The sequence below is a fragment of the Centropristis striata genome, chromosome 6 (genome assembly GCF_030273125.1).
Source record: "Centropristis striata isolate RG_2023a ecotype Rhode Island chromosome 6, C.striata_1.0, whole genome shotgun sequence".
In the NCBI taxonomy this organism is placed as follows: domain Eukaryota; kingdom Metazoa; phylum Chordata; class Actinopteri; order Perciformes; family Serranidae; genus Centropristis; species Centropristis striata.
In genome coordinates, this window is record NC_081522.1 from 9,496,096 (window position 1) to 9,599,175 (window position 103,080).

The 103,080-nt window shown below is 39.6% G+C and overlaps 3 protein-coding genes and 1 long non-coding RNA gene across 4 annotated transcripts; 3 read left to right on the forward strand and 1 right to left on the reverse strand.

The window, feature by feature from the left end:
• The first annotated feature begins 2,312 nt into the window (after positions 1-2,312).
• On the forward strand, positions 2,313-8,345 carry si:dkey-29p10.4 (E3 ubiquitin/ISG15 ligase TRIM25). Its single transcript, XM_059335769.1, has 7 exons — positions 2,313-2,671; positions 4,425-5,446; positions 5,530-5,625; positions 6,236-6,484; positions 6,585-6,607; positions 7,010-7,164; positions 7,320-8,345. The coding sequence occupies exons 1-7, from the start codon at positions 2,428-2,430 to the stop codon at positions 7,862-7,864; spliced, it is 2,334 nt and encodes a 777-aa protein (XP_059191752.1). The 5' UTR covers positions 2,313-2,427; the 3' UTR covers positions 7,865-8,345.
• Positions 8,346-20,124: 11,779 nt separating this feature from the next.
• On the reverse strand, positions 20,125-32,048 carry LOC131973707 (uncharacterized). The gene is made up of 3 exons (XR_009394584.1): positions 31,787-32,048; positions 22,993-23,064; positions 20,125-22,126 (listed from the first exon to the last, which is right to left on the reverse strand). It is a non-coding gene; the product is annotated as an uncharacterized LOC131973707 (long non-coding RNA).
• Positions 32,049-33,060: 1,012 nt separating this feature from the next.
• tp53i11b (tumor protein p53 inducible protein 11b) lies at positions 33,061-68,648 on the forward strand. The gene is made up of 8 exons (XM_059335454.1): positions 33,061-33,237; positions 37,460-37,573; positions 56,614-56,753; positions 62,034-62,092; positions 62,246-62,294; positions 62,684-62,780; positions 64,438-64,539; positions 65,501-68,648. The coding sequence occupies exons 3-8, from the start codon at positions 56,625-56,627 to the stop codon at positions 65,632-65,634; spliced, it is 570 nt and encodes a 189-aa protein (XP_059191437.1). The 5' UTR covers positions 33,061-33,237; positions 37,460-37,573; positions 56,614-56,624; the 3' UTR covers positions 65,635-68,648.
• Positions 68,649-70,579: 1,931 nt separating this feature from the next.
• On the forward strand, positions 70,580-94,155 carry cd82b (CD82 molecule b). The gene is made up of 9 exons (XM_059335903.1): positions 70,580-70,814; positions 76,859-76,931; positions 78,081-78,153; positions 84,142-84,266; positions 85,633-85,707; positions 87,683-87,781; positions 89,789-89,962; positions 91,224-91,307; positions 92,198-94,155. Exons 2-9 carry the CDS (start codon positions 76,869-76,871, stop codon positions 92,273-92,275), a joined length of 771 nt encoding a protein of 256 aa, XP_059191886.1. The 5' UTR covers positions 70,580-70,814; positions 76,859-76,868; the 3' UTR covers positions 92,276-94,155.
• Positions 94,156-103,080: the final 8,925 nt, after the last annotated feature.

Consider the following 103,080-nt stretch of genomic DNA (forward strand, 5'->3'; position numbering starts at 1 on the left):
CTCGGCTGCATCACTGACCGATTAGATCCTAAAAGTTATAAAGTTCTTTCATAGTCCATGTGAACGAGTAAATAGTGGAAGTGTGTAGGGAGAGGGTGTTGTTTAAAAAGGGCCCTAGTTTTGTCAAAATACTGTTTTCAAGGGCAATAAAAAAACTTTCATTCCTGACAATAGTAAGGTTTTGGTCAGTGTTTATATTTGTTGGTTAAAGCATTTCTAGTTTTATTGTTAGTACATATGTCCGCTTACAAAACAAACTAGTGCACAACACAAACAGTGACTCAAAATATGTTTTAAGCAGAAAAGAAGACGCATAAGAATTGCATACTTTAAAGCTTGATTTGCTGCTTACACAAGACAGGCCACAAGATGTTGCCACTCTAAACGTTTTGAGAGGAAGAGGAGAGTCTGCTCTTTTAGTATTATTTAAAGTATTTATCTATCAATTTGAACATTAATATTTTAACACTGACTTCTTATTTATAAATCAGAGTACATCTTTTAATATTGCTGTCTGGTGATAGGCTAAAACTCTCACCCCATATTCAGGCAACACAATAAGAAAACATCTCAAAACTTTTTTAAAGATTATTAAAGATTAACCTCTCACTCACAAGACACAAAAGCCTTTTTTTAATCCGAGTCACATGTCTTGACCACCATAACCCCAAGAATGCTGTGGGGACAGAAACATGAGGGAAAATAAGAGAATGCCACATTTAGTCATTATTGTCTGCAGCTGATGCTTTGAGGCATAGAAGCAACAACCTCTTTCTTCAAGTTCACATTGATTTTTCATCTGGTATATGTATATAAAAAAAGAAGAGTTGCAGACTTATTACTCTGATTCATAGCACTCAATACTGTCAGGACTGCTTTATGGATGATTGGTTGTGTGTGGTTCATGGGTCTCATGGGAGTCCTCTGGGGTATCCAGGGGGTGAGAAGAGGAATAACCTTGTTCTATTTAATTGCATTTCTTGGCAGCACTGTTATTGAGTGCATAAAATATCTTCAGCATATCTGCAGCACTATAAGTATTTCTGGCCCCTTTGAGGTAATTATACATAATGAATAATAAAAATAATACATTTGTATAGTGCACCAAGAGGTACTCAAAGACACCTTACATAATAAAAACGAAAGCAAGAAACAGTGTGAACAAAATTGGTATTTATAAAAACAGCTACAGCAACTACGGGCAGTAAAAGCAATAACAGTAAGAACAATCCCTTGAGTATTTCATTTATGCTATTTGCTTCAACTTGACTTAATTTCAGAGGAAAATATTGTGCTTTGTCTTCCACTACATTTTTTCTAAAGCTGCAGTTACTTTTCATCTTCACATTTTACGCGATAGAAATATGAGCAGTTTATTAATTATGATGCATAGATTAAACTACTAAAAAGTATTTGACGCTTATACATCCTGTTGGCAATACATCCGTCCTTTAACTTACCTTCATGCTGGACTTTTACTTTTGAATATTTTTATAGTGCTGTGTATGAACTTTTAGAACCTAAAAATACAAATACTTATAGTTACAGTTAGGTTCATATTCAGCAACTTCATGGACTGGACTGTATCTTTAACATCGTCACACTGTTAAAATAATCGCCTAACTCATATTTTCAAGTTTTGCAGGAAACACAAAAAATTCACCAAAAGTGTAACATATGACATTCATTGATCATTTCACTCAAAAAGGATGTAACAAAGGATGGCTATTGGCATAGTAATAACACTGTGTGTAAAGTATGTAACTTAAGAGAAATAAATGACTTGGGCAATCTTTGAACATGCCTTTGTGACTTAAGCAAGATATGGTAACACTTTATTTTGAAGGTGTCTACATAAGAGTCACACAAGCCTGTCAGAAACATGACATGACAAGTATCATGAGCATTAATGTTACTTCAAAGTGTCATTAATGTTCATGACACATCCCATGTCATGTTTATGACACGCTCATGTCACTCTTATGTAGACACCTTAGAGTAAAGTGTTACCAACATTAATGTCAACAATAAAACACTGATAAACTAAACTGATAACTAAACAATCTCCCTCTAGCTCTTCTTTGCTGGGTTCTTATCTGATGCCTATGAATGTGGCAAATTGTCAAAGAAGTGATGATCTTAAAGGGGTAAAATCACATGATCTGATCAACTGAGGATGTAGGCGATTTTACCATGGGTGGCCGGCGTCACGAGGAGATGATTTAGGCAAAAAAAAAAAAACAACAATTTTGACAAAAAATGACTTAGGCGATTGTTTTAACAGGGTGACGATATCCAGCATCTTCATGGCCGGGACTGTATCTTTAACATGAACTACCGGGAGGGGCAGCGGGATTCAAACGCGTAAGCCCCGCCTCTGATGCTTCACATCGCGGAAACAGAAACTAAACATCAGGGCAAAACAAAATGGGAGCAGCTTTGGACACTCCAACGTGTTGTCCTCTGTGCAACGAGCTGACCCGGGAGCCCGTCACCCTAAAGTGTAACCACCGCTTCTGCCAGCGGTGTATCGGAGACTTGTGGAGCGTTGCCCCGAACGGGCCGTACCACTGTCCGGAGTTCAGGTGTAAAACAGTGTACCAGACTCTGCCGTTTGATAACAAACGGTCCCCGACCAACAGCCGTTGGACTCAGCCACGCAGCACCGCAGGTACTGTTAAAACTGGTAAAACTATGGCAACGCTTGGTTTGTTAAAAATAACAGTTTATGGAAATGGCGAAAATTTGACTGGTGGCTAAAGCTAACGCTAGCTAACTTTAATGTTAATGCTAACGTTAGTTGTCTTACAATCATTTTAAAGTCGCATTAACGCAAGACACCGCATGGATAATGTTAAATGACGTTAATTGACGTTGTGAAACTGGTATACCTCCGTTTAACAGGCGAGTTAATGCTACGCTTTAATGTATTATTTAAGGTGGTTGCTAACGCTAGCTAAATTATCCCGTAGCTACCATAGACTGAATGTGGTACAGTCTATGGTAGCTACTTGAGTCACTGTAGTACATGTTGAAAGACTTGATTTCCTTGCCGGAAAACGCCTGTTATACGAAAAAAAAGTAAGCAAAATCACTTATTGAAATGCATAAACCCCTGTGCAATTGTATGGTAGTAAGCAAAGTTACGGTTAATGTTTGTTTACAGTGTCGGCGAAAGAGGTTGAATATCATTTTGAGGCCAAAGTGTGTGATTTTCTTAAGCAAATAATCATTGAGAGTAAAGGTCGAACTTCATACTTATTTTGTCATGCAGTTTACCTGTGTTTAGCATAGACGTGTATACTACCCTACAAAGTCTAACTGCAGTAACTACGCAAAGGGTAAAACGTTATAGGTAGATAAGTGTTATGACACTTATTTCTACATGTGTTGATTTTTATGCTAAAAAAATCATGATGATTTATTTAACCTTTGAACCCAAAAACGTAGTTACTACTCTGGTTTTGCATTGCTGTAAAAGGTTCTAATAGTAATGCAATTCTATTCAAAGATTTGTGTATTTTATACTTATTATAAAGTAATGTTATATTCTAGTCTTTATATTATGTGATCTCACTTTTTTAATTAATTACTATCTAGATAATAATGTCCCTATCAAACTTATAATTTCCATTATTATTATCTGCACCATTCAACACAATGAAGAAATACAAGGCTACACTGTATCACAGTATCATTACTCTGAAATAAAGCAAAATCGAAATCTAAGACGTTTGTCACGAGATAAAACAGACGTCATGGTATACATTTTTAGTTATAACTCAATTTCGACCAAAAATGTAGTTACTGCAGTTAGGCTTTGTTTGGCACGTTTCCACTTTCTACAGCATGTTTAATCGTTTAACCCATGACTGATGCAATAGGAATTCCAGCAGAGACTTTAAAATGACAATTGCACTGAAGTTAAACCACAATTTTAAGGATGCACAAATCTGATAGCCAAGATAAGTACCCGTGTTGATACTGTTGTAGTGGATCAGATATAAGCTATGTCATAACCAAACCAGAGTAAATGCATTTCCAGTCATCACATCAATAAATGCATATTGTAGAGACTGTATTTTGTAGACTGCGAGGACGGCTGCTCTACCACCTGAAATTAAATTTGTTGAAGTGTTTTACTCTACCAGTTACATGTCAGTTAGTTATGGTCGGCTGCTGACTCAGTGATAGCTTTCCCAAGTGAGATTACAAGGGAACGTCATAACTCACACAAGTTTAATCAAGCCAGACAGTCTGTTTAAATTGCCTAAAGTGGAACTGTTTAATGGGCAGTAAAAGTTGAGCATAGTTTTCCTGGCAAGAAGACAACTTGCAGGTGTTTTTGTGAAATATTGCTGTAAACATGCTAAATCAACCTTCCCTCTGACAAGTTTTGCTTTGTTTGTATTATACTTTTAAAGGCACATCCAATAATGGGGACCAAAATATAATTGACTCCGTACTGGGGAGGCCCTCAATCACCAGCCGACTTCTTGGGAAGAGAAAAGCCAGCACACCTGTATCAGAGCAACCTGATACAAAGCGATCAACTGTGGAGTCTTCCCGTGTGCGTTTTAATGTCACAGAAACTCCCATAACTTCCTTCTCAAATATACAGGGGAAGTCTCCCCGTGAGCGAACAGAGACTACCACCACTTCCTTCTCAGATAAACCTGGGCAGTCGACTAGTGTCGAGACATCCGAAACAGAAGTGCACCCAGAATCTACACAGTCTGAGCGTAGTGATGGCCCATCCTCCAGTTACAACTCTGACAGTGAGACGGTACCTGCAAGTGATGCAGCACAAGACATCTCAATCCAGCAGAACCAGCATAAATCGGAAGAAGTCATCTCACGTGATGACTCTGACGCATCCAATGAAGTAGATATATGTGATGCGCCTACTATTGCCACCCCCATGAAAGATACACAAATGACAGGAATCCATGCATCACCAGCAAAACCTGCCACACCTGCCAAGTCTGATACTTTTCCTGGAGTCTCAACTCCAAGTAAAGGTAATACTCCTGTACACCATGTCAGCAAGTCTCCCCTGACCTCCCCCAAACATCCTGCTGATTCTCGGGGATTCACAAGTCCTATCTGCCTCTTCCCGGGGTCACAGAGCAAAAAAGCCAGCCCTGTGCCCTGCCATTATTGCCCTAAAACTAGGTTTCAGTCTGCTGTGAAGACCTGTCTGGTGTGCGGTGCTTCCATGTGTTCAGAACACCTGCGTCCCCACCTGGACTCACCTGTCTTCCAGAATCACACCCTGGTTCCACCAATGGAGGATTTTTCTCCCTGGAGGTGCCAGGAGCACCAGGAGATGAACCGCATCTACTGTCGGCAGTGTGGGGTGTGTGTGTGCACCGTGTGTAGAGTCATAGGCTCGCACCGGGACCACTTCTGCATCAGCATCAGGGAGGCAGAGACGGAGCTCAGAGTAAGTGGCGACTTTACAGCACCACACATATACTGCAGATACACAGCAACTGTATTTTTTATAATCTGTGTATTTTCCCCCAGGGTAACCTAAAGGATGAAATCAAGCAACTGCAAGAGACTGAACAGGAAGTTAAGAACAAACTGACAGAATTCACACAAAAGAAAGAGACTTTCAAAGTAAGAGCGTTATCACTATAGTTCTCACTAAATCATGCATGAATGTATTTAGATTGCACAAGTTTTTTTCTCTTACTCTGACTCAAAGTGATGTAAAGGTTTTAATGAATGTGAGAAATTACGGTTTTGTTGGAGAGATTGATCATAGAACTAATCATCTAAAATAATCTGTATTGTGCAGATATCAGACATTATATTGGACTTGGAAGACTTGTCCTCCTTTTACGATTAATCCTTTAATTAGAGAAGAGTTAATTTTGCTTAAAAAAGAGAATGGTTCATTTATCAATAGCTGTCATTAAGGTTTGATGTACTGTGATCTCCAGCTTGAATTGTCTTTGAGTTGATGATATGCATACATATGTAGGTAAAAACACAATCCAGATTTTTAAAAGTCAGATTAATAAAATGCATTAGCAGTATTGAACTGTTTAAACTTAGTTTGAAGTTCATATTGCTTGAAAAATTATCTTAAATTCAGATTTTCACATTTCTTTTCTGTTTGTTGCACAGTAGACCGATAATTAGACATCAGAGTCCTCTTACTTTCGTCTTGTAAGTATCAAGAGTATGGCATTACATGTTGTTGATTTAAAATATGTCTGTCCAGGTGGTTCTCAGTGAGGCTCGAGCTGGGGTGCAGCAGCAGTATGGAGCCATCAGAGAGGCCCTGGAGCAGGAGGAGCAATCAGCTCTTCAGTGTGTGACAAAGGAGGAGAAGAGGGTTCTGGGGGGACTAGAGGAGAAACTCAGCCACCTCCAGAGCTCCCTGCAATCCATCCAGACAGGCCTCCATACCCTGGAGGGGCTGGCTGATGCCAAGGGAGACAAACTTATTCAGGATCAGGTCTTCATAATGGTGTGTGAGATGTTTTTATTTTGTTGGTAAAATAGAAGATCATCTGTTGACTTATGAACACTAACAAAAGGAAATGTCTTTTTCTTCTTTCACATGACAGGAATACAGCAAGGTAGCCCAACTGTAAGTGATTTCCTCTCAACTTTTGCCTACTTGCATGTAAATACATGTTTCTTGAACATGTCAAAGCGAACTAATATGCAACCAACAAAGCATAGTTTCAACTAGGCAGGCTGTATGAAAATCTGTAAAGTTTTGGTTCATTTGTATTATAAAGAAAGATTTTCTCACTTAACTCCAGTGGGGGGACGCCATGCAGAGGAAAGTGTCAAGGTTCTGAGACCTCCATCACTGCCTCCAGTCCCAATATTTGTTTGATGAAATTTATTTTTTTGTGCCGACAACAGCAATACTGTTATCACCATGCATGTGATCTGAATGCCATGTACAGCCCCTTTAATGAGTAACAACGTTTAATAGTCTTAAATATTTATTCTCCCCACCCCATCTGCTTTTCTTCTCCAGTGCTGGTAACATGGGCAGCTGTATGAACCAGTTTGAGCCTCCAGAGGAAGTGGATCGGGCCCGGCTGAAATGTCTGCAGATGTGGACTGAGAAACGTCTAGACACAGTCGTCCTCACTGTGCCAGGCCATCACAGAGACCTCTACAGACTGCTCTGTGAGACAAACACCCGTTTACTTTTCGCTCACTGATGAATCACAGCTAATTAAACCAAAGGACTAAAAGCATCCTGTAGACCCAAAGGTGTCATATTCAATTAGCCTTAATCTTCCTCATCTAAATTCTTCCTTTATTTCCTTTCCTGTGTACAGATGGTACCATCCCCTTCCTGGATGTAGATACAGCCCATCCCAAGCTGCAGCTGTCAGATAACAACAGGAGCGTGACTTACAGCGATGCCCAGCAGGCCTACACAGAGCACGAGGCTCGCTTCAGCTCCTTCCCACAGGTCCTGGCCTCCAGTTCCCTGGAGCGTGGTCGCTGGTACTGGGAGGTGAATGTGTCTGTGGATGAGGGTCGCTGGAAGGTCGGGCTGAGCGAGGGTCAGATAGAGAGAAAAGGCCAAAAGGACAACTCTCGTCTGGGCTTCAACTCGTACTCCTGGTGCCTGGCCTGTGACAAAAAGAAGGTGGAAGCTCTGCATAACAAGGTGGCAGTTTCTGTCGATGCAGAAGGGCTCCAGAGGGTAGGAGTTTTCCTCGACTTTGATGGGGGTATTTTATCATTCTTCAATGTTACACCAGGGGGCAGTCTAGCTTTAATGCATTCCTACAAGCACAGCTTTACCGACCCTCTGTATCCAGCCTTGTCTGTGTCTAAAACACACCTGGCCATCTGTGATCTGTTTCAGTCATAAACCATGAGTTACTGGAGTTGAACATTTATAGAATATGTGAAAGCGCTGTGCCTTTTTTATATGTGAAAACCATTTAGAACTGTAAAATTCTCGGGGATTTATAGTCATGCACTGTGTCAAACTTTTGCAGAAATCCTCAAATATGAATTTATATACATTTATATCATGATAGTACTGGAATTGTACCACACCAGAAATGCTATTCATTATACATACAGCATTCCAAACAGCATATTCTTTCTTACAGGATTTTGATTTTAATACACTTTTGATTTAAGATTTTCCAATGAACAAATGAGCAAGTTTTTTTTGTGTTTTCTTTTACATCGGAGACAGGTAATGGGAGCAGATAGATTGAAAAAGGTTGATTTGGTTTGATAATGTTTCCATTTTTAATATATTTTTAAAAAAGTTCTTTCATTTGAAGTTCTTTTATGGTTCGTCTTTTTACAGCAATAAAATGTCAGTTTCAAAAGCAAAGCAAAAAGTGCCTCATGTCTCGTCTTTCTACCTCCTATTTGCGTTTGAAATGGAAACACAGGTGTGTGAGTGGGTGGTGTGTTTTCTCCCCCAAACAGGTGACAGTTGGAGTGCTAACTTTGAACTCTCACTGCCCCCACAGCATGTTAGCTTTACTGACAACAAACACAGTCTTTGGCACGAACTCCTTACAGCCAAGCAGATCGCTGCAATTGTTAAATTGTTCTCTTCCTTGCAAACTCTGAGGCTCATTTATTCTGACTCTGGATCTGTGGTTGACGTCATTGAGAGGGATCAAAGTGGTGTTTACATAAACTCCTTCTGGATGATTGGGAGAGCACCAGCATGCCAGAGGTTCAGGAACAGGCGGGCCATGGATCAAGGTTGATCCAAACTTGCTGGCTAATTGAGAGTTTAAAATCCTCAGGATCTACGGTAGGACTGAAAAGGACTGGATGAAAGAGAGCTCAGGCGGATACAGCTTTGTAAAGAGCAAAGTCCAATAAACACCTGTGATCATGTTTTCATAGTTTAATATCTCATTACACCAAAATGTCTGCTTTCTCTTCTGACAGACTTTTTTTTGGCATAGTTTCCGACACTTGAGAGTTGAATCCACGCAGGTGCACCAGTCAACCAGGGCACCAATTTCACACTTGCAGCCACATGATCCGAAGGTAGTCAAAAGATTCTCTGTGGCTTTGCTTTTTTTGCCTCTTCCCCAGCTGGCATATGAAGGCAGAATTCAAGATGTCTGAGAGGGAGAGAGGAGGGGGCAGTCAGGATAATTAAATTCTCCTCTCCCTGTCTGTCCAATGGTCTCTCAACCAGACTCTTACAAGCTTTTCCAGACTACCATTAAATTAGATGAGCTAAAGGCGTACATCATGTTGGCACTGAACAATGTGTCACATAGTTATTAAGGAATCAAATGTACATGGTGGTTTTGAGGGCTCTAGACCGCTACATTGGCTACTAATGGCGCATCACTAAATCAAGGGACAGGGTCTTCATTAGTGATCCCAAGAGTCTCCCATATCCTAAAGATAACCTCCTTAGTGTCTACTTGTCAAAATGTCCTCACACGGTAGGAGTAGTAGGATACCTACTTCCGACCGCTGTGGTGAAATGCACTTAGGCATTTGTGTCTCAGAGGGATATGGAAAGAATCCGATCCTAAATTAGCATGTCATCAGCATGGCGGTGTAGAGTGATAAATTGCTCAGAGGCCTTGTCTTGCAGCTGAAAGGTCTTTGAGAATTACAGTGACAGTAAGCTTCTAGGAAAATAATGATTTGCAGTAATACATTGTTCCTTTCCACTAGTGCTCTCAAAGCAAATAAACAAATCAAGTACAAGTTTCGAAACAAAAGCATTTGCTTTTGGAATCAATTAAAAAAGGAATTTAGAGACCTTTCCAACTTTTGAGACTAGTCTTTTATTAATCTAAATGCCTTTCTCTTTTAGTCATACTGAATTGTACAGTAAATGAGTCAAAGTGGGAGTCATTTGCAGCACTCGCCTTTAGATTGCATGCATTTACCTCTCACCGTTGTCAGAATGGAAAATGAAATGGCATAAAATTACCGAGGTCAGACAGAAAGCCTTCCACTCAAACTGTGTTCTTATACCCACAAAATGTCACTCTTCTGAAGCTCTAGCTTTTTGAGTGGCCATTGACCTTATATTAGATTGCTCAGAGGTTAAGCAATTTCAAGTTCAGACTTTGATATACTGCCATTTGATGAAGGCCTCCTGAACATTAAAGTCTCTTTTTTTTGTCTCTTGTGAAAGTGATTGGGGCTGCAGGGCACAGATTGCGTTTGCTCCTGGGCTTGGAACAGGAGCAGTTCAATCTGCATTCTTCCATGGGAAAAGCTGCCCTGAGTCAGCCATTACCTGCTGGGTCAAAGTCAGTCAAAGCCACTGGTCTGAGACACTCAGCATGTATAATAGTCCACCAACAAGATGTAATCAGCCTTCATAGCCCCAGTTGTGCCTCCTGTATTATTGCCTTTACCTTTGAGTCACAGACCGTTGAAAATGATCAACCAACAAACTATTTAATAAGCTGTACATTTTGCCAACTAATTTCTAGAGCCCGACCGACCATGGGATTTTTGAGGTCAATGCCAATACTGGTTTTAAATCGGGAAAATTCATCGATGACACCCAGAGAGCTACTTTCTCAAACATAAAACTTCATTACATAATATTTAAACATTGTTATACATTTTTATACATTATACGTTTGACATTATTAGACAGTTCTATGATAACTGAGAAAAATAAAGAATAAATAGTTAAATTAACATCATTACTGTTCAGATTAAGTCAATTGCTGACAATTTAAAAAAAAAAAAAAAACATTTTTAAAGCTAACACCATTTCTAAATCATGCCAAGAAACATTTTCTGCATTATATATTTATTAAAAAAACAAGTTTTCATAACAGCACATATTGGACAGCATACACTGACACTGATATTATTATTATTATTAATAATAATAATAATAATAATGATATCTGTTGGGCTCTGCTCATTTCCCAAATGTACACATTAACACATTATTGTATGAAAATGTGAAATAATGGGGGGAAACCCCGCCAATTCATACCAATATAACGTTAAAATTTTAAGTTTGTATGTAAATGGAGTGGACTTATATAGCACTTTTATCCAAAGCACTTTACACTACACACTACGCTCATTCACACATTCACCTTCCGATCAGTATGTGACTGTTCTACAAACTGAGCCACAGCCGCCCCTATTTTATTTATGTCTGCCATCTTTGTTCTGATTCAGAAAAGGTTGGAAAATAGGTTATAATAATGAAAATAATAAAAGAATGAATCATGCAGTGGACAGGATTGATTTTTTACTTTTTTTAAATCCAAATTGTTACAAGTAATTTTGAAGATTCTGAAAATACCCTCTGAGCAACATCAAGGGTTGTTAAATGATGTTCTGGGTTTTTAAAAGCTTGCTGGTGAATATCTGATGCTCAGCTAAGTGACTGGAATATAATGATAATACATGAGTGACACAAACTGGGGCTATTGTGCTTATACAGGAAGAGATTACAGTTAATTACCACAAATACTTGATAATTCTTGACAACGGTTCAATTCAAGCATTCACTTGCATTTAAATCATTTCAACTGCTCCCACAACATACTTGTTGTTGAATAGAGCCTGGGACCTGAGCGATGAAGTAATTGGATATATGCTAATTAGGGCTTGTGCTCATTAGAAGGCATATACTCATTAGCAGTATGACAGGACAACATCTTCCTCCAGAGAGGGCAGAAATCAGCACGCAGTCCACTTTACCAGCAACAGGCAGCAGAGATGTTACTGCTCATGCATGACAAACATGTTTTGTGCCACCATCGTCTTTGAAATACACATTAGTTGCCAGCCTTTTTTTTATTTTTTTAAATGTATTGGTACTTAAGTCCTTAACTGTACATGTGGGACTACTCTACAAACCCCTGTTAAATGACAATTGGATATCTATTAGTTTCCGAGCAGCTAACAAGCTGTTCCATCTTAATTTTATCCACCCAAAACTAATACACTGTTAAAGAATGAGGCAGTCAGTGTGATAAAGCTGCTGCTTATTACTTTATTTTTAAATTATTAAAAACACTTAAAAAGAGCCATTATCTTGTAATTGGGGTGACATTTTCCTTCAAAAAAAGAACCAAAGTTTGATTTCAGCAATGTAGTTTATCTCTCAAGCCTACAGATGGAGAGTAATTAAAAGATAAAATAAAATGAAGTTGGTGAAACATCACTTTAATTTTTACCATAGCGGTATCATAGCCCCCCAAACATCTGAAACACTTTTCTTTGGACTGTAGCCATAGCCCCAATTAATTGTTTGCAAGCTTTGAACAACCAAAAGGTTACCCAGAACTGGTTGGATCGGCTGGGTGATACCTCCAAAATCTGCTATCCCATATAAGTAATTTAATGTCCCAACAATGATGAATATAACAATATTGCATGATGTTTAGTAATTCAATAAATAAAAGTAGGTGAAAAGTAGGTGTCCTTATACTTAAATGTAGTCCCTCATTCAAGTATCAGGACATAAAACTAGAAAACAATTTGAATTGGGGCCAAAATCTTCTATCCCCATACGATCACAATAAAGCACTTTTTGGGCAATATAGTAAAAAAAAAAATGTTTATAATAACCTATTTTAAAGACTATTTATGCTCCGTGTTAGCAATAAAGTGCCTCTATGGTTCGCTTCAGGAAGAAAAGTGTCATCAAAATGAAGTAAATACTGCTGTTGACAAAGTTCAGCTACTGTTTTTTTAACATCAGTATAGAAACGATATAACAGATAGACATTTTTACATTGTTTTGACAATATATATTGTCATATTACCCAGCTCTTATTTGGATATACTAAGCTAATAACCACATCATATGAGACAATGCCAAAATAAATCATAAGTGGGTCTTCAGCTAATATGCAGCTATCACATAATGGAGATACTGAGGATGGATTTGAATAATTTAAACTATTAATTTGTATCTACAGTTGCAATGTGTCTTTTTAATGATGCAGCAGAGATTGCTCTGTGAACACACTATAAGATATCTACTATCAGCATACTGCCTATGCAAGCAGTACCAGGGGGTTGGCACATATCCACACACACACAACACACACTTGTCATGCCTTGTGGCCACATCCTCTGTTGGCATGGCAACAGTTGGTGAGCTCAGGTGAGCGGGGAGTCTCACATGTCTCACCCGGTCACCTGCCAGGCTTGGCAAGGTCCATGGAAATCTGAGACTGAAGAAGTGACGGGCCTATTGTTGAGTGACATGCCTATTCTTTTCCTTCACCTTTCCCCAGGCACATCCATTTACTCCAGACTGCTCCACAAAAAAACAAACGCCTCGTGACTTTCTGTCTCTGTATCCGTCTGTCAGCCAGCGCTGAATTGATAAAATCCAATTAGATAAAAATCTCACATCTGTCAGTGAAACTGCTCAGTCATGTCAGATTAAAGTTTAGTGTGGAAATGTGTCATTTCTAAGTGTATGAAGAAGCATCCTGATTGCATTAAAACACTTGAATGGCATGCAATTATATCTTTGCCTATTTGTGTCTAATTATATGTTATTTAGCAGCATTGCCCTTAGACTTTACATTTCAACACATTATGATCAGGATGAAACAGCAGCAGCATCTATTTCTATCCATTAGCTGTATGGTGCCCGTCTGTCTCCACCTCCTCCTCCATCCCACATACTGTACCCCACTGTACTGTATTCACTGTTCATGGACTTTGAGTGCCCACAGTGGGGTGCGAAGCAAAACACATTGCACAACTGTTCTCTATCCAATCCAATCCACTTTATTTATATAGCACATTTATAACAAACAGGGTTTTCAAAGTGCTGCACAAAAACACAATAAGTAAATAACACAATAAAAGCACAATAAAAAAAGATAAGTACAAGAAGTACAACAATAAAACACTAAAATACAATATGACAAAAAATAATAAAATAAAAATAAATAAAATCCACTGCCCGCACAAAATAAAATATGTATGTATACACATAAAAACATAAAATCATAAAAAACATAAAATTAGCAATCTACGTGGTGTTAAAAGCCAACGAGAAGAGGTGGGTTTTAAGAAGAGATTTAAAATGAGACAGTGAGGAGGCCTGTCAGCGGCAATTCCTTCCAAAGTTTTGGAGCTGCAATGGTAAACGCTCGTTCCCCTCTGAGCTTCAGCCTAGCTCTCAGCACTCTCAGGAGCAGCTGGTCAGCTGACCTGAGAGACCGGCGGGTAGAGTAGGGGTGTAGCAGCTCAGAGAAGTAAGGTGGGGCAAAGCCATTCAAAGCTTTAAAAGCAAATAAAATAATTTTAAAATGAATCCTATAATGAACGGGCAGCCAGTGCAGCGAAGCTAAAATGGGTGAAATGTGCTCATGCTTTCTTGTGCCAGTTAAAAGACGTGCAGACGCACAGAAGTGTGACCAAAGACCACAACTTCAGTCTTATTTTAATTAAAACTTAAAACATTTGAAGTAGGGCTGCACGATAAATCGTTAAAAAATCGCGATCTCGATTCGCACATACACGTGATCTAATTTCTACACATGTCGATTCTGAAGCATTTTATACCTGGAGCTGCATCAGAAAAAAATGCTCCTAATTATCTCCCGGATTTTTTCAAGCGCCCCCAAACGCAGCACTGCTGCTGCCTCCTCCCTCAACCAATGGTAAAGCATCTTTACGTTGACACGTGATTCAGTGGAGGACGCCCACCTGCAGTTGAGCGTTTTGGAAAGAGTGAGCTAAAGCGGAGGAAAATAATGGGTATTCATTAACCCTCATTACCCGCCGGTAATGAGGGTTGAATGGATGCCGAAGAAAACCAAAGCTGTAGTGGCGAGAGTCACCCACCGCCCCGAACCGACCTCGTGCCCAAAAAAGGTTCACATTCAGCGGTGTGGAAGTATTTCGGATTTCAGCCAGACGATGACAAACAGTGTGAGGTGCATTGTAGCGTGTGTTTTGCCCTCATTGCGGCGCCGCAAGGCAACACTACAAATCTCTACAATCACCTTAAACGTCACCACAAAGTACAGCATGATGAAGCCGTACAAGGCAAGAAACAAACACAGACGTCAATAACCGGAACCTTGTACAATGCGACGGCATACCCACCAAACTCCAGTAGACATAAGGAGATCACAGCAGCTATCACATATCACCTAGCCAAAGATATGGCGCCAATAAACACTGTACAACATACACTCTACGTTCTAAGGAAATCAGACTGTTTGATGTGCATATGATGATAGGGGGAAGTTGTTATCACCTGCATGTCTCAATTTTTATTTTTTATTTTTGTTAAAGTAATTTATCTTCCAATGATTTAACTACTAATATGCCCTTGCCAAAGCACTGTTTTTTTGTTTTGTCAAAGTTCATCAGTGCAACAAACATTTTGTGAAAGAAAATCGTGCCAGAGAATCGTGATCTCAATTCTAAGCAGAAAAATCGTGATTCACGTTTTGTGCAGCCCTAATCTGAAGACATCCAAGCTTTAATATCCTCTAAGCACCTTAGGAGTGGGCCAACAGAGAAAGGTTTTTTGAGGGGGGACATAGATTTGGCTGTCATCAGCATAACAGTGACAAGAAATTCCATGTTTTCTGAGAATGGAGCCAAGTGGGAGTAGATAGAGGGAGAATAGAAGAGGGCCAAGCACAGAGCCCTGCGGGACCTCACATGAGAGAGGAGCAGTGGAGGACACAGAGTCACCGAGGCTGACACAGAAAGTCCAATGTGACAGGTAGGACCTGACCATTGTAGTGCTGTGCCACGAATGCCCACCCACTCCAAACAAGCCAACAGGATTTCATGGTCCACTGTATCAAATGCTGCAGTCAAATCTATGGCCATAACTACAAAAACATACAACTTGTCAGAGTTTTCTTTAGCAAAGAGCATTTTTCCATCTCATTCTGTACAAATTCAACCCCATTTTCAAAGTTTTTCTTCTTCTGAACAATAATAGATAACCATTTCAAAAGCAATCTACAGTTGACCCACATAACATACATCATTACACTTAAATATATATTGCACCCAACAGATTCCTGCTCTTTCAGAACAAATATAAAACAATGGCTTCAACAAAAATACCTTTCTTGTCTCATTTAACCTTCTTGTGCTAAAAAAAAAATCCAAACTACAACTTTCCTAAATCTTCCCCTCTCTTTCACAAAAACACCCCCTGAATTCCTAAAATTCAAGTCTAATATTTGGTTCAAAAACAACTAGATATATGGCAGATATTAGAAACATTTGGTATAATTTAAGTAAACAACCAACAATGTTCAGACCCAGAGACATATCTAATTTTAGTCAAGGACGTGCTCTGTGTCATGTCAGCAGTGTGGATGTCTGCCAGAAACTGTCATAAACTGACTTTTTATGCTGTTTTAGGCCACATTTTAACAATACACTTTTTAGACCATGATTGTTTTTAACCAGATGAAGGATTTAAGTCACCAGATATCAAATTATCAGATATTTAACGTGAAACTGCTTAAATCAGTGTTTTTTAAAAGCTTAAATCACCAGCTCCGTTTGTTTTGGTGAGGAAGAGTCCTCTGTAGATAATTCTGATCTCTCCCTGGATAAAAACTGGATAAAACATCTCCCTCTGGGACAATAAAGTCGAAAGTCTAGTCATGAACCCTGAAGGAGTCCTATCTGGGAGACACTGACTGTATGCTCTGGCTTTTTTATTGTGGACTTCCAAAATTACATATTGCACGTTTAAAGGAAGAGACCGGATCTGTAAATCACATGACTGATCAATGAACTCTATAGTTAAACCAGAAACAATCTCTGTGAAGGAAGACAATATGGGTGAAAAGTTTCGGCGAGTTTAGCCTCTGATGGAAAGCTGTGGGAGAAAATGCCAGCTTCCAAATTAAACACTCTTCTTTTGAAAATTGCAATAACATTAAATGTAGCACAAAGTCGCAAAAGTGATAAGCCTCTGCTCTACTTGGCAGACGTGTTTTCAGCTGCCCCCTCCACTGCCAGACTCATGGATCTAAAAAAGCATCAGCTATTCTTTATTTGGCTTTACTTTTTAAAAACACAGTCCCTATTATGATAAGATCTACAGGGACTATTATTTGCGAAAAATTGCAGTTTTTGTTTGGAGTGCCAAATGTGTGGGATTTATTCCATAAGGGTAATTCAGATTAATTGAATAGTCAGTCAATAAAGAGACTTCCATCTGTGCTAATTTCTAAACTCTTTGGCTTCTTTGAGTTGTCTTTTGGGACTCCCTTATGACCTGGGTAGGAGTAGATGAAGCGAACCAGCTCTTGGCTGGCTCTAATCATCCTGCACCTTTACTTTCCAGACAGACACAGTTGGGGCTCCTGATCTCTGCTTTTACCTGTGTCTTTGTTGTGTGTCCTCAAGTTGCAGCTTGCTTTTTTTTCCAATCTTTTAACTTCACTGCATTGCACTGATCATATGCAGAGCACAGTTTCACAGTCAGATACTTGTGGACGGGCAAACAAATGTGTATATGCTCTAAAACTATTGATGAGCCATTAACATGACAGCCAAGGACACAGTGTTGCTGTGTGTGCATATAAATCTTCATCATGTCTGTGCGGGTTAGCCTTTTCTCTCTTGTTCTGTTCTGGCTGAGAGTGAGAATGGAACAGTTTGTTATTTTTTGTCAAACCCATGACTCCTGTGACTCTCATCCTATATAGTTTCTCCCACACCAGGCACAGGTGTGAACAGGCACATTATGTGACAGTCTGTCCCGGAAGGCACTCAGTGCTGCAATCCGTTGTTGACAAAAGGAACACATAAAATATATAATGAAAAGGACAAAGAGAGCTTGAATAAGTTCAAATCCTGCATAGGGTTGCAACGATTCGTCAACGTTGTCGACAAAAATCGATAATAGAAATAGTCGACAATGAATTCCATTGTCGACTATTGTCGGCAGACGTGTTTTTCCAACAGAGGGAGGCATCTCACTTCATTATAATCTCTGCCAAGCAGTAACGTACACAGAAATGGCGGCGCAGAAACCAGAACCAGTTCCACCCACTTGATGGAGCAGAAATACAGTTTTATAAAACACATTTTCCTGTCCAGAAAAAATGGACAGGGGTTTATTTATTTTTTGTATGAATCAGCAGCTGAATTGTTAATAAAAGATGCATTTTTCATTTAAGCACCCATCTTTCTTGTGTTTATTATCATTTGCCACATATTTAAAGCAACTTCATGCTAAATTTAAGAAAAAATGAATAATTATCTGATTAGTCGACTAATCGTTTCAATAGTCGGTGACTAGTCGACTATTAAAATAGTCGTTAATTGCAGCCCTAATCCTGCTCATGTTCTCTCCACTGCACAGCTGGTTACTCGTTGCATGAAGTGGGTGAAAATGACAGATTGTCAGTTTTAGAAACTTACAGTAATTGTTGGTCACTCTGCTAAATATGGGATCAGAAAGTTATAGGAGGTGTCAGTTTCCACACTGGTGCCTTTAAACTCTATAGTCAACCCGCTTCATCTTGACTGTGTAATCCTTATGTGCAGGACTATGTCTTAGAAATATATTTAGTCTATGTATTCATCCTTTTTTACACTTCCATTTTTGTACTGATTAAAAAGAAAACAAGATATTACACGTTCATTAGTGAGCTTTGTGCTCGTAGGTGGATTTTGTTAACCATTTCCAGCCTTTATACTAAGCTAAGCTGACAGGCTGGCTGTCACTTTACATTTAGCAGACAGATGAGAGTGGTAACAATCTCCTCACAAAAAATATTAACAAGAAATCAAATAAGCTATAATTCTTAATAGTAGGTTAATTTAAACACAGAAATGGTGTTACAGCATATTCAGACCAACTTTTTAGTTTAAAAAAATGCAGTCTTAAAAGAGACGTATCATGCCCATTTTCAGGTTCATTTTTGTATTTTGGGTTTCTACGAGAAAATAATACATGTTTAAAATTTCATTTTAGTTTTAAAGGTCATGTAAGTCGCCATGTTTCTCAACTAAGCTGCCACAAGACTGTCCTCTGGTGGCACCTGCTGTGCATTACACGTCCAAAAAAACAGCATGACTTCCAGTTTAAGTTGACTGAAAGAGCAGCGTTTTTATTTCGCCATATTGTTGGGATTTCTTTATACTCATCGTGTATAATGTAATACCACTTCTCCAAAACACTCAGTCTTTTAAATTCATTTAAAAAGGATCACTGCAGCAACCTGCCTCACTGTGTAGATTTATTTACTGCTGGTGACAAATGAAATACTGTGAATGAAGCAATCAGACATTCATTTATTATATTACATTACATAAATGTTAATGTGCCAAATTTATCTTCCACCAGAACCATCAAAATGTCATCAAGGAGAGCTCTTGACCCCGAGCGGATGCACACGCGCTGAACTACTGTGAGCGAAAGAATCGCTTGGCATTTCCTCTCATAGCCGTTTTGTGACAGTCCTGAGACCATTGAATCTGTCCAGCGCAATCAGGGCTTTTTGGTTTTGTATTGTATCCTCAGTGTAATCATCCAACATTTTCATTTCCTCCTGCTACCTCCTGGGCCTACTTTCAGCTGTCTGGAATGTTTTTCTATCACTGAAGGAGACGGGAGCTTTACAGTTTTCAAGGTAATTGGTATGTGGCTGTTTGAGGCCCGTGGATGGAAATATTCGGTATGAATCATGACGTTATTGCTGTTTTTATGAACACTAATAATATCAATGCACATATTGCGGTCAGGGCATTTTCCCTCCATGGGTCTCAAAAGCTACAAATCATTATTGTGTGGCGTGCTGCCATTGTCTCTGTAATGAGCAGGTTGTTATTTATGGCAGATGTTATTTCCAAATGGGAAAAAAACCTTGAAATATGAACGGTATTATTTTCCAAAGTGTCCTCAAATCCCACAAATAAAGCATGCTCATTAAAATGAAATCCTTTTCTGCTCTCTCTCTGTTTCTCTCCTTTTTAGTTTAACTTTCTTATGGCCCATTATGAATTCCCACAGTACACTCTTATCTTCTTCTCACATTGTCATTTTTTCTCCTTCGAGCTTTTGCTGACTTGAGTGATTTATTCACAGCTCAAATTCAGTCTCACCGTGAAATGTGAATAACGTCTGTGTCCCGGGGGCAGCAGTCTGGTCACACCTGAATACACTTCCCTCCATCTCTGCTTGTCATTTGCATCCTTATCTCAAATGAGCATGACTAAAAATCACCTCGTTGGGTGCTCTCTAAAGAATAAATGGGACCTTACTAATGTAAAAACATCAAACTTTATACAAATCTTGTTCGGAGACTTCAGTAATTTTAGTTTTTCAGACGTATCAAAACATTTTTCCTTCAGCCTACTTTGCTGCAAGATAAGTGTGTAGGTGGTGTTTGCCACAATGGTACACTGAAGTACCTTGAGTGCCTTGACAATGCATTAGGCAGGGTGTTTTTAAGTAAAAATAATATACTTCACATAGCTCTTATCAAGCAAAACACACTTATCTTAACAACCTAAATGACAAAACAAGGGTATAATACAGAAGAGTGTCCAATCCTCCAGTGTAGGCGCAGTAAATGTGCTGCATCCTGTGTACCAAAATTAAATGCTGCTGTCAGGTACGGTTTATGCTATGCCAAAAAATTAAAATATTCATAGTCAGTCATAAACAGCAGCAAGCAGATATCTGTGAAGAAAAAGTTTGTCTTTTGGTACAGTTCAGTATCAAAAACAAAACTACAGTCATGCTAGGCTGTACTTAGCTAAATGCTAACATGCTGGTATTTAGCAGGTATAATGTTCTCCATGTTCACAACTTAATTATGTGTTTTAACATGCTGACATTTGCTAATTATCAAAAAGTGCCAAGGACACAGGACTTGGATGACGCTTATTATGACCCATATTGACTTTTAAGGGCAGCTGTGAGGGGCTGCAGTTGGTAGAGCGAAGCATCCTTGGGCAAGATACTGAACCCCAAATTGCTCCTGATGCTGCATTTATCTGTGTGTGTGTGAGTGAGCGATGTGGGAGGTGGCACCGTTTAGGGTAGCCTGGGCCACCAGTATGAATGATGATGAGTGCGTGTTGAGTGGTCACAAAGAATAAAAAAAGTACTATAGGTGTAATTGCAGTCCATTTGCTTTTGTTGTTTGGTAGCAATGTTTAGTGTCCATAGGTCACTGCATACATAAAGTTCTGCGTCACCTTCTGCATCAAGTAGTTCCGTACAAAAGTAGTCATTTTAACCCAGCATGAGCTTTTTTTCTAAACCTAACCAAGAAGTTCCGTCTTATAATGTTAACCATGTGCTTAAAACTACAAACAATTATACGGTTTACCACTGCGACCATGCAACCATTTCACAGCATTAAATAGAAGAGTCATAGTTAGTAAGATATCACACAAACAGCATACATTTTCGTAAGATATCAAACTGGGGGAATCTGGAATTTATATTGTTTGGATATTTGTGATGTTTTCTGCATCTGTCCCTATTAAATAAACATGGAATGAATAAATGAATACCTGTACCAAATTTCATGGGAATATATTAGCTGTTGAGATTCAACTCATCTGGTACTAGAAGAAGTCAGGGGATCACCAAAGTCCATATGATTCATCCTCTGGGAATATGAATGCACAATATCTCAACCGACCCACTGTCCAACCGTCAATGTTTCCACCCCTAGAGCCAAAATACTGGTGAAGATAGCTATGCTAAATTTACTCCAGCATATGCCACATTATTTCTCGATACAAAAGGTCTGAAACAGTTACGAATGCTTCACTGCCAGTTTCCTGTGTTAAATCTAGAAAGTCACAGAAAAAGTACTTGAAAATCAATTCAGCATATCATTACTGAAAAGTTCTGGGAAACATTCCTCTCTGTGAAGGTTTATGCAAAGACATCACTGGCCTGAAATAACTGCAGTCACATTTTGAACTAGCTGATCACAGTGACTTTGCATTTGGCTTCCAGTGTTCTCCAAAAGGAAAACATCCTGATCCATAGATGAAGCACTGGGGGGAAATGTAAGAGAAGTCGGCTGTCCTTCTTTATCCCCAGAGAGCAAGGGCAGAATCTTCTGTCAGACACCAGAATCAGCAGGTCGGCTTGGCTCCCTATAGACAGTCTGATGCAGTCTTGAAGGAGCTGACTGTCTCAGTTTGGCTCCTGGAACAAAGTCTGTATTAGAGGGTTGTTTTTTTTGTAAAAACGATCAAACAATATTAATCTTTAAACAGCACCAATATGTGGATGTTCAGTACAAAACAGAACAAAGTACAAAGGTGACAGTTTAGTGACAAATAAACTACAGACTCAGTTTTGAAAGACAAGTGACAGTAGATCATCCTTCAGCCTGTGACACTGATAAATTACAACTATTACGCCTGGATTCCACTGGATGCGTAACGACTCCGACAGGGGTCTGTCGGCAACGGCTGCGTATCTACGCAGTCCGTCAACACCCACCGGATCCGTCTGTGTCGGAGCTGTTGCGGACAGCAGAGTCCCGAGGACGCACGAGATCTCGCGAATTCACGCCTAATCAATTGATATAACTGGAAGATAATCAACATCTCCTCGTTAATGACTGGAGACAAATCCAGCGACTCCGTCTTAACGAGCGCTAACGAGGTCGGCCGGCTTGTTAACGAGCCGGCCGACCTCGTTAGCGAACCCGAGGTATTTTATTTTGAAAATATACCGGTGTTTTATTTTGTGTCTGTGCAAGACTTCCTGTCCCGAACGATCTGCTCTGTGCTGAATTTATGCGTAGTGCTCCGTCGTCCGACAAAAATAGAAGCTCTGCGCAAGTGTTGCGAGGGCTGTCGGATGGCCCTGCGTTGTCGGACTCATTACGCAGCGGATCTGCAGTCGGTGGAATCTCACACATTGATTATAATGGGTGCGTAACGGCTCCGACGACGGATCTGCAGCCGTTACGCATCCAGTGGAATCCAGGCGTTAATATTTAGGGGGATGAATTCCCAGAGGTCATAAGGAATGTGATCCTTGTGTTGCGATTAAGTGCTTACTGGAAAGCCTTCATAGTTTCGACAGACGGAGCAGAGACTTCAAGAGTGTCGGCCCGGGTCTGATTTCACCTCCTGTTGGAGAGGAAAGAAAGATAGAGTACTCCCAGTCCTCTCTCTTCTCATCAATGCAACGACCTGCCTGTCAGCAGGATACGGGACAAATCAATGTGTTCCTTTACATGAGAACGTCTTTGATGAGCTGAGGTTGTCTAAACCTCGCTCAGCTGGATATCGCGGCACGAGACGGGCCTGCCACACACTTCTGATTCACCTGCTCTTCAAATAGCCAGCTTTTGAATTTGTTAACTTTTTGAGCATTTATAAGACATTTATAAAAAAAGGGGCAACTTTTTCCAGTCTTATGCAGGTCCATCATTATTATCGCATCACACAAGGAGGCAAATTCATTTATTTTCCTTCCGTCTGTTTATCCTGCACCTGTGGGTTTTTGTAGAGGTGTGGACCTTGACATGACAACCCTGTGCACCCACTCACAGCTTCAGCTCGAGTGTGTCAGCCTGCCAGCGATTCTCACCAAGAACTTTAAATCTTCCTCATTTATCACTGGCACAAAGCACGTCTCCTTTGTAACCTCTTTATCACACTACACACACTTGCATCTTGAAATTTACCCCAGCGGATGAATCATATGCAATTTAATCCTGTCTCAAAGGTATTCTCCCAGAATGGTAAGCATAGTAAATATCATGATTTATTGATATATATATAACAGACTACTTATAGCACAGCCTAAATGTAACAGAGCAACAGCAGTTGGCAAGAGGAAAAGGAGATTCAAAGACAAGCTGCAGGGAAGTGTGGAGCATGTAGGCAGGCAGGATTAGATTCATGCTAGGAGAAACTTCTGATGTGCTTCCATCTCCCCAGTGTCGAAGTAAGAGGAAAAGTGAGGATTTACAATGTCCTTTTTTTCCAGTCTCGAGGTCGATGCACCTGGAGACAGAAGTGTTTGAAGGTATCCACTGAGAGCAAGCACTTAGAAATAAAAAAAAAAAGAAACAAGATGGGATTTAGTTTGTTTGTGAGGGCGAACAAGTCAGGCAACCAGAAATTCTGAACGGGCATTATGCAGGGCAGCAGAACAACACTGGAACGAAGTATGTCCTGGGCATGGATGTCTTGTCCCCTCTGCCTAGTACTGCCAACTGTCTCTCCCCAAGTAACACGGTCGCCACCATGAGTTGTAGTTACGAAACAGACTGCACAGCCTATTTTTTCCAACAAGATCTCCAATCTAAACAACAGAATAGACCATTTGTCAATACCAACCATAATGAGACATGAGCATTTGTCACACGTCATTATACATACAGGTACGATTTGCAGTTGTAAAAAAAACCTGCCATTCAGTGAATTTAGGCTACAAAAGCACTGATTTAGATTTAGGGCAAAAAAACGTCCTGACAAGGCGCTATAAAAACTGTTTAAACAGTAAATAAATGTACGTACATGGTGGAAGTGAAGTCGTTACAAGGGTGACGTGAGCTGCAGAAATGAAGGAAGTTATGTGATTCACAAACCGCAAGCCACATATAAAAAATAAATATAGTTCGACCCATCCACCTCCCCGAGACTGATATCGGCCATTTAAACTCATCGCTGTCAGTCATTACCATGACGTCTGCAAGATGGCATCATATTTTGCTGCTTGTACAAACGGCTTATATCGATGCGTTTGAGGGGAGTTTCTGTTGTGAAACGAACTGTTCTTTAGTTGCTTTGTTGAATGAATCGGCCCCATCAGAAATCAGCTGGATCAGAAACCTGATCTAGCTGTTTCAGTCCGTATCAGCCAGAATCAGTATGGCATGAGTGCATTGTACTATTGTTATCATATAATGAATTACCCTGTGATTCTCAGCACTTTAATATAAAACTCTTGGATACGAGAAGCAGATGGAGTCATACTGTGAGTATATCCAATTCTATTTAAAAAAAAAAAAGTTGAGATGTTTTCTTCTACTACACATTATAAATATCTCATTAAACACTCCAAGTCTGTGTTGTACCAGCAAAGCAAAATGTCCTTATAAAATATTTAAATCGTGCTCAGTTTCTCTGCATGCTGCAGTGTGGTACATTTAGTGTTCATGGATGGAAGGGTGGAAGCTAGCCCAAATATTTTACACCATCTTTATATTGAATAGATGTTAGTGTTATAGGAGAGGTTCTAAACCATTACATTTGTATTTATTTTTCAAAGCATAAAGTCTATTTTGTGCATCCAGTGAGCTGAAGCCACAGTCAACACCTCCTTTAATTCCCAACCTGAATTCATTAGAATTTATCTTTTTTAATGAAGTTATTTGCATTTTCTCTAGCTGAGACCTGTTGGCACCTTATATTAAAGCTTTAATTTTCCTTATACATTTTTATTCCTTCTATAACACCCCTGGGACATCATTCAGCTTGTGATACATTCATGTGTCAGACATCATAAAACCTGATTTTGGCCCATTTTGAGTCAACTATTCAGCCTCCGTTGTCACAACTGGGAGGTAAAATGCCCTCAAATCTGAATTAAGCCTATGTTTGTGCTAATGATTTTCTCCCGCTTGGAGCAAATAAGAGCCAGGTTCTCAAAATAGCGCTTGGCTGAGGCAAAGAGGAAATTTAATTATACTCGAAAGAAGGGACGCCATTGTTTCCATAAGAAGAACGGCTTAGGTGCTAAATATTTAGCTGGATCCCACGTAGAAGCACAATGTGCCAAAGCCTCAGAGAGCTCCTTCATATCAAGACCATTTACATTTGTTTAATCTTTTGTGCAGTGTTTTGGACACAGTTTTTTTTTTCAACTGCATACCACAAAGACATTGCTCCGTTTCTGTTTTCTTGTCCCTTTGTCATTCCCTTTTTGTAAAAGTTATTCAGTGGAAAGATAATTCAGTTTGTGTCCTGATTATTATTGGATTAGTGGGTTCTCTAGCCCTGGAGAGAATTAAAGTTTAATCTCAAAGTAAAGGATGAGCCATGGAAATGATTAACTGGCTGTGCATTTGCCCGGTCTGATGGAGGCCAGGTCAATAAGCCTGTAAGCAGACAGAGCTGCATTTAACCAATACTTGACCTTTGCCTCCTTTCACTTTCAAGCAATTGTTGGGCTACAGCTGAGCCTCATGGGAGATTGTCACTGATAAATAAACCACAGCTGACTGCTGACAGTCACCAGACTGACTCATCATGTACCCTCCACCACACCACTTCTCCAGCCTCCAGCTTTGTCACTCCATGTGACAGATGGGGCAGCCTGAACAGTTGTACTCCTAATACAACAAACTTTACAGATAACAACCATTTTTGACAATGTTTTCTTGTAAAGAACAGAAAGTTTTATCCCCGGGGTAAAATGAACTCCTAGTCCACATGTATAGGTATGTTTTTAAAATTCTGTCCACACAAGCACAAAAATCTGGGGCAAATACAAATATACAAATAACACTATTGAACACGGTCTAGAGCAAGTCAATCCAACAGGCAGCAACATTACATAAAATCAAGGAAAGAAAAGGGTGGTGTCCAATCAGAAGGCTAGGCTGACTGCTTTGACCTGGGGCATGGGCTTTAATGAATCTAAAAACGCATTCTACTACCCATACAACACCAATTTCTGTTCTCAAATTGAACACTTTAAAGTTTTTTGTTTTTTTTCATATTTGAGATGCACATGAACCATGAAACCAAATGAAATTAGACCCACTACACAACTCCATTTACACAGTAATGAAGAACACCAGGAGCAAATACAAGGAGTCAAGTTCGTTAAAACAAGATTATGACTGGTGTGTTACCTGCATGCAAAATTGAAAATGAGAGCAACTAAAGCCAAATTACCTTCTGGACATAAAACACGCCAGGGCTAAATTACAACACTTTTAGCAAAAGCAAAAACAGCATCACTGACCTGTTTGAACTAAATAGTCCCTGGGGTACCACAGCTCAAAGCATAAAAACACAGTCAGCACGACAGAGTGCCGTTCACTGTTGAACTGGTTATGTAACCGATAGACCGCCAACCGTCTTCACTCTGTGCTTCATGACATCATTGCGTATAACTAAGTGGAGGCAAAGAACCGAACCAGGATTCCCTCAGTAGAGGAGCAAAGATTTAAGACCCCCGTGCCGATTCCCTGTCAGACGGGTGAGCTGGGGAAGTGTGGCGTGAATCACCTGTTCATCTGCTTCAACGCACCCTTTCACGTGGCCTTGTCAGCTGCTGTCAGTATTAGGTGATTCTTGCTCTTTTCCAGGAAATCACTGTGCCCTTCCACAGTCCAGCTGGCAACAAGCCTCAATAATCCTTAAAATGAAACAAATATCACAATCTTGCTCTTAACCAGGATATTCTACCTTCTGGCGGCAAGTCAGGATTAACAGGATAGGATTTTTATTACATTTCTAAGGCCATATGATTACCATACGGCAGATATATCTCACGCTTTAAAGACATCCTCGAATCCTTAGGATGTAAAGTGAGATGAAGCACAGCAGGAGAATTTGAGGGTAATTCCCAGAGGGCTGTCTAACATGATTAGCTGAAGAGGTGGGATGTCTGTAAGGAAGCTGATAACAAGACCTTGGTGTCGCCAAGGTCCACTGATATGTTCTGCATGTGGATGTGGATGTTGATCTGTGGCTTCTGGAGACCAAGCTATAATCTTTAGAAAAGGACAAAAAGACAAATATCATTTGGATCCCAAAGTCAGCCTGCTGTTGACCAAATTCCTCTTCTTACATTACAGGAAATGTTTGGAATTTTTTTAATAAAAAAAGGTTTTGTTGTACTTTCATATTGCCTTTTTGACTTGATATATTATCACAACAAATCTAGGAGTACACAAGATCGTTGTTTCAACAGTTCCCTTTCTTTATCCGCAATAATTGCACACCCGAGTAGTTGCTGCAGGTTGGGGGTGGAGGAGAAGTGTTGTTTGTTTGACAGGTTTCAGTGTGGGTGAAGACAAAGCACATATGCCTCCCACATACCAGCCCCTTTCTTAGAGCCCATATTTTCTCATTCATTGCTCAAAGCACATGCGCATGTTTCTGTGTCTGCAGGCTAAAAATGGTACATATTGAAAAAAATGTTATAATAAACAAAATTAAAGTGACAACATTCCTGCCTCAATCCCTCATGTCTTGCAGCCAAACAAAATTCAGTCTACAATTTTTGTCAGTACTGGATGCTGGTGATATGATTTACACGCACGCTCCACCAGCAACAGCTTTTTTTTTTTTTTTGCATTACAGCGTTCTGAAAATTCATATCAGGAGAAGAGTCAGCACTGTGATTTGTACAGAGATGTAGGTTGGCCCCTCTCTGTCAGTTAGAAGAAACCTGCAGCACCTCAGAATACATTACAAAGCACGACCAGGAAAACTGGCCATCCATCTTGCCTCTATTCTATCTCGTTTTGAACATATGGCATTCGTGCAAAAGAGAGTGAACTGCACTCACCCTGTATAAATAAATGCTGAATGAATGAATGTCCCACATGTATTTGCCTTTCTTACACCAACCTCCTAGCTATTCCCATCTCACCAAATTTCCCCTGGCTGCTACTCACCTGTGAACATCCGCCCACTGCGATCATCAGCCCCTCTCAAATGTCACCATTTCCATTAAATATCCAACATCTTGATAAGCCACTGAAGGAAGGAGGTCATGCAGGTGGGACAGACCTGAGATATATATATATATATATATATATATATATATATATATACACACATATACACACGTATCCAATCCGAAGCCATTTGTGCCCAGACTATATTTAGCAGTATTTAGTATTTAGTTATGGTTGGTCTAAGTGGGGACTTACTTTGGGTAAGTATTATGGCTGCACGGCTTAGAAAAATGTTGCATTGCAATTATTTTGAGTGATACAAGTGTGATATGATTCACAATGTTGAAGGGAATGATAATTTCTGCATCAATATTCTCATTTTCATTGAAAAATATATTAAAATGATCAGAAAATGCTTTACTTTACTGACCTACTGTACATATGCACAAGAACAGTATCAAAGATATAAAGCCACTAATTAAAAAATAAAATGAAATGTTGAGAATGGACAATCATTTCACATTGTTCCTCAATACGCTTATAACCAGGTTTGCTGTGTAATACAGAATATTGTCCTTTATTAAATTCAATTTTCATCAGCCCACTTCCTTTGTTCAAGTCTTGAGTTATTCTACTGCTGCAGGCACAGTCAACAGCCTTTTCTTGTGAAGTGAAGGGATATTTACAATGATGACACAACACCTTACCTTTCCCTCCACCAAACACCTTCATCACAAATGTCCCTTTTCATTAGAGGACAGTCTCAACATATAAAATAGGACTTGAGCTGCCTAAATCCGAACATTCAGTGTGTTTGCTGCTAGTCAAGAGTCCCTTAGAAAAGGAAAATAAAGAATTTAATTTGAACCTGCAGTTTGGATGCTTATTCAGAGAACGTGTGTACAGTAAGTGACCATAAAGCCGTTTTTTTTTCTAATATGTGCTACTCCATCCAGCAGACTGCCAACCTCCACGCACCTTTCTCCTCCCACACCTTTCATTCTGCTTCTGCCAGCTAATCCTCAGAGGTCTTTCCTCCAACACTAATTCAGCACCTCTGTTCAAAGCTGGGAAGCTTGTTTTATTAGCACCTACATGAGAATCCTTGATGCTGTTACAAAGGCAATTAAAGACAAATAACCCTGCCTTTTTATACTAGGGCTCTGAAGACAAAGAGTGGAAATAAAAGAGTGTTGGACTGTATCTGTTCTGCAATATAAAGAAAGGCTGGATGTTGAAATACCGGGCAGATATGAAGCAAGGGAAGCAGCTTATTCCACCCAACTGTTGTTCTTTAACAGATAAATGGACAGAAAGAACTAGGACTATACTCTCTCTTTATACACACACACACACACACACACACACACACACACACTCACTCACTCTCTAACAGTGCCTGGTAATATTCTGTTATGCTGTAAAGGGGCTTCATTGGACGATATGTACAGCAGGTTTTAACAGGGAGTAACACATTCAAGCCATTACCCTTGTGTAGAAGAAAAGTGCTCAGTGATTGATGCCTGCAGTGCATCAGTATGTTGACTGCTTGCCAAAATCGTCAAATAAAGATTATGAGTCTCAAGCCACTGTGATAAATTCTTAAACATGCAGCTCAATATCTCCTTTCTTTTATTGCTTTCATAAATGTATTCATCATGTGCACTGTGTAAATCTTCACAAAAATACCTTTGGAGGCTTTAAAATCTGTTTGTATCCTATGCAATCCTCCTTTACAGCCACCTGTTACACGTGTTAATTTTATCTTACAGGTGCAACTAATTAAGTGTAATTTCTTAAACACATTTGCATCACAGGGGGAAATACTGACAAACCACAGTTTCTGAATTTGCAGCAGGCAGATGTCAAAGAGGTTGGTTTGTTTGTTTGTTCATTGTGTTGTGTGTTATTTTGTTGTTGTTTAATCTGTTACCTCATATATCACCATTATTTCTATTTTTATATTGTTTTATCTTTGGGGTTTTATTTTACAGTATGTAAAGCATTTTGTAGACATTGTTGAGGGAAGTGCTGCATAAACAAAGTTATTATTAAAGGGGGCTGCATCATGCCAACATATTTTCGTATAATAAGCAAAAATATCATAAGTGAGATAGATGGCATGCTGTGCCCAGACAGGAGCATTCCTACAATAGTTCTGAATTTATTGACGGACATGCCTTTGTTGAATTGAGACTTCAGAGTTAACTGTACAACAATGTTGGGGGAGAAAAATTAATCTTTTACATTTCATAAGTACAAGAATGTAGAAATTCTCCAAGACCAAGTCCTGCAAATAAAAGCGTACTTAACTCAAAGCACTGAAGTATTATCAAAAAAAATGTTCTGCTAAAATATGGATGCTTTGACTAACATGTTATTATATTATGACATTAGTTTAACGAAGCAATGTGTGAGCTGAATTTTTGGTAAGCCCTAGACTGATATCCTTTTTTTTAAAGCCTAATTAGCTTTAGTTTATTTTAGTGGTTTCCAACCCAGGGGTCAAGCCCCAACCAGAGGGTCACAAGACAAATCTGTGGGAGTTTTAAGATGATTAATGGGGTATGACAGAAGATAACAAAAAAAAATGAAATATTGGATTGTTTTTTTTGTTTGTTTTTTTTTTTTACTTCTTTACTTACTTTCTACTTCTTACTTGGGATCGTCTGAAAAGTTCAGAGGGGAAATCACTCAAACTGCTCACAACTCAGACGTCTGAAACATGACAAAAGGCCTCAAATAAAAGGATAAGAAAATGTAGTGAAGTAAAACTATTTACAGTAATGAAAAGAGCACTAGAAAAAGTAACATGTGATATTGTATTAATGTTATGTGATACAACCATTAAGACTTTTAGGGCTACAAAATAAAGTGCACAGCACTTGTGTCCAAAAATAACCAGCAATACAAATCTTTTATACAGAGGGGCATTTGCAGCCTGAGCAAAGGACAATAACCACCTTCTTCAGTGCAGCTTTCAATAATTAGGCTGAAAAAAGACAAACAACCGACCAACAATAAACAATAAGATATACTGTATTGCCACTACAGCGAGAGCAACAAATAAAATAACCTGTGGATCAACAGCAGGACGTCCAACACAGCTGTAAACATAACTCTACAGCAGCTACATCCCACAAACACAAATAAAAGCGGAAACAGAGCCAGCACGGGTTTTGCACGTTTGTTTCTGTACTCACCTGTCTGTGTCAGTCCGGCTCGTGCACCGCGAAGCCCTCTATCACCTGCTCCAGGTCCAACCGGATCCAACTCCTCTGCTCGTTTATCCTCAATGCTTCATTTGTCCACTCAGCCTTTTTCTTCCATTGAGCTCCTAAATCGATTAAAAAAAAATTCTGAGGTAGACATTTCTCAGTTAATGCAGTATCCATAGCAGGAGGATCCACGTGCATTTTTAGCATTTAGTAATTAAGCTCGACCCAGCATGCACCTGTTCACCTGTGCATCATGGGTGTGTTTGATTTGTATCACTTAACATGCACGCCGGGCGGTGCTTTCAATCAGTTTATATTTACCTAGTGTAACCTTTTTTAACCTGTCTTTACCATAACCCATAATGATCCTGAATTATATTGCACGAATGCATTCAGATAGTCATGTATTTTACATGAGGGTTACTGCAAGGTGTTGAATGTTAATAAAGCTACACGATGCACACAGTGAGAAACCTGTAGATGTCAATTCACTGTACTGTTTTGAGGTACTTACTTAAATATTAACATTTTCTGCTACTTTATATTTCTAGTCCACTACACTTCGGAGGCCACTATTGTACTTTTTACTCCACTCAACAACATAAGTTAGGCCAACCTTGCAGAATCAATATGGTTATACAAAATTTACATCAACAAATAATTTATAAAACAACATACAGTTGAAATTAGCCCCATCTTTACCAGCTGCAACATAAGAGTCATGTTATCTACACATTAACTTGTTAACAAATAGTTATTGATGAAGTAGGCTGTTTAGGTCTTAAACTTAAAAAAGAAAAAAAAAAAAAAAAAAACTTTCAAAAACGGTCTCTTCCAAGAAGTCATGACCCAGTTACTCAAGATAATTTGCGCTCGTTATTGAAGCAGTTTCATTTAGAAACCACCTCGTAAAATTACCAGAAAACCCTGAAAAAAATAACTTGGGCCATTATTTAAGAGCGTATCGATTTTCGGAAGATAAAAAATAAAATACTGTAACATTTTGATTTAAAATCTGAATTGGGCAGTAAGAAAAGAATGTTAAATCTGAATTGGAAACAGTGCAATGTGGGCTAATATAACCAACTAACTGTGAAGACATTTTGGCAGAGAGTCTCTATGGCAATTATCTCTAACACTGGGCAACTTGCAACTAGATCAATAAAAAAAATGTTGAAACTAGCATTAATAACTGTAGAACACATTTGCAGTCTACTGCTAGTTTATGTATTACGGTATATAGAATCCAATGTGCGCCCTGGTGTTATCACGGGTGATTACGGTAGCGTCCAGCTCTCTTGGATTGTTTGCTGCTCCAGTTTGTGAAAGCACAGAGCGCTGGATGAGCCTCCTCACTATCTGCCCTGCTCAATCACTGTAATAACGGCAAACATTACTCTCTGAAGGAAACTCTGGAGACCGCTCCGCTTCCTGCTGTAAGTTACACACGTTTTCTGTGTTTTTTTTCTTTTCCATTGTCTTTCACGCCAACTGCAATTTCACTTTAAAATGCTTCCAAGATATGTTTTGTATCTGACAACGTCTTGGTGGAGTTAACAAGAAGAGCTTAGCGACTTTTTCTGTTTGAGATATTTTATTTTATTCGGCAAGTTGTTTTGTTGTAGCTGAAGGTGAATTTTCTTGAATTATGGGTAAAAAAAAAGAAAAGAAAGAAAGCCGTGGAAGCGAAGTTGAGCGTGGTGGACAGCTCTGTCGAATAAGCCGTTAAATAAAAAGTATTTTTCTACTTATCAGTGGCGTGTCACGTTCAGGCAAATCGCCCTTTTTAACAAAACCTCCCTCATGTATTTTTTTTGTATCGTTTAGCTCCATAAACGTATTAACGGCTGAGCTGTTGCACCCCACCCAATAACTGAAGTTATTTAGCAGCCAAAGGTTAACCTTAGTGAGTAACGACTGCCCAAATAAATATTAAAACTGACAGAGCTAAGCCTTTTCCCTTCTTTTTTTTAAATTGAAATTTATGAACGTTTTTAGCTTATTTGTTTCTACAAATGGGTTAACACGTTGAACATACATTGCTTAATAGGTAAAAGTGGTTTAACCGGTGTAGTAGGGCAGGGAGAGAAAATCTGTCCTTCGCCAAAGCAAACCATTAGATATTTTCAGTGTTAACATGGAAAAAAAAATAGTACTCTATCTTCAAAATGCAGAAGTGGTTTTGTTAAATGGGTCAGATCTGACCAAATGTGTGTTTCAGTGATAAAAATTGACAATATATTAGCTGTGTTAAGCAGAAGGAAATTAAGGGACATATTAGGGTGCAGTAATGTTAATATTTAAAAAATGAGTTTGTGTACGCTAATTTGTACTCTCCTTCTGAAACTGTAATTTTGAGTGATCAGAATGAGACTGGCTGTAAAGGTAACTAGGTGTGTTGAAATATGACATTCATGGAGAGAGAGATAGAGAGATCATTCTGTGTAAAAGTTTGCTTCATGCCTAGCAGTTCATGTTTGGTGTGTCAAGACTTGTCCCAACTGCAGTTCAGCAATGCTGCAGCACTGTCATGTTGTCAGTGCTGTGAACTGAGCTTACTGTTTAGCAGTCTGCAGGAAAAGTCATATCTCCTTAAGGGATTCTTCACTGGATGACTGAAATGTAAGCTTTACTTATTTTCCAAACTCCAGCTACTGAATTTGCTGAATGTTTAAAGTTGTTTTTTTCCATTGAAAATGACACAGCTGCTGAATGCATGCTTGTGCATCCACATGCCCACGTTTGTAATGCTTCAAACATTTCAACACACAACAAAAACTAACCCAAGATGCTGGCTTGGGTCAAACAAAAGCCCATAACATGAGGGAAGCGACATGGGGGCTGTTACATTCCTTACATCTAAATGAAAAAAAACAAACAAAAACGGGATACAGAAAAGGGAGAGAGATTGAAGGAAATTACCCCTCAGCATGACGCATTTTCAATTGGTTTGTCTTTTTCATGAATCAATCCTCATTCCCATGGCAGCAGTCGCCCATTTTTTTCCTCTAATCGCCCTGTGATCAGGAATCAACATGTCATCCAAGCCCTGTGGGCGGGCGGGGGATTCTAATTGGCCGAGGAAATAAGAAAGATGAAACAGGGCTTCCTTCTCTGTTCTTTATGCACCATGGTGACAAAGTTTTCAGCTTTGTGGAGAAAGAACAAGATTAATGTTGAGTGGGCAGCAGTGGATGTTGTTGAGTATTACTGTGGCTGCGCTGCCGTAGCCATCAGCATTTATCTATCTGAGATACGTGTTCAACAGCATCTCTGTTCTTTTTAACCAAAGCAATCAAACCATTAGACATTTTCAGTGTTAACATGGTAGCACTGTACTTTCAAAATGTGGAAGTGGCTCTGGTAAATTGGTCAGATCTGGCCTGATTCTGACCTTTAAGACCGTTTTTTTTCACTCCATGAGCGCCTGTGACTGCAGGATACTGTCACCTCAGCCAACCCTCAAAGACTCTTTCAGCTTTTGTTGCAGGGTTTTTTTCACTAATGGCTCTCATGCAGAACAACAGCATGACTCTCTGTGTCACCTCGAGGTGATACACACTGTCTTACAACTGTACTTCATACCTGTCCAATGACCAATGAAAATAATACATTCCAATATAACTTCCCAATTCAAGGGCACAAAATCAATGCAAAGATACTGTTGGTGAAAGCACATTATATACCTGAAGGCGAAAAATAAGAATAATTTCTCTTTGCAAGTGTTCCTGTGCACCACACCAGACTGGACAGAGAGTTTAGCTGGTCTAAGTGGAGCATGGCTGTGAAATTATCCTTGCAGTCTTTAGCAGCAGCGTATGTATATGGTTGTGTGTGTAGTTTTTTTTTTTTTTTTTTTTAAGATGCATTGAGGCAAGCGGTGTCAACGAGTACCGCCCTGGGCAATCCCACAGGTCCTTCACACACTCTTGGCATGCTGCATGCTGGGTAGCTAAAGCAGATGGTGACCCCTTTTATTGTTTTAACCCTTCAGTGATTCATTTATGCTTCCGTTCACAATACAGTCCACTAATTACACAACAAACTGTAAGTATTATCATTGTTTTTTTTTGTTTTTTTCTTGGTTTCGACTTGTAAATCTGCAGGGAAATGGAAACGGAAAATGTGAGGGTAGTATTTATACCACCCGGGGCACTTCAGACACATCAGACAACATTTTCAAGTGATTTCTCTCTAAATGATGGCTGTAACAAATGTTCTTTGCCTCTTGCCTCTTTGTTTTAGATATTATTTAATACACATAATGGGAATGTTGTGCATTTCTTACAATCACAGCTTTCTGTGTGGATATCCTCTACTAGCATTGCTTTTGTATTTGTGGCTTTAGATGTTTTCTAAAAATAGCAACAAATATGATTTACCTCAGCAAACTGGTGGTTCGCTATATTTAGTTTCATCTTTCCGTACTGACTTCTGGTTTGTCTCGAGGCACTACTGTATACCAGCAATATATGTCTGCCAATGAAGATGGCTTTCTTCCTGGCATCTTTGCTTTTTAATTTCCTACTGCCTGGTGTGACAGTGGGTTTGTCATAGGCTTTAATAATGAGACTACAGCAGATGTGCCTCTGTTTATTTCCAGTGGACAAGATTAGAGAAGCTAAGACCATATGCTGCTTTTCAGTCTTTGCCGTTTTATGGCAGTGTTGAGGCTGCTCCACTCATTGATTACATCTGGGAAAGACAGAAAAGCAATTCCATTGTTGAGTGGTGTCAAAACACTGGACAATTTCTGTGTATATTTGGCAAGTAATTTCCCTCAGGCGTTTCCAGCTCTGAGCATAATCTCAGCAAAATCTCATTTTGGATTCATTATCCATGGTAATCCCTTTACTTTATATTGTAATGTTGTACAACATGTAATGCTATCTTTTGTTTGCCTCACTTGAATTTTCTTTTGTTTGCTCAAAGTATTTCTGTGGCTTTTATAGGACTACTCTGGTCTTTGTAATTTGTTTAAGACTAGGGATGCCTGTTAAGATTTTTTTTCAACCAAAAGCTGACCCCTGTAAACTGATCGTTAACTGACATTACTGCCTTGCGCTCAAGGGTGCTGCAAGTGCCTGACAAGCTCCCCAGCTGCAGCAATAACCCAAGGCAACAAATACTCAACAATAACGCTCATGCAAATAAACTTGCTGAACTGGACCTTTTCCACCTGAGCTGAAAGCACAAGTCTGTCTCACCACCAAACGCAAACAGGACTAATGAGAAAAATCTGACATTCTAATGTTTCTAATGTTAAATATCCCTGGAATGCTGCATATGGAAAACTTGCTTCATTTTTGCCCAGAAACGAACCTTCATGCAGATCCAACCAGGGCTCCGGTATGGTCGTATCCCTCTTAAGCTTTGTATGCCAGCCGTGAACTGCAGTGTCGTTTTAGAGACATTTAAAAAATATATTTGTAGTGATTGATCCAAACAATGAATGTCTTCTGTGATTGTTATCAATTTTACTATGTTGATAACTTTTATCATGCAACAAACCTTTTTTTAAATAATATTTTTTTAAATTGTTCAACTGAAAGTATGTTACAGTCATTATTCTGTCATTTTACAGTTAATAATCAACGTCGCTAGTAATCACAAAAAAAATACATTTTTTAAACATATGCTTTAATTTTCAATTGACAGGTAAACTTTGGGGGACCCCGCAGGACATTTGGAAGAGTGGAGTAGTGACAGCAGCATCATCTGCTACATTTGGGATTAGGAGCAAGGTGCAAATTCTACTAGTATCTCTATTCAGTAAGTAAAAGTTTCGCTTGTTTTCCTTCATGGATTTCTAAATGTTTAGTCATTGGAATATGTGTTATAAAAGGCCTGCAGTCACCCAAAATGAGGACTACACCAGGCTGTGCTGGTCAGCTGTGGAGACTGGTTGTTTGGAGCTTGTATGTATGCATTCATGCTCACAGTGGAGCATTGTGATTGTTTTGGCGTGTGTGTGTGTGTGTGTGTGTGAGTGTGAGTGAGTGTGCTCTGAGTTTTTTTTAAATATGGTTTCACATTTCCTCCTTGCCATTTGGACAAAGTCACCTTTCAGTTCTACTCGGCAGAACTCCTACATCACATCTAACATTTTCAATACTTGCGTAGTATGTCTGGTTAGCTGACCTCCGGGCAACCTTTCACTGGAAGCACTCAGCTCTTACAGTATGACGGAGGAAATGGAAATATTTCAGCTGCTAAACGTTAAGGCTTCAGCTTAATCTCTCCATACGTTCACCTTATCTCTTCAGAGTCATCCCTATGCAGGTTGCTAAATCCTTATCCTAAAGACATTCTGCCCGTTTCTTTCACTCACTGACTCAGTTTAAACAGCAGCAGCCCACTGAACATTTGGTTCGCTCTTAACTGACAACTGTTGCTAGTACTGCATTATTGATTATTTAGCATGCAGGGTTCACCTAGAGGTTGCTCCACGAGACTGTAAAAGAAAACTACTGATTTCGGTGGATTCTATATAAGGCTGCGGCTATAAAGAGCAGATTTTGTTTTTTGATTAATAAGACGATTATTTTATTTGGTTTAGAAAATGCCACAAAACAGTGAAAAATGTCTTGCGCCATTTTCCAAGAGCCAGAGTTAACATATTGCTTCGCCCCACAGTCCAAAACCCAAATATAATTAATTCACTACATCTTACATTCAGTAGCAGCTGTGTTTGTCAGCAGAATAGATATCCTTGGTACAACTCGGCTGACCTTTGTCCACCAATGTCTTTCAAGTGACTTTTCCTGTTATGGTGGTGTAGATGAGAAGCTCATGTCTATGAAGCAGTTGCCAAATACTCTTGAGTTTTGCATATCTTGTGCAAGCGTGGACTCAGACCCTTCCATACCAAAACGCATCAGTATAAGTGGCCAGACTGGGTACCAGTGCTCTCTCAGCCATTGGTGCCCAGTCATGTGCCATAGCAGAGTATGAAGGTCTTCTTCAGCTGTATACAGTTCTGTATGTAATCAAGAGAATCATCACATTCAGTCTGTAGAAACTTTCCACCTGCAGGCATTGGGCCTTCCAATATTTACACTGTTTGCGTTAATAGATGCAAATATGATTGATTTGTTTTTACTTCTCCAAACATATTCAATTATTATACAAATGAAGTAGTAATAAATCAAACTCTCTGATGGACGAAGCATATGCAATGCAAATGTATGCAAATACAAACTAACAACTGAGCACCCTGTTGTACGGAATGATTGAAACTGAAGGTAAAATATGATTAAATATGAAGCCATCAAAGCTCTGCACACACAACACATCAATCATACTCGCACATACACACACACACACGCACGCATACACACACACACACACACACACATTAGTTATGTCTGTTGATGTGCAGGTTCTGCAGTCACTCTTTCTTGACACTTTCAGAAAAAAAATCCACTTCCTCCCCCAATGTGGCACCTTTGACGCCCTATTTCCTCTCTACAGTACTAGAGCTGGAGGAGACACTGTAACATAGAGGCTTTACAAGGCTGGCTTTGTTAAGATAGAGCTTAATGGCCATCATGCAGTGTTAATGACTCACATGTCCCACTGTGTAAAATACTGCTTGACTCATACTATCGAATACACAAGCCCCCAAACTGTGCTCACTTTTTTATTACATCATATTAACTTTAATGAGTTATAATGCTTAATTTTGGCTCTTCAAAACTGCACCATTACATTTTTTTAAGGAATCAGATACCACTGCTTCAAAGAACAGCTCTTCAGTACTCAGTACTTTACAGAGCTTTCATATTGGAGGAGCCACAAAGGCCACACATTTAATAAGTGAGAAGACTGTTTAAACCGTTAGTAACAGAATTGATAGTCAGATGAGATAACTCTGTCTAATTCGCCTGATTCATCTCAGCGTGTAATTGATCAGTCACATGTGTGATTCACTGTAATTATTCAGAACAGCATGTTGTAATGTCAGGGGGAAAGTTAACCTTTTTAAGTTTTATACAGATTGAAAAAGTTGAGACAGACTGCCAAAATAGTAACAATGGCTTGCATGTGAAAAGAAGCTCACTGTCGCAGTGCAGATAAGACACCAGTTTGAAGTTTGCTTGCCATCTCTGCAAAACAGTTTCCTGTGGGTAACTCTGTTGCAAGAAATTTGGGAGATTGCATTGTCCATCTTTTTTTTTTGGTTAAAAAAAAGATTGCTTATTTTTACCTAAAGAATGTGCATGCTGCTCAAAATGTTGATTTATTTATTCAGCATGACTACTTTTCAGCACTTATGGCAAGCCAAGAAATACAGACTGTATACTACGTCTTCAGGCTTGGGCAATAATTCAGTATTATAATTTGACTTTCAGTGGAATCATATCTTGATATGATCAAATTGTGGTGGTGCGAATTGTAATTAAAAGCTGTGTTTTTAAATTAACTTGGTGAAACATTTTTTTCTTGGTCTAAAGTGGTGGAAAAGTGGAAAAACAATGAATTACATTGAACTTTTGTCATTTTTCAACCTTTTCCAGTCAAATGTAATAGTTTTTATAACTACATCGTCCAGCCTAAACGTTTTTTTTTACACCTGCTGATGTTTTATTTGGATGATTATCTGACAGGACTTCTGACATTAATGCGAAATAGAAGTGATTAACTTAATAACTTCTTGCTTCTGAAAAGTTTAATTGTCTTCTTAATATATTAAACTCACACAGTCATAAACAGGCTTTTGCAGAGAGAATAAACTGAAGCTAATATGGCCAGGGGACAATTGCAACCTTCGCCACCCTCCCACCCCCAATTAGATATTTACCTCATCATGCTCGATCTTCAGCCTTCCTGTGCAGGTATTGATTTGCCACTGGCTAAGGGTTGATTCCCTCATTTGTTTCTGTGTAAACTCAGCTGAGCCCTCATGGCATTTGTGTTGCTCAGTAAAAACCTGATTAGCAAGCTGCGTGGGTGTGTTCACATTTACAAACGATGAGTTAACAATATGGAGTGACTACATTTTGCAGTAAATGCACTGTGGTAGAAAACCTCCTTCTGGATCTAAGTTTGAAATGTCAAAGTTTTATCTATGGGAATATTCAGAGAAAACCTCAAGTACATGAACGCAAGTACATTATTCAGCAACAGTTTTATTCATTGGTCATGGCTTTCCTTTTTCCTTTTTTTTATTTTTTTTGCTTGTTTCCTTCTGTGAAAGTGACAAGCAACCCAATTAGCTTCAGGACTCCACAGATTGCTGCTGTGGGCTGTTGAGCAAATTCTGCCCACGATTTTAGTGACAAGCTGTCTGACCTTTTTCTGGTAGTCTAATATGGCTCGAATGCATTTGGGGCAAAAGGCGATTTCCCTTCATCAAACACCTCACATACACACACGAGTAGAGTCTGGGAGTTGTTTTAAATAGCTGTTTGAAAGAAAATTCTGCTGCAAACTTTAATCCAAACTAAACTAGTACCCATTAACAAACAGACTTACCTACTCTACTGATAAAGAGGGCTGTGTCTGCTACTGAGCTGCATGCCACCTTAACAAGGACATGACATTTCCAAAAGTAGATGTTATTGCTTCTTGAATGGAATAACTGGAATTCTGTTGTCTGTCAGCTGGTTATTTTGCACTATTCATTCCTGTCCACCCATTTACTGACGCTGAATGGCAAACTGTTGCGATTTTTAAAGAATGACTTGTATTTTGTGCAGACAAGAGGCGAGTTGAACTCTTAGTTAGGCCGTGAAATGCAATGTTCCAAGTATTGATTTTCTGTCACAGAGAACCTTTATTATTTGTACTCTGTCTGCAGTGTGGGAGAATGATAGACAAACCAGTCACAAAGTCTGAATTGTAACAAGAAAGGTATTTGCCTGTGTTGGTGAGGATGCAGCTGTGTGTATTGCACTGTTTGTGGAAGGTGCTCTGCTTACTGATGGGGGGAATTGATTCAAGTGTTTCTGTCATTGCGTCAGAGCTGAGCAACATGGAAACAATGACAGCCTGATGAATTGCTTGAATTAGATTCTTTGTTTTTAACAGGGGGACTCTTAGCTTGGATACAAGAGTTGACACTGATAGAAAAGTGTTGGATAGAAGACATTCTAACTAGGGTTGCAAAGGGGTGGAAAATTTCTGATATATTTTCAGATATATATGATATGAGATTTCAAGAGATCCATTTGTAAGTATAACTTTATTAAGTTTAAATGTTTTTTGAACAGTCAATTCTTTCATTGAACAACAAAAACATGAATTCACCCCCCAAATCCCCTAAAAGTTGTCTTGTTGTTTTAATCAAGATTATACTAAAATATATTCCCCCAACTATATTTAAGGGCCAACCTTCAATTTTGTAAATTCCCTGTTTTTTCCCATAAATACCTGTCAATTCCCATAATTTCCCATTAATCCCCATGGAAAGTTTCCAACCTTGGAAATTCCTGGAATTTTGTAACCATAATTTTAACCCTGACCTACAGTGATGACTTAATTTGAATATTTCTGCACAATGTGTAAAATATAACTGACTAGCTGACAACCTATTTGAGTCAGAGCTGGGTATCAAACTCAAGTACTACAACACCAATGAAAGCGTCCATAAGACTGTCTGTGTGCTGGCTGTGTGAACATAGTCTAAGGCTATGTTTACACGAGGACGGTCTGAACAGAAGACGCAAAAGTGGAGTCGCGTCTTCACTTTTTATTCCTCGTTTAGACGAGCATTTTCGGGAGGAAATCTGCGTGCATACGGTGACGCAAAAGTGTGTGAAATTCGATTGTATGCATGCCAGGCGGCATCACTTAAAGCGATAAGAGCATCTTTGGGCATGCAGAAGTTTTCACGCCGCGCATTTTCATCAGCTACTACTTCCACAAAGTTATCCACCATCCACTAGATCTCCCAGGTCTCATTCACAGCCGTCTGGCTCGCCTCCGACGAATTGCTGCATCCAAAATGTGATAGAGGTAATTACAGATCCTTCTCTGTTCAGTAATACTATCTCTACATATCCTGTACATTTGGTGGAAAGAGTCCTGTAAGTTTATTAGAGCTGCCAGAGCAGCTTGAAGGTCCGACGCATGGAAATAATCCCACGTTTGTTTATTTCCCTGTACTGGTGCATGTATGTGACGTAAACACATGGTGACGTGAGCAGATCTGAGCAGAGTTTTGCGTCTTGGCAGTGTGGACGGACACGCTACGGCGGAGCGTATTTAACTTTTCCACTTTGGAAAGTGGTTTCAGATTTTTGCGTCTTTAAGCCCCAAAAACGCCGTCACTGTCTAAACGAAAGGCACTTCCGATAAAATATTTTGTCGTTTTTACCCGCGAGCGTCCTCGTGTAAACGGGGCCTGAGACTGAAACAAGTTTTGCTTCAGTGCACCAAAACTCGGGTATTGTTTCAGCACTGATATCAACACTTTTTACTGATTCCTAGCTACCCATATGGTCATGATTAGGTGTCTACCAGTCCTACCAGGGCAGCATGGCAGCAAGGATGGAGAATAGATTCATCATTTAACAGATTTCCGACAATGAACAAACAACTGACAATAACAAGAAACTAGAAAATTTCCTCTGGGGAAATTCTGAAGGGGCCATGGGGGCTACTGCCTTAATACTAGTAATGTTCTGATACTATATTATATACAAGGTGTGTGTGTGTGTGTGTGTGTGATCTGAAAAACTGTTAAATATGCTTTTCTACAGAAATCGGCATTTTTAATATGGGAGTCAATGGGGCTGTTGGTGCGTGTTGGTGGCGCATCTGTGCGTCCTACACCCAAACTATAACTCTGACAGCTTTACCAGAGGATTGTGTGTGAGAAGACAAATTGTCCTACGTTTCTATGTATAAATTATTTCTGTGGAGTGGAATTTGCGGCCTGGAGCGCAGTTTTCAAATTTATTTTTTGACAATTTTTTCGCTACGCTCTGGCGATGATGTCAAACACTGTGACACGAACATTCCATGCAATACACACCCATTATAATCTCTTTTTTTTTTATATTTCTCCAAAAATGATCATGGCCATTGAACAGGGATTGATAAAAAACTATATGACCTATCGAAACGTGGATTAATGCACCAATACACAAGACTTGTGTTTACTGTTTAAAGTTTAAATGGAGTCTCTAGGTGAAATTATGCCGGAGAAGTAGATGTTTGAAAATCTCCAATTATTGTTCTTTTTCGCTCATTTCTTTTTGGCCGTCCCATTCACTTCAATGCACAATTTTGAGCAGTTTTTTCGTATTCCGTAGAGAAAAGTAATAGCACTCCGATCCCGATCAAACCACACGTTTTGATATATACTGTAATTTGTCCTGCAACTCTTCGAGTATAACAATAGTGCTTGGGGCTTTGCCTGCACTGCACTGCACTGGTCCCTACAGCTATTGCTTTAGGGGCCAGTGCTCGGTGCGATTGCCCTGTGGCCCTAATTAGCAGCACAACACACTTGCAGCAGCAGCTGAGAAAGGGAGAGCAGTGTGTGTGGCATTACTGCACGACTTGGTATTTGTGATAATGATGATGGCAAAACCCCCCCTTTTTTTCTTTTTTTTTTTATTGCTCTGTGTTCTGGACCCTTCTGTCTCTGAAGCCATTATAGTTGAGAATGAACTCCATAATATCACAGAAGATTCAGTTGACCCAGCCAAAGTCGTTACTAGCTTTGTGGCTTGCAACGTCTGAGAAGGTGGCTCATCCAAGATAATTGCTGTCCCATTTGTTATTGATCTTGTCGTCATTGCTCTTGTTTTGAAAGCTGTAGAACAAGGTGATTTGTCATGCTGGATTAGTTTGGTTCAGTTTATCTGCTCATAGACATATATAAAAAAGAGAGATTTAAGAAAAAAATGGAAAATGTGCTGGAGAGGTTTGAAGCCAAAAATGACTTATGAAGATACCTGCTCTATTAAAGAAAATCTCTAGAGTATAATATGAGTGAATTTCTGAGGAAGAAATCTGGAAAGCGCCAGACCAGTCATGAGCTGGGTGTACTTATACATTATTACATTATTACATTATTACACACAATTCGACCATGCATGCATGTCAGTGCATGTGAGTTGCATAGGGCTACCATGTGGGTTAACTGGGTCTTGACCAAGTGTCCTTATAAGAAAAATTGGGAATAAGAATAAGAGCAGGGTGGAGGCAATGCAGGATTCTGAATCATAGATACAGTATATTCTGAATGTTGTTTACAGCACTTTTTAAAATTCAGTTGTGGAAAGCATGTACAAAAAAATTAAATTGCTATCTGTGAAAACATCTCATTTTCTTCCAGCTTTTGCATATGTGTTGGAATGTAAACTACAGGTTTCTTTTTTGAATACAGTTCCTTTGTCATGTATACAATCATTTATCATTAGGAGAGTGAGCCCACGTTGTTGCCAAATCTTCAAGTGTGTGACAACAAGATGGAAGTTGTTGCTCTTGCTAGTGATTCTCTGGCCAAATGCTGAATAGCACAGACACACTGTAATGTTGTCTGCAACCTTCTTGTCAGCTCATTTGAACTTTGTAGGCACTAGAAGTGTGTAGACATGTGTGTGCATCCATTACTGCCATCATGCCTGGAATAATGAGCATACGATGACCGTTGTATGACATGTCAGGAGAGGAAGGGAGATGACAGATGATACAAATGCAAATATTTAATGAGACAAACTACATGTTACTAGGTGGCAATATAAAAGGCAACATGCTGGATATTTTAAAGATCTCTTTTTGACCTTTACCTTGCAATTGCTTCCACGTGAAGAGATCCTTTAGTGACGCAGATTGAGCCCTCAAATGAGTACTCTTCGTCATTGAGCAGGGCTGCCTAGCAACCAGGTAGCGCTTCAACAAGCAAGACAAGCTCTGCAAGGAGGGAATAAGTGGAAAGCTTGAAATAGTCGTATGTGGCACCTCAGGAATCAGTCATGTGTGCAATTAATACTATTTTCATTGTGAGAGAGACACTTAATGATATGGGCAAACAAAAAAAAACAGTAGTTCTTGGTAGTACATATTAAAGTATATCACCTACTTCAAAAATCATTATGGAAAAAAAAAAGTATTTTTTTTCTGTTGCTTTTTGTAATCGGGGGCTCCAGCAGGGAAGCTTGAAAGGTGTTTCATTTGATTTAACACATTCAGGCAGGGGGAAAAAGTGATTGCCCTGTGGCTTTTCCAAAGAAAAAGGAAACATGGTTTGCTCCACTTTCACAAGTTGCAGACCATCACAGTCCCTTTTTAATTCTTCGGCACGATGGTAGACAAGATTAGAGAAGCAGAAGAATGTAAACAGGAAAGTTGTAAAGATTGCATTCAGTTAAAAAAAAAGTGTGAACTTAACAGAGAACCAACATGTTTTTTCTTACATTTCTTGCTGTACAATATGTGTAGTGCTTTGAATCATATAGTAATGGAGCATTAATGTATATCATACCCTGACGCCTACATTCTGGGTCGGAAGCCCAGACCAAGTGTGCATTACTTCTCTTAATCTCTCCAACTAAACCAACTATACACCTCTGAATCCCCAAGATTTATGTGCAGTGCTGTCTTCATAGTGTGTTTCTCTTAATCATTCCTGAAAAGAGGAAGAAATATAATTTTATCTTCAGGTCACTGTGGGATGTAAGTTCTAAAATCTACCAGGCAAACTGGAATTGAAAGTAGAATACAATCTCAGAAGGATTAATAATCATTACAGCAAATCATTACCTCTTGCAGTCTATTCATTAAACAGCTAGTCAGATTTCTCACAGCTCTTGTAGATCGAAAACAACCCAATTAGCAATTATTATACTTAAGTTCACAGCAAATCTACAAAGTGTACTATCACAACCACTTTTACTGTGATGGTGTTTTTTGTGGTTACCCTTGAAATGCCTAAAAAACATCTGTTTCAATATGCCAGCAGTCTTGAGGAGAAAATAATTGGGCGCACATAGTTTTGTCCACTAATAACCATTTGTTGTGCATCATTATAGCTTGCCTCATTCAATCATTTAATTAATCTTGGCGAACAGTTACCCTGGACAACAAGTGTTTGACATCTGGTATTTCCAGCTACCTGTGACTCCAGTTCATATCTTCTGACTTAACCCTCTAAGACCTCATGAACATGCTGCACACTCAGTTTCTTTAGAAGAAATCGCTTAAACAAATGCAGTCAAATACAAAAGTCCTGCAATAGTCACACCTTCATGAATGTTCAGTTTTTGTTGAAACCATTTGAGAGACATGATTCAACTGTATGGTCATGGAGGTTGCAATCAGTGGGTTGTTCTGTTTAATTACCATTTATATTTATTATACGTATAATTGAATACATCTCAGCAGCACTACAAACGAAAGTTTACAATGCTCATTCAGTTCAATCGATATGATCATGAAGTTTTATAGCTTTCTTCATATTTGGCACAATTTTAAATCCTCAACATTTGCAGCTTTAGTCGATGCTTCTTTGCAATAATGAAACGGAACATTTGCCTCTGCTTCCCTAACCTGTGTAAGTGTAAGAACCTGCATGCCTTAAAATCATAGTGACAGGGCAATAATATGCAGCTGCAGAGGCGAGGAAATCAACAATTACCTTAACTGTTTGTCACTGCGTAACAGTATAATAATAATAATTATATGTAAGTAGAAATAATAACTGGTTGGTTCTTTATTCGTGTCTGACGGAGCTCTGAAGCTTTGTGGCAGCTTTGTTGGTGTTTACGTTTGAAGGCGTTCTCATCTTCTTTTCTCCATGTGTGATGGATCCCTGCTGTCTTGCTCCTTATAGGAGATCACTCACCTCCCAGCTGTGTGTGTGCAGAAGTGTCAGTTCTGCTTTACCTCACCGTGTCTTTATTGTGTCCACGTTGGTCTCGCAGTGAGCCTGCCGTGTCAAGATGGCTCCATAGATAGAAACACCAAGCAATCACTGGCAGGCCTCAGTGATTCCATACTACTAGAGTCCCCCCTCCCACCCTCCGCCCCATCAATACCATGCCCCACATGAGCCCAGTGTAACTGGTAAAAATAAACCTCTGGTCTTACTTACATTACATTACATTACTTACACACCATTAAAATATACACAGTGTTTTTGGTAGTATTGACACAAAATACTTTTTATATTTTTAATAAGTGGAGGTTGCATTATATTTTAGGGGTATACATTTACATATTAACACTTCATGTGTTGACTCCTACTAATCCTATTGATTAATCTGTCAACTGTTTTCTAGAATAATTGCTTAATCGTTTAGTCTCGTGAAAAATGTCAATCACAGTTTCTCCAGTCCAAGGTGATGTCTCAATGTTTTTAAATATATTTAAATTAATGTGGGGCGTCCCGGTGACTCACACCGGTAGAGCGCTAACCATGTATGCCGTGTGCTGCGGCGGAGCCAGGTTCGAATCCGGCCTGAGCTCCCTTTGCCGCATGTCTTCCCCTCTATCACCCCCTTTCTATCTCTCACTATCAATAAAAAGCAACAAAATGCCATAAAAATAATCTTAAAAAAAAAATTAATGTGATTATAAAACATAGAAAAGCAAGAAATTCCCAGACTGAAAACACAATTTTCTGCCATTTTTGCAGGAAACATTTAGTGTTTCATTATGGGTTGATGGTTGCCCTAATGTTACTCGGCTGAAGAGTTTCTGTAACTCCAAATGCAATGTGTCTGAAAGTACTTAGGTAAGGGTTAACCAGCATTGCAAAACAGTAATGTATTACAGTCTAATTGATTTATGAAGGAGTAGTTGTAGTGCAAAGAGGGGGATGGATAGAGGGCTGCCTCCACTGAGACACAGCTGGACTGCTGTTATGTGAACTCAGTCATTATCCCCAATCCCTACAGTTGAGTTCGGTGCAAGAAATTGTTCTTCAGAAATCAACATTCTTGATTGATATCTCCCTTTTAAAAGGAGGGTAATCATGTAGCTTAAATCATGAGTATTAGCATCTTGTTACAGTGACGATGACTACTGGGATATTCTTGTAGCTCAATTAAGACTCCCAAAAGATCTTCAGTAAACCCTCTAGGAACACTCTTACATAACCACATTGGAGTAAGTCAGCCAACACAAGGGGTAATTTCCCCTGCTGCAGTGTGCTGTTATGGCTGAATATTAGGCAGGGAAACTCCAAATCCCAGGGATCATTAGGACTAGTTAATTCCATGTTAATGGTTCCTAGACAATTTTGCTGCATTAATCTGTTTGACTCAGCACAGTAATCTACTGATGGTATCTGAGGAGGAGTCCTCTCCTCAGATTGACTGTGTGTACAGATCTTCTCTGTGTTGTATAGAGTACAGTGTCCAGAGTATGCATTGGTGGTCTGTTCTGACTCAAGATAGGAATTCACTGCTTTTTCCATTGTCCTTTGTTTATCACTGGCTGTCATAAGCACTGCTTTCTGTGTTCATCTGTTTTCTCTGCCCTTTTGCCACAACCGAACCTCATTTGTAATTTCCACCACATCACAGCCAGCATCTGTTAGGCGGGGAAACCATTACTTTAGGCTATTTGAAGAAAACTATTCGCGCTTGACACCCCTGAATGGCTGGATACATCAGCCGGCACAATCTCTCCACTTACATGATGGAAGGAGGAAGTGTGCAGACTGCTGCACAGGGAGGCTGTGGCTCAGTGGTTGCCTACTGATCGGATGGTGGGTGGTTTGATCCCTGACTGTGGCAGCCTACATGTCGAAGTATCCTTGAGCATGACACTGAATCCCAAATTGCTCCCGATGCTGCGTTCATCGATGTATCAATTAATTCCCAGTGGTGGCAGGTGGCACCGTTTAGGGTAGCCTCTGCCACCAGTATGAATGTGTGTGTGAATGGGTGAATGAGTGCAGTCAGAAGTGTAAAGCGCTTTGGATAAAAGCGATATATAAGTGCACTCCATTTACCATCGCTGTTACCAGTGCCTACTCTCAAGCTGTACTGATGTCACGGTCACCTGAATGTGTCAAATGTGGGATCATGAAGGCCACATGAAGAGAAAAGGCATCACAGCATCCCAGTTTCGGTTGTAGGTTTAACCCAGTATTGTCAATGTACTTCATTGCAGCTCTCAGAGCACAGCAGCAACAAAGTGGATAAGAAAACAATAAGACTTTTACCTGATACAGGAATAGTAACTGGAGCTATAAAACAGCTCAGAGTGAGACATGGTTTGTGAACAAACACATTGCAAAAGAAAATGAAATAAAGCTTTAAGACAAAGAAGTGTAGGCTCACAGTTGGGGACAGAGCAAATTAGATTTTTGTGTGATCGCAGTGTGGCTCTGTGATCAGAGGCACACTGTGGCTCTGATCACTGTTGCTCATGGTGCCGCAGGTATTAAAACATTATGGTGAGGTAGTGGGAGTGAATTAGGTCAACTGTTAAGTCAGTATCTGAAGTTGTTGTGGAAACGTTGAGCACTCACAGATTTCAAAGTGGACTCCTGCAGTTACCCAGCTCCACTTGCCCGAGGCTAGGCACTCATGTTGGCTTGCGTCAAGGACAACTCGTCCATTCACCAGTGATTGGATATGGTCACACATAATCAGAGATATACTTGATAGGCAACACAACTCCAAATTGTCATCAGTTTTATTTTCCAGCTACTTTTACTACCTGTAAACATGTCACCACATAGTAATGATGCAGTGGTAATAGCAACACATTAAAAGACCAAACATCTTAATCTCAAAAGTCATAGTGGCACTAAATAAAAAGCCAGAGCATCACCAAAGCAAGCATACAACAATATCTGGGAACTATTAATGTTTGTCCCTATTATTTTCTAATGTAGATTGAAATGGTATTTCACTGGATAGGTGGATTTCACTGGGCACTATGGATATCTTTTCCAAATATGGCAAAATGGTGCAATTTGGTGCAAAATGGTGTTTAAAGCTCCAATCCCAGTGGCAGTATGGAGGGCTTAGTCCATTGCACCAGTGAAACAATGCAAACAAGCAACTCTTAATGCTATTAGGACATCTGGAATCCACAACGGTCAAGGATGCTAGATCTTGTTTCGTCATCTCATGGGAGACTGTATTTTCCTGTTCTCAGCTTAACACTATACTGTGCTGAAGCTCCACTATTCCTCAGGGCAATGAGTAATCCATACCATAAACACTAACCATAAGAAGTAATACATTTACAGAGGGTCAGTTAAGTTATTCTGAGCGTCCTCCAGAGACAGACATTTCATTGAGGGTGGACTACTCACACTTGTTTCTGGAGTCAGTTTAGTAGAAGTGTTGTTTTGTGTGTGATTTGCTACTGGCACTATATGATACTGCTAGATATCCAAAACATGGTGGTGAGGGGATTAAGATGCTACTGGGCAACTGTGTCTCGTGCTATTTATGGAACAGAGGAGGAGATGAGCAAGCCGTAGAGTCTGCTTTCTTATTTTGAGTAACACATTTGTTCACAGTTGCTCTTCCACGCCCACACACTGCTTTGTTCATAAGATGCAATAATTTTTTACAGAACGTCTTTCTTGTGACTAACCAGAGATGTCTCAGGGAGTTTCACACCTTTCCCGCAAAATCTTCCTCCTATGTTTAGCAGCTTCATTTTTACAGCACATGTTCTGTCACAAAACCCTGACAAAGGAATAGAGATAATATTGTTTGGTTCTCGTGTTATTGCCGGTACACAACTCTCAGGTTTTGGTTCAATCTTCACTCCAGGTGGACAAACCAGATGTCGTCGTCGCCCCCCCAACACACACACACACACACACACACACACACACACACATACTGATTCATTGATATGTTTTTCTGTGACTCTGTTCCCTTTCTTCATTTATCCCCCTGGGAGGTAAATACATTTATATTCTGCAAAGACATGCTAGATCACAGACAGTGAAAGAAGCCCTATCTCTTCAGACGGCATCAATTGCTGGTTTCCCAGCATTCATTACTGCTACACCTTCCTCTTGAGGCTTCCTTGAGGGTATATGCAATTCATCATCACACAAGCAATGCTTTTGAGGAATCTACAAATAAACTTTTATCTACTTTTACTAATATCTTTAGTTCCCTTTTACCTTGTTGATTATCTTCTTAACCACTTTCATATTTTTTTTGTGCCGTGGATGTTTTCCATTTTAGTCAGGGTATTTTAATTTACCATATCTTTAAATCATGTCAACTAATACATGCTTAAAATGGGAAATAGCATTCCCTCATTTACTCCAGGAATAGTTATGTCTTCTAGAAAATGATCCCTATAATAACATGGCACTGATGCTATAAAGGCGAATGCTCTGAGGTATTTTTGGATGCTGGCAAAGTTTTAATTGCTAGGTGCTTTTCATATTACGTATTTAATTATGATTAAATCTGCCATTCTTCTGGTCCCGTCTGTAATAATGTAACCAGTAGAAGAATAATTACACTTTACACTAATTTCATTTATTACATCTTAGCTGAATGGTTTCACAGAGGCAGAAACTGTATAATTGGAACTACTAAACATCACTCTTTTCACTTCCCTGGAACACTGATGCATTTCTATTTAAAATGTTGTTAGACTTTGTATAAAAAGAGGACATCCACTAACATTAAAACATGATTTATATTCCAAGGTAATTTTAGTGCGTGAAAGGCTAATTAAAAAAAAACTTCAGGGTAGCATAGTAAGAAGAGAGACGGCCTCTCACCTGCAGATGAAAAGCAATCAGCACTTACAGTAATGTACAGCAACCACCTTACTCAAGTCCTGTAGAGCACTTGATTGCTTTAACACTTGTGTTCTCACTGGGGAAAAACAGTGAGGTATTGGTGTAAATTTCAAGATTTTGAGAGGCCTCTAAGTCATTCAAAGCTGCGCTATGAAAACCAAACCCCCTTGGAGACAGCTCTGAGTCCTTTGAAAACCTATTTATTCAATCTTTAATTGGGCTGGGTATTTTCTGCTTAATACCTTTTAAGGTATTGACCGATCAACCCAGTACCAAGTAGTATACATATATATATCCTTTATATTTATTTATATTTAACTCTTTGAGATTTAAAAAAAAATCTCTTTTTTGTCAATTCTGTATTTTATTGCACTTTTTGCACTTTTATGTGAAGCACTTTGGTGCGGCTCAGCGCTATATAAATAAATTTGACTTGATTTGACTTGACTTTTATAAGAGACACCTGGCCAAGTAGGCAGCATAAAAAGTGATAAGTAACAACATTTAAACACAGTTAACATAAACAATTAGATACAATTAAATACAAATACAGCCATCACAACATCAGTAAAAGAGCCTCAAGTAGAGACTCATACCGAGCAGTCACACTGACCAAGGGAAATTATTTCTTTATCCTTTAGAATCGATTTAAATTCACCAATTGTGATCAACTCAGACAATTTCAATTCTTTTTGCAGATTGTTCCATGATAAAGGGGCGGCATAACTAAAAGCTTTCTTACCTAATTCAGTTCTCACTCTTGGCGCCAGCATCTGTGCAATAATTTGTGAGCGTAGACCATGTTTAGTTTGGTTTCGACACATGTATGCACACAGGTATGAGGGGAGCAGCCCAAGAATACATTTATAGACGAAAACTAACCAATACCCAGTCTTGATCTTCACAGCCACTCGATAAATCTTTTGTGAATGTTGAAATTTTACTCTGAGGTGCCTAAAAACAGCCGTCTGTCTCAGTTGATCTTCTCTTAAATTCAGCTTCTTTTCTTCATCCCGTCCAGCTCACTCAATAATTCATTCTTTTACGGGGTTAGGGTTAGGTTAGGTCTCTAACTCTTATCTTCATGCTTGACCCCGCTTATATCATCCAGGTGAGATGTGGTTTGATTCAGAACTCACCTTAATATATCAGTTGGCATTGTGAAGCAGTGAGATTAGATTAGTTAGCCCCTCTTTAAGTCTTTTATGCTGACAAGAAGCCACTCATTAGGAAAGTATGTCTTCTCTCCAGTTGACTGAAAGTGGATCAAAGACTCTTAATTTCTCCTAAAATATCACTTATGACAGCGAGGAGAAGACAGTGTAGTCACTGGTGGCTCTCAGCAGAGCCCTCATCATCAAAGGTGGTTTCAATCATAAAGGTGCTTTCAATAATTAAGAAGCGACTGGTCCATTGGTAGTTGCTAGGCAACTGCATCAGCATTGCTCTGGCGAATCAAGAAGCACTGGTACAGAGATTCAAATGGAGAGTTATGCAATGGTATTTTATGTGTGAGAAATGTGTGATTTATCAATGTATGCTGTGAGGTGTGTCTTATTTACTGCTTTATCACAGATTTTGATAGTGGTGGGGCAGATCAACATTCAGAGGGCTGCAACACATTGCTGTAGCTTTGCATCATTTGCAGCAAAGTATTGCAAGGCCTGATACCGCTTTGCGCCTCAGAAGAGTCCTGTTATGTAGCAATGAAAACCGGGAGGATGATTTGTCTGTTTTACTTCTCTGTGAATGGGGAGGTTGTGGAAAAAAAGTAGACGCTTTTATGCTTGAAATGAGAGAGGATTGAAGGTAGATGGTGAAAAATAGATTGTTTCCATGTACAGCAAATTGGGTAAATTTTTCTTTATTAGTGACTCATCTCATGAACAGTCTGTTTCATCCGATGATTGACAATTGTTTAGCCTAAAGCAAACGTTTCATTACAATCATTCGGGGAGTACACTGATTTATCAAGCATTAACAAAACAAGCTTTTTGGTAGACAAGTGTTTTTGCATCAAACTCTTAGAAGAGGAAAAATGTTTTATGGAAATTAGATTACCAAAATTTTGAAACTGCGTTCTTTGGAATCTGGGTTGTAACTTGACCATTTGTCTTGACAGAAGTTGTGACACTGTAAATTGTAAATAAAAACAGGACTATGGACTGTATTCAATGAAATATAGTTTAAAAAGTATTTTTAAATAATTGCATTCTGTTTTTATTAATGTTTTTACTGTGTCACAACCTTTTTGGAATAAGGGTCGTTAAAAAAAAAAAAAGAAATAAAAAAAGTTTGTTTTACCCTGTAAAGCGCAGCCTTTGTATAAAAGCCTTTCAACAGATTCCCTGTCCCAGTTGCGAGAAATAGGTTTCCCTGTATGAGAGCCAAAGTTTCCCTTCTCCTTTTTATTCCTTCTGTGGTGCCTCTTCTTTCTGATAATTTCAGAAAAGGGAAAGTCTAGAGCCTCATGCTCTGTGTGGGAGTCCAAGTGGAATGTTTGACAACAGAAGCCTGAACACATGCTGTGTAACCTTCAGTGACCGCTGCAAGCCTATGTATGCATGCCAATGCACGAGACTGTTGTTAAGCCTTGCCATATGCAACACAGACAGAAATGTAGTCAGATAAGCATGCTTTCTAGTTACTACCTGTCTGTTCCAGCCAAACACAAAACAAAGAAGGATGTGGGGTTGAGTAGAGCAAAGTTTGAGGTTGACCTTACAATGCACTGAGAGATTGATTTCTGACAGAGATATCACAAAAATTTAATAAATCTCAAAAAATTGGGTTATTGTATTGGTGAGCTTTAGGGTGCTAATGATATTTTGTCCGCTCCATTAGGTTTTGTTTGCAATCCTCCAATGCACTCTGGCCTCTGAGGGAAAACCATCAGCATCTGTTTCTATAAACTTCATGCCTAACGTGTGCCTCTAACTGGGACGACACACTTCATGCGTGGTGGAAAACTGAGCACTTTGTGTTGTTGCCTGGAAGCACTTTTATTTCTTTCCTGGGGACAAAAGTCTCTGTTCACAGCAGTGTCCTCATTCTTGAGAGAGTAGTTCAATAACTGCTCTTGTTTAACTCCTCTAGAGAATTGCCCTGTGGAGTAGCCATCAATTTTCAGACAGGCCATCACATCGCGTGCATTTGCAGTTGAACCATGGTGGAGGTTACACGATTGAGTCGATGACGATTTCTCTTGTTTGGAGATTGCTTGTCCCAATTGAATCTACTGGCACTATTCATTAACACTGATCAATGGGACCACAGCCGTGTATGCATCACAGTTAGCAGCCAACATGGGCAGAAAAATACAAATAAATGGCATGTTATGTTTGCCATTTACAATGATCTTTAGTTCTATGCATTAAATATGTAATTGTGTGAATGTCTGGATCAGAAATTGTAATTATTTATAATAATAGGCTACATTCATGTAACAAATGAAAAAGCCAAAATTATTCATATTACTAAAACAGATGCAGCAGAAGCAAATGTTCTGACCTATATAGGGCAAACAGGGTTTTTTTCACACGTATTACTTGAAAATCTAACAAATCTGGCTGGCTGTGCAGCATTGTAGTTTTTGTTTTGTTTTTTAAATCACAGCAGCATGTGAGGATAGAAATAAGTCATGCTGAGAGCTTAAAGCAGGAAGCTGTGCCAAAGCTAAAGGAAATGGAAGAAAATTGATAGCTGTTAATCACATCCATTGGCTCTCTGAACAGACACCTGCATCTGTGTTTGTTGGCCTTCCAGCAGACCTAAAGGACATCCAGCTCCTGCCTCCAGTCACACTTAAAATAAAGGTTTATGGGTTGCCTGTATTTGCTCAACCCCTGTTATGTAACTGTGTTGCATAATTCAATCCCCTCATGGGGATTATTGGTAGATTGGTAGATACCTCTTCCTGCTTGTGAAGTAGAGCGGTGTCTTCTTCAGGGGTAAAAACCGAGGGAAAGCTCCACAGATGTCTCTATAAAATATACAATTTATATTCAAATTTATTTCCATTTTCTCTCCTCATCTTTCTCTTTCATTTATTGCCTTCAACAAATAAACCAATACACACTGCTTGCCTTCTGAACCTCTCCACCCTCTTTGTCAGGTGTGTGCACCATGGCCTCTAAACCTCATCCTCCTCTGATGAAGAAGCACAGCCAGACAGACCTGATAAGCCGCCTGAAGAGCCGGAAGATCCTCGGAGTCGGCGGCGAGGATGACGATGGCGAAGTGCACCGCTCAAAGGTCTGATTAGGTCACATTATTCTTATTATTTTTAATGTGATTGGTATTCAATATGGGCAGTAACGCATACTAAAAAGGCAAATTGCACAACAAACAACTTGATGATAAATGTGACCAAAAGTGTTAAACCATCTGTCAGATGGATAATGTTGCAGCAATGCACAAACAAAAATGACACTCAACCACAGATACATTCATTAACCCTGAGCAGAGCTATGGATTCCTTTTAAGAGCCACAATGGGCTACTAATTGGCTCATCACTCTCATAGTGTTCCGTTGTGTGCATTTGCTCCTCATGCTTCAGTGAATCTAGATCACGTAATCCCATGAGCTCCTGCAGCTCCACCGAGATGTGACTGGCTCCCCTGTGAGACTCCCTGCCTTTTGCATCTCATGTATTATACTCCAGCCTCACATGTATTTGCACACTCATATAGGCAGTGCACAGTGATGTGTGTAACAAAACGGCTCTCATGCTGGTTCATGACAGCAGATACAAAACAGTTCTTTATAGTCATGTATTTTAAGCAGCACAGTTGCAGAGCAGACCCGCAATAATGTCTTGTTCCGCTCCAGAGGACTCAAATATTAAGAACCCCATGATTATTTTTTATCAGATAGCATTAGAATGAGCATAGCCAGAGATGACTTTTCCTCACTGAAATATTAATCAGGCAAGTGGGAGAAGGGAACGGAACAGAAGGAAGCAGGCATACGGTGGCGGCTGATAGCTTGTGATGAGATGTCGCCCCCCTTTTCTCAGCCCCTCTGAGTGTTTGTTTTCTCTCTCAATGTTTTAGCGAGGAGCCTAACCCAGACATCTGCCACTCAGATCCCTTTCAAAAAGAGCACCGATAAAGAAAGAGAAATACTTAATTCCTCAATGTCCATGGCAAAAAGCTTATTTAGTTTGAGGAAGATTATTGAGGTTAGATACTGGCTGTAATGGTTGAATTGTGATCCATCAACAGTCTATGCAAAGTACAGTAACACAATACTTCAGCTAATGCGGCCTATTGTGCATGCTTTTTTTTAATGGTAGGTTTCCTAATTTAGAAATTAAATTGTTGCTCTTACAATGTGCTGCATTGTGCTGCTACTCTTGAGTTGGTCCAGTTATCCTTGCTACAAGTGTTTGAGGTAAAGAGACTCATGGGAGCTAACGGTTAGCTCCATAGCAGGAGTTGGTTTAGAAGGGAAACACTTCATTCCTGTGGTCCCTGAACACAAAGGAGGGAAGTGCTCCTGTAATCCGCTGACTGTCTCTTCCTGCCCTCCTACCTGCTTACAGATAAGAATACTGTTCTTATTACTTATACTTCAGTGAGAGAGACACGCTTTGTATTTGTGCCAGTGTATGTGAGCGCAACTGCCAAGAATTATATTACCCTTTTTGGCCTTTGCGTCACCGTGAGCTTCTAGCGCTAAGGTCACGCAGCAACGACCAAACCTGAGCCGAGAGGAGTGTATCATGAAGCAGATTCAACAGAGCTTAGCTATATTTGCCTTAAATTACTCAACTAAGCCTGAATCCCTGATCAGATATAACGGTTTCAGGTTGGTAGTATAAACAATCTTTGTTAAGACTCTGGCTCTGTGTGCATTTATTGCTTCATTGGATGGACAGATCTTACATCGCCTTCTTACACCTAATAGTATGGGGAAAATGTTTATCTTTATTTGCAATCTGTTGGATGCATAACATATATATAAATTATATAAATTACATTATATTGTCACTAATTTATTCCATCAAGTCAAACCTTAAAGGTTTATTGTAGTCAGTCCACAATTTTTAAAGTGAAATTCATTTTATTGATTGACCATTATCTTTGATAAATACCAATAGACCAATACATTTTCTAATCAGTGTTCTATTGGCTGCAATACCATCAGTGTAAAACTAAGTGTCTTTTACAGCTAATGTGGGCAGATGGCCAGAACACTACAAACACAGTTCAGTTAGGGCTTGGCAACATAGAAGAGAAATGGTTCAGTGAAGTTGAGAACGAGAGAAAAAAAAAAGAAAAAAAAGCAACATGGTGCATGTAGTTATGTAATTGCACAGCCTTGTTTAACCTCATTACTACCTTAACATTGCAACTAGACAAGTTTGCGTCATAGAAATAGAATAATGTCATATCAAAATATCTATCTGTATTTCTATAGTTTGCATGTGCAGTTATCATATTCCCTCAGCTGGGAATCTTTGTCACTCATAGATTGACTCGTGATTCTGTTTCCAAAAGAGTTGATTCGTTTAATTTCTCTGAACATAAACTGTTCCCGACCATGGTGATCTAGCCTGGTTATAAGAGAGCCAACTTTGTAGCGATTAATAGTCTGGCTTTGGGCTCAACATACCTCGGTAACTCATTAATCATGTGTGTGGTACATCCCTCAGGCCTTCGTAGATAAGACATACCTCAATGCTTTGTGTACATGATGTATCCCAGAGGATTATCACTGGGACACATGAAATGGTGATCACTATCTACTTAATGTGACTGCACAAACTGACAACAATCATCCAATTTTAATTTGGTGAATAGGAGATTCTACTTATTTTACTACTACTTATGAATATTTTTTTCATGCTTTCTGGCTGACAAGTTCACCTTTGTTTACTAAATGTAGCTGACTGAGTGACTGACTTCAAGGCCAGACCGCAGCAGCTGTGATTAAGCGTCTCTTTTCACAAACAGCATTGTGTATTTCTTCCTTTTCCTGTTTCTCCCTCTCTCCCCAACTCCCTTCCGCTCCATTCCACCACAAGCCAACCCTGTGCCATCAGTTGACGCTCATTTCCCCTTGACTATTTCACATGCCAGTCATGAATATTTATGTGTTCCTGTCAAAAGCAGCCCCTGAAATCATGGCACAGGAAGGCTGATTCACCTTGTCACGTGATCACAGCTGGCACAGACGCGTTCATTTACAGACACTTCAGCTGCAGTGCAAGTAGAGACGAAGCGGGTCGAGTCTGTAACTCTTTTTATTTTTAGGACTTTAACTTCAGGGGTTTCTTCTTGTGAGGGCTCTGATAGCAAAGATAGCAGCTGCCCTTGGCAGGAGGTAATATTTCAGAAACTAAAAAAAACCCAGTAATACAGAGATTCCTTTTTTCTCCATTTAGGACACATTAAATCTTTTCATATCTTACTCTCTTCAATATTTAACTAAAGAGGCCAGTGGTATCACCCCATTTGTGCTTGGCATAAGTCATGTGCATAAGAGAAATGTGCAAAACAACATAAGTCACATGACTTGCTTAAGTAACTTATGCAAGTTTTGGGTCTTATTGATATTATCATAATATATAGACCTTTAAACCCTTTTAAGTTTGTGAGGATATTTTTTTCATGACATGATTTGATGGATAAACTAGATGGAATAAAGTTGTTTTTGAAGATGTTCCTGATGCATCTACACTTTCAATACATGGTGGGAAATGGTAAAAGGCAAAACCTTTGACTTGGTCTTTCTAGAATACGACATGAATCATTTTGTTTCATTCAGTCTGACATTTCACAGGCGCATCAAGCAGAAAACTACTTTCCAATTGATAGTGAGTTCCCTCCAAACACTGCTATCCAGAAAATAATTCATCTTCTCTGCTTAAGTGGTTTTCATGGTTCAGTGTATTTTTAGTTTCGGTGATGCTTTGTCTCACTGCAACACAAGAACAGTTTTGAGGGAAGAGATGTTTAATGATGAAGGGAACTCATTGATGTTAGGGGAGCGATAAGACCTCAAGGCTTTCGAAGAAGGAATACAACTTCACAGCCAACCAACAATTGTAATTTCTCTCTGGGTTACTGTCTGTTCAGGCAGAAAACTGGATTTATTTTTTCTCTTGCCCTCTGTGTGTTTTTTCTGTAAGTTGTTTTTTTTTCCATCCATGTCCTTGTGTAATCGACTATTTAAAAAGCCGATATCCTCCACATGCAAAAAGAATCAGTGCCCTTCCTCTCTAAACCACACCTTTTTGTTTTCTTTATGAATTTACGGACCTATAGATTCCATTTCTGATCATTTGCCAGAAATTGTTCACATTGGACACTGTATGGTGTTCACTGTTTCTACCTGCTCATTTGCATCCAGTGAATGGCTTTTGTCAATCAAACTAAATATATATATATATTTTTTTTTTATATTTCAGTCTACACAGTGTCAGAAAATTGCAAAAAAAATAATTTTGCAGAGTTCAAGGTGATGTTTTCAAAAGGCTTGTTTTGTTCAGCACTCTGAAGTGAAAAGATATCCAAGTTGACAAAACACACAAAAGCAAAACATTTTAGAAGCTGGACCCAGCAAGTGCTTGTCATTTTTTTTTGATAAATGACTGAAATTGTTAATTTAATATAAAATGTGTTGTTTATGCATCTTCCATGTATCAACTTATAATTCAATTGTTTCATCTGTTCATCATGCCAGCCCTCAGACACTTATAGATGACTATTAAGATGAGATGCTGGTAATGTCAGACTCAACGGAAATGGAGGCAAAGAGAAGCCTTGTATATTTTAATATTTGTCTTTTCTTGAAGGTTGATATGAATATTTTACTTCCTGATGGAACAGAGTTAGAAAAACAAGTTACAAGTTATCAGTCCTCTTAATGACGTCTGTGGTAAGAGATGCATATCCTGACAGATATTACCACAGGATGTGCCTCCTCACTATTACTGTATGATGAGGTTCAACATGTATTTTTCAGCATTTCATAAAATATTCAACTATTCAACAGGAATAATCAATTGCTATAAATTTGTGAAAATATTCTCCCACTAAATGCTTCAGGCTCTCAGGATTGTAAATTGAGTGCTGCATGGTTCTCGCCCTGCTAGGATTAAGTTAATTTATAGCAAATTATGTTTATGTTTATTCTGGCATAGACTTGGTAGTTTGTTATTCATCCAGAATTCACTGCAAGATGTTATTATGACAAACCCTCTTAATCGTCAGGGGGTGCTTAAGGAGGTGAAGACATTTACAGTCTGTAATTAACATATTAATAGGTCCTTCTTGACACTCTGCCTCTCTCCTTCTCTCCCTCCACCGCTTTGTTTAATGCGTTTCTTTCCAGCAGCTTGCTGCAGATGCGTTGGCAACATGAAACACACCTGCATGGAGAGCACTTTGTTCCTGGTTATGCATGTGGTTCTCTGTAAAAGGCTGTCATTGTATATATCTGTTAAGATGACATGATTGCTTTTATATTTCCCTTTGAATAACTAATTTCCTCTTTCTTTTGTCTCGCCTTGTTTTCGCTCACAGATCAGTCAGATGCTCGGAAATGAGCTGAAGTTTGCAGTGCGAGAGCCTATCGGACTGAGGTGAGATTTCAGCTGCTCTGACAGCTCACAGTTCACACAACAGACTGTGTAAGGTCATGTGTGGATCTTGTGAGCTCAGATAAAAAAACAAATGCACAATCAGAATTGCTTACAGGAAGGATGGAGTACGTCATGTAATGCGTCTCTTTTTAGGGTGTGGATACTCATCTCTGCAGTGGGTTTCACAGTAATGGCCTTGATGGTAAGTGTAACTTGAATCATCATTACAGAGAAGAAGTTGTTTCACATTCATGACTAAAAAGTCTTCACTGAATTTTAATCGTCTATCAATGTAGAGACTTTTGTACAGTTATTGAAAGAGAAAATGCATTCATTGTCAAAACAGAAAAACGAGCAGCGAGTAACTGCAGATTCTTTTCTAATTTATCAGTGAGAGACATCTGGAGAAACAGCTCCATCTTTGTCGGCTATAGCACCTTAAGGCTCACTGTCCTCAGTGTTTAGGTCACACACAGTGACTGTAACTCACAGACAGGAAGACTTTGTCAATGGTGCTGTATTCTGTATTTGGCGAGTACAGATTTCTGTTGTGTTGACATGACAGAGTTGTGTTGTGCTTTTCCCACACAGGCCCTGGTGTTCCCCAACCAGCTATATGAGGTCGTTTTTGAGGAGGAGCTTCCCACGATTAGCATCTCCATTCGCCTTTATGGAGGCGCACTGCTTAGTAAGTCTTCACTCCTATTGATGCTTCCTCATGCGTTGCGGCAGTACAGTGAATATACTGCAGCTGAGGGAGTACATTCACCATGCTGCAAGGATGCTGACACACGCATTTTAATATTTTTTTTATATACATTCACAAAAATGCACAATTCTCAGTTGCACATGGTTATGCATTCAATATACAGTTCACACACGCACATTCAGATGACTTACAACAAGCTCTCTTGATGCTGCAAAATCATCCCTTTAGGCTACAAACAGAGGCTGTGTAATTTGATACAGCTCTGTGTATGTACAGTTCACTATGACGAGCACAGAGACCAATTCTCCAGAATGCTCACAGCAAAGGCTTCTGTTGTCTCTGTGGTCTCATATATCAGATCTAAATCTGGTGGGAACACAGTGAGGGATGGCAGGACAGTGTATGTACTGTGTGAATGCGCGTGTGGGGGTTGGCGTGGAACTCTACATTCAAATTTTGCAGCTTGCTCACTCAAACACGCATTGAGTTTTGTTTTTGCTTCTTGCTCTTCTGTGGAACGCCATCCACAGGAGACATCCGGTGCATATAAATGTGCTGGTTCATTATGGCATTTGAGATTATTTTTAATGGACAAGGATTTCACTGAATCGGTGAGTCAGTGAGTCACTCAAACAGTGATTAGAGGGTTTGTGATGGCTCTGTGAAGAGGCATAATGTGACTTTGACAAAGCGGCAGGTAACACACAGGTTGCTCTTTGATGGGAAAGTAAGCAGGAAAATAAAGAAGGGTGAGGGCAAGGTTTAGCATATATTTAGTTTTGCCCGGTTGTCATTTTCAGCTAATTCAGGCCATAATACGTCAAAACATCAGTACCTAGACCTTTATATAGACATAGGAGTACAAAAGATTTAATTTATCTAATGTCTTGATATGGACGATGTCAAATCTGAACAAATCAGAAATAATCCCCTCGATGATTACTGCGTTTCCTGAGGAGAGATAAAACGTTAAACCTATGGCACTGTGGAGGAAGATATAAAGGAAGCCGGCCTCAGTCTCATTCGGCCAGCAACAGAGGGGTTTGTTATTTTAAATGTCAGCAGGGCTGTGGGGATTAGCAAAGTAAAAGGATGATGTCTTACAAGACAAAGAGCGGTAAAGGGGGCAAAGGATGGGGTCTCATCTGCCACACAGATGGAACCTGGCAGGGAGAGGATACAGTCCATCAGCCCTCCCACCTTTCTGCCCACTCCTGCACGCTTCCATCGGCCCACGTGTGTGTGTGTGTGTGTGTGTGTGTGTGTGTGTGTGTGTGTGTGTGTGTGTGTGTGTGTGTGTGTGTGTGTGTGTGTGTGTGTGTGTGTGTGTGTGTGTGTGTGTGTGTGTGTGTGTGTGGGATTGAAATACAGGAAAATGAACTGGGAAAAATGGCAGGGAATGATATGATTGAGCACAGGCTTTTATCAGAATCAATGAGTCAGAGCATTCAACAGAATCAATACAACAATTATCACAGTGCACACGTGCATCACAGTGCAGCTGCATGTCAACTGTTTTATAGTAGTTTTGTTAGTGTATCACTCTTGAGTCTTCTTTCCTGAGCTTCCTCTTCTTTCAGTTTTCATTCCCATGCCCCTGAATCTATAAATTCCCTTTTATCACATCCTTTTCCAGGCCTGGCCCTCATCATGTGGAATGGTCTCTACACAGCAGAGAAGATCGTCATCCAGTGGACTCTGCTCAGTGAAGCCTGCTACTTTGCTGTCCAGTTTCTAGGTGATTATAATTCTCCAGTACATCATTTTACAGTTTTGTTTATGACCTTCCCTAGCTGTTAGAGGCATCACTTGAGGCAAGCCATTAGTCAGAATTGATTTGACTAAAGAGTATTGTAAAGTATGTGTTGTTACTGCCCTCTTGTGGTCATAGTGTGGAGTCACAGCCTTCCATCATATTAGATAGAATAGACTAGATTCACACATTTTTAGGTCATATGTGTATGTACATGTACATTTAAACTGTTTTTGGTCTTTAACCATTCCTCTTGTCCATGCTGGACCTGGAGAGACCCCTTCCTGAAGTAATTTTCATGCATGTAACAAGGGAAAAATTCCACAGTCCTATTTTGTGGTAAAAATACCAAAACAAATACTTGCCAAGGGCAGCTGAAGCTAGAGGGAAAGCAATCAGCAGTCAGTTACAGAAATCAAGTGACAGTCTTACAGCACAAAATTCCCTGTTTTCCACAGACAGGCTCATATTCTAATTCTAACTATCTGACATCATGGAATTATGGAAAAGTTTTGTTTTTTATCTGGCGAGGTGACTTATTGCCTGAAGACAATGGTGGAAGCATGAGAGAGATTAAGAGAGAGAAATGTTGGGAAGAGTTTGTTGTGTTGAAGTATAAAAAGTGTAGCTTAGTGTTATCTAAAAGATGTTCAATGTCATAAATATGAATATTTAGATGATTTTGAGGACATGCAACAAGACTTCTCGACTGCGGCCCCTTTTGAGGCTGCTGGCTGCTGCGCTCTCCCTCAGTAATGAACCAGTTTCAAAAAGTTGTTGCCCCCATTTCTCACACACACAAATGTGGAAAAATAGGGTCTAGATGAAGAAAACATATGAACCTATCCACCTTTAAGACCCACCAGAGGTTAGTAATGCTAGGGAAATAATAGCATTTTCATAGCATTTCAAATAACAAGTAGTTAATGTCGATCTGTGGTTTCAGTGACGTCCATCACTTTAATGGAGATTGGCATCCTGCCCAACGCTGCCATGCTCCTGCTCCTCAGCCGGGTGCTCTTCCTGGTGGTCACCATGGCTTACTACTACCACCTGGGCCGTAAGCCGAAGAAGATCTGAGCTGACTGTGTGAAACTTCAAGGGAGGGGACAACTGAGCACAGATCACAAACATGGGGTCCGAAGGTTTGGAATATTATTAGATTGGGGCTCGGAGCATTACTTTACCAGTGGATGCCCCCTGCCCCCTTCCATGGGACCTAGCCTATTGTAACCCCCAGTATTCAACAGATGAGCACAGTCTCACATTCCAGACTCTACAACAAGAACTAATAACCTCATAGTGAAAGTGAATTAATCTTTCACCGGGCTGTGAGGTCAAGCCCCTCTTGACACACATTCCTCCTTTGTGCAATTCTGTGTGCTGTTCTTACAAAGGAGCTAGCAGTGTGTTGTGCATTGTGTCACCTAGTTACACGATTTAATTTGTACAGTGCATCTGACTATGTTGTTCATGTACAGCCACGTGATTTCCAGATTCAGTATTTAGTATTATCTAAAGTTGCATCTTGACACCATTTTTAATCACACTCAAGGATCAAGAGTTTGTGCTCTAATTTGTTTCCTGTTTGATGCTGGTCATAGCTCATACTGTATGTATGCTGAAGTGAAGCCTGATATTTGTACTCTTGCATGCTTCTCTGACAGATCTTCATTGAATACAATGAATGGAAACAAAGCATCAACAGTGCTTAAGGTAGAAGTCAGGTGCAGGCAGATAAGCGAAATGCTGGACGAGTGATGATAAACCTTTTCTTATACTGCTGAGGAAACATTTAAGGGTCATTTTTTTACTCTCAATCATGTTCATCAACCTTCAGATTTAGACTACCCAAACAGAAAAGTTGAATTTAAACATTTTTCAGGGACAAAGATTTTTTATTCTTTAAGGTATCAGTCAAGAAGTTCTACCAAAGTGAAAAGGAATTGTTTTGTACAGAATATTTACACTACTGAAATTAATAAATTTAATGTAGAGAAATGTGCGTGTGAGCTGACTCATAAAAGAGAAGCAGAATAGGCCTTTCCTTGTTATGTGTGCGTGAGTAGACGGGACTTAAGCATCAGTGATCAGACAGAAAGTATTGAAACATTCTGAGCTTTACTGTAAAGCTAGCGTCATAAGCCGAGCATGTCCGTGTGCAGAGCAAACAAACCTGAGCTGGTTCCTCTTCAGTGATGTAGCACAGTTTCTACTTATCCTTAGCCTTAAAACTACTTAAAAGAACAGTCGTCAACACTGCATCCTACTTCCTGTATATATGTAAATAAAATATTTACTATTACATGGTGTTCTTGTGAACAGAACAGGGAACTTGTTCAGTATTAGTTAAATGACTTTCAAAGATTGATCTCTCTCTTGGTGTGTCTTATTTTGTACCTATTTAAGTGACACTTGTGTTCTTGATGTTATGCATGCAATATAATCCACCAAAAGAAACGGCTCAAACTGTGTAGCAAGCTGCCGCCCACTAAAACGCAAAGATGTAAACGGAGGTGAATGGATGCATTAGCTAAATATGGCACAGAAAAACTAAAACAGAACATTTGATTTATAAGACAGTTAAACTAAATGTGCTGAAATGCAGATATAACTCAACGCTTGACAGTTTTAACCCAATCAATATGTTCAATACATTTTCTACCTCCCACTACTTGGCACGCCCTCAGGTACGCGACATCCCAGCTCAGTGTTTTAGAGCCGTGCCAGCAATGCTAATTTGTTTAACTCTGAGCTCTGCAACTCAAAAAAGGCCAGTCAAAAAGACATTCTAAACATAGTCGCCTCGTTTTGTAAATTTATTTTGAGTTGAACAAGAAACATACTGTCGGTCTCCTCCAAAGGTGGTCCATATTGTTGCAAATGACCACGTTCAGTCCTGCCCCAGAAGGGAGTGGTCCTGAGGTCACAGTGATTGTGGGTTTGCCGCTGCAAGTCCAGCGCTGAAGGCAGATGTGCTTGTTACTTGAGTGAACTTTCAGCTCAGATAGGGAAAACATGAAACAAGGGTGAGGTCTCCTGTACTCCTGAAAAGTTGTAATTATCCTTTTCCAGTGTTTAATTAGATGCAGCTCTCCCGAGTGACATTGTGTGCCCCAACCCTGCTGCTCTATCCTGAGTAGCATGGTAATTATGGAGTTTAAAAAAATGTCATTCCATTTCCGTTGATACTACAGGCCTTAAATCATCAGCCCTGCTAAATGATCAAAGGTCTGTAAAGCAGGTTATTTTAGTTGAGATGGGCAGTGTCAAGGGGGGATGGGCAGAAGAAGGGAGGCAAAGAAATGGCTCTTTCATCCTTCTGGCTCTCTGACGTACATCAGTCCAAATATTACATTGCTAAGTTGTGTCCTTGACGTTTTAGAGGAATGGTAAGTTGAGCCATTCATTCCCTCTGATGTAGATCCAACGTATATTGTACTGTTGTGATTAGCATACCAGGTCGAACTGTTTCAAGTTGTAGCATTGTGTTTTTATGTATATATGTGCTATATTGTACCTCAAAAATGAATTGTTATGGATTTCCACTATTTAGTTTGAAATAAAGGACACTACTGTTTATTTTGACTTTATTAAGACTTCAAAAGTGATGTAAACATATTTGATCCTTGTCCTTTCTGATGGAAATATATACATAAACAAATCATTGTTTTTATTATCAATTAACCTGTAGATTATTCTCACAATTTATCCATTGTTTGGTCTGTAAAATGTTGGGAAATAGTGAAAAATCATAATTTCTCACAACCTTAATATCCTAACGCGATCAGTCTTAAATGTGCTTTTTCTGTCTGAACAACGGTGTAAAATCCAAATATTTTTAATTTTCTCTCAAATATAAAGGAAAGCAGAAAATCCTCACATTTGAGAAGCTGGAACCAGGGAATGTTTGGCATTTTTTGTTTGTGAATTATTAAAACAATGCACCTATTATCAAAATAGCTGTTGGATAATCTTCTATCGAAACACCAATCGATTATTCTACTCATGGTTTAAGCTTTCAAATGTGTTGTGATTGTAATGTAAATGATATAATGTTGTGATTTGTAATGTAAATTATATAATCTATTGAGCCTCTGTCTACTGGAATGATAAAGTATTCTCCTCATTTTGAAAGGTATTTAAAGTTAACATACTGAAATACCAGAAATATGAAATCATGAGGTTCAGAAAAGTTTCCCACTCAAAACATCCATTGTAACTCATTTCATGTTCTCTGCATGAGACAAGCCTGAGTGTGCTTTAAACTTGTTGTATACCTAATGCCCAGAAGCAAGGGTGAGACTTTCATTTCTAGGCTAAGATACACACTCGTTAATTCGAGAGTCGACAGCTTCGAGCAGCCTTGAGTACCTGGAGAGCCTTCAGCAAAATGTCCCCAAACCAAAATGACCTCAAACTATAAAACAGAACCAACAACTTGTTCCAACATGTCTCAACAAAGAAAAACTAGACAGCCGTTATGTAATTGCAGCCTTTTGTTTAGTGTTTTCTGTTTAGAAGGAGTGAAACGTGTCATAACATGATCATCCTCAGGTGTGCATAGAGATCTTCCTTGTGAATGTAAAAGAATCTACCTGGTGCGGCCTTCCACATATTCCTAACTAACATTTCCCATCCCCAGCGCTCGCTCTCTCCTTCACATACACACTGGGCAAAGGGTGAAAAGGGGGATTGTGCAGCACAGGAAGTGTGTGTGTGGTTAAGGTTGTTTATAGGCAAAAAGCTCCCATGTGTCCCTGTGTATGCATTCTCCCCATACTTTCCATTTAATATATTGAGTCCTGGTTTATTGGTAAACAGTCATTTAGAAAAGCTTACAATGGATCATTTAAAAGGCAGTCTAAAATGTTTTTTGTGGGATTTACCCAGCAACGGCTTATTATCAAGGGTTTATCTTCTGCTATAATTATGTTTTGCTGGACAGGGCACGCAGTCGATGTAAATATTTTTATGTTGTGTTTTCTCATGAGAGAATAATTATTTTGTGCCCTCAAAAGCTTTATTTTTCAAAATAACAATATATTTTGGATAATCTTAATATAAACAAAACTGTCTTTATGTGATCATCAAATAAAAAGAAAAGTAGGCCTACAACAGTACTGGCATCAAAATGTAGGCCTACTGAAAATAATACTTTAAAAAAAGTAGTAGTAGGAGTAAAAAGGTGTATTGATTTATTAATATTTATGCATTAACATGTCTGCTACCTTACTTTAATGTTGGGGCTTATTTTAACTACTTTATATACATTATTCATCAGGTACCTTGTGAATATGAATCTATACATCCTAATGTATTCCTTGATTCTGAAATTAATCTTAGAATTCTGACTTCATTCTCAGGATTCTGGCTTTAACCCTTTATCAGGCAAAGAACCATATTTGGTAACTTGAGCGGACATCTATAACGGGTCTCCTCGCCCTCCCTGAGGTCATGGAACCACATGGATTTCTACATCCCAGATAGTGACACTGTGGCATCTGACCAATTAGTAAATCACACGAGATTCAAGCTTTCCTTTATGGTCATCGTATTAAAAAAGTATACAACTAAATTTATGTGTTCTTCTCATATATAAGGTGCTTTAAAAAAGACATTCAGACATTACGCATATGTAATAAGTAGTCTAAAAAGATAAATTTGTTTAAAGGTAAAAGATAAAGTGGTGATGGATGCAAATGATGTGTTATTGTCTATTTAGGTATATAATATAATAATAATAATGACTCAATTGACCTCGATTTGCAATATAAAAATGAAACATTTTGCAAAAAGTCTTGTAATATCCTCCAATAACACTTCAGGGTTGACATTTTCAATATCCAGGAGTGCCCTTTAAAGAGTTAAAGTCAGAATTTACAAACACGTTGTAACTTTAAAGTCAGAATTTACAAACACGTTCTGACTTTAAATTCAAAATACTTAATTCTCAGAGTTCTGACTTTAAGCTCAAAACGGAAATCCTCTTCCGTATTTCACCTGTGTGCGACCGTTTGTGCAGTTTTTGGCTTAGCAGGGCAGGAGAGGGTTAACGAAGTAACCACGTCTGCCGCACAGTAGGGGTGTGAACATTTTCCCAGACACACACACACTCACAACACACATGCGGACAGAAACAGACATACACACGTCTTGTTTCTCACCAGAGACAGTTTAGTCACCCAGCGAGCAGGACAGAAGGCGGTCGACCTCTCAGCCAAGTTCCAACTGTTACCACCATTGGAGGAGAACCCAAAGTAAGTTTTAGCTTTAATAATGTTAAGCAAAGTTGTGTAGCTATTAAAAATATAAGCCATAACTTGTTAACTCGTTGTTGTTAGTTCGCCGCCATCTCCTTTGCCTGTAGAAAACTTTTTCTAGCTCCTGAGAGCCGTAAATGTTAACATAAAATCAACTAACATGTTACGGCGGTGAGCTTAGCCGTGCATGCTGAAGAGACGTCAGTTTACAGTTGACGTTAACGTAACGTAAAGTCTTTAACGTTTGGTACAGTCTGAGTGTAACCGAGCTACTTTGGTTTAGAAACCCGTTGTTAAAATGCTGAAGTCCCTGAAATAAATACACGAGATGGCTCAGTCTAACTTGTAGTACTACATTTTGTCCATTTTAGTGTTCTTCAGGGTCAGTGAATGGAGGAATAACTTGTACAGTTGCCTGTACAGTAGCAACCTGCCTTCAATGGTCGGTCACCTCTCGGGTTTTCGTGAATTTGTATGCAGTTATTTGTCATATATTAACCCTCTGGAGTCCATCTGTTTATTGAAAAAACATGTTTTATTTGCAGTAATAACTTTATTTATAGATATATATATATATATATATATTATATATTATATATGTGTATATATATATATATGTAGAGAAGTTCAGAAAGCCAGTTGAAAGTGCAATCATAGGAGCTTTCACAGTGTGCAATTTATGTTTCTAGACCATTTTTAAAATCTGAATTTGCTTTCTACAATGAAAACTATTACTATTTTTAATTTACATGCAAATAGACTGTTTTGTCGTATATTATTTATTATTTTTCTCTTTTTTGTGTGTGTATAAATGGAAATGAAAAATAATAATAATAATTTTTTAAATGGTACATTTCCATAGACACCTGTGTCTTTTGTTTGTATTTTGGGTTCCTGGCAGCTTTATACTTTGTTAATTGAAATAAAATGAAAAATCTGACTGATAGCCAAATTTGTGTTGAGAAAAAGGAGCCATGCATGTGATGTAAGGACAGACTGAAAGATGCTAGACAGAGACAGAAATTAATGCAGAGATTTAACACGTTGTTTGGCATTAATATTTTATTTATATTGAGTTATTGCTGCTGTTCGTATTTAAATGATCGCATAAGTTAACATGTTCTCCCAACAATGAAAATCCTCCATTAACTTTATTTCCATGGAAAATTTTCAAAAGTCAGTATTTTGCTTGATAGAAATATTAGCCCACTTAGGAACTGGACAGTGTGTAACTAATTTCCCTCATCCCAGGGGCCACTGTCTCAACTTTGAAGTGAATTGAAGTGAGTCTCCCCAGAGACTTTTTTCCCTAAGTAATGGTGCCATCAGATTTAATAAATATTGTATGCTCAAAAAAAGCCCCACTTATGTACACTTATCTTCTGGGATGCTAGTTCTCTGCACAATTATTTAAAAACAAAGCTGCCAGAGAGGGATATATGGGGCACAAGCTTGTTTTTGTTAGAATTTGTGTGTGAAGAATCAGGCTTGACAGGTAAAAGTCTGAGCTGGAGCCTACTGAGGCAATATTTGGCAAAACTGAAGAGAAGAAACATGCCTTCCCAACACATGCAAAGCAACATCCAGTTGCCACAGTACTGCTGCAGCCCTCTTACATTAGCTTTTTAAGCAATCTTGTGGTTTACATGCAGAAATTCATATCTGAGTGGGAACATGTATTGTAGTGGAGCAAACAAAATAATTGTCTTCTTCTGTTTTTGCTTTATAAATTATACAGAATTTGCTTTTGAGATTTGGTCACCATCATCACTCAACTAGCCATGTATGTGGTAGCTGTATGTCACGTTTACAAACTGCACTATATCACTGGATTACAAAGTTTTAACAGCTTGTATATCCACATGATGTATCTTGGGAAACCACAGTAAAGCCGTTTTGAGTTGTCTGATGTTGTGCAGGACGCCGCAGCTTCAGGCTATTAGTGAATGAAGCCTCATATTGCATTGCAGCTACTGGTGTTGCACAAGTTGGGCTTTAAGAGGTTAATAAAGCTGTTTTTATTTTGGGTTTCACTTTGGAAACTGGTTGTGATGGCAACACATTATTTTTTCTGTGAGATTTATATCAGCCAAGAGATCTATTCTGTTGTTGATAGCTTTCAGCCTATCACCAAAACCACATCCTTTTCTTTTTTCTGTGTTATATCATAAAATAAATACTGAAATGCTTGGTTGTAGCAGGTAAGACTAATATAACTTATTTGCCACCGGTAAATTTGGTGGCTTTATTTTTTTTAAATATAGTTTTAATGATTAAAAAGATGATCAGTAATATCCAGGCCTAGTTGTAGTAGATCAAAACCATTTGATGTCTGTTTCGTCTTTCGCGACAGATGCTTCATCATTTCCAATAGATGGTGGGAAGTTACCTGGCACTTAACTCCTGTGGGGGATTACACACATTTATGTCATGAGTCTCATCGATAATAAATGGGAAATCCCCTTCATCCCACAGAATTTGTTGAGGCTTATCAAGTGATGCAACAAAGTCTAGACTACAGATTTTGCATGACCCACATGAATGAAAACCTTTACAGACATAAACAATATTTTGATGATGAAATGACCATTAGTAGCAGGGCTTGTCCTACCCCTTGCAAGCCGCAATAATATGCACAAAAAGAAACACCAATGACTGTTTCTAGAAATGCGGAAGCTGTTTACTCCCTCTTAAAAAATGAATTCAAATGCAGTTTAGTCACTCAAATGAGGCAGTGATCTACATCCTGTCTCTCCAGAGGGAGAAACAATGTTGTTGCAGATGTTAAAGCACAATTCTGGCGTGGTATTAAGGGCTTTAGTACCAGGCAAGTGCGTGCCAGTGTGATGGCCTCACAGATGTGTAAATGGGTCATATATGAATATAATAGGAGGTGGTGGCAGATCTTGGTTGGCATATTGCCTTGATTTTTGTGTACAACACGGCTGTAGTTGATCCATGCTGGATCCATGACAGACACAGGCGATGCCATCTGCCACTAATGCTGCCTTCATAATCATCTCTGTACCCCATGCTTGTGTTTTAGCTTTTTGTAAAATAGACTATAATTTTAATTTATTGAACCCCAAGCACTGGCACAAGGTGTAAATACCATCAAACAAACCGCATGGAGGATATTGTGCCCTATGAAAGTGGAAGAAATGTTTGAATGAGGTCACAGAGTTTGGAAAGTTCAGGTGACTCATTCACAGCTTTCTTAGAGTAATTTCTTTTCTGTATGTGGTTTTTGCACCATGAGCCCGAGCTCACTTTTTCAGCTCTACCATTTCTGACAAACTACATTGTCTTTTGATTTGAGCTGCGTTATGATTGCAAGCTGTAATTCAAGGTTACTGTTTCTTGGAATTTGCCAAAGCTTTAAATTTCCATTGCACTTTCCAGTCCTTATTTTCACCTCGTAACAGATTTGTCATTCGCTTTGAGGGGGTCCAGAGTGTGATCGGGTTTTTCTAGGTACCTTCAGCAAAAATAAACTTGTAGAATGGTCCCACAGTATCTGCTCAGTGTGTGAACTTGGCTGAAAGTTGTTGAAAATAGTGTATTTATGGCTTAGCTTTGCTGCTAACATCAATATATGCGGTTTGCCATTACAGGATAAATTGGGCTGGTCCTGTTAGCCTATTTAATTTGTTGTTTGAAAAATATAATAAGTAGCACTGTGGTATTGTTTGGGATTGTTTTCAGATGGACGGGGCTCAGTCAACAAACAATGGTTGTCATAACTAAGCCTTTTTTAATCCGCACTGCTGCTCACCATCTAGACATTAAGACCAGCAATCTCCTTTAAGGATTATCTACTTTGCAGGGGTATCTGCTGTGTGGTTTGGGCTTTGGGCTATGTTCAGTTTAGTAAACACAAAGTGTGTTGGTACTTAAGTTATCAGGGACATTTAATAACCTATCAGTGGTTAGTAATGGTAATATTTCTCTCAGTCATCTTTTGACAGGTCTACTCTACAGATTTGGTTTTCCAGCCAAGCATGCTGGTTCAGAATGATAAACAGTATTTATTTGCCCATGCTTGCATTTGGTTGCTCTAAGTAATGTGTGCTCTTGAGATGGTAGCCAGCATCTAGAATTGGATTTCTTGGTGAGATCTAACTTTGAGTGTTTTTTTTCATCCTATTGACAAATTAATTTAATTCTGAAGTTTAGATTCGACAAACAAATTTGTAAGAAGAAAGTTTTAACATATGTTTTACAGTAGTACAATCTCATGACACTATATCAGGTCAAACTAACATATCAGTTATAGAAAAAAATAAAGAAGTGAAAATGTGATATTTTAAAATGGGTGTTAAATACCATTTCAAATTTAAATGAGGCTATACTTCATTTCCTGTTGTTTTCATGCTTATATTGAAAAGAGAAGGTAGCAGGGTTATTTTTTTTCTTCCCTTTTCACACAAACACCATTAACCAGCTGAAGGGGAAGATAAGTCTAGCTGTCAGTAATATGCTCCAAAGTAACTCAAAAGTTATTTAACTGGTAATACAACATCAGTATTCAGAGAAAATTATGGTTTGAATTATGAAAATTGCAGTTTTTGCAATTGCAGTGAGCACTTGCCCTGTCATCACTTTCAGTCCCTGTGCTTGTTTTTAATTGAATCTATAAATAAGAAATCCACTATTATGAAAGAAATATGATCAATCAAAAACAAAAAAATGCCGAACAAGCAACCTTTTTAAAGGGTTGTAGGTTACTGTATTCTTTCTATTCAGGAATAATACACAATTAACATCAGGTTATGGGCTTTTGCTTCCAAAAGTAGAGAACACTGTTTAAAATAGAACTAAATACACAGTATTATAGGCCCAGGCAGTGGGAAGAACCTACAGTTTGATGTTAAAGAGACAGGGAGAAGAGAACAGCTTGTCATCTGATACACGGGGAGTTGTCTCTATAGGATATTTTCAGACTCCTCAAATAACCACAATGGCTGGTTATATTTTCAGTGCTCCCAGTGAAAGAAAAGGTCTGGTTGTGGTAAATATTTTCTCTTGACTTGTGGAGCCCGGGCTGAATCATGTTGCCAGAGAGTTTCATAAAGTGTCCCCACTGTGCTGTATGTGTGGTGCTGGCCTGGCCTACAGGTGTTTCCCACCAAGGAAAATATTACTCACTGAAAAATCACTGAATGCAGTCATATGTGTAGGCTTGTACACTCATGTATACAGCTGTGTTCTCTGGAAAACACACATTTAAATGAAGTGATCATTAAACAATGCAGACGTCAGTGTAACATGCCCAAACTTAAAATGTCAGACTACAGTTCTGAGCTTGCATTAAGGGTCTGATTCACAATATTGTTGTGTTATTATGTTATCAGCTAGACCTATTGATGGATGGCTGGATATGGTTTATAGGCTACTCTTGTTGTACACTTGGCCAAAATAGTGAATGAAAGTGACTGTAAAACACTGTTTCTAACCAAGCTTGTTACTGCGAGTAAACACAGTTGTAGATCAGCCTGGTTCTCTTCTGCTTGGGATGACAATAGCATGTCTAACCACAGGCCATCATGGTCTCCACAGTCATCATGACTTCACCACTCTCCACTTTGTGGTGGTCTTTCCTCCAATCTGTCTCACCAGGGTGGTTCCTCTTGTTTGTCAGGAATTAAACTATATTTGTTAACAAATGTAGTTACAAAAGTAGACTATACTGTCATAAAACCCAATATTTTAAGACAACAGGCCAATTGTTGCCTTATAAAACTAGGGCAAGTTGGGCTCTTAAGGGAGAAATGTGGCTGTTGAAAATGAATTAGGCTTGATGTTGTTGCTTTGAAGATTAAAGCTGTGTTTAATCGGGAACCCAACTGTGCAGATTTTCCTCTGTCCTTGTTGTGTGGCATGCAAGGCTATCTCAAGGCTAGCTGTCTTTGTTTTGTTATTGCATCTTTTCTCCATCTTGTGTCTCTCTTTCTTGTTATCACATGTGCCCACATTAGACTGCAATATTACCCTCTGATGTTTAATTTACCCAATAAACTCTTTTTATTTCTGTCTTGCAGAAGCACAGCCATGGGGAAAGGATGCATCACAGTCACCAAGTATTTTCTATTCCTCTTCAACCTCCTCTTCTTTGTAAGTAATCACATTTCTTCATCACTGCTCAGTGGCATTGCTGCACTAACTGCAAATGCATAGCGTGCACTGTTAGAATCGAGACACATGACTTGCACGTTGTCAGCGGCTTTATTTACCTAAGATAGAGAGATAGGTGGCTGAATCCGAGACTCGTGACGCATGTCAGCCATGTGATATTTTCAGTGGTGGCTGTTATTTGAATAAGTGTACTCATTCAAATAGCACAAGAGATTAGTGTAGATACAAAGGGAAATGTCTCTGTAGCTCTGCCTGAAGCGAGAGACTTTACAGAGTACCTCAGCATAGCCAGGTCTAAACAACAGCATATGGTTTCCTTCTCTCTCACACCGGCCACAACATAAAGTCCAGGGGTTGATAAAATCCCAGACTCCTAAAACCAACTCTGCGAGGATGTCCAGACCTTTCCAATGAGACTGCGGCTGTAAACCTGACGCAGACCTTTTGATGTGAACACTAAACTGGTGTCTAATAGGAAGCGTGTGTGTTTGTGTCAGTGTTTGTCCATGTGGACAGATTAGACTCGTGGAGGCTAGGGGAAGCCAGGAAGTGGTGGGCTAATGATGGCTGCCGGGAGCTCCACAATCCCTCTAAATGAACAGCTCTTAACCAGGGCTCTAATGACTATTGTGGGGTTGGGGAGGGGGCGGGGGAGCTGGTGAATCAACAGAGCCTCTCATCTATGGATTTTGCCCCCATTACAGTGCCCCACATTTTATAAACAAGGGCCCTCTTAATTATATAGAAGTTCTGAACTTAATTTCCTCATTACAAGGGTACATAAGGTGAAACTGATCATTTTCAGACGCCAGTGATAAAATGTTCCAGTCTAGAGGTGATGATAATTCTCATGTTTGATTGTCTTGACTGATTTGTGGCTGTTATTTGTAAGGAAAAGCCAGGATCTCTTGATGTTCTCCACATCCTTTTTCACTCTGTACGTTGCTGTGAGAGAAAGAGACAAACAGACAAGAGAGACGGAGGGAAGAGTTGGGGTCTGATTAATTCCAGATGTGACAGACTGAGGAAGAATAAATAAGGGCCTCTGTTTAAAACACACCAGGACAGATTCTGTTTTACTCCCACATGAGATTTGGTGGCTGATTCTTTTCTGTTTTCCATCCACAGATCTTCGGAGCATTGATCATGGGCTTTGGCCTGTGGGTCCTCTTTGATAACCAGAGTTTCATTGCTGTCCTACGTAAGTGTCAAAACATTCGCAACACCCACAGTCCTGCTGCCATATCCAAATATAGTGATAACACTCATGTCAGCAAACACTCAGTTTTGATCCATGTCAGTCCAGCTGTTCTGAAAGCAGAATTAGGCATTAGATTTGGGTGTGCATGTCATCTCTTAAAACCTCCGACCTACTCTGCGGAGCGTATGTGGATTTTATCCCATAAGACTCATTCCAAAGGAGCCACAGAGGGATTTTCGCAACAAACCAAAAATATGACTCACAGATGCAACTTTATGACTTCCTTAGCTTTTCAAAAACTTCCCTGTGCTCACACTGATAGACACATCTGTGGAGATCCAGGGGAGTGGGTTAGTCAGGGGAGGTAACAGCCTCACAATTACCAAGGCATCCCAAGTTGTTTTATCTTAAGTCAGTTTCCGTAGGGACACACTTTGAACTTGCTGGGTCTCTCGGCTCCCCAGATGGCAGAGGTGCACAGATGGAATCTCCCACCTTCACAGATGTTGTCACAGATCTATTTGTAGACACTGCACAGTGAAAAAGAAACCCAGCCTCCGAATGTCATTCTCTTAAGAGGCAAAGTTATCAGCTTTCTCATAGACAACAATATGTGTAACTCAGATTGTCTGCTGTGAAGACACTAGAGAAAGCATAATGAAACCCAGCTCCAGCTGAAAAGAACAAGGAACCACGAATGGAAACTCTTAGTTTCCATAAATCTTGTTATAAATCCTTTCAGTGTATTCATCCCAGATGGAGCATTGCCGAGAGCGGCACTGAGGTTTTCTCCACACAGTCAGTCTACAAAGAAGAATTCTTGCAATTTATTATCTGGCAACTTCATATGTGTTGAAAGTCAAATATAGCGGTTCTTTCAATGAAACCGTGATACCCTCTTCCCCATAGGAGATGGGCATTTGACACGGTCACAGAGCTACAGTACATCTGATGATGAGTGTCAACTCATTCAGATCAACCTCAGATGTGGTTGTAGCATGTGCACTGCACCAGTGTGAAAGAGCTGTGAGATTTACTGCTCTGGTGTGCAACATTTAAACAAGAGTGAATAACTTATTTCAAGCTAAAATTAGAATTAGATTAGACTGAATTAAGACGCAACTTGATTAGCCATTCATTTTTCAAGTCACATCTTTAATCAAATGAAAGCTAAATGTTAGGCTTTGCTGCTTTTCTATCTTTTATATAATGTTAGCCAAATAGCTTTGAGATTTGCTTGGACAAAACAAATAATCTGAAGCTATCATCTTCAGTTCCAGGATATTGTGACATAGAGATAATTATAAGCCAATTAAACTGCTGACTTATTAAGTAGTCAGCAGATTAGTAAGTGGCAAATATAATCATAAGTTGCATCTCTTGCTTTTTTAAGCTTCTTGTTGTAGTCCATAGCGATGGGAAGTTTTATGATGAGAAAGGCAAATCTCTGAGGGCCGAGCAAAGCTGGAGAAATCTATATTTAGGCTGGAGGTCTGCGCTGCTTTGACTAATGAATTGTGAAAAGGCTGAAGTTATGACGAAGACCAACCAGAACTGACCTTGTGTCCTAAACTAGTCAGGCTGAGTCTCTTCTTCCTCCGGCTCATATTTCAGCCGTCGAGGTCACTACTCAAGGAGTAATCACTCCAAGGTTATTATTGAGCTGAGTTTGCTTATCTCCAGTCAGGCGTCCAGAATATAGAGGCAGTACAGTATCCATCATCCCTGCCAGCCTCGGTCCTATTGTTATGATAATCCAGCTGTTCCTACTGAGATAGCACAGATCCTGCTTCGCCGATACCCTGAGGATATCCCTTCCTGTGCAGGGGTTTGATGACCTTCTCTCCTCCATGTATTTTTGTTACATGTACCAAGGAGGGGTCAGCTTCAACTCCTAGCTGGGTCCCTGGATTTCTAACCTCACTGGAAATCTCTTACCACTCAGCAGAGGAAAAAGAAACCAAAGCTGCAGGCAACTCTGTTTATTGACTCTGTGTGTTCGCCTCAGAAGTTGTACCATTGCCTGACCATAAACAGGATCTCTGTGTTTTTAGTTTCCATTCTTTATGAGTTATATTAATAGAGGCCTCTGCAGCTGTCCCAATGACTTCAGGCAGGGGAACTTTGGGAATGCTTTGGTTTCGGGACCCCTATTTCTAAGTTGAAAGTTAAGTCTTCCCCTCAGCTAAATCTATACAGTGCTGTTAATCGTTTACCTCAGTGACAAGATGCCTTGAGTTTATCTTCCAGGCGCTTGCCAAAACACAGCTTGTCTTATGTTTAAACAAAAGTGAGCCTTGGAAAAGGAGGTCTGTGAGCCAGGGAGTGTGCCAAAGCACAGTTTGGAAATATGCTGCAGATTAATTGAGAAAGTTTCCAAAGTCATGAACAAAGAAAAGAGAACTTGGTTGGAAAATTATTTTTCTTTGGGCTTGCTTAAACTCTGAAGAAATTCAGCACAGAGTTGATCTACTAACGTATACATTTTAAAGCTGTACATAATGTCAACCTTGACTGTTTATGAGCTCTGTACAAGCTGAATGTTTGGCTCTGGTCATGTTTACAGAAGGACCTGCAGTACCAAACAGTCCTCCCTTAGCAGCTTTCTTAAAGGGCAGCATAATGCTCCCCTCTCTCAATGGAAGGTTCCATGGAAACCACCCGAGGAACTATTTTAGAATATCTTGCAGCGACCTACATGGAAACGTGCCACAGTACACAATAGAACAGCACAGTAACCAGGCAAACACATGCTGACTTCAGAAAAAGTGTACTACCACAGAACACCGATGCTAACTGCACAGCAGGAAGGTTGCACATCAGATGTTGCTCTGCAGCTTTGATACACCTGGCTGAACGTCTGACAGGAAACACTTTGTTTTAGATTACTTTCATTTTAAGAACATGGGATCGAAATAGCAACTGAAATATAAAACCCACGTCTGAACATGTTTCATTGTAAGCAACTGATGTGGGAGGAAAAAGTCAATCCAAATGTGAAATGTATTATAAGAACATGCCAAGAATATTATAAAACTATTCCAATTAAAACTTCAGAAGTGGTCACAGTAGAGAATCCATTTGAAATTGCATTAGTGTTGCATTAGTATTGCATGATGTTTCCTCTAACTCCGGGGTTTATGTTTTTACTGGAACAAGTGTTCATTTAATCTCTGGGCTGTAGAGAAACCACACACAAACATCTTTCTCAATTATAGTCCCTACTGTTAATAACCATAGAAGTTTAGCTTCTGATCTACACGGAAAAAATATTTTTGAATGTCCACTGACCAGATGTCCAATGTGTTTATTTAATTAGCAGACGTAAAATAGTCCTGCTCTACATTTGACTAATAGCTCTAAAGAAAATCATAGAATCTTGCAGAAAATATGTGTCATGCTGTCCTGGTTCAGGACTCAAATTTGTGTCACTGCTTCCTCTTTTCTATCTCTGCTCTAGATATCGATCTGTTATGCCAGTAACTAGATACTAAGCAGTCTCTCGCATGCTTCAGTCAGTTTGGCTACACTCAGATGTTCAAAGTATTGGCATTGTCCCACTCAATCTTTTGAGAGTCACTGAGGCTTAATCCTTGTAATACATCTTCCCAAATACTTCAGGTAACTCCTGTTTTTACGGAACCTGTTGACATCTGTTGCTTTCGCAGGCATTGGTGTGTGAGTGTGTGTGTGTTAGAGAGAGAGATTGAAATAACATGCTTCAACAGAGAGCTGGATATAGAACATACAGTACGCTCGTCTGCCTCCCTTTAAATGCTACCCTGTAGCCACATAAACACTCAGCATACGTCGACCGGCGTACTTTTAGGTTTCAGTTATTCTCAAGCCACCACAACATGTGTTGCTCTGGTAACCCATATAGAGTCAGCGATGAACATGCATATAATGACATCTTTGTGCCAGTTATTTAAAGTAACTGCCTCAGCACACTACACTATTTACAAAGTGTGCAACCAACAATTTATAATAGCAGAGTTGTATTATCCAAGGTGATGTTCTTAAATGTCCTGTTTTGGTGCAACAAAACACAAAGGACACTCACACTGGAGAAGCTGGAACTAGAAGATACTTGATTGTTTTCCTTAAAAAAAAAAGACACATATTATTAGTTGATTATCAACAAGTGGCTGATTAGTTTTCTGTTGATTAACTAAGTGGGTTACGTAACTATCTAAAATTCATCTGTCCATTAAAGGCAAATATGTCAAGTACATAACACAACCCTGGTTCTGAATAAGTTGGGACAGGGTCAAAAACGTAAATGAAACAGAATCCGATAGTTTGCTCATCCTTTTTGCCAGATATTCAATTGAAAACTGCAGAAAAGACAATATACTTCATCTTCACACTGAAAAACTTTTGTTTTTGTAAATATACACTTTACAAAAACATTTTATTTACATTTTGCAGTACTTGAAAATGTGTATATATAGACCAGCATGTAAAATATACAGAAATGAGGAATGAATATCATCAAAATGATATAAAACATTTCTAATGTACTGTATGTGGTTTTCAGGAGTGAACCATAGAGGCACTGTTTTACTAACATGTGTATAGAGTGTACATGTAGACTATATATTTACTAAAATAACAGAAAACATTCTATATTGTGATATATATTTTTATCGTGAAATGAAATTACCTGTATCAGGGTAGAAGTTTTTGGTTATATCGTCCCGGCCCTAACAGGAATGAGCTGTAAGAAGCAACAAATAATTAAATTCATAGGAAAAACCATAGACTCAATTGTATAAATAAATGTCATTGCATCTGTAGTGGTTCACTTCAAAGAATCTGGGCTTGGTAGGAAAATGTACCGCCGCCCTACAGATGGCTTATTTATCTTTGGAAGAATGACACAGCTTGCATCCTGTGATAATGAGTGTACATAATGGAATATAAAGACTGAGGATGTCTGCAGAGTTAGGTGGTGCTAAATCATGAAGCAGCTTAAAGTCTGACTTGGATGTCTGTCTGTGTGGACAAATGTTGGCTCAGCGTATATACAGTCATTAAATTTTACACAGGAGACTTGTAGTCGGAAAGCCAACTTGTTTTTACAGTCAGTGCGATAATTATTATTCATTGTGCATCTGACAGAGTGTGTACTCTATATGATGATTGCTGCATTGAGAATGAGCAGCCAATATGATCAAGGAAGTCAAGAAGCAACATTATATTAATCGAGCAGTGGTGGAGGAGCTGCTGTGTCTGTCTGCACCAAATGGATGGGAGTGAGTTATCTGATAGCTGGCTGGTTTGCTCTGGCCCGGGAATCTTTCAGAGTTGGAGCCATTTCACAGAACTGCGATTCTGGCTTCATCTGCAGACCGAGCTCTGACTCTCTGGAGCTCCTCCAGCCCAGATAACACACAGCCACATAATGGCTCCAGTTTATCTTCTCTCCAACCTTCCAATCTTCCATTTCACTCCCTGCCCCCTCCTCCTCCTCCTCCTCCTCCTCCTCCTGGAGCACTCCCGCTCTACATACCAAAGAGGGAAATCAATTAATCTCGCCACGAGTTGGTCCAACTCTCTCTGGTGGCCTATTAAAATAATCTTTTGTGGGAGAAAAGTACCAGAATGCGCTGGATTCAGAGAAGAAGAAGTCTGCACTGTGAATCATTTTTGGCTTGCTGTAACCGTCTGTATCAAAATGGTTTTGCATGTGAACGAGCTTCCTTTTGAGCTGCATTTGCTTGCAGGCACATATACTGTGGTTAAAGTGAGAGCAGAGATCAGGGCCCTGCTGATGATTTTTCTTTTATAAAAGTCATGTGTCAGTTCATTTTGTCTGCTGTTTTGAAAGAGGAGCAGAGTTCAACTAAAACACTTAATTTAACTAGAAACTGTTACCAGGAAACTATTGTTGCAGGTGTTCAGTTTGCAGAACACATATATATTTCAGTGGTTCTGTTTGGCTCTAACTCTTCTTGTGTGACCTTTTTATAACTGTTTCTGCAGAGGAATCCTCAGACACGGTGAAAGTGGCCTCCTACATCCTCATTGGAGTGGGTTCCTTGTCAATGGCCATGGGCTTCTTCGGCTGCATAGGAGCCATCTACGAAATCCGCTGCCTCTTGGGTCTGGTGAGGAATTACATTTACTTACATGCTAAAGCTTGTTCAGGCCACACAGGAAACTAAATGTTCTGTGGTATGACAGAGAAAATAAATAGGTTTAAATCCTTGAAAATTCTTAGTCGAGGGGTGACCTTAATGTGCTGTTCATGAACTCCAATGTCCCCTGTAAGAGTCTGGTCGGGGACCTTTGTTTCATTCCTCATCTCTCTCTTACCCTCATTTCCTGTTATCCTTATAGTTGAGTTTGACTGAAGAGAAAACATGCACAAATTTAATGCTTTAGAAATCTCAGAAGTGTTTGGTCCTCAAATCAACAGAGAAGTTTTTTTGTATTTACATGTTTTACCAACTACTGTATATTATCATATTGTAGTTACTGTACAGTCAACTGTAATTTTTTCCATGAAACATTCACCTAAATGCACCTGCTTGGGATCTCAAGCTTGGCTAAGAACATGTGATAGATTCCTGCTGACACTAAAGCCCTTTCGCATTTGTGCTGATGTGTGGGCCGGGCCCTCGCAGCATGTGTGGACTTACCAAGAGGAGGGGGGTGACAGGGATAAAGCCAGTGAGATGTAGGGGGTACAACAAGAGTGGGGATGGGTGCATGACCTCTGCAGCGTTAAACCTGCTAGGGGTTAACTGAAGAACTGCTGTGACCTACTTCTCCCAGTGACAGTGACCAGCTGGCAGAGGACACACACACACACACACACACACACACACACCACCTCTACACACAGAGGGGACCTACATGAGGCTGTGGAAGGATTCCTCCGTTATTCTTGCAGAAGGCTTTAGAGATTAGAGTCACTCAGTACAGATCAGATTAATGAAAATTTAAACTGAAAGGTGAAAATGTCTGAGTTTTTCTTTTTTGCTTGTTTTGTTATATAACATGGGATTTTTAAACCTTGCAATAATAGATTTTTTTTTTTGGGACCACCTAGGCTGAAAACGCATTTTGAGCATCACATTTCCATATGATCGTGTTTTAGTTTCTTATTTAGGGTTTTCATCAGTGACACAGCAACATTATTATTCATTTGGAGTTTCTGGCAATTCTCTTACCAGAATTTTATCTGTGGGCACAGTGGGGTTTTCAGAACTTCTCTGAAAACAGCTGCCTACTACAGCCTGAAGCAACATGATGAGAGTTAAACAAAACAGTAAAGTCGCAGTCAGGCAGCTTAACAATGAGATAAAGCTCACAATGAAGCTTCGCAGAGTCAAGGGGAGCTGCAGATTCTGGTAATAATTCTCTTTAGGTAAAATGTTTTTCCATTATTTGTGATGGAATATTATAGATTTCCTGCAGTGATGGCAATGTTTTAAAAGTTTCGCTGACAGTTCCCATTATCTCCCACAGTACTTCACCTGCCTCCTGCTCATCCTTATCGCCCAGGTCACTGCTGGAGTTCTCATCTACTTCCAAAGAGATCGGGTAAGAAAATTGCACTGATGTACTTTTAATAAACCTTTCTTCAATTCTTTTCTTTTTTCAATTTCACTTCTTTATAATTTGTTTTATTTAGTCATTTCACTTTCCATCCTAATTTAAACTGCATTTAACCTGCCTTCTTACTCCCCTTGGTACATGTGGGGCCTACTGGGTTTTCCGTGCCTTCACAGCTGTGACTGTCTGTGTTTAGGACTCAGCTAAACCTGTTAGGGAGCCCTCTATATCCTGTGATAACACAGTTTTGTACCTCAACAAATGGAAAGTGACGCAGTGTCGGTTTGTGGGTGATGTGACGTCGGATGCTGGTAGAAGTGAGAAGAAGCAGGTGGACTGGAGGAGATGTGTAACAACTGTAGAGGAAGTAGCAAGCAGACGCCTAGCTGCATTGTCATCTTCCTTGGTTCCCCTGCTGGGTGTTTTTGTTTTTTTGTGTTGGAGAGAGGAGGCAAACAAATCCATGGTGAATGACTGTTTGTAAAGCTGTGTCATATGCTGACATATTAAATTGGTATGTCTACAATGCCTCATCTAAAACAGTAATTATCACCCCAGGGACACAAACAAACCACTTTCTACTGAAGTCTTTGATGAAACAGTGCCCCCTACAGACGAGAGCACCAACTCACCAGAGTTGATTAAATAGTTTCAATATTCATTTTGAGTAGAGTTGAGCTTTTAAAGATAGATACACAAGCCCAGGGGAAAACTTTAGTCATTAATACACAGAAAAGGGCAAAATTCAAAACAAGTCAGACAGGTCACAACAATCCAGTTATGGTCACCTTTCAGCCTTCAGGTTACAGAATATATTCAAAACTTCTGAGACACTGAAGTTGACGTTTTGGACATTTCACAAGACAGCGACAGTATAAAATATGTGTGCTGACACCACAATACCAACAGACATTTCAAGAGGACAGCTTTGTTTAGGAATATGCATAGCCAATAAGATGAAAATCAAATCACAAATGATGCACCCAAAACAAGACCAATACAATAGACAACATATGAATCCAAACTTTTAGAAGTAAAAAAAAAACACATCCAAAATGTCTTTTGTGAGTTTAACACATGTGAAGCATTTTGGCATCTTAAACAAGTCACATTTTACGTCACCAAATACGCCATAAATGGAGGTGACCTTCAAACAGAAGTAGAGTTTGAACTCTCCCTCTGGGTTTTTTCTCTAAAGGCTTTTTTGTTGAAACAGGCCTCAAATCAATAATAGCATCAGCCTTAATAAAAGAGCCAGTGTGTTTGCACTGCACGTGTTAGGGGAGTGTTGTGTTTACACACATCAACCTCTCTGACCAGTTTCATGCTCTGAGCACGGCCATTCCCTAGCAGGACATAAAAGGCCTTTCCTTTGATGAGTGCCACACCTGAAGGGCTCAGGATAGGTGGAGGCTGTTAGCCCTCCAGCATATGTATGTGTGTGTGTGTGTGTGTGTGTGTGTGTGTGTGTCTTGGTGTGTATCTCTGAGAGCACGTGTGTGTCTGCAGCCTTTAGACGCACTCCCTGTGTTTAGGGCTTACCACAGGGCAGGGTGGTGCCATTTCCCAGAATAGGGAGAGGCTCTCACTCATCTGCTGTAGAGCTCTGAAGACACATCGCTGCTACAGCTCTGTGGTCTTGCACACATAAACACAGAGTTGGGCTGTTTATGCGATGTTTCAACCCAGCATGGGACTTCACAGGGCAATACCACCCGAGGTGTTGTCCTAAGAAACATTAAGTTCAGATGTTGCTAGTAAATTTTAGAAAAAGATTCAGCGTGTGTGTTTGATTGATTTCTATGTGGACAATCTGTTGACTCTTTTTATGGCGGTCACACAAGTATGAACACACATCCTGTTCATGTACTATATGTATAGTACTAGCAAATTAAAAACAAGTGATCAGTATTGCTGTGACACATAAACTTTGTTGATCATGTCTTCTTATCTCATTTTACAGTTGAAATATGAGATGTCCAATATCATAAAGGGCATGATCGTTAACTACACGGGCCAGAACAGGACCACAGAGCACACCTGGGACTACATTCAGAGGACGGTGAGTTGACTCTTGCATCCGTTTTTTGTACAAGAGACACCCAAACGTTTCATGTAAAAAGAATAAACTGAATGCATCAAACAGGTTGGTTGTAATAAAGGTTGGTGCTCCTAATACCATTAAAGCCCATGACACCTTGCCAATATTGTTGCAGGACTATATGCTACATAGATACGTGAACAGCAGGTTGGATTATCAGATGGTATCTTAAGTGACTCTTACAGTAACATGAGTGGCTATATTTATAGAATGGGCTGAACTCCTGCACCCTTCAGTAGCAGCCACAAGTTCCTTTTACTATAATTCTCCATCAACACAGTGTAGCAGAATGGGAAGAACAGAAAAAACGTTCCAGTCCTACAAAACAAATGAGCTTGGTTAACTGCATCGTAATTCTTGTTGCCACATAATTCAAATAGCCTAAATTAGCTACTTTAGAAACAATGCTTTTGGAGGAGTTTCTTCACAAATTAAACCAAATACAAACAAACTGTTCATAGCTCCTTTTGAATTAACTGAATCAATCATTAGTATTTCTGTTATTATTGGATTTTTATAGTTGTTTCTTGGTTAAAAAGCAATCAATCCAATGGGTGACATGGTAGCGGACTAACGATTAGCCAATCAGCACCGTGGGCGGGACTAACGCCATTGTCAAGCGTACTTAGGCTGTGAGCCGGACCCAAGGACGAGTATTAACCGCAATGTTGACCACTATAGAGAAGGTAGATGCTGCTATCCAGGCATTCATGTTTTCCGACATGTCTTCTCATTACCACCTGACATCTGAGTTTTTTTACTTTGCTCCATTCTATTCTCAAACCCCCGTCAAAATCGCTATGTTGGTATGGCATCAGTGTCTACTTAAAATGATGATTGACTCAGGCTTATACGCTGGTCTCGGGTGATTGGGTAGGGAAACTCAAAGCCCCCTTCTAAATGGGAAACAGTTAGTCAAGAGTGTAGGCGATGTCAGACTGAAGATGGAAACAAGTTAACAATTCTGACTGATTTTAGGCAAAGGATGGAGGCTTTGCACTCACTTACCACATATTTGTTGACACTTTGTGTGGTTCTTTTCACCAAGTGGGGGGTATTTTAGCTGTTGTAAATTCCCAAATTGTCGCGCTTGGTTACTGATTTGGTTGCCCAGGCCATGATATAATATTAACTTTTAGATTTGTTACGTTTAGTCCCCTTGTGGTGTCTAAAGTTGCAAATAGTTTTGGTTTTGTGTGCTCAGCTTTTGAAATTAGTCTCCAAGTTTTCTGCCATCCAACCAGTACGATAGAGGAGATTGGAATTTTGCTAAGGCCGCTCATAAGATTACAAAATGTGACATTTAAGTAAGTTTCCAATTTTCCTTTGTCATTTACTTTGGATAACCCACAGACCTCACTGTGAACAGTTTTAATTGGAGCCGTTTTCGGCTGCAGTCTGGTCTGTGGGTATCAATGCCTTCAGGAGAACAAACAAAATTCCTTTCACTCGTATTGTTTGGGGCTGGCAGCAGAAGTTTGAGAGAAGGATATCTCAGAGTCTCGGCACATAAAACTCAAACTATTTGCTTGATCAGACACTTTAAGGGTAAGTGGGGAACTATGCTTTGTTCATTTTTTTGTACTTTAATGACTCATTAATCTAATCAGCATATAGCAAATAAAAACAGGTCTGAAGGAAGCTGAAGTTAGATTGTTCCATGCTCTGATGAAGTTTATGCATTTTCTTCACTATCTCCTTCCTCCTTCTCTCTCTCCCTTTCCTGCCAAGCCTCTTTTCCCCTGATCGTTCTGAAAACAGCAGCCAAGAACAGATTGCTCTCAAACACCACAACAGAAATGCTCATTAACTCAGCCAATGCATTTGCTAGTTTTGTCTTTGTCATATTTACTTAAACATGAATTTCTGTCTCCTCTCTTTTCAGGTCATTATTGTGTACGTTTTCAATCCATCCTCTGTTTTATCTTATCTTCTCACTCACATCCTCCCTCTCTTTCATGTCCCCAGATGAAGTGCTGTGGATGGACCGGTCCAGGCAACTGGTCTGAGAATATTTTGATCAAGAACAGCTCCCAGATCCTCTACTCATGTTCCTGCCGCAACGGGTCCCTGCCTGGCACGGACATCAAGGAAATGGGCTTGTGCGAGCACCTGTCCACAGAACCACCCATCTATGAAACGGTACTTAATGCAAAATCCTGCAATGCTGTTTCTGCGATAAGGTTGGAAAACCTTTTGGATTTGTGAATTAAGTGATGAAGCCAACAGCTGTTTGTCCAATTTTCCCATCACAGCTCAGTATCAAGTATCAAGGCTGGCACGACAAACATTATAGTCCAACAGTATATGTGAATGCATTTTTGTTCTAGAGACGCATAACATAAAATCTTTCCAACTGTTTCTCCTTAGTTCATCATTTTTGTGGTCACTCACTCACTCAGGCACCGTGTGAAACTGCTGTGTAGAGCAGCTGCAACTCCAGCCTGCTGTCTGCTGAACCAGCTACTTTTTTTTTAAGATGGGACTTTTTCCATTATTGCAGATTTTTAATCTGTTGTCAGGGTTATGATTTTGGTTGATGATCAGCCGTGATTCAGCCACGACACATATGTGTTGCATATCACTAAGTTCAGCTGTTTTCTGCTTTCATTAGCAGTATCTCTAAGTCATATCGCAAAGCCGAACCGGGCGCAGTAACGTGCTGCCCACTGCTCCTTGCATGGTGTGTTCATTTGTTTGTAAAAAAGGATGGGTTAAATGCAGAGGTAGAATTTCCCCATTGTGGGATTATTAAAGTAATTACTCTTAATCTTAAAAAAATATGCATTTTAATGTTTTTAATCTTTTGTTGGCACATCTTCCATATACTTGGCATGATTTAACCTATATGACAACCCATGCGTGCAATCCAGCCCCACTGAGGTTCACAGACCGACGTCTAACCCGTGTCGCTGTTACTTCAGCTGGGTGGACAATCTTTTAGCACGCCTGCTTTGTTCTGATGGACCTTACACCTTTAGTCATTACATAAATCAGTTTGACTGGTGTTGTGTAACTCCGGCTGCCAGCTCAGCGTGGCACTGTGGTCATACATTACTTAATCAGCACAGTGAATACCGACAGCTGAGGCGTGTTGTTTGTGCTGTGTGATTTGTTCAAACACCAGGAAAGCTCTACTGTTCTGTTGTTTGGTCTGCGTGTTTCAGAAACTTTTTTCCTGTCTCTCTTGCTCTCTCTATACCGTTTTCCTCCGCTCCGCTAAGCCGTGTTATTCTTCCCCTCACTGACTCAGTCCAAAAACAACAGTTGTGCTTTGAAAAGGCTCTGTTCACGTCCGGCTGGGATCACGTAGCCATTCATCTCGGCTCTGTATGTCGGTCTGCAACCCTCCCTTTCCATGTCTTTCTTAACCTCTCTCTCTCTCTCTCGTTCTCTCCTGTAGGGCTGTATAACCAGTGTGGAGAAATGGCTCCTGGACAACTGTGGAGTTATTCTGGGAATCTGTGTTGGTGTGGCAGTCATAGAGGTATCTATCTCTCTCTCAGACTATCCTTAAAAGTGAGATATGTTATCTTAAAGGGATAGTTCAGGATTTTTGACATTTAAGTTGTATGAAATGAAAGTTGAAAGTTGAATGAATGCCAGTAGTGTAGTTGATGAAAAACTATTAGCTTATTTTCCAAGGTCTGGTGTCGGAGTTCTTGCCTGTTTAGTGTCCACAGAGTTTTGTTGAGTAAAACATTGTAGTTTCGTGACCCTGCCAGCTTTCCGGAGCTATATTTTCTATGATCGTAACCAGCCAGAAGCTCAGATAAGTAAGCTAATAGCTTTGCATCCACTACACTACTGGCAAGTATTTCATATAAAGTAATGTCGAAAATTCCGAAACTGTCCCTTTAACATCTTAAAAAACAAAACAGTTTGGTCACTAACCATTCCTCCTGTCCATACTGGCTATGAACAATCCCTCCCTGACAGAACTCCATTGTATAAGATTGGGGACTAAGTAGTGAATAAAGTATGACATACATGTAGCACGTGACTTACAAGTCACAGAAGCTTATTAAAAATGGCGACATGAAAACATCAGTCGCTACACACAGATCTGTGTGTAGCGACGGGGAGACTAACCTTCCTCAGATCAATACACAAAACAAATATAAATGCAATATTTACATCATGTTTTCTACATTGAAATCCACAGCAGTCGTGCACTGAAACCCACATTAGTTAACATTATCTCTGGCAGATTTTCTGGAAATTCGGTTTAAATCTGCGTTTTATTCATCTGAATGAAAATCTGGCTACTATCACATGTCTGTTGTCATTCATTAGCTCTGACATATACGTTTATGTGAGAATTTCACTGGTCAGTTTCAACTCTGATAACTAAGCTGACAACTCCATTTCCTGCAGCTCCTCGGGATGATCCTCTCCATGTGTCTGTGCAAGAGTGTCGTCCAGGAGGATTATACCAAAGTACCCAAGTACTGAGCTGCAGACAGTCAGCTTCACACCTCACACAGATGGATGGACTCTTTTCCCCCCTCTCTCTCTCTCTCTCTCTCTCTCTCTCTCTTCATGTCTCACATTCTTATGAACACACAAATTAAGACAGCTGTCTCCACCATTTCAGCTTCAGCCTTGACAGCTGTGCACATTTCTCACGCCCCATATGTCCCACACACCAACACACACACACACCTCTCAATCAAGCTTTGACATACTTTTTGGACAAATGTCCATAAGTTACCATTGTTGTCTTATCATTTTGTGTTTTCTATGAGACATTTCTGATGTTTTGGTAATATTGTTTGGTGGGAGGGGGTTAAAGCCTGGGAATTTTTGCCTGTTAGATACTATGCAAATGTTCACGTATGTGTCGTTTTGTTTTCCGTGGCTGAGAGCACTTTAGTGAGCTGTGAGCCGGAGCATCTTCTGACTATGGGGCACGGAGATGAGAGGGAGACCGGAGGGTGTGGGTGGGTGTGTGGTCGACGCTCTCAAGGATTAATGCCACTTTGTGATCGTGCAGCTGGTATTTTTGGTGCAGAGGGTGGAGGAGAGGCCCAGGGCAGGGCTGCTGTGGTGGAGGTTTTGGCTTCTGTCATCAGCTCCTTGTACCCGGTAGCCCTGATATTAACCTCCGCTTACACCCACCGCCACCTCCTCCTCCCCCCTGCTGTCCATCATCTGTAAGCGTCTCTAAATCAGGCTCTGTCCCTTTCTCGGGTGTGTCTGACTGGTAACCAGTAACTTTCCAAAATGACTAGTTTTGCATGAAGTAAGTGTGTGTATGATGTGTTGAGTGAGTATTTTGTTTATTATTTTATATTCTCATGTCATCTCTGTTTTGTTTTTTTACAACTGTATATATATATATATATGACTGGTAAGGGATTACAGCACTTCAGTGCTAGGTCAGCCTTTATATGGGAAAGCTCTCACCCACATGCTCTTGTTTAAGAGTCCTATTGTTCTTCATTTCCTCTCTATTGTTTATGATGTACAGAATGTGGTTGCCACAGCAGCTCGTCAGCACTATTTTGGTCTGTATCAGAGAAATTGGAACCCTTAGAGTGAATCTGTCATCACTCTTGAAGTTATTTTTTTATTGCTTTAGCATAGCATGAGTTTGTGAACTGACAACGTACCATAGCTCCTGCCCCGAACATCTTTATGTAAGCTCCTCACACCTGCCTTCATTTTTAAAAAATCATGTTTTTTACCACCATTGCAGCATGAAAACGGCAGCTGTGCGACCACAATGTATTTCCCCTTCTCTGCATGATTGTTTGCTTTCCCAGAAGACATTTTGCCTGGTTTTTATTATCGGAAACGAGCAGAGAAAAATGTTTGAGGCTCGCAGTGATTGCATATTTCAGAGGCCGCTATGACCAGAAAATGCTCATCAGCTCATGCTGTCTTTGCTAAAAAAAAAAAAAAAAAATCTCATCCCAATTCTGGTAATCTCACTTATTCTGCTTCATTTCAAACACACTATTATTGCTGAATTTGTGGTTAGTTTTGTGGATAGATTGCACTTTTATGTGGTTTATGTCTGACATGAGTCATTTCAAATTTTATTTATCATGCTGCAATGACACAAGAGGACAGAGGGTCCATTAAAAAAAAAGACGGTTGTGTCTGTCAAAATTACAGTTGGCCTCTATTTTATTACCTGCTAAATTGAAACATTAATTTATCTTAATAAGAAATGAAGGTTTTTTTGTATTCTGTGTTTAAGATATTTTTACACTTTTACACAAAAAGATTTGTTTAGTAGAAGAAATATAGTAAGCCATGTTAAAAAACAAATGTTTCTTTTTTATTATTATTATTGAGAATTATTAATAAACATGAACCCACAAGAATCTGTTGAACATTTCTTTCATTTTGTGTGTGTTTTTTAATCAAGTTAACACTGATATTTTGCAGCAGGTTAGTATAGTCAGTGAGATGTTGTACCTAAAGCAACCAGCAGATGGCAGTATATGTTTAACTGTTACAGGCTCAGACAAATGCATTTGAGTGAGATGAGTAAAATTAGTGTGTTATTGTGTTTTAAGTGTAAAAAGAGATTTTTCCTCAATTGGTTAATTATGTTTTAAAAGCTGGTTGGCAGAAGCTGCATGCTTTATTATGTGCTTTATGCAGATTCTAAAGAAATTACTTATTTCACAGCCTTCCTAGTTCTACACCTCTCTGCTAATTCATTCCTTTTTTTGATTATTCCCCAATTTAGCCTCGTCGTGATTGTATTTTCTTGTTAATTTAGTCTGACTACCCTGTAGCTGAACAGAACAAAGAGCTCCACATCTATTCATTTCACTACGATAACAGGGTTTTTACAAGAGAGCGTCTCTCGTAAGATTTAAGTGCAATGACTCTTATCAGGGAAAAGGAGCCTTATGATGTCATGTCATGCCAGAAGCTAATACCTCACCACTGGCTCAGCAGCACTGCTTTCAAGCAAAAATAACACAATCACAGCACCAACCTTGCTGCTCTAATCCAGTATTGTCTAAGACACTTAACCTCAGTATAATGAGTACAGCTCTTAGGAGACTGTTTTCAAGGTACTCAGCAGAGCCACATCTCATCAGGGAACTGCATCCATGCTGAGTGCTCCAGCCCCAAACATCAACTTCATGAAGGAAGAAATGGAAAGTATCGACACACTTGATTAAAGCTCCAAAATATCCATTATAGTTAAGTGTAGTCATAGCCAACAACAAAATCACAAAAATAATCTGTAATAGAAGGGAGAAATGAGGGGAACACATGGTTGAGTAATGTCCAATTTAATCATTAATTTTCAGGAAGCTCACCATTTCCTGTTTCTAGATGAGTAAACTCTAGTCATACTGCACTATTTCATATTTTTGTAATTTAGTAAGCAATTATGTCAATTATTCATTGATTTCATCTCCGTTGGATTTGCTGCTTTGTGCTTCACGTCAGTATAAAATGAACAGGAACATGGTGCAAGACGGACAGCTGCAAATACAATACCCATTTAATCACATAAAAGAAAAAACAAAGAGGCAACACTGAGGTAATTTGTGCAAGGTCCCTGTTCTGAGGGATCATTTCTTTACAGCCAGGTTAAAACTTCTCTCTGCTTTATTGAGTCTCAGAGATACATGAAGTTTATTTTGTTCAATTGCAGCCTTGAACTAGATGTGAGGGTTAAAATTCTTTACTTTGTCAGACATGGTAGTAAACAGAATATGTTTGGATGTTAGACTGTTGGTGATACACAACAAGACATTTGAAGACATCACCTTGAACTCTTAGATATTATAATGGTAGTGTTTTGACATTTTCTAGACAAAAGCATTTATTGAGACAATAATCTGCAGATTAATCGATAATGAATTTATTTGTAGCCCTAGTGCACAGGGTACCTTCGTATGCAGGCTGTGGAAAACAAAGTAGGCCCTATAGGCAGGATGGTGTGCTGCTGCTGCTGCTGGGCTCATCACATCACACACATCATCCAGGCCAACAAGAGGAAGGAAAGCTTCCTCTGTTTTTTCCACATAACTGTCAGTCAGTGAGTTCAGAGCAGAGGAAGTGGGACAGATGATGATTCCTCTGAGACCAAATGAAATAAAGGGATGAATAATGAAGATGTCAGGTCCACGTGTTCAGTAAAAGCAACCTGGATTGATTTTAAAGAATAAGCCAATTTGAAAAACATGTCTCTTGAGAATGTGTGATAGGCAGGATCAACTTTTCTTAATGTGCAATGTATTTTACACCGCTGCATAGAGCTCATGCATTCAGATGAGATGTATGTTTACCAGGATGTTCTCTGTAACTATTTGTCTCCCCACCAATGTGTGGTTTTAGTTAGCTCTCCGCTCCATTGGTGCTCATTCAACACTGATGGTGGTGGGGTCTCTCTGCGGCTGCCCCACCGCCTGCTGTGCTCTTCCTCTCAGCATCCTGTCCACATTGTGTCATGAACATGTTCAGGCAGCACCCCCACATGCCCCTCAGTCACCCCACAACAGACCCCACCTCCACCTGCAGACTGACCCGTCTGCCTGGTCCCTTCCTCCTGCACAGACCCTCACTGGCTTTCCTGTTTTTAATCTCCCTCGGGGATCAAACATAAACAAACTGTGTGCACTAGTTGGCTCACACATATCCGCCTGATATATATGTATAATAACATAACTAGCAGGGTCTATCCCCTGTCTGGTGCAGATTACTTTTAAGCCTGAGGAGCTCTAATCAGAAATGAGCAGTATGAGTCACAGTGCCCCTGTATGAAATGGAAAGACGATGAGCCTAGTTCCATTAGCTGTTTAAATTGTTTCTGTGATAGGCAGAGAGGCGGCAAGTGGCTGCAGGTCACTGGGTGTCCTCCGCCTCATTTCCTGCTCAGCGGCTTGTACGTAGGCTCCAGCACCAGAGAAGAATGATACCCTGACTCACACTCAGAACCACACTCCCTTCTCTCTCTTCCTCTTTATAACTCTCTCTCTCTTATTCCTCTTGTGGGCTAATCCAGTGTGATAAGGGCAAGCTCTCCTCTCCATGTGGCCTCTTTGGCCCGCGGAGAGTAAAGACCTCTGAAATCACTCTGCTGCAGCTGCACTGCCTCACCAAACACCGCCGAGCATCAGCTTCATGGGTATGTGAAAACAGTTTCCACTCCAGGTCGGTGAGATGGAGGTAAGAGTGAGAGATGTACACGAAGAGAGACTCTTGGCACCAAGTGTGGACTGAGAGAGAAAACAACTGGCGGCCACTTACTTACTTATTCAACAGAAACACCACACTAGGAGCAGCTTGCCAAGAAAGCCTATTGTCAGTGGTGGAAGTATTTACTCAAGTGCTCTACTTAAGTTAAGTTATGGAATTAGTACTTTACTTGTACTTTTTTTACTCCACATTAAATTAACCTCAGAGGCTTTAGTTGTATAGAATAATAATTCTATGGTCTAATTGATTGTTTTGCTTACTTATATATTTCCTCATGTAAATCAGTAACTAATTAGGCTTGGGTGGTTTGGTGGCATAAAGTAGAATTATACTTCTTTCAGGACACATCTCTGCAGACCTACACAGAGAACAGTATCACAGGTTACTGTAGGGTTGCACAACAACAAATCATTCAGAACTAGTTGATTTATTCATTCAACCCATGTGCATGTGTGCCAACGTACAGCCTGGGGAAGCATCATTCCAGCTGCCAGTACTGGCAAACTGTGATGTTGCTTGCCAAGTTGTGGTAGCCAAGTAAGATAGTCTGGTTTGTTTGGTTGGTTGGCCAAATGCATGCTGCCAGTGGTGGTATGATATACATTTTACTTATTCAGGGTGGAATTACTATTCATTCATTCACTCATTATTGTTAACCGATTATCCGCACTCGAGTCGCGGGGGGCTGGAGCCGATCCCAGCTGTCATTGGGCGAGAGGCGGGGTACACCCTGGACAGGTCGCCAGACTATCACAGGGCTGACACAGGCGAACCAGCGACCCTCTTGCTGTGAGGCGAGAGTGTTAACCACTACACCACTAAAATACCTACAAGGGTAATAACCTTGAATACTTTCATTTTTTTTCATGTCTGTTAGGATCACTTTAAAGGCTTCTGCCTCAGACTAATTTGCTAATACCACCTGCAACCAATCAAAGCAACGAACCGTGACTCCCAACCAATCAGACTTAACAATGCATGTGACAAACTTTGTCAAATTTCAGGTAAACAGTTCACTAAAATATGTTTCTGAAAATACACGAGAAATGGGCAACATAGTAACAGAACATTGATACATGTTTGATAATTGCGAGCAATCGATTTCTCTCTGTCCGAAAAAACAAACAAAGGAGCAATAACTATAGACAATAACACTTCAAAAACAAGTCCATGTCTTAAGGAAAAGAAACTAATTTGTTCAGATCTGTTTGGATAAGTGATTATCACTTCAGGTGCTTAAAAAAAATATAATGATTAAATAAGCAAAAAAATGAAATTAGTAGAGCTGTAACAATTGATCGTTAGTGATTTTTTTAACCAACAATGCCAAAGCTTTTACTACTTCCATCCTGTTGAAGGCTTTTATTTGTTTGTTTTGTTTTTAAGCATGTTCAAAATAAAGATACTTCATTCATTTATTCAGTCATAGTAAAGTGACATTTTGTAGAATTAATAATAAATCATTTATTGGGGGGAAAAAGTCAATCAACAATGAACATTAGTTGCAGCCTCAGGAATAAGAAAAAAACTCCTCTTAATTTAAACCTCAGCTATCACCTTCATCACGACTGCATGGGTGTGGCCTGATCCGATTTGATTGACAGTGGTGTCTCCCTGGCAACATGGTTCACTCAAGTAAATGACATCACCTTTTTCCATGAGAGCGCTGCTGACCAGAGAGTCCATAAACAGACAAAACACAAATACTAAGATCTCTCATGTGCAAACCAATAGGCTAAAGAAATTATTTTCTTGAAGGACGCTGTGGTGAGAATCAGATTTTTTTGGGCCTTTTAGTAAAAGATCTGATTACTATACACCACTTTTTATTTCTACGGCGATCACAGACTGTGCCAGCTGTAGTTAACATCTTTTCCTAATCACACCTGAGGGCTGTGCTTGAGGTACTAATTATCTCTCATTGTGTCCATAAATACCTCATAATCACACTGTAATCTTCTGTACCAGATTGCGGCCATAATATTGTTGTATCAGTGTACCCCACAAGCTATAATGAGCTATCTCTGCACCAACACTTGAGTGTGTCTCTGTGTGCCTGTGTGTGCTGGTATACTGTATATACCTTTGTGTGCTTGAGTGGGAGTTTATGTCTCATCTGATTGATGGAGGTGGTTGTGGAGGCAGCGCTCCCCTGATTGAAGCTACAGGCAGCACTAGGCTTCTCATTAACCTATGATAATGCACCTGTCACCCCGATACGAAAGCCTTGCAGCGCATTGGTTGTGGATGGCTGTTCTCGCTTCTTCGTCTTTGCTTTTTTTATTTTGCTTGACTTCACTCTCCGCTGCATCTATCTCCTTCTATTTCTCTTTCCTCTCTCAATTTCCATACTCTTGTACATTAACACACACATGAAGTAAGCCCTGCCGTTTGGAGAGTCCTGCTGACTGTGTGCCAAAGCTGACCATAGCAGATGGAGGTTAGTGCATGTGTGTTTCTCCCCCTCCTCTCCTCAACGCAGCAGCTACAGTGTTTAATAGGATCTGTGTTCACTAACCCACTGGGACCAGGGTTGATAGGAGATCAAGTGTTCCAGCTTTTCATGGCTACGTTTGTGTACGGACTACAAATGTGACAGCCTCTCCAAAATGGCTAACAGTATGTGCCATCACACAACATACGCACTCTGAGTTGAGTCATTTGCTGGCTGACAGAGATGTGATCTCTCCTTCTGGTCAGTGTTTCATTTTATCTCCCAATGAGAAGACCAAAATTGGGTTTGCACCAGTTACAATATTTGCAAATCTGTTACCCAGTACGTGTGCCATGTCCTTGCAAAGTTTTTTGTTTCTACTAAATTGGGTTACGCTATTAGGAGAACCATTAATCACCATAAAGGAGCAGTGTGAAGGATTGAGTGTAAGCAGTTTTTTCACTTTTCCTGATGCTGCCTCGTCATCAGCTTTCCTGCAATTGGGTCCAACCCCACAATTCCTAAGACCTTCCTGTGATAATTATTCAACACCTTTTTATGAAGTCTTGACCATATAACATTATCTCTTGTACTCTTAACCTTACCTACTCTAAATGCTAACAATATTAGCAATAAATATTAGCAAAATGTACTCACAACCCCTGGGAGTGTGCTATATTATTGTTATGTATTATACTATGACTATTACCATTTCATTTTGAGAGTTGAGTACCGTTCACATTTGAACCAATGCCGGTACCAGTATCTGTCTGATAGCCATCTAGACGTAGAAGTCCGATAGCAGTCTATACGTAGATGTCTGATAGGAGTCTATGCGTAGATGTCTGATAGCAGTCTATATGTAGATGTCTGATAGCAGTCTATGCGTAGATGTCTGATAGCAGTCTATATGTAGATGTCTGATAGCAGTCTATGCGTAGATGTCTGATAGCAGTCTATACGTAGATGTCTGATAGCAGTCTATACGTAGACATCTGATAGCGGTCTATGCATAGATGTCTGATAGCAGTCTATATGTAGATGTCTGATAGCAGTCTATGCGTAGATGTCTGATAGCAGTCTATACGTAGATGTCTGATAGCAGTCTATACGTAGACATCTGATAGCGGTCTATGCATAGATGTCTGATAGCAGTCTATATGTAGATGTCTGATAGCAGTCTATATGTAGATGTCTGATAGCAGTCTATATGTAGATGTCTGATAGCAGTCTATATGTAGACGTCTGATAGGAGTCTAAACATAGACATCTGATAGCAGTCTATATGTAGATGTCTGATAGCAGTCTATACGTAGACGTCTCATAGCAGTCTAAACATAGACGTCTGATAGCAGTCTAAACATAGACGTCTGATAGCAGTCTATATGTAGACGTCTGATAGCAGTCTATATGTAGATGTCTGATAGCAGTTTATACGTAGACGTCTGATAGCAGTCTATATGTAGATGTCTGATAGCAGTCTATATGTAGATGTCTGATAGCAGTCTATATGTAGACGTCTGATAGCAGTTTATACGTAGACGTCTGATAGCAGTCTATATGTAGATGTCTGATAGCAGTCTATATGTAGACATCTGATAGCAGTCTATATGTAGATGTCTGATAGCAGTTTATACGTAGACGTCTGATAGCAGTCTATATGTAGATGTCTGATAGCAGTCTAGCGTGAATTAGTAGTCTGTAGTACTGATGTCATTTAGTTGATACCCTTAAAATAACAGAGTCAGGTACCAACCCTACTTAGAATTTATGTACAAGACCCATTTCACTGCTGTATCTGGTCATGGCTGTGCTAATTTTAACAACTTTATATACTGTTGGGTTCAGCTTCCCTTAAGTACAGTGCTTGAGTTATTGTATTGTCACCACTGGCAGTTACTGGGTGTAAATATTTAGTAACATCTAATCTTAGCGTCATGAAGTTATGAAGAGCTGGTATAACTGGCTCCAGTAGTGCCCTATCATAATATCTTTCTATAAGTCATTTTCTCCTCACCAGAAAGGCTCCAGTTCCTCCACCAGATGTCTTCTTTATTCCCCGTAGCTCGTTCCAGTCAGTTTCCCTGCTCTCCAGAGGGCCTGTGTGTGATTTATTTATCCTATCTGCACATTCAGTGCCAGGAACACACCCTGAGAGCACACAGGACTATGGGAATGCTGCCTCGAGCTGCTGGAGAGTGTCGAGAAAGGGAGAGAACCTAGAAGACAGATAGTAAATCAGTCCAGACCTAAAGATGTGTGTCAGAACTGTAGCATGTAAAGTCGAGGCTGCTTCAGAAGACGTAAAGAGAAAGAGTCTTTGAGAGTGTTTAGGTTTGGGGTTTTGGGGGAGTGAAGCTTCAGTAGCTCCCATTAGTCACTCTGTCAGATGTTAGAGAGATAGACGATGAGGCTGTGTTCGTCCCATTTGATGCCGAACAGCCTTTGGAATTCAGATTTCCCAATATTGGCAGGATTTGATCATGATTAAAGAATGAGCATGTGTGGTGTTGGGAATGTCTCTGGCATGACTCTTCCCTTCCAACCTCTAATCTCCTCTGTTTCATCTTATGCCACACAAATCTCTCCAAGGACAATCAAATATTACTGTTTTGATACCTCTGGACAATAGCCCGAGTTTGTTTGCGTTGGATACCAGCTGCTCTCATTAAGGAAAAGCACAGGGCAAATAAAAAAAGAGGAACACCCCTTCATGGGCTCAGACCTTCCTGTTTAACAACCAGCCAGCTTCCTGTTGGGGGCCCCATCATGTGACCGTTGACACCTCTTTGTCCCTGAGAGTTCATCCTCGACCTTCAGGGGGAAAACCTGCACTACATTTTGGAAATGCAAACATCCTGACATTCTTGTTTTTCATCGACACATACACTCTCATACATACTGTACATTCTCAATTCAATTAAAGGAACAGTGCAATCCAAAATACTTAATATTTTTTCTGTTACCTGTGGTGCTGTTTATCAATCTAGATTATTTTAGTGTGAGTTGCCGGGGGTTAGAGATATCTGCCTTCTCTCTAATATAATGGAACTAGGTCGCACCTCATTGTGGTGCACAAAGTGCCAAACAAAAAACACAACTGCAATGTATCTTTCCAGAAATCATGCCTTGGTTACTGAAGATGATCCACAGATCTTGTTGTGAGCAGTCTTGTGTATGACTTGTGTTCTTCTTACTGAACTACAACCAAGAAGGCAGCATACATTTCCTCATGGAAGAGAACTTCATGCTTGTGATAGCACGAGATGTAAATATTAATAGAGTCCTGCTTGGCTGAGCTCAGGTAAGCTATCAGTATCAAATTAGTTGGACTATTATTGTGCAGTAGTATGGCTGGTGGGTGTAGCTAAAGAAAATGGTTCCTATATGAAACTGTTCACAACAAATGTTTTGCCCTTTTATCACCAGAAGCAAGGTGCCATCTAGCTCCATTATATTGAAGAGAAGGCAGAAAACACTTGGCAACAAACACTAAAATAATCAATAGCACTACAGGTAAGAAAAAAAATCTCTATTTGATTTTGGGGTAAACTCTCCTTTAAGTGGCATCAATAAATCTATAAACATAAAAGTAAGAGGACTCAGAAATTACTGTCACCAACTTTTAACTAACCTTAATTTTTTT

Coding starts and splice junctions, on each gene's coding strand:
- si:dkey-29p10.4 (XM_059335769.1), top strand. CDS start 2,428: ATGGGAGCAGCTTTGGACACTCCAACGTGTTGTCCTCTGTGCAACGAG. Junction 2,672..4,424: donor TCAGCCACGCAGCACCGCAG/GTACTGTTAAAA, acceptor ATACTTTTAAAG/GCACATCCAATAATGGGGAC. Junction 5,626..6,235: donor AAAAGAAAGAGACTTTCAAA/GTAAGAGCGTTA, acceptor ATGTCTGTCCAG/GTGGTTCTCAGTGAGGCTCG.
- tp53i11b (XM_059335454.1), top strand. CDS start 56,625: ATGGCCTCTAAACCTCATCCTCCTCTGATGAAGAAGCACAGCCAGACA. Junction 62,093..62,245: donor CGAGAGCCTATCGGACTGAG/GTGAGATTTCAG, acceptor GTCTCTTTTTAG/GGTGTGGATACTCATCTCTG. Junction 62,295..62,683: donor TCACAGTAATGGCCTTGATG/GTAAGTGTAACT, acceptor TTTCCCACACAG/GCCCTGGTGTTCCCCAACCA.
- cd82b (XM_059335903.1), top strand. CDS start 76,869: ATGGGGAAAGGATGCATCACAGTCACCAAGTATTTTCTATTCCTCTTC. Junction 84,267..85,632: donor TCCGCTGCCTCTTGGGTCTG/GTGAGGAATTAC, acceptor TATCTCCCACAG/TACTTCACCTGCCTCCTGCT. Junction 89,963..91,223: donor AACCACCCATCTATGAAACG/GTACTTAATGCA, acceptor TCTCTCCTGTAG/GGCTGTATAACCAGTGTGGA.